This window comes from Miniopterus natalensis, chromosome 10, assembly GCF_054644295.1.
Source record: "Miniopterus natalensis isolate mMinNat1 chromosome 10, mMinNat1.hap1, whole genome shotgun sequence".
Taxonomy (NCBI): domain Eukaryota; kingdom Metazoa; phylum Chordata; class Mammalia; order Chiroptera; family Miniopteridae; genus Miniopterus; species Miniopterus natalensis.
In genome coordinates, this window is record NC_142090.1 from 17,074,155 (window position 1) to 17,210,839 (window position 136,685).

At 52.2% G+C, this 136,685-nt stretch overlaps 8 protein-coding genes, 1 non-coding gene and 1 pseudogene across 13 annotated transcripts in view; 3 read left to right on the plus strand and 7 right to left on the minus strand.

The window, feature by feature from the left end:
* Positions 1-1,454: 1,454 nt before the first annotated feature.
* Positions 1,455-27,445, plus strand: KCP (kielin cysteine rich BMP regulator). Its single transcript, XM_087821027.1, has 42 exons — positions 1,455-1,797; positions 3,905-4,071; positions 4,649-4,835; positions 4,924-5,000; positions 5,684-5,768; positions 7,848-7,915; positions 8,088-8,184; positions 8,330-8,412; positions 8,627-8,720; positions 9,547-9,629; positions 11,623-11,716; positions 11,828-11,907; positions 11,995-12,088; positions 12,440-12,525; positions 12,596-12,677; positions 12,919-13,071; positions 13,157-13,263; positions 13,340-13,433; positions 14,018-14,191; positions 14,325-14,407; positions 14,556-14,649; positions 14,738-14,926; positions 15,184-15,354; positions 17,054-17,230; positions 18,377-18,462; positions 18,730-18,820; positions 18,950-19,032; positions 19,136-19,229; positions 20,235-20,408; positions 20,627-20,709; positions 21,340-21,460; positions 22,359-22,438; positions 22,636-22,735; positions 23,254-23,342; positions 23,639-23,741; positions 23,828-23,979; positions 24,252-24,424; positions 24,503-24,614; positions 24,710-24,811; positions 25,552-25,716; positions 26,183-26,489; positions 26,619-27,445. The coding sequence occupies exons 1-42, from the start codon at positions 1,719-1,721 to the stop codon at positions 26,885-26,887; spliced, it is 5,082 nt and encodes a 1,693-aa protein (XP_087677153.1). The 5' UTR covers positions 1,455-1,718; the 3' UTR covers positions 26,888-27,445.
* A 323-nt stretch (positions 27,446-27,768) lies between these two features.
* On the minus strand, positions 27,769-28,114 carry LOC107537380 (small nuclear ribonucleoprotein E pseudogene; annotated as a pseudogene).
* A 1,755-nt stretch (positions 28,115-29,869) lies between these two features.
* Positions 29,870-35,988, plus strand: LOC148092199 (uncharacterized). 2 transcript variants are annotated; one of them, XM_087821026.1, is made up of 10 exons: positions 29,870-30,154; positions 30,230-30,391; positions 31,229-31,296; positions 31,646-31,749; positions 33,688-33,755; positions 34,066-34,297; positions 34,361-35,265; positions 35,351-35,440; positions 35,624-35,715; positions 35,798-35,988. In XM_087821026.1, the coding sequence occupies exons 1-10, from the start codon at positions 29,870-29,872 to the stop codon at positions 35,862-35,864; spliced, it is 2,073 nt and encodes a 690-aa protein (XP_087677152.1). In that variant the 3' UTR covers positions 35,865-35,988. The 2 variants fall into 2 exon arrangements, 1 of the variants encoding a protein (XP_087677152.1); XR_015715172.1 differs by lacking the exons at positions 29,870-30,154; positions 30,230-30,391; positions 31,229-31,296; ... (2 more) ...; positions 35,624-35,715; positions 35,798-35,988 and having other exon boundaries at positions 31,729-31,749; positions 34,043-34,111.
* SPMIP1 (sperm microtubule inner protein 1) lies at positions 35,643-38,605 on the minus strand. Its single transcript, XM_016213384.2, has 2 exons — positions 37,708-38,605; positions 35,643-36,171 (listed from the first exon to the last, which is right to left on the minus strand). Exons 1-2 carry the CDS (start codon positions 38,270-38,272, stop codon positions 36,062-36,064), a joined length of 675 nt encoding a protein of 224 aa, XP_016068870.2. The 5' UTR covers positions 38,273-38,605; the 3' UTR covers positions 35,643-36,061.
* Positions 38,606-38,683: 78 nt separating this feature from the next.
* Positions 38,684-41,515, minus strand: ATP6V1F (ATPase H+ transporting V1 subunit F). Its single transcript, XM_016213385.2, has 2 exons — positions 41,343-41,515; positions 38,684-39,157 (listed from the first exon to the last, which is right to left on the minus strand). Exons 1-2 carry the CDS (start codon positions 41,498-41,500, stop codon positions 38,956-38,958), a joined length of 360 nt encoding a protein of 119 aa, XP_016068871.1. The 5' UTR covers positions 41,501-41,515; the 3' UTR covers positions 38,684-38,955.
* Positions 41,516-45,349: 3,834 nt separating this feature from the next.
* Positions 45,350-74,039, minus strand: FLNC (filamin C). 2 transcript variants are annotated; one of them, XM_016213389.2, is made up of 48 exons: positions 73,648-74,039; positions 69,146-69,394; positions 67,306-67,403; positions 67,004-67,154; positions 66,790-66,908; positions 66,502-66,579; positions 66,138-66,300; positions 65,775-65,975; positions 64,292-64,429; positions 63,755-63,881; positions 63,474-63,610; positions 63,066-63,259; positions 62,859-62,972; positions 61,555-61,698; positions 61,212-61,335; positions 60,901-61,061; positions 60,594-60,684; positions 60,331-60,500; positions 59,994-60,111; positions 59,641-59,903; positions 58,655-59,252; positions 57,803-57,976; positions 57,531-57,693; positions 57,113-57,273; positions 56,267-56,434; positions 56,063-56,186; positions 55,397-55,553; positions 55,132-55,321; positions 54,930-54,953; positions 54,568-54,815; positions 54,042-54,116; positions 53,650-53,749; positions 53,205-53,345; positions 52,790-52,918; positions 52,522-52,695; positions 51,500-51,661; positions 51,184-51,387; positions 50,605-50,757; positions 50,386-50,508; positions 50,016-50,258; positions 49,562-49,831; positions 49,329-49,466; positions 48,937-49,052; positions 48,106-48,238; positions 47,832-48,008; positions 47,428-47,646; positions 46,383-46,592; positions 45,350-46,261 (listed from the first exon to the last, which is right to left on the minus strand). In XM_016213389.2, the coding sequence occupies exons 1-48, from the start codon at positions 74,000-74,002 to the stop codon at positions 46,074-46,076; spliced, it is 8,157 nt and encodes a 2,718-aa protein (XP_016068875.2). In that variant the 5' UTR covers positions 74,003-74,039; the 3' UTR covers positions 45,350-46,073. The 2 variants fall into 2 exon arrangements, with proteins under 2 accessions (XP_016068875.2, XP_016068876.1); XM_016213390.2 differs by lacking the exon at positions 54,042-54,116.
* A 5,508-nt stretch (positions 74,040-79,547) lies between these two features.
* On the minus strand, positions 79,548-106,568 carry CCDC136 (coiled-coil domain containing 136). Of its 2 annotated transcripts, XM_087821030.1 has the most exons (17): positions 106,471-106,568; positions 104,641-104,895; positions 104,473-104,547; positions 98,362-98,685; positions 96,079-96,190; positions 95,334-95,502; positions 94,969-95,109; positions 94,479-94,637; positions 94,053-94,223; positions 93,545-93,730; positions 91,793-91,987; positions 90,872-91,087; positions 89,017-89,469; positions 88,662-88,883; positions 86,949-87,218; positions 85,961-86,254; positions 79,548-80,322 (listed from the first exon to the last, which is right to left on the minus strand). In XM_087821030.1, exons 1-17 carry the CDS (start codon positions 106,484-106,486, stop codon positions 80,212-80,214), a joined length of 3,369 nt encoding a protein of 1,122 aa, XP_087677156.1. In that variant the 5' UTR covers positions 106,487-106,568; the 3' UTR covers positions 79,548-80,211. The 2 variants fall into 2 exon arrangements, with proteins under 2 accessions (XP_087677156.1, XP_087677155.1); XM_087821029.1 differs by lacking the exons at positions 79,548-80,322; positions 91,793-91,987; positions 94,479-94,637; positions 106,471-106,568 and having other exon boundaries at positions 84,121-86,254; positions 104,641-104,950.
* A 6,483-nt stretch (positions 106,569-113,051) lies between these two features.
* Positions 113,052-113,123, minus strand: TRNAP-AGG (transfer RNA proline (anticodon AGG)). The gene has a single exon. It is a non-coding gene; the product is annotated as a tRNA-Pro (tRNA).
* A 7,938-nt stretch (positions 113,124-121,061) lies between these two features.
* Positions 121,062-124,093, plus strand: OPN1SW (opsin 1, short wave sensitive). Its single transcript, XM_016213323.2, has 5 exons — positions 121,062-121,416; positions 121,694-121,862; positions 122,154-122,319; positions 122,752-122,991; positions 123,974-124,093. The coding sequence occupies exons 1-5, from the start codon at positions 121,062-121,064 to the stop codon at positions 124,091-124,093; spliced, it is 1,050 nt and encodes a 349-aa protein (XP_016068809.2).
* Positions 124,094-125,753: 1,660 nt separating this feature from the next.
* CALU (calumenin) overlaps positions 125,754-136,685 on the minus strand; it is a 28,556-nt gene continuing 17,624 nt past the window's right edge. Inside the window, exons 3-7 of one of the 2 annotated variants that reach the window (XM_016213372.2) lie at positions 136,436-136,629; positions 133,305-133,471; positions 132,531-132,591; positions 129,864-130,063; positions 125,754-128,131 (exon numbers count right to left, since the gene is read on the minus strand). In XM_016213372.2, the coding sequence (XP_016068858.1) occupies positions 128,027-128,131; positions 129,864-130,063; positions 132,531-132,591; positions 133,305-133,471; positions 136,436-136,629 (727 nt within the window). In that variant the 3' untranslated portion in view covers positions 125,754-128,026. The remainder of the gene's footprint in view (positions 128,132-129,863; positions 130,064-132,530; positions 132,592-133,304; positions 133,472-136,435; positions 136,630-136,685) is intronic. The other variant, XM_016213371.2, reaches the window with a different exon arrangement.

Here is a 136,685-nt window from a genome sequence, read left to right on the forward strand (position 1 = left end):
TTTTTTGTTTTTTAAAAATAACGATCCCAAAAGACATATGTTGGAGTGGCAAACTCTGCTTCCCCTTAAGCCCCCACCTGCATGGTTGGGGTAACAATTAGAGATCACATAGGAGAAGTAATAAGAGCTAATGTCAATGGGCCAGACACCATGCTGAGAGCTCTTCGCAGCCATTAATTTATTTAACCTTCACAAACACTCTGTGAGGTAGGTGCTATTAGAGCGACATGTCACAGCTAAGAAAATTTAACTGCTGAAAGTTAAATGGCTTGCTGAGGTCACCAGCAGAAAGCATCTGCTCCAGGATTCGACCTGGGAGCTCTCAGTGGAGTCTGCTATTTGCCTCTCCTACGACCAGCCTCCTAAGGGCATCCTTGTAACAGGCATCATTTTCCTCAGCACAGCAGGGACAGAGCTGCCACTTCCTTGTTCCTTTTCCTCCAGCGGTTCCTGGCTTTCCTCTGCTCCTAAGGGCCTAGCTCCAGACGGGCTGAGGCCAGGTCTCAGCCCTGCCTCACAGCCTCCCCTCCCCCTCCTCCAACTGCTGGGGCCCTATAAGGGGCCCACACTCCAGGGGAGAGAAGCTATCCTCTCTTAAGGTGCATGGAGAGTGGGCTGGGGGACCTTTGTCCCTGCCTGGGCTTGAGGGAGGGGTGGCCTCTTATTTGCTGGCCTTTATGACAGAAGGGAGACTGCTTTGGCAGGATTCGCGGCTCCACCCTCAATGTCCCTTTGCCTGTGAGCGTGGGGCCCATTCCCACTTCCCTCTGCTTCCCAGCTGCACCGAGGAGTTTCCCAGTCTTGTGGGCCCACGTGGCCAGCTTCCCTCACTTCCTCCTTTGAGCCCCATCTGCCTGCTGAGCCCAGAGCCCAGCCCTGCCCCCTGCCTTGCCCTCCGCTCACCCCCAGGCCAGGCCTGAGCTCAGGAGCTGGAAAATGGGCTGGGACCAGATAGCAAACAGAGGCCTTGGCATTTGGGGCCAAGCCTGGGACCGCTGGGGTGGACAGGGGTGGTGAGTAGAGACCAGGAAAGAACATATAGGTGGAGAAAGGAAGAGGTGACTGGGAGCCCCTGATTTCAGAGAGGGGGTAGCCCTCATGGTTATTTATTTACAGAGCACTTGGCATGTGCCAACTACTACCCTAAATTCTTTACCTGCATAATCTCACTGAATCCTCACTGCAAGCTTATAAAGTAGATATTATGACCCTCAGTTTACAACCAGGGAGACTGAGGGAAGGAGTAGTTAGGGGGCCTGTCTAAAGGCATATGGAATTGGCGGAACCTGGGTTTGAACCCAGCTCAGTCCACTTTTCCTGTACACAGGGGAGAAAGGGTAAAAGCTGAACTGGGAATCCCAGGGGTCTGGAGTAACCCAAGGGGGTAGGGAGACCAGCTCAGAGCCCTAGAGGGACAAATTTGTGTTTATTTTCAGGGTCTCCTCTGGAATCATATGCAGAAGAAGTCTTCCCCCAGCCCCTCCCAACTCCCTGCCCGTCTGGGGCTGCTGCAGCTCTGAGCCAGGGCTGGGTCAGGATGGGGCTGGGACCCTGGGGTCGAGCTGCTCAGCAGGGGGGTAGGCACAGCCCCCGGGATGGCGGACTCCAGAAGTCCTTCCTGAACAAAGACTGGGTGGGAGGCGGCCTGGTGTGTCCCCACCCCGCCTCCCCCAGCGCCCGCTGAGCCGAGACCACAGACAGCAGCAGGCGGAGCGAGCATGGCTGAGTTGGGGGCCGCTCTTCTGCTCCACGTCCTGCAGCTCCTGAGCCTGGCGCTGGCCCAGGCGATGGACAGGGGTAAGTCGGGGAGCCAGGAGGTTAGGGTCGGCCGGGCAGGACCCCGTCCTTGCTCCCACCAGTCTAAGGGAAGGAGCTGGGCTGCGGCTGCCTCCCCTGGCCCTGCCTGGGGGTGGCCAGCCTCTGTCCTCGGTGGGTGGAGGAGCCAGCTTGGTGGGGGGGCTGGGACCCTGAGACTCGGGATCCAGGAGAGGGAGGGGGCTTCCTGCTGCGGCCTAGGGAGGAATTTCTGTAGGCAGCAGTGGGGGAGAGGCTGCCCTGGAATCTGGGAGTCTGAAGTTAATTATTTGCCTTGAGAAAGGGGAGAAAAGCGGAGGCCGGCTCTGGGAGCTGACTTTGAGTCTCAGTCTGACTCTCACCCAGTGGGACAGGCGGGAAAAGAGGAATCAGAGGGGAACTGAGGACAGTTCCATGGGGAGCAGTTAGGCTTCGTGCAGCCCCCGGGAGCCCTTTCTGCCGGTCTCTCCAGCCAAGAGACTGCCCTAGCTCCTCCCTGACCCCTAATTGCTCCCTCTTAAGCAAGATCATGGGAGAGGGGATCCAAGCTGGGGTGGAGGGTTTAAGATGCTGAGACCCCCTCCTTGGACGCCCTTCACGGGGCTGGCTAGGAAGGAAGCTGGGTACAGGAGCCATACCAGGACAGAGCACCCAGCATTCCAGGTGCCCTTGCACAAGGAAGGGGGGCAACATGCACAGGAGGTTTGGGTGCCCACATTTGTTGGGGTGTTAGAACCCTGGATATGGGGGGTAGTGGGGCGGCTGAAAAGATGGGTGGCACTTGTGAAAGGTCACATTTGGACTTGCTGCTGGGGACCCCCAGATGAGTGATTAGAAAGGCTGTGCCAGGTGGAGTCGAGGAGGATGGCTCTGTCTTCAGTCTTCTGAGGAGAAAGAGAGGGAGAGGAGAGGAGAGGGGAACGGGCTGGGGGATGACTGGGTGAGACCATAGACTGATGTGTGGGAAGCTGAGCCCCAGATTTCTGAGTAGGTGGGAATGACATTAACCATGCCAAGGAACTCAGGCCAAGCAGGTTTGGAAGAAAGAGGACAACTTAGGTTTTGGACTAGAATCTCCAGCCCAACCCTTGGTGATGGCAGTGGGGTGGTGGGGAGAGTGGGTGACATTGGTCCCCTGCCTCACTAGTGTCCATGAGAGAAACCCTTTTAGCCACTAATGAGCTGCCTCTGTGGGAAAGCCCCTTCCCTCTTCCTCCTCCCCTAGTCCCTCCGTTGCCCTGTGCACCCCCACCTGGAGGTCTGTGGGATGTCTGTGGAGTTAGCTGGCTGTCCCCTACCCCCGCTTTTACTTTTCTGACTGCAGGAGAGGGATCAAAGTGAGGTGAAAGTGGTTGTCCCCACCCCCAGGCCTGAACTCCAAGTCCCCCCTTTCCCTCAACATAGTGTCACCTAGAACCAGGGACAGGCTGTCTTCATTCAACCAGGAGCCTTTCAAGCTAGTGGGGGCTCTGCCAGTACCTTCCTCAAACCCTTCAGGGCGTGCAGCCCAGTCTCACTCTCTGGAGCCCACCCTGCCCAATGTGGGGTCCCCAGGCCTGGACACAGTGGCCACGCTTCAGAGTGGGAGCAGAGATAGCAGTTCACCCCCCACCCCATGCTCACCAGAGGAGTTGCCTTCCTGAGAGGTGAAGACAGCAGGTGGCTGGTGGGCTCGCTCATACCAGAGCCCAGGCTCTGGCTGACTCCCTCTCGTGCACTTTAGCCTGTGCGGGCTTCTGGGCCCTCCCAGTGTGGCACGTCAGCTCCTGGGCTGACCCAAGTGAGGATGAATGGCCCTGACATGCAGGGAGGCTCTCTGGTCTAGACTCCCTGTGCCCCCAGAAGTCCAGGATCCCTGGGGCTGGTACCTGACTAAAGGGTTTTTGCTACTTGGGAAAGCTGGTCTGGGTCACTTTCGACCACTCAGGACTCCCTCCTCCTCTACCCCCCTTCCATATTTTCAGTCTAGCAGCCTCACAGACCCTATCACCTTCCATGGAGGTGGGCAGGTGGACAGGGGAGGGGCACAGGGTGACATCATTGGGAAGACAACCCAGGAGACCTTGCTAGCCCTTCACCCATGGCCCACCATGGATTCTTGTGCTTTCAGGTGGTGCCGTCTCCAGGGAGTCCCTGAGGCTTGCTGACATCCATGACTACCAGCAGCAGGCCCCAGCCCACTCCTCAGACCCTGCTGGGGCCTCCCAGGAGCAGTGGCACCTTCTGAAAGAGTCGCTGAAAAGGCTGGAGGCTGAGGTGGCACAGCTTGGAGAGCAGGTACCATTGGAAGCACCATTGGAGGCTGGGCCTGTGTGCTGTGTGCATGGGGTAGGGCAGGCCTCATGTAGTGGGAGGAGAGGAGAGGAGAGAAGAGTTGGGCTTGGGGGTGCTTAAGGGACCCTAAAATAGAGCTTTGTTTTAAATGTACATGGAGAGGTTCTTATCTGAACAGTTCTTAATATAGTTTCTTCCATAAAAATGAAGGACCTCCAGGGTATCTGTTTTGTCAACCCGGACTTTCCTATTCTTTCATGTATTTGCAAACATTATAGAGCACCTACTGTATATAAGGCATCATCAGGAACGATTTTGAATGAATAAAGCTCTTTAATTGTTGGCGCGGGAGGACTGGCTCTCCTCTGTCCAAAGGAGATGCTTGGGGCCCCATGGTCCCTGGGGATCCTGTCCAGACCCACGTCATGAGAACTGGATGCTGACTGGAGGGGGACCCACGTCTGCTCTGGAACTGTCAAATTTCCTTCTCATCCTGCCTCAGTTTTCACAACCCACAAATCTGTGGGGGCTGGTGGGGGAGCTGAGCCAGCACCTCCAGCCCCCCAACTCTTTGCTGCAGAACAAGGTCCTGCAGGAGAGGGTGAGGCAGCTGGAGTCCTGTGAATGCCGCCGAGCCTCTCCCCAGTGCTGGGAGCTGGGGCGGGCCTGGCCTGAGGGCGCTCGCTGGGAGCCTGACCCCTGCACGGCCTGCAGCTGCCAGGATGGGGCTGTGCTCTGTGACCCCAAGCCTGGCCTGCCCCACTGCGGTGAGTGCCATCCAGCTGCCGGCTGGGACCACCTTGGGGCCTAGAGGTAGGTGTGGGGGCCTGAGCGGCAGCTCTGTCTCCTTCTCAGGCTGCAGACACAATGGCCGGGCCTATGGCCATGGGGAGACCTTCTCCCCTGACGCCTGCACCACCTGCCGCTGCCTGGTGAGTCCCATGACCCACCTGAATGTCCCATACCTGTCTCCCTTACCTGTCTGCCTCCCTTCAGCTACCAGTCACTGCAACCTGGTGTGCCGAATGTTAAGTAATGGGATCTGCCTGTCTCTACCCCCAAGCCTTGCCACTGGTGGCCTTCATCTGATTCTGAGTAGTTTTACTTCCTGGAGCTCACCCTTCATGCACATGGTGGGGGCCCCCAGGACTCTCTGATTTGGGCCTGGCACACAGTGGCATGGAGGGCAGAGAGGATGGTGTTGCTTGGCTTCCTACATCACTCCTCACCTGTGGACTCAGGCTGTCCTGGCTCATCCATCTGCCCCTGTCATCTACCTACCTGCTCCCCCTCACCTGGCTCCATATCTATCTTTTAGCCTTTTGTTCCCCACTCTTTCATTGAGGAAGACCTTGGTCCCCTTCCTAGGATCTCTCTACTCTGGGAATTTGTCAGCACCTGGAAGGGGTGATTTCTGGGATCAAGAGTGACAGGAGATGATGGGCTTGGGGGTAGGATGTCTCTTTTCTGCCCTTGGATCAGGAGTCGCCCGTGACCCCTGAACCAACTCAGCTTCTTGCTCCTCTGGCATGTCCCAGCCTGAGGGTTTCGGTTCTGGAGGCCCTGCCCTCCAGGGTACTGATTCGTGTGAGGCTACCACTTTGCCTCCCCACAGGAAGGAGCCATAACCTGTACCCAGAAGCCATGCCCAAAGGGACCCTGTCCAGAGCCAGGAGCATGCTGCCCACACTGTGAGCCAGGTCAGCCTCCTGCAGCCCCAGCCCCACCTCTTGTACTTATTCAGGGGCCCCTGAGCCACAGTCTGCCACCTGCCACCTACATGCTCAGAGGGTGCTTGCCACTCATTCTGGCAGTGGCCAGAGGAGTTCAGAACTAAAACAGAGGCTCTGTATGATCTTATACCTGCCTTCGGGGAGCTTCTGATCTCGTCGAGAAGATACAAGATCCGGGTAGCTCAGTTGGTTAGAATGCCGTCCCCATACGCCAAGATCGTGGGTTTGGTCCCCAGTCACGGCACATATAAGAATCAACCAATGAAAGCATAAATAAGGGGAACAACAAATAGATGTCTTTCTCTCTCTCTTTCTTCTTGTCTCTCTAAAATCAATAAACGAAAGAAAGGAAGGAAGGAGGGAAGGAAGAAGGAAAGGAAGACCCAATGCACAGATTAAGAGGAGGCGTAGTACTTTGGCAGGGGAAGCCCACCCAGACTAAGGCAGGCTTTACAGCCATTGGGTTGCCTGAGCTGGATCTTCAAGGGAAAGTGGATTTCACCAGAAAGAGAGTGCTTCAGGACCTTCTGGGCACAAGAACAGGGTGGGGAGAGGCGTGCTGCAGAAAATCAGTTTGGAAAGACCAGTGGGAACAGACTGCTGTAAGCCTTGCAGTTTGAATTTTCTTCTGTGGGCAGTAGGGAGCCATTGAGAGTTGAAGAGCCAGAGTGTGGCATGTTCAAAGAGGTATTTTAGGAATATTCAACTGGTATGATGCTAGATGCAGAGTGGCCAGTAGGGGACTAGTAAAGCAGTTGTCTAGTTGTGGAGTCAGGGATGGCAGTGGGCTGCAGAAGGAGGGGTGTTTCTCAAGGACAGACAGGAGCGGGTGACTGGTTGAATGCCATGGAATAGTGGAAGAGTAGGAGGGCAGTGGTGCCTGTGACATGAAGGGAGCTGGGAGGAAGCGAAAGCAATGCTGTTGGGGCTTGTTACCAGCTCATGGTCAGGGAGACAGGGTTGTCAGAATTAGCAAATAAAAATACAGGATGCCCTGTTCAACTTGAATTTTGGATCAACAAGCCAGACTTTTTTTAGTGTAAGTATGCAATTTGGGACATACTTCACTAAAAAAGTATGAGTTGTTTATCTTCTCAATGTAAGAAACATCCAAACATGTAAATAATTTTTATAAGAGTTTATTTGAGCCAAACTGACATAAGCTGAGGAGAGTAACAGTTTTGCAGCTTCTTTAATGTATTTGCAGTTAAGGAGGGAACATGAAGATTGGAGAAAGCAAGGCAGGAATTGGGTTACAGGACAGTTAACAAGAGGGTGCTCACCTGAGGGTGGTTTTGGCTTATTTTAAAGGTGTGTTAACCTACATGCGCAACGGACAGGCCTTGCTTAAGGCAAAGATACCCCCTCCCCGCAAAAAGAGAAAAAATAGAAAAAGAAGAAAAAAAAAAAACAGACAAAGATAAACCTTTTACTAAAAAGTTATATGCCTGGGTGTGACTACCCACCATGACCTGCCCAGTTTGGAATTCATGCTCAGATCACCCTGTGAGGTTACTTTCCATACAAGCCTTCTTTTTCGTCCACAATCTGCAATTCAAATTTAACTGGGCATCCTGTATTTTATCTACTCTATCCCAGGAAGAATCTCAGCTGGTAGTGGGAAAGGTGAGACAGGGGCTCAGGAAACAGCGAAGTCTGGAAATATAGTCTGGGAGTCTTGGCAGGAGATGAGGAGTGAAGTTGGAGTTGATGGATCTCAAAAAAAACCAAAAACGGACACACTCACACATCCTACACGAGAAGTGGTGCCTCAGGGCCACTGCTAGCCCATATCATGTCTTTGGCAAAAACATTTTTTAAAAGATACCCTTTCCTCAACACTTTCATCTGCTATAAAATAATGGAAATCTACTGATTGTTTTAGAGTCAGACACTTTACTGCCACCTCCTGGAAAGTTGTAGTAAATTCCAAAATCTCTGCAGTCTATCACCTGAATGGTGCCCCCTTGTTGTGGCCCCCTCCAGGGTATTTTTGCCCCAGTCCTCTGAGTCTCTTACCTGGGGACAATGGCCTTGGTTTTTCAGGCTGCCCTGAAGGTCTCAGTGCTGGGGAAACGTGGCAACCTGAGCCCTGTGTCACCTGCACCTGCCAGGTAAGGGAATCAGAACCGGGCCCCAGCCACCACCCACGTCTGGGGGCCAGATAGGGCTGGCGCTGCTGTGCAGGCATTGAGGCCTGGAGCGCACAAGGCCTGCTAGGCCAGCAGAGTAACTCGCAGTAATCTGCAGTGGAGAGAGAGGGAGGGCTCAGTGTCTGCCCTGCAGGCAGGAACCGTGCGGTGCCAGGGGCCCTCATGCCCAGAGCTCAACTGCCTGGAGAGCTACACCCCACCTGGGGAGTGCTGCCCTGTCTGCCGGCCAGGTGACCTCCCCACCCTGCCTTGCCCCTCCATCCCCTCCGCCCCAGAGGGTCCCCAGTACCTATTTGGGGTCATGCCTTCCCTCCGGTGATGTCCGCCCACCCTGATCTCACCTGACCGGCCTGTCATCCCGGCAACCCTCCCCAGGCTGTGAGTACGAGGGGCAGCTTTATGAGGAGGGGGCCAGCTTCCTGTCTAGCTCCAACTCTTGTCTCCAGTGCTCCTGCCTGGTGAGTCCCTCCACACCATTGCCCAGGCCCTGCTCCTCCTTGGATGTCCCCTGCCCCATCTTGGGGCTACACTTTCAGCCCCTCACATGTCTTCCAAGGCCTGGTGCCAGTGAATTTCACTCTCTGTCCTGACCCTGTGGCCCCCCTCTCCAAGGGTGCCATGCTCTCTCTGGGAGCCAGACCCAGAGGCTTTACAGATGTTTGTACATTACAGAGGAGCTTGGTTCGCTGTGTGCCCATGAAGTGCCCACCCAGCCCCTGCCCTGAGCCAGTCCTGAGGCCTGGCCACTGCTGCCCGACCTGCCAAGGTGAGCACTGACCCTTCCTTAGTGGAGCTCCAGGCAGGGCTGTCACGTCATTTCTTCAACTCCAGGGCCCACTCTGTTGGCTCGGTCAGTGGGAGTGATGCCTGGCACACCTTCTCTGCAGCTGGTGCCTGAGCTCAAATTCTCTCCTTGTCATTTTGTGGTTGTGGGCCTCTGAGTGAGTTATTCTGTGCCTCAGCTCCCCACTGGTAAGGTGCAGATAATGATATTCTACCTTAATAATGTTGACTATTATCTGCTTTGTGCACCTAAGACCAGGAGGCAGACCACTAGCCGGTGACACTGAGTCACACCAATACTGTCCCAAAGGCAGAAGTGGGAGCAGGCACCTGGTACAATGGAAACTCACAGGGAGGAGCCCTAATTCAGCCTGGGCACCAGAGGGAAAGCATCCCGAGTGAACCTTAAGGATAAAGAGCAGTTAGCTAAGTGAAGGTGGAATAAGGCAGAGGGCACCCCAGGAAGAGAGGGCAGCTAGTGCAGAGGCTTGGGACTGGCGCTCAGGAGTGAGCTTGGTGGATGTTAGGTGGGAAGGTACAAGCAGACAAATCTTACAATGAGAGGTGGGGGAGGTGGGCATGGCCATGCTGGGTCCTGGAAAGCTTGGAAGGGCAGTCTAGGAGCTTGGCCTTACCCAGCTTGGGACCCTGGCAGCCACCAAGGGGTCTAAGTAGAGGCATGACCTGGTCTTGTCTGAACTCAGAGGAGAGCCCTCAGACGGCATGTGGAGGAGGGGGGTGGAAGGCTGAAACGGGTCCAGACTGGCTCCCATCAGACCTCCTCTCTGCCCATTTTCCCCCAACCCCAGGCTGCACAGAAGGTGGCTCTCGCCAGGAGCATGGCCAAGAGTGGACTGCACCTGGGGACCCCTGCCAGATTTGCCAGTGCCTGGTGAGCCCCAATGCCGTTCCTGGCCTCCCCCAGGCCCACCATATTCATTCCTTCATTCCAAAGGCACTGAGGGGACAGAGGTGGAGAGGGCCTGATCTTGGTGGCCGTGAGGACAGGGGTGGGGTCACGCCTAGTTTTATGCCCAGCTCTGAGCACAGTAGGTCTAAAGCACAGATTTGTGAACTGAACTCAAGAAGCTTGCCAGCTACAGGAGTGAGGCAGGACAGAATGTGACAGGTGGTACAAGCCAGGGGGAGAATTCAGATCAACTTGTGTCTAGGACTCTGCAGCCTGATCAGTTGCCACAACTGCATGTGGCCACTGAGCCCTTGAAATGTGGCCATCCTATCAGAGATGGGCTTTAAGTATAAAATATACACCAGATTTTAAAGACTTAGTGCAAAAGAAAGGAATGTAAGATGTCTCATTCATACTTTGTGTTGATTACATGTTGAAATAACATTTTGGATATAGTAAGTTGAGTGGGACATATTAAAATTTAGTTTCATCTGTTTCCATTTTTTGAAATTTAACTACTAGAGGATTTAAAGTGACATATGTGGCTTGTGTTATATTTCTATTGGGCAGCACAGCTCTAGAAAATCTTCATGGAGGGTGGTGTTTACCTGGGTCTTAAAGGGTAAGTAGGATTTAAGCAGGGAGAAGTAGGGAAAGACACTACAGGTGTTAGAGGCTGACTGTTTGTGACACCCCCCCCAAATTTATACATTGAAATCCTAACCCCCAAGATGATGGCATTAGGAGGTGGGGCCTTTGGGAGGTGCTTAGGTCATAAAAGAATGGGATCAGTGCCCTTAGAGCTTCGTCACCCCCTTCTGCGATGTGAGACACAACAAGAAAACAGCCATCTATGAACCAGAAGGCAGGTTCTCACCAACTGTTGGAACCTTGATCTGGGATTTCCAGCAGCCCGAATGGATTAAGACACCTGGTGGAGGGAACAGTCAGGGCAGGGCCTGGGGGAGGAATGCGGGGACATGGACACCTACTGCTCAGGCAGGGTACACGCTGAGGAAGGCTGTCTCCTGGGGCCTGAAGCCAGCCACACAGCAGCAGCCTGTCAAGGATTCAGGAGTCCTTTGTGAAGACCACGGACCCCTGTTCACACTGGCCCCCTCACACACCTGTGAGAAGAGTCACTTGCTGCCCAGACACTAATGGGGCTAGAGGCAGTGAGCCCAGGTGTAGACGTGAACTCTGGGGATGGAGTCTATGTGAGAAAGGCCATGGGGAGTGGCAGCAGCTACTGTTTGTTAACTGCCAGCTTCTAGACGTTGATGCCACACCAGACACCTTACCTCATGCCCATAACAAGTCTATGAGGACAGGAATATTATTGTTTCTTTTTTTTTTTTTCAGATGGATAAACTGAGTCACAGGGGACTTAAGTAGCAAGCTAGGTCATACATCTGTGTTAGTTTCTCAGGGCTGTCAAAACAAAGTACCACAATCAGAGTGGCTTAACCAACAAAAATGTGTTGTCTCCTGATTCTGGAGGCCAGAAGTCTGAGATCAAGGTGTGGGCAGGGTTGGTTCCTTCTGAGGGTTGTGAAGAATCTGTTCTGGGCCTCTCCGAGCTTCTGGTGGTTGGCTGGCAAGCTTTGGTAGTCCTTGGCTTCTGCCTTCATCTTCATATATTGCTCTCCGTGTGTGTGTGTGTGTGTGTGTGTGTGTGTGTGTGTCCAAGTTTCCCCTTTTTATAAGGACACCAGTCACTGGATTAGGGGCCACTCCAGTCTAATATGACCTTATCTTAACTCTTTACAAATATAACAACCCTATTTCCAAATAAGGCCACATTCTGAGGTGGGGGGGGCTAGGACTTCAATATATGAATTTGTGGGTGTTTGAGGGGACACAATTCAACTCATAACAACGTCTTCATAAGTGGATAGCTGGGACGCAAATGCTGTTCCTACCACTTGGCTGAGCTCTGATGGCCCCTTTCCCTGCCCGCTCTGCCCCCTACCAGGAGGGCCAAATCCAGTGCCGCCAGCGAGAATGCTCCAGCCTCTGCCCCTACCCTGCCCGGCCCCTCCCCGGCACCTGCTGCCCCGTGTGCGATGGTGAGTCAGGGGTGGGTCCTGGGGGGGCCCGGGCTGGGTCTCCCACGAAGGCTAGGACATGGGGCAGTGGAGGGTCCCTGAGGAGGGTCTAAGGCACGCTCTTCCCAACAGGCTGTTTCCTCCACGGGCGGGAGTACCGCAGCGGGGAGCCCGTGGGCTCTGGGGACCCCTGCTCGCACTGCCGCTGCGCTGTGAGTGTGGCTGCCCGGCGGGGGGGCCTGGCTTCGGGGGGGGGGGGGGGGGCTGCCTCTCCGCCGCTGACCAGGCTCTGTTGTCAGAACGGGAGCGTCCAGTGTGAGCCTCTGCCCTGCCCGGCTGTGCCCTGCAGACATCCAGGCAGGATCCCTGGGCAGTGCTGCCCAGTCTGTGCTGGTGAGCGGGAGGCTTGAGACACTGGGTGAGGGGCAGGCACTGGCCAGAGTCTCGGGTGTGTGGGTGGGGGTTGCTGCCTTGGACCTACAGGAAGCCCCCTTGAGTTAAAGTACAGAGGAAATCCTTTCCAAAACTAAGCTCCTGTCACCACCCGTGAGGAATGAGTCTTACCTCACCTCCTCATGGCAAACTGGGCGCTGTGGTGGGGCCCTGGCTCCTGGGGGTGGGAGGCTGGCAGGGACCCCTGAAGGTGGCTGTGTTCATCAAGGTGGGAGGTGGATGTCAGGGTGGAGGGGGGCCTGCCCACCAGCCTCCAGCCCTGTCCCCCCTACCCCGCATCCCCCTGTCCAGGCTGTGAGTACCAGGGACACCACTATCAGAGCCAGGAGACCTTCAGACTCCAAGAGGGTGGCCGCTGCATGCGCTGCTCCTGCCAGGTAGGCAGTCTCGTCTCGCACCCCAGATCTGTCTCATCCTCGAGGGCCTCTCACCCAGTGTCCCTCCTAGGCCGGCGAGGTCTCTTGTGAGGAGCAGGAGTGCCCGGTCGCCCCCTGCACCCTGTCAGACTCCGTTCCCCAGCTGTGCTCAGGTGTGTGTGGGGGGAGGGGAGAAACAGCCGCAAGGGGACACTGCTCCCAGTAGCTGGAGATGGAGGGGTGTTCCTTCACAGTAAGGGGGGCATTGCTAAGTCCACCAACCCTTCCAGAGTATATTCAGAGGCTGCTGTGGGGATGGTAAAACTAGGGTCCTGGGAAGGGTCCTGTGGTCTGGGAAGGGGAGGGGTGCGTAGAGGTGTCTGGGCTGCTATGGTGACAGCCCCCTTTCTGTAGCCTGTGTGCTTGGTGGAGAGGAGTTTGCTGAGGGGGTCCAGTGGGAGCCTGATGGTCAGCCCTGCACAGCCTGCTCCTGTCAAGATGGGGTACCCGTGTGCGGGGCTGTGCTCTGCTCCCCAGCCCCCTGCCAGCACCCCACCCAGACGCCTGGTGAGTGCCCCGCCCTGATCTAGCCGCCCTCAGCTGCTTGCCCAGCCCACCCTGATCACTACGCTCTCATCAACCTGCCACCCAGGTGCCTGCTGCCCCAGCTGTGAGAGCTGCACCTACCACGGCCAAGTGTATGCCAACGGGCAGAACTTCACGGACACCGACAGCCCTTGCCACACCTGCCGATGCGAGGTACCCCCCAGGCTTGCTGCTGCCCTGCTGAGCCTATCCCAGGGCTCACCCCCATTGCCCTCTCCCCTACTCCCAGGATGGGACCGTGAGGTGCTCCTTGGTTGACTGTCCACCCACAACATGTGCCAGGCCCCACAGTGGACCAGGCCAGTGCTGCCCCAGGTGCCCAGGTACGTGCTTCTGCACCTGTCTGGCTTGGGGGACCCTAGGCCCTACCCTCCCACCACCCCATGGGCACAAGTTTCCTTAGAAAGTAGCGGCCTTCTGAACTGCCCTCAGCCTGAAGCTTGGAACTCACAGGCACGGGTGGGAGGGAGAGACTTGTCTCTCCTCCGTGTCACCGTCACCCTTCTTTCCCATCCCACGTCTCCTCTTCCAATACCCCACCACTCGGGTGTATTTGTACATCTACCTGTGTAACACACCACATTCACGCAACAAAGGTTTGGATGTGCCATGAGGGAGGCTGGGTACTGGAATGCAGTGTGCCCTGTCCCCATGGAGGGTGTGCCAGGGCATGTGTCACAAACACAGGCTCGCGCACGCCGGAGTCCTTCAGCTTTTCACCCTCAGAAGCACACACATCTGCCTGCAGGTGAAGGGTGCACCCAGAGAGATGCCCATGCCTACACCACAGGCCCCTCCTCTCCCTCTTTGGGGACAGCTTCCAAGTGGCACTTCCACAGTGGCTCTGGGCTCCAAGGGTAGAGGAGCCGTCTGCCTTGGCTCCCATTCCTCCCCACCCCCTACCCAGACTGTATCCTGGAAAAACAAGTGTTCGTGCATGGCGAGAGCTTCTCCCATCCCCGAGACCCCTGCCAGGAGTGCTGGTGCCAGGAAGGCCATGCCCACTGCCAGCCTCGGGCCTGCCCCAGGGCGCCCTGTGCTCACCCGCTGCCTGGTCCCTGCTGCCCAAATAACTGCAATGGTGAGGGGACAGGATGGGGTGGGAGGGGGTCTCTTGGGATGGTTTTGCCCCTGCTATGGGCATTTAGGGCTGGGAGGGCATGACTTGGGGCAAGTAGGGCCTCTCCCAGGCCTAGCACTGCCCCCTCCCCCAGGCTGTGCCTTCAGTGGGAAAGAGTACCCCAATGGAGCAGACTTCCCCCACCCCACTGACCCTTGCCGCCTGTGTCACTGTCTGGTGAGTCTGCCACCTGGATGGGAAGAGGAGTCCAGGGGAGTGGAGGTGGGGCTTGGGGAGGCCAGGAGAGGTACACCCCCCATGGGGGTGGGAAGAGGTGGAGGTCACCTGTGCCTCGCAGCACTAACCCTGCCTTCTATCCGCGCAGAGCGGCAACGTGCAGTGCCTGGCCCGGCGCTGCGCTCCCCTGTCCTGTGCAGAGCCTGTCCTGCCCCCCGGAGAGTGCTGCGGGCAGTGCCCCTGTAAGAGCTGCACCCCTGGCGGCTCCCCCTGGGGGCGGGGCTCCGCAGCCTCTCCCTGGGTGCCCCATGACGCACTGTCTGGCCTCAGCCTCCCCCTCCAGCTGCCCGAGGCCTGGGGGCTTGGTCCCCGTGGGCCACCAGGAGCACTTCTTCCTGCCGGGGGACCCCTGCCACCGTTGCCTCTGCCTGGACGGCTCCGTGTCCTGCCAGCGGTTGCCTTGCCCGCCTGCACCTTGCGCCCACCCACGCCAGGGGCCCTGCTGCCCATCCTGTGATGGTAACACCCTGGCGGCGCCCCCTCCCTGCCCTATCAGCCGCCTCGCCCTCGCGGCCCCCCTCTTACTCCTGGTCCCCCTTTCTCTGGCTCCAGACTTGGTGCCACCTCGGTTTTCCCCTTCCTCCTGGCCTGGCCTTTCCGTGTCAGAGTTCTCACAAAGACTTTGGGGGGCAGTGCGCGCTTCCCGGGCTGGGAGGTTGGGGCCTGGTGGTCAGGCATCAGGATCCCCAGCCCTGTGCTTGTCCCCTGCCCCCTAGGATGCCTGTACCAGGGGAAGGAGTTTGCCAGCGGGAAGCGCTTCCCGTCGCCCACAGTCCCCTGCCACATCTGCCTCTGCTGGGAGGGCAGCGTCAGCTGCGAGCCCAGGGCCTGCGCCCCTGCACAGTGCCCCTTCCCTGCCAGGCGGGACTGCTGCCCTGCCTGCGATGGTGAGGGGCAGGGGACAGTGGGGGAGGGGGGCGGGAGGCCTGGATCAGAGTCATCCTTACTGCCCTAGAGAGAGCCCAACTTCTTATTACACTAAAAAAAGAAGCACTAGACTAAAGCCTGTGTGACCTTGTGCAAGTTACATAACCTCTCTGGGCTTAATTTTTTTCAATGCTTAAAAAAACACATTTTATAAATGTGAATTTTTGTAAAATGCACATAACATAACATTTACCATCTTAGCCTTTTTTAAGTGTAACTCTGGGCCTGATTTTAACTCCTATAAAAAAGAGAGGTTGAACGAGAACAGTTCCCAGTCTTCCATCACTCTTGTATATTATCTTAGCAATTGTTTCTACATATCCTCTACCACCTGTAACTTTATTTATTTAGTATTTTTCTTCAAATTAACTCACTTTTATTTATTTATTTTTAATTTTTAAAATATATCTTTATTGATTTCAGAGAGAGGAAAGGAGAGGGAGAGAGAGAAACATCAATGATGAGAGAGTCATTGATCGGCTGCCTCCTGCACGCCCCCGACTGGGGATCGAGCCTGCAACCCGGGCATGTGCCCTGACCGGGAATCGAACCCTGATCGCCTGGATCCTAGGTCGATGCTCAATCGCTGAGCCACGCCTGGCAGGGCCGAATTAACTCACTTTTAAATAGAAATTTATTTAGAAAGGAACCTTCATATCATACTGTAAATAGAAAACTAGATTTGCAAGAAATAGAGTATTACCATAAAAATGACTACAATTAAAAATCAAATATTAAATTTGAGTCGGATACTTTTGCCTGCTAAGGCTTTCAGCCTTTTCTCTTCTTTATTGATTTTTTAAAAGAATATGTTTTTTATTGATTTTAGAAAGAGAGGAAGGGAGAGGGAGAGAGAGAGCCATCGATTGGGATCAGGGATCGAGCCAGAAACCTGGGCATGTGTCCTGACTTGAAATCAAACCCGCAACCTCTTGGTGCATGGGTTGACTTTCAACCACTGAGCAACACCAGCCGGGCTATTGACTTTTTTTCTTAAAGAAAAATTTTAGGTTCACAGCAAAATTAAGAAGGTACAGATTTTCCCCATATACCCCCTGCCCTAACACAGACACAGTCTACTTCAGTATCGATGTCCCCCACTGGTGTGGCAAATTGGTTACAATTGATGAGCCTATTACACTGACATCATTATCACCCAAAGTGCCCTTTTTTAAAAAAAGGTCAGAAAGTGTCAACTGCTAAGGGCAGGCCGCCACCACCCTGGGACCCCATCCCCTTCCTTGATTGATCAGAGGGCTTGAAAGAGCATTGGAAAGGGGATACCCTGGGTCCAGGCCACCTAAGTCATCTCAACCAATTCCCAGCTCTCCTCAGGATGGGAAAATTGGTGTGTTCTGGCCGGGCAGTGGCCTGCTGGGTATTTAACCCTAGGGGCAGATTCAGTGTGGGTTTTTCCTATAGATGGGACAGGGAGATTTTTCTGCAGGCTGAAGGGAAGAAAGTTTGCCCTTTGGCCAGTCTGACTCTCCCCCCAATCTCCACTCTTTGTCCACCAGCCTGGACTGAGCCCTCCCTCCCCACCATGGCCAAGTCTCTGAGGCCTTGGACTCAAGTCAAGTGTAAGCTCAGAGCTGGTGAACGCTGCCCTCTCACCCCTTTCTGTCCCTTACCCTTGCCTCTCCCTGTCCTCTCTCCAAGGCTGTGAATATCTAGGGGAGTCTTACCTGAGCAGCCAGGAGTTCCCAGATCCCCGAGAGCCCTGCAACCTGTGTACCTGCCTCGAAGGCTTTGTGACCTGTAGCCGCAGACCCTGTGAGCCTCTGGGCTGCAGCCACCCACTCATCCCGTCTGGGCACTGCTGCCCCACCTGCCAGGGTAGGGCAGCACCTGTCCTCCCCCCCCCCCCCCCGTCTGGACTCGCAGAGTCATCTGGTCTGGCCCCTGTCACCCCTCCCCTGAGCCGCACGGCAAACCCACGCCTGCGTGTTCATCGCTGCCTCACGCTGTCTGTAGCCATGCCCTCCTCTGTCCCTGCTGTCATGCCTCACTGACTGTTGGACTCACCGAATAACTGGCCCCTGTGCTTCCAGACCTTCCTGTTCTTAAATTGTCTTGCTGCCTTCCTAAAATACCACACTACGACACTCAAAGCTATTCAGTGGCTCCCACTGCCCTTGGCTGCATCAGGGGGGGTGGTTTCTTAGCCCACCATCTGCCCCAAGCCCAGCCCATCTCTCGCCTTCCTTCCCAGGTGTGCCCAGCCCCTCACATCCTTTTCCCACGCTGCCCACATTCTCGGCAGAACATTCTCAGCAGTCTGTGATTCCCACCCCCACCCCTTCACTGCCTTCCTGCATGCAAACCTCACCACGTAACAGCCTGGCTGACGTCTTTCCTCCCACCCCTCACCTTCCCAGCCACTTTTCTCTCCCTCTCAGCCTCCCTAAGCTTTGGAGAGGTCCCCAGGCCTGGCTGTGTGTGCGTGTGTGTGCACGCGCACATGACTGTGTGCGAGTGTGTGTGTGTGAGTGTGTATGTGTATGAGACTATGCATGTGTGAATGTATGTGTGTGAGTGTGTGAGAGCATGTGTGTATGTGTGTGTGTGAGAGTATGTATGTGAGGTGTGTGTGTGTGTGTATGGCTGTGTGTGTATGTGTGTATGTGTGTGTGAGTGTGACTTGTGTGAGCGTGTGTGAGAGTATGAGTGTGTATGTGTGTGTATGAGTGTGTGTGAGTGTGTGACTGTGTGTGAGTGTATGTGTGTGAGAGTGTGTGTATGTGTGTGTATGAGTGTGTGTGTGAGTGTGTGCGTGACTGTGTGTGTGAGTGTGTGACTTGTGTGAGTGTATGTGTGTGAGTGTGTGAGTGTGTGTATGTGTGTGAGTATGAGTGTGTGTATGTGTATGGGTGAATGTGGGTGTGAGCTGAGTGTGAGCTGAGTGTGAGTGTGAGTGTGAGTGTGTGGCGGTAGGTGGTTTTGTTGACAGGAGCTCTTCCATTACATTCCCCGCCCTGCCAGGATGCCTCTATCATGGGGTCACTGCTGCCCTTGGAGAGACACTTCCTGACCCACTTGACCCCACCTGCTCCCTCTGCACCTGCCAGGTGAGGTGGCCCTTTGGGGACTTGGTCACCTTGCATCCCTGATCCTCCTTTTGGGCCAGGTGGTGTTTCTTCCACCCAAGCCTACAGGTACATTCTGCCTGTGACAACTCGTGGGACAGGATTGGATTCAGGTCTCCTGGGCCAAGCGAGAGGGTTTGGGCCTGGCAGGCTCAGTAGGGGTGCCCCCTCCTGGGGCACTGTGCAGCCTGGTTTGAGGGTGTGGTGACAGGGGAATCAGGGAGTGGCAGTGTGATCTCTCTCCCCCAGGAAGGCTCCATGCGCTGCCAGAAGAAGCCATGTCCACCAGCTCTCTGCCCCCACCCCTCTCCAGGCCCCTGCTTCTGCCCTGTGTGCCACAGTGAGCTGCCTTCCACACACCCAGGCCTCAGGCCCTTCCCTGCCCCTCGTCCCTCCCTTTCTGCCAGGCCTGAGGTTGGACAGGGAAAGGTGGCACAGCGTCCCCACCCAGGAGGCATGTCGCCCACAGGATGCTTCTCTCAGGGCCGCGAGCACCAGGATGGGGAGGAGTTTGAGGGGCCCACAGGCAGCTGTGAGCGGTGTCGCTGTCAGGTATGGTAGGGAGGTGGCAGAGGGGGCCAGGACATGGGCTGGGCAGGCTGCCTGTAAGGCACCCGGTCCAGGGAGCAAGTCACTGACCCAGCATCTCCTGCAGGCCGGCCAAGTCAGCTGTGTGCAGCTGCGGTGCCCACCCCTGCCCTGCCCACTCCAGGTCACAGAGCCGGGGAGCTGCTGCCCTCGCTGCAGAGGTATGCCTGGCCGGTGGGGCTGCCCCCTTGCTTCTGCCCCTGGGCCCAATGCACCTCCATCTGCTCCACCTACTCCCCCTCAACTCCCCTCCAGTCTTCCCACCTCCCTGTCCACGCATCTGGCCCTCCCGCACCTCAGTCCTTGAGCCTTCACCCCTGCCCTCTGTCAGCTCTCCCTACCTGTCCCTGCCCCTGGCCTGCCCAGACCATCTACCCCTCCAGATGCTTGTTAGAGCCCCCTCAAAGCTGCCTCCTTCCTAAGCACACCCCATTCATAATAATAATGATAACATTTATTGAGCATATACCATGAGCTGGCCCCTAAGCTAAGCACTTTACACATATCTCATTTAATCCACACAATGATCTTATCAGGTAGGTACTATTATTATTCCTGTTTCACAGAAGAGAGAGCTGAGGTACAGAGAAGTAACATAACTTACCCGTGGACACTGAGCTGGTAGGTGGCAGAGACAGCACCTGCATCTAGGCTGTCTGAATAGGAGCCTTTTTAGCCGGCCCTCTGCCCAGCATGGTGTACATTCCAGAACCATCAGCATCTCACTTGCCCTGTGTGGTGGGCAGGACATACGAAATTCCTATTTAACAGCTGTGGAGACTAAGGCTTGGAGAGATTGAGTTACCTTGGGCACATGGTTAGTGATGGAGACTTCCATTCATTCTACATGCATTTATTAGATGCCTGCTGCATGCCAGGTCCTGGTGCTGATGCTGGGCTACAACAGACAGTGCCTGCTGCCTGGCTTTGGTTTAGCAAGCAAGCAGATGTGGGAGGGATTAGAGCCCAGGAGTTCTGACTCCACCTAATGTCTTTCCCCTCCAACGCAGACAGGAGTGCTGCCCCAGGCCACCTTCCCCCCTCATCCCTGCAGATCCCCCTCCCATGCCAGGCCCACATGCCCTGCTGACTGCCCAAGGTGGGCAGTGTGGGGCAGACTTACAGAACCCAGACTCAGAGCTCATCCTTGCCCACGTGGGACACAGGCTGCCTGGCCCATGGGGAGGAGCACCCTGAAGGCAGTAGCTGGGAGCCTCCGGACAGCCCCTGCTCCTCCTGCATGTGTCATGAGGGCGTTGTCACCTGTGCCCGAGTCCAGTGTGTCAGCTCCTGTGCCCATCCCCACCAGGGGCCCAGTGACTGCTGCCCTCGATGTTCTGGTACTGGGAGCCTGGGGTGGGGTGGGGGCAGGGAGGCAGTGCCCTGCCCTGGCATTGGGTGGGGCGGCAGAGACAGGCTTTTCCAGAAGTGGCCTCTATTCTTGTACACACCCAAATCCTGGGGGCTGGGGGTCCCAGGGGACAGAGAACCCCACCCCTGGCATTGATGCCATCCTGAAGGCTCCCTGGTCCTGTTCTGCTCTTACTCCACCCCCAAGACTGTGAGCATGGTGGCCGGAAGTATGAGCCAGGGGACAGCTTCCAGCCTGGGGCGGACCCCTGTGAAGTGTGCGTCTGCGAGGTGGGTGAGGGCCATGTTGAGGGGTGGGGCACCTTGGGGGGCAGCTTGGACACTGGGGAGCAGGCACTGTGGGGGTCAGAAACAGGAGAGTGCCCCTGTGGCCAGGAGGTTAGGCAGGGCTTGGGGCAAAGAGCCAGCAGGGCCAGGAAATGGGGTTAGCCATGGCACCAGTGCTGCGTGGGGGGAGTGTGCCCATGTGGGACAGGCCCTCCTGGCAGGGGTGTAGGGTGAGTGTGACTAGCAGGGGGAGGAAATACCTGGGCAGTGGTTGGGGCCATTGGGGAATCTCCATCTGAAAGGTAATGGGGAGCCATTGGAAGGGTTTTAGCATCATAGGTCTAGAGATTAGGCAGTGGGGTTGAGGAGAAGGGTGGCACGAGAGTGCAGGAGGGTCAGAGGTCACAAGAAGGTGCAGGCCCAGTGACTGGAAAGAGAAAGGGAAAGCATCTCTGGGGATTGGGGCATGGGGTAGGAGCAAGTCTGGGGAAATGTTGAGTCTTTCTGAAGACTGGAGTCTGGCCTACTGGAGGAGGTGCAGCGGGCAGATGGAAAGGTCTGGACTCCAGGGGAAGAGGGTGGCTTTGCTCCCACAGTCTGGACCCATCCCTTGCTTACTCATCTCTGTTGTAGCTGCAGCCTGAGGGGCCTCCCAGCCTTCGCTGTCACCGTCGGCAGTGTCCCAGCCTGGTGGGCTGCCCCGCCAGCCAGCTCCTGCCCCCTGGGCCCCAGCACTGCTGTCCCACCTGTGCCCGTGAGTCCCTGATACGGGGTAGATAAAACAGGAAGTGCCAGCCAGCTCTCCTCCGCGTCCCAGCCCCAAGCCTTTCCTGAGTCCAGTGGACTGTTCTAGAAGCCCATGCCCTGGCGGGTGAGGCTTACACCACCCCAGGAGGAACTGGGGAAGCTGGCAGGGGCCCTTGACTCATCTTGCCCAGTAGGTGGCGCTTTGGGGTGGCGGTTGTGCCAGCTGCTGGCTTTTTGAGGGCAATGATGTCAGGACCAAAGGGGCAGTGGGTGGCCCAGCTACAGAGGTGGGGAGAGCTATTCTTATCAACACTTGTGCTTCAGGGAAAGAAAAAAAAGACTAACAACATCTATTAAGCACCTACTGCATGCCTGACACTACTTGGTGATTTTAATATGCAGTATCGCATTGAATGCTCAGTTACCCAGTGGGGTAGGTATTATTATTATTCCCTTTTTACAGATGAAGAAACTGAGGTTCCAGGAGGTTGATTGATCTGCCTAAAATGGCACAGGCACTGAGGATTGGAACCTGGGGTACCTGGCTCTTTGTGCTTTCTTATGCTGTTTTAGCCAGGCAATATGAAGGAAGTGGGAGGGGGAGCAGGCAGGACAGTGCGTGGTCCTTAGGGACCTCAGGCGAAGGAAGCCACAGTTTCCAGCCCCCCAGCAACACCCTCCCCCCCTCGGCCCCTAGTAGCCTAGCAAAGTTCCTTTTGAAAAGTCCAAACTTTTCTTTGCTGAACCAAAGGGAAAGAGGATTTCTTCTTCCTGCAGTCCAGGTGCTGGGGATATGGGTATGCCCTGGGCCACGAAGTCTGAGGATAGAGTGGGTAAGTGAGATCAACTGGGCCTACATCCTTGCTCCCCCTTTTACCCGCCACATTGCATTCTTATCTACACAGAGGCCTTGAGTAACTGCACAGAGGGCCTGCTGGGGTCTGAGGTGGCCCCGCTGGACCCCTGCTACACCTGCCAGTGCCAGGTGAGCCCTCCAGCCCTGGAGATTCCTGAAGCCCTGACTTCCTCCCCTGTGGGCTGTGGCTGAGTCTTCTTCTGCAGCACCTCTGGGCTTCCCACTCACCCCGACACTCGCCTGCTTGTCCTGAATGTCACATTCTGTTAAGGCCCTGCTCTCTCCCTGACATTCTCTACCCATGGTGTTCTCATGCCCTTCCGTAGGACCTGACCTGGCTCTGCGTTCACCGGGCCTGTCCTGAGCTCAGCTGTCCCCCATCAGAGCACCATACCCGCCCTGGGAGTTGCTGCCCTGTGTGCCGGGGTAAGTGTCCAGTCTTGGTCTGCACCCTCAGAAAATGGGTGTAAGAAGAAGACAGGAGGGGTGGCATCCATGGGCCAAGTGGGCAGCCTGGGTCTGCACTCCGAATGCTGGCTTCGTTCTTTTGTAGACATGGAGGGCTTATCATTGGGGTGGAGGAGAGACCCATGAGGCAGAGGGAGGCAGAGAATGAAGCCCGGATTCTCAAGGCCTGGCCCGAGGCTTGTCAGTGGGCTCAGGTACCACAGGCCCACTGGTAGGGTATTGCACTGCTGAGCTGGCAGCCAGCCCAGCGGAGGGTTCCGGCCTCTGGCTCTTTGGGCTTCCAGGACCCTTTAGATGTCTCAAGCCCTGGTGCAAGGCCTGCCATCCAGCAGGCCCTCTGCATGCTGACTGAAGAAACCAACACCATCAGGGTGCTAAGTGGATGGGGTGGACACCCCCCTCCTTAGGGTGAGCTCCAGGGAGGAGGGATGCAGCTGGAAGGACAGTGCTCCCCCAGCCTCATTTCTTCTCATCAGAATGTGTGGTGGAGGCTGAGGGCCGGAGAGTGGCAGATGGAGAGAGCTGGCAGGACCCCAGCAACGCCTGCATTACTTGCACCTGCCATGTGAGCTGGGGGTGGGAGGATGGGGGGTGGAGACCTCAGAAGGAAGGAGCCTCGGGGCACTGGACCAATGAATATGGGGTCTTTGAGGTCATTAGGAAAGGGTGCTCCCTCTGGATGAGCGTGGGCAGAGGCATCCCTGTGCTGGGGTAGGATTCCCCACTTGAACTTGAAGTGTGTGTTCTGGTGGATCAGGGCCAGAGAGAGAAGGGGCTGCTGCCTCCGACCCAGAGCCAGATGGCCCCAGAAGTGTGAGACCAGGGACCTCAGGTCCTTAGAGCAATGACCTCTGTCCTCAGCGGGGCCACGTGAAGTGCCACCTTGAGGAGTGCCAGGCCCTCTCCTGCCCCCATGGCTGGGCGAAGGTTCGGGACACTGCCAGGTGCTGTGAAAGATGCCAAGGTGCGGGCCAGGATGATGGGGGGGGGGAGGACACCCAGCCCCAGTGTGAGGGAGAAACAGCTGACCATTGCGCCTCACCCCCCAAGTCCCCTCAGCCCCCGCCCAGTCATGCGAGCACCAGGGCCGACAGGTGGCCTCCGGGGAACGCTGGGCCGTGGACCCCTGCACCGTTTGCTCCTGCGAGGCCGGCAGCGTGCGCTGCCAGAGCCAGCGCTGCCCGCCGCTCTCCTGCGGCCCCGTGAGTGCCGCAGTCCAGGGCGGTGGGGTGAGTGGGCACGTGGCGCCGCCACCCGGGGGCAACCCGGAGGGAAGGAGGAACCTGGTTGAGGCCGCGGCCGCCGAGCGGTGGGGGCACCGGGGCCCTGCAGTTCCCGCAGCGGCCACGAGGCGGTGCCCTGAGCCCGCTCGCAGCGAGTCTGGGGGGCCCAGCGCACCTCGGGCCTCGGTGAGCCCTGCGCGGGGCTCCGCGGGGCCCGCGGCGTGTCTGACCGAGTCTGGGGCGGAGGCCAGGACGAGGCTCCCGCCCTGAATCCCGGCAGCTGCTGCCCCCGCTGCCTGCCGCGGCCGGCCTCCTGTATGGCCTTCGGAGACCCCCATTACCGCACCTTCGACGGCCGCCTGCTGCACTTTCAGGGCAGCTGCAGCTACGTGCTGGCCAAGGACTGCCGCCGAGGGGACTTCAGGTGCGCAGCCCCCCCGCCTTCTCCCTAACCCCTACACCCTCTCCTGCTGACAACCGCACCGGGCCTCTCACACCGCAGCGTGCACGTGACCAACCATGACCGCGGGCGGCGCGGTGTGGCCTGGACCCAGGAGGTGGCGGTGCTGCTGGGCGAGGTGGCCGTGCGGCTGCTGCAGGGCGGGGCGGTCACGGTGAGGCGCGCGGAGGACCCGGGGGAAGGTCAGTCCCGCTCTGCGCACCCGTCAGGCCCAAGGTCGCCCCTCCTCCCGCCTCCCTTCTCCTCCAGGTGGACGGGCGCCGGGTGGCCTTGCCCTTCCTGCGGGAGCCGCTGCTGTACCTGGAGCTGCGGGGAGGCACCGTGATCCTGCACAGCCGGCCGGGGCTCCAGGTGCGGCCAGGGCGAGTAAGGGCGGGGGAGCCTGCTCAGGCTTCTGTACCCCTGAAGGGAGTGGGGTTTACCAGCTACTTCCCCGGCCACTCGAGGCCATGGAGGTGAGAGAGTCCTGCTGGATCCTGAGGGGAGAGGAGGAGTCAGGGCCAGAGACCTCCAGGTGCAATGGAAGGAGCTCTGAGCCTGGCTTCTAATCTTGGCTCAGCCACCAGCACACTGGGCTCTTAGGCCTGCACAGTCCTCTCTGGGCCCGTTTCCTCATTGGTAAAATGGGAGAAAGATTAGTGGGAGGGCCAACTAAAATCTCCCAGGTGGTTTCAGGATTCCTCCCATCTCCCCTGTCAAAGAGTAATTCACTCCCCCACCTCTAGCAAGCAGCACAATTTGTAAATTCATAAAATAAGACTTGTCTACAGTTGTGATACAGACTCTAATTGCGTTTTGTGCTCTGTAAGGCCTGAGTATCCAGGAGATATTGTATCTCGGGAAGTGGGCTGCATTTCATCTGGGGGTCCAGTTCAGGGATGCTGACAGAAGGTGCCTTCCTGGGAGCTGTGGGCAGCTCTTCACAGATCCCACAGCTTGTGCCCTTGGCCAGGGCAGCCTCCCTTCCATGGAGAGAATCCACCCTACAGCAGGGGGCGTGCTAACACACTGACACTGTACGTGGCCAGATGCAGCTGGCTTCTTGGGGTCCCTGTTTTTCCCCACTCCCCAGTCCCAGCCTCTCTGCACAGGTGCTGTGGGATGGGCAGTCCCAGGTGGAGGTGAACGTGCCTGGCTCTTACCGGGGCCATATTTGTGGGCTCTGTGGGAACTTCAATGGCTTTGCCCAGGATGATCTGCAGGGCCCTGAGGGGCTGCTCCTACCCACTGAGGCTGCGTTTGGGAATAGCTGGCAGGTGAGTGAGTGGTACAGGAGCCTGGGGGCTGGGGGGCTACAGGCAGGTTGGAGATGGCACAGTTGAGCATGAGTCTCAGAGCAGCCCTCTGGTATGGATATGGGGGACAGGGTGGACACAGGATGGGCTTTTGGGCTTTCAGGGTGGTCTGGGGGCTTCTTGTCTGTTATGGAGCTGGAGGAGGCAGGAAGGCCTGTTGAAAGAGGCCTCATCATCTGACTCTCCAAGCCTGCTTTGCTACTCACAGGCTGTGTGACTCGAACAACGTATTTATTTGCCTGCCCTGGGCCTTGGTTTGTCCCCAAAATGGGGACAAAGGAAAAGTAGCTGATGCTTTCTTTGCTATTCTTATAAGGAAGTTTTGGAAACTAAAACAAAATATTGGGTGGAAAATGCTTTGAAGAACAGCGGAAAAAGGTCAGCTGCCCAAGGGTGCTGTCACACCAGGGCCACTTTCTCCACCTAGGTCCCAGAGGGGCCAGGACCTGGTCGGCCCTGTTCCAAGGGCCGCGAGGTGGATCCTTGCCGAGCAGCAGGTTTTCGTGCCAGGCGTGAGGCCAACGCCCGGTGTGGGGTGCTGAAGTCCTCCGCGTTCAGTTGCTGCCATGCTGTAGTGCCACCGGAGCCCTTCTTTGCTGCCTGTGTTTATGACCTGTGTGCCTGTGGCCCTGGCTCCTTGGCTGACTCCTGCCTCTGTGATGCCCTGGAAGCCTATGCCAGCCACTGTCGCCAGGCAGGGGCAAAACCTTCCTGGCGGGGCCCCACGCTCTGTGGTGAGCCAACAATGCCCAGTGTGGGACGGGGAAGGGAGTGGTACAGAGGAATCAGGTCTGGACTGGGTAGGTGCAAGGGTGAGCAGGGCAACTGGAGCACAGTGACCCTGCCTTCCACTCTGCCTGCAGTGGTGGGCTGTCCCCTGGACCGTGGCTTCGTGTTCGATGAGTGTGGCCCGCCCTGTCCCCGAACCTGCTTCAACCAGCACGTCCCCCTGGGGGAGCTGTCGGCCCACTGTGTGAGGCCCTGTGTTCCTGGCTGCCAGTGCCCCGCGGGCCTGTTGGAGCATGAGGCCCACTGTATCCCACCAGAGGCCTGCCCGCCAGTCCTACTCACTGGGGACCAGCCGCCCAGTGATCTACTCAGCCCTAGCCAGGAGCCCCCAGGGGCACCCTGATCCAGGATGACAACCACCGGGACTCATCAGACCAGAAGTCTCTCCTTGAAGAGCAGCTCCCTCCAGGGCCTGGCACAGGGAGCTTAGGCCCCTGTTTCACGTGTTGAGTCAGAAGCAGTAAACTCGGGGCCTGCCTAAGGCTGCCTTGTGTGCGTGTGTGCTTCCTCCTGGCGCTGGGGTGGAGACATGGGCTGCTTGGGATATGGGGGCAGAAGTCAGTGTCCCCAGAGTCAGAGGGGTGGCAGCTGTGGGGATTCAGCTCTGGACCTTGCTCACTCCTGGCCTGCATCCCTGAGCTGACCCCACCTGCCATACCTGGTGCTGCCTGCAGTGGTCAGAAGGAGGACCCAGGTGTCCTGGTCCAGCCCTGTGTTTACATGTAGCAGGCATGGCCTGTGGCCCCGATGGGGGGCCCTCTGTTTATCCATGTGAAATCCTGCAGGGGCTGAAGTACATGGAGGAGAGGCTCAGTCCCCACGTGGCATCCTGTTTTCTCTTGGTTTGGGAATACCAAGTGTTCAGGTGCCCCGTGGGCCACTCTGAGAGCTGGTGATGGAGGGACCCAAGTGTTCAGGTGCCCCCTGGGCCACTCTGAGAGCTGGTGATGTGACTGGGGAGGGGGCCAGGACTGTGATAAAATACAGATACATATGCATGTGCACACATACCCTACATGTGTGTACACCTGTGTGCATTCACAGCCACACCTACCATTGTTGGGCTTGTGGGTAGGGGACACATGCAACTTTCAAGACATTCTTGTAGGAGAACATGGTTTTTGTTGTTTTTTTAACAAAAACAATTCCACATCATTTATTGTCATCTGGTAGTAACATAAGGGTAATGAAAGCAATATGAATATGTTTATAAACTATATTCCCAACAAAGGACACCTAAAAAACACAAACTGTATTGCTTCTCAACAATTTCTCACTTCATTAGTCATTTCTATTTGGAGACACTTTGGAGCAGAGTAATATTATCTCCTTTTAGCATGATCCGACCTAGTTGTTTTCTTGACTTTGTCTTAGAATAAATCTCTTCTGCATCATCTAATATGAGGTTCATATACTCATCAAAACCAATGATACAGCCCTCTTTCCACACATTCACTTGCTCATAAAGCCACACCTGAATCCGAGCTCTATTCTGCAAGTATCTGAAGATGAGGTTGATGGGCTGCACCATCACCTCCTGCACCTTTTGGCCCTGGCCGCAGCACGCCATGGTGAGCGCTAACCAGAACATGGGTGTTTTTTTTTGTTTGTTTGTTTTTTTTAATATATCTTTATTGATTTCAGAGAGAGGAAAGGAGAGGGAGAGAGAGAGATAGAAACATCAATGATGAGAGAGTCATTGATCGAGCCCACAACCGGGGCATGTGCCCTGACTGGGAATCGAACCCTGATCACCTGGATGCTAGGTCGACGCTTAACTGCTGAGCCACGCCTGGCCGGGGAGAACATGGGTTTTGAAATAGAAAAATTCTTTCTTGGAAAAGAAGTGTATCTTTTTTAAAAAATATGGTTTTTTTAATTGATTTGAGAGAGAGAAGAAGGGGGAAGGATAGAGAAATAGAAACATCGATGAGAGACAGTGATCGGCTGCCTCCTGCATGCCCCCTACTGGGGATTGAGCCCGCAACCCGGGCATGTGCCCTGACCGGGAATCTAGCTGGGGACCTCTTGGTTCATGGATCAACATTCACACTGGCAAGGCAAGAAAAATATCTTTTAAAAATGAATTCTAGTCCTGCTGGGCATGGCTCAGTGGTTGAGCATCGACCTAAGATCCCGGTGATCGGGGTTTGATTCCCGGTCAGGGCACATGCCCAGGTTACCAGCTCGATCCCCAGTCGGGGGCGTGCAGAAGGCAGCCAATCAATGAATCTCTCATCATTGATCTTTCTCTCCCTCTCCCTCTCCTTTCCTCTCTCTGAAATCAGTAAAGATATATTTAAATAAAAATAAAGTGAACTCTATTTTTAGTTCTCTTTGCCATCTATTACCTATATGACTGGCTAGAAGATCAAGGGGGTCCCTATTCTCATTGCTGGGTCCCTAATATTTCAACGGGAGTGAAGGGGGAGTGTTGGGTTGAATTGGGATCCCCTGTCTGCTCGCTCAGCCCTGTGCTGAGGCTGCTCTCTGGGGCTCCCTGCTCTCACGGAGCAGTTAAGAAGCAACAGGCAGGCAAGTCTGCGCGCGACCGCAGATGGCGACGACTACAGGCCGTCTTGCATGTTCATTCCCGCCCCTAGCTACAACTTACATGAAAGGTGTCCTTATCTGATGTACTGCAAGGAGTAAGCAGAATGACCCATGAACAGCGCTCTGCATGGGGACAGCTTGAAGCCAGCACAGGGGAAGTGCTCACCATTGTCCTGCCTGTGGTGGCTTGCACTCGGGGGTGGCTTTCCCAGGCCTGTCTATCCTGGCTGTCATCAGATGAGGGCTACAGTGCCATGTGTTAGTAGGGCGCCTTACTTCTGGGGCCCCGGATTTCTTATCTGTAAAATGGGGGTGGGAATGATAGCACCTACTTCATCGAGTTGCTGCGAGGAAGTGTCACCTGTATGGAGCATTTGTGTCCTGGCGGACAGTCAGCTGTTGGCAGCTGCTGCTATGCTGAGCATATCAGATGCCTATATAATCCAGCTTCATATGTATATGTATGTATGTGGATGTAAAACAGGGACTCATTTGGGGTTGCAAACAAGCACATGCACACACCTGTCTCTGGCAGGATCCACTCCTTACCCTACACGGCCACCTCCAGGACCAGGAACCCTTTCACAGGCAGGCCAGAGTCTCTATGAGACTTGGCTGGGGTCCAGGCCATGGTTCAGATGTCAGGGTCCTGCATTATTGAGCTCAGGGCTTCGTCTCCTGGCTCCTGTGGGCAGCCCCTGGTCCTCCTCTTTCCAGGCTCCAGTGGCACAGGAAAAAGGGGAAGGGGACATCTGTTCTGACCCCCTACTCCATGGCACAGGCAGCCACACCTGGGGGCCTAGGGCTCCCCTGTAGCCCCAAGCAGGCCTTGGCTCTGTACCAGCACCTATTCCAGTGCTCTGCGGGCCTAGGACAGCTCCAGGCTGCGCTTCGGCAGGTGAGGGGAGCAGGGCACTGTCTCAGAGGGGACAGGCTCTCCATGGGGCCTGACCCAGCCTTGCCTCCCCAGGTACAAGAGGGCCGGGCCTGTCCTTCAGGCCTGGAGCTGCCCGCCGTGCTGCTGCAGATGGAACGGAGCCGGCGGGCCCAGGAGCAGGTAGGGGCTGGTTGGGGGTGTGGCAGAGGGCAGGGTGGGTACCCCCTCACGTCCTGGCACCCCATCTTTCTGCAGCTCCTGTGGGACTTGGAGCTGCTGACTGGGGCAGGGCTGGGCCTCTTCTGGCCTCCCCGGGCCCAGTTCTGCGGTCTGAGGAACCAGGCCCCGTGTGCATGGAGCCGGCGCAGCGAGCCCTGTGGTAGGAGGGGCGGGGACTCCAAGCAGCTGATGAGTGGGGTGAGCAGGGGCTCAGCTGAGGCAGGGGAGTCAGTGTGACGTCGGGGCAATTGTAGTGGTGAGCGGAGTGGAAGGAGTGTGGGCTTTGGAGACAGATGGATCTGGTTCAGATCTCTGTTCTGACATTGTGTGGACTGTAAGCCTCTCTTTCCTCAGCTATGAGGAGGATAACGCCTTTCTCAGGGGGCTGCTGGGAGGACCATGAACTCATCTGTGCACAGAGTTCAGCGCCGTGCCCGGTGCCCAGGGCCCGCTCGTTCTGTGCAGGCTGTTACCATTTCACAGTTAACAACCATCTTGGTCAAATCAACTATGTGGTGATGCCTAGAAGCCTTTAGTCATGGCTGCAGCGTGGGAGGAAAGCAGGCTGGCAGGGCCTGGGGCAGAGGCACTGATGCCCAGGGTGCCTCTGAGATATGACACTGGGCAGCCCCACCACAGACCCCTCCTCCAGGGCTGGCGGCTGGGCCGACTCCTCTAGGAAGAAGGGTGCTGTGGTGACTGGGAACTATGACTGTGTTTCCAGCCCAGCTCAGCCACCAACTGTCAAGGCACTTTGGGCAGATTGGCAGCTGTCTGGGGCCAAGGCCTTCTCACCTGTAGCAGGAAGGTGTGTCGAGTGAAGTGTCCAGCCCACACTGTCGGCCAGGACTCTAGGCTCATCTGAAGGCTCGCCTGGGCAGGAGGGACCCCTTTCCAAGCTCCTTCATCTGAAGGGGGAGGGGAGAGGGTCATCCAAGGGCATGGATGCCAGGAGGAGGTGTCTTTGGGGGTGGTTTTAAAGGCTACCTACCACACTGGTGCCCTGAGGACTAGGCCACCCCCTAATCCTTCCAGAGTTCCAGGCTGTGCTCATCACCCCAGGCTGGGAACACCCTGAGCCAGAACCATCAGTTCCTGGAGGGGTGAGTCTTTCTCCTAGGAAATCTGTACACTCCATGTTGCCACACAAAGTCACCAAACGCTGACCCCTTTCCTGGTCTCCTTCCACAGTCCTTCCCAGCACCCCCTTCTCACACAGTACGCTCCTCCTGGAGCTCTCACTGAGTTGTACCCGTATGGTAGCCCCACGGCCCCTGGAAAGGGTAACCCCCAGGTCTAGCTCCCAGGATCCAGCGATGGATACCGGGGCTGGGGCAGGCTGCCCTGGATTGAGTTTGGTGCTGGGGGTGGGGAGACTGGCAGACAGTCTGCCCCCGCCTTCCAGAGCCCAGATACAAGAGGTGCATGGGAGCAGCTTTTGCACTCTTACAGGGGGCAGGCTGCAGACCCATCATCAGCCCCGGATCTGGGGGAAGCTGGGAGTGACACAGACCCAAGGTGGGAGAGCCCTGGCATCTCTGCAGAGTCCACACCTGGTATGTTGACGGGAGGGTTTGGCCTCCAGGACAGCGGGCGCTCCTGGGCTGGGGTGGCCAGACTAGATGGGAGGAGGCAGGGAAGTCCTCACCCTGAGTCCATGATTCCAGCGCACTCCTCACTCATTCTTTGTCTCATACCTTTTTGTTGGGCGTCAGGGCACTGAAGGACTACTAGGTTTTATTTTATGTGCCAAATCCCCGTGATTTGTAGCAGCTGTCTCAGGCACTGTGTCCAGGGGGATTCTGAAACTAAATTGGAGCTCAGGGGAGAGAGGCGGGGAATGTCTGTCCATGACTGCTCGGGGAGGAGGGAATGGAATAGCCTGTTGGCCACCCTTGTGCCAGACACTGGGGATACACCAAGCACAAGAATCTTGGCCCCATCACTTGGTCTTTTCTCTGAGAGCACAGCCTAGTGAGAGAGCGTGACCATGAACAGGGCATTAGAATCCAGTGACATAGATGCTGTGAGCCCTGGACCTGTTAATTTAAGCAAAACAGGCTCTCAAAGGATTTGTTAAATACTAAAGCCAGCAAAGCCATAAGTTTGGGTTTTTTTTAAAGTATGTTTTTATTTATTTTAGAGGGAGAGAAAGGGAGAGGGAGAGAGAAACATCAATTATCTGCCTCGTGCACACCCCATACTGGGGATTGAACCCTGCAACCTGGGCATGTGCCCTGACTGGGAATTAAATCGGTGACCTCTCTATACATGGGACAATGCCACACCTGCCAGGGCAGCCATAAGCTTTTTTTTTTTTTTTTAAATATATCTTTATTGATTTCAGAGAAGGGAAGGAGAGGGAGAGAGAGAACTAGAAACATCAATGATGAGAGAGTCATTGATTGAGCCCGCAACCCAGGCATGTGCCCTGACCGGGAATCGAACCCTGATCGCCTGGATCCTAGGTCGATGCTCAACCGCTGAGCCACGCCCGGCCAGGCAGCCATAAGCTTTTAATTGTTCCATCATATGTTTGAGAGAGAAAGAAAGTGCCAATGATTATTTTCTGATTGACAGAGAAATTTTCACAAGTATATTATCTCTTGGGAATATGAAAATATTAGTTACGTTATTACCAGAGAAACAGATGGTTTGGTGAGACAAAAGCCAGACTCACAGAGGAAGGGGATTGGGGGTTATTTTCACAGTTCATGGCAATAATTTCTGAAGGCTCGGGAATCTTATTGGACCCCTTTGTTCAGAAACTCTTCAAAAGACAGATTTATTTTCACAGAGAACATTCTCTGTGACCGTTATGAATATTCCCACATCCATATGGCATAAAGATGGAATGTTCTTGAGAAGGTTCTCAATTTAATACCGTATGAAATCAAATTCTTTTAACTAGTTTTATGGATGCTGAGCCACTTTCCTCCCTCCACAGCTGCAAGGAAGCAGTGACATTTCATCTCCTTTTTTAGATTCCTTTTGTTAATTATGAAGACACAGTTTTGAGGCTCAGCTCTAGCCTAAAATTTCACTTCTTGAATTTCGTTTGACTGCTGTCAGAAACCAAGAAAGAGCTAAAAAAGGATTTTCCTTAATAATAGTAAAGGTGCATGCAGTGGTTTTCTTTATGGACCCAGATGGGCTCATCAGGACAAAGTGGGGCATCCTAATGAAGCCCTGCCTGCTCCAAGGCATCCCATGGTGGAGGAGGGCGTGCGGGTTCCAGCGAGATGGCCTGTCTTGGCTGGGAAGATAAAATGGGGTCAGCTGTGGGCAAACCTGACAAGCAGGCACATAGTAGGCTGTATAAATAAAGGTGGAACAATGAACTATGACAGCCCTGAAGTTCAAACACCAGCTATCTGGGCACCCCCTCCCCTTATTGCTGGGGATTCCTAGGCTTCTTGGTTCCAGTTCAGGTGGAATGTGTGTGAGGGGCTGGGACATGAGCAGAGGACTCCTTATATCAATTTCTCTCTCAGGTTGCTTACAAGAGCTGGACCCCACCACCAGCAGTAGCTTTGGGGAACCAGGAAATTCAGAATTCAAGGTGAAGGGGTCAAAGGGTCCTGGGCAAGGGCCCTCTCAGGTTGGGGACAGCAGGGCTGGGGTCTGCCTTGGAGGAGGCTGCTGGGGTGAGGCGGGACTACCTCTTATAGTCAGGTAGAAGAAGGGACCACTACTGAAGCACCTTTTACACTACGTAATATGGGTTTAACAAATTCAGGAATCAGGCAAGGGCCATAATGGAAGTGAGGCCCACTGGGACAGCTGCTGGGGTCTCCAGGCTCCCCCAGGGGAAGTGGCCCTGGCACAGGGATTCTCTCACAATTCTAGGACAAAGTGCTCTTCCTTCCCAGAACCCAGTCCAGAAGGAAGAGAGGGGCCAAGCAGAGCCCACAACCCAAGGACCACTTCCATCATCATCTGGAAGCCTATGGGGGGAAAAGATCACTCAGGAAGCCTCCGGGCCCTCAGGCCTACCCTCCCAGGGCCTGCCAGAATCCCAAGATCCCCTTGAGTGGCTGGGCTGGAGATTGGACCTGGACAGAGCAGAACTTCAGAAACTGCTGGGGATTGAGATTCCTCAGAGTCAGAGAAAGGAGGACCCTCAGGGTCAGGGCAGGGAAGCCCCCCAGGGTGAGAACAAAGAAGTTCCTCAGAGTCAGAGGAAGAAGACAAACCAGGGTCAGAGTGGGGAGGCTACTCAGGCTCTGAGACAAGAGGTCTCTGGGGGTCTGGGGTGGGAGACACCTCAGGGTGAAAACAAAGATGCTCTTCAAGATCAAAAAGGAAATCACCCTGAATGTCTGAGAAAGGAGACCCCTCAGGGCTGGGAAGTGAAGATCATTCAGTCTTCTGGAGGCAGAGGCAGGATCTCAGAAGCTTGGGAGGTGGCTCAGGGAGAGGCACAGACACAGCCCAGGGAGGAAGAATTCCAGGGAATTCCAAGGGACCTCTGCAGGTCTCTGGGAGAACAAATGACGCAGCATGCGGGGAGGGAGAGCCCAGGCCCCCAGGGAAGGAGCACCCAGCTGACACAGGACAAGACCAATGGCCAGAGACAAGAGTGGGCCCTGGCCATGGGGGAGCAGGGGCCCGGCCGGGAGGGGCCGCTGGCTCCCCTGCAGCCCCGAAGGGCCCCGTCTGGGCAGCGGCTCGCAGGCCCAGGAGCCGTGATACTAGCGACCCTGAGTAAGGGGGGCTCTGCGCAGCAGGAGCACCCAACAGGTCTCCCGGGGCACCCAGGGCTGGTGCCCAACCCGATCGGGCTCCAAGTCCCGGGAGGGAACCCCGGCCCCGTGGAGGAGCCCGTGGGCTACGCAAGGGGGCCGCAGGTGGGCGGCTCTTTGAGCTTCCCCGGCACCCTCGAGGGGCGGAGGAGCGCTGCTGAGGCCCCCAAGGCCTCAAACGCCGCAGGGCCCGGGCCCAGGGGCAGGGAAGAGGCATCGGCGGGCGCGAGCCCCGCGCAGCAGGAGACGGCCCTGCGGCGGCTGCTGGAGCTGCACAGCGCGGCCAGGCACCGGCGGCAGCAGGACCGCCAGCAGCAGCTGCTCCGGGTGCGTCCCGCGCCGGGGAGGGGGGGTCCCTCTGGCTGGCTGGGCACGGGAAGCGGCCACCGGCACTGACAGCTCTCCCCCACAGGTCCTGGACCGCCTCCGCATCGCCAGGAACCGCCACTGCCGGGTGCACCCCCTGGGGCCCCCACCCAGCCCAGCCCGGCTACGGCCACAGGCAAGACCCTCCCACACCCCGGGGGTCCCTTTGAAGTGCATGAGCAATGCGCTGGCACTGACACCCACAGGGGTGGGGGGGTGGGGGGGCGGGGTTGGGGGAGTCTGCCCGGGTCCTGCCCCTGCTGGCTCCCTATAGCCATGAGCTGGGATGCAAGGACACTCAGCACTTGGCACCGCACAGGAGGATGCGGCGGGGCAGCGGGATGCCCTGCGGGAGCAGCTGGAACAGGTGCACCGCAAGAGGACTATGAGGCTGCGGGCCCTCGGAGCCAGGTGAGGAGGGCGGGGGAGGCTTGTGGGGTGGTGGCGGTCCCCTTTCCCTGGCATCCGGGATAACAGGCCACTCTCTCCCCAGGAACACCCAGAACTTCCAGCAACTACTGTGTCCCCCAGGCGCTGAGGAGCCTGCGCCTGGAGAGTAGCACTTGTCCCCCTCTAACCACTGCTGTGGAGGTTAAGGAGAAAGGAGAGGGCAACCTGAAGATCAGAGGTAGTTTCAGAAAGGCCCAGAGCAGCCTCAGAATCTGGGAGAGCCAGAGACGGGGACACAGCAGCTTCGTTCCACCAGGTGGAGTGTGATTTCTTCTTCCCACCCCTAAGCACACTGCCTGGCCCAAGGTCAGAGGGCCAGATCCCGGGGGTCAAGCGGTGCAAAGGCCCCGTTCTTGCGGAAGAAGGATTCAATGCGGCACATCTTGCAGGAGACCAGTTCTTGCTTCACTGTGGGGCCTGGGAAAAGATGTCAGAGGCCAGGAATGGGTTCCTGGGTAGGGAACTGGCAGAACACAGCAGCCCTGCCTGCCCAGCCCTAGGAATCTGACCCTATTGTATCCGTGACTTTGTAAGCGTGAATAAAAAGTGCTTCTGATGAGTGGGGGCTATGGGAAAACGGAGTGGGCTGGGTGCCTGGGTCAGCAGTGATGGCAGAATGCCACTCAGCTGTGTGCCATCATTGCCCCCCCAGCCTCAGGATCCTCCATGGAGGGGGGTGGCAGGACACCCAGACCTGCTTCACAGGGACAAAGCTAGACTTCTCTAGGACACTTGGGGCTTTTTTCTACCTCCTGCTTTGGTTGGAAATTGCTCCTTTTACTTCCCTTTTAGGGCCCTGAGGAAAGAGGAGCTGCTTTTTAGGCCAACTTTCAACTGTGTGTATCCCCAAACATCCACCTGTTCTGTGCAGGCACTACAGCAGCTGGAGAGACACATTACTGAGTAGTTCACTTGAAAGTCATGACCACAGAGAGCAAAGGGACACTCGGCATCACCCAGCAACCCTGCACCGCCCCTGGCATGTTCCTTTTCCCACGCCGTAACTCTTCATCTCAAACCACACTACTGCCTCTGCTCCTCCCCCTCCCAACTGATGACCTTGACTCAGCCTCACAGAAAAATCGGACTCAGTCCAGATAAACACCAACACCATCTCTCAATGCTCCGTGCCTCTCCGGTCAGACTCCAGAATCTGGAGTTCCCTGGGTGAGCTCACCCAATCTCAGGGTTTTAAAGAGCACCTATTTTCTGATGAAACCAAATTTGCAGCTTCAGCTCTGACCTTGCTCCAGAGGACAGCTCCCATACACAGCCTCACTGACACCTCCAGCACATCGCCGGTGCTGACCTGTCTTCATACACCCTCCAGCCCTGCTCCTCTCCTAGTCTTCCCTGTCACAGCTGCTACAGCCAGACACCTGGGTGTCATCAGTGCATTCTTTCCCTTTTTCTCATTCAATCCATCAGAATTCCATGGATTCTTCCTCCAAAACATCCTGAATCTATTTCAGCTCTGCTAATTACCCTGGCCCAAGCTATCATCTCTTGCCAGGAAAACTCAAAGGAACTGCCTAACTCATCTGCCAGTCTATGCTTTCCCCTGGAAAAGCCATTACATACAGAACAGTCAGGGTGATTATTTTTTTTACTTTTAATAAATCAGTGTACTCACCTGCTTAAAACCCTCCACTAACTTCCCCTTACAGTTGGAATAAATCCCAAGCTCCTCCTCCTTGTCATTTAGTTCTCAGCTTTTAGGTCCCCAGTCAGGCATTTCCTGACAATTCCACCTAAAGCAGCACACACCCCTTGCCCCCACCCATCACTCCCTAATCTCATCATGGACCTTCTCCCTCTCAGACATTTCCTTGCTCTTATGGATGCCCCAGGAAGGAGTGTCCATGTGTCTTGTGTGCCTAGTGCCCAGCACACTGCCTAGCTCATGGCAGGTGCCTGTGTTTATGAGGTAATTTCCAGAAAGTTGGGGCTCACCCAGCTGCCAGCCATATGTGAAGTTGGTGGTAATGGGGAAGAGGTAGCGCATCTCTGGGATGTCCAGTTTTCGGGTGCTGAGGTAGTGGTAGCGCCCCTGGAAGTCGTGGGAGATGCCTTCATACAGCAGGGCCCGAGTGGCAGGTGGCACTGGGTACATTTCTGACAGCATAGAAGCCTCCAGGGGAGGGCTGGGGACCCTGACAGGGACTGCTTTGGGGGCAGGTGGGGGTGAGAGTGGGGCTTTGGGGTACAAGGCGGGCAGTTTGAGGGGTAGATGGGCTGCAGCCTTAGCCTTCTGCTTGGCCTTTACCATCGACCCATACTTGCGGTGCCATTCACAGCGCAACATCTTCTCCTTCAGAAGGTCCTCCTTCAAGAAGTTCTGCCGCACCGTATCCATGTTGAGTTGCCGCGACATGGTGGCAAAAGGAGAGGTAGCAGGTGACTGCAACTGAGGGGTGAGCACAGCAAGCAGAATCCTTCTGACAGCAGGTGACTGCCCAGGGACAGTCACCAGGCAACCAAGCCTCACCTCACACAGGGCCAGGGTTCTACTTGCCATGCCCTCAGCAGCCCTCACATGCCTTGCTTCCTGAGGCTGTATCAGGCCAGGCCCACTGGCTAAGAGCCTTGATGCTCAAACCTTTTGCAGGACCCAGGCCCACTCTAGTATCACAGGCTTCCAGGTTTCCTGTGCTTTCTGCTTCCATCCCTTAGGCCAGGTCCCCCCAGCCAATACAGACTAAAGTGGGGGAGCCAGGGGTCTGGGCTCAAGTCTTCTCCTCCTGTTCCTCCCTGCCAGAGCTGGTCGTCTGATTCAGAGGACCAGTCCTTGAGTTATGGCCTCCTAACGCAATCTTCCTTGTCCAACTCCTCTATGCCTGGATCTCTGGCAGAACCTTTTTCAGCCCTGCCCACGTAATCCCTCCAACAGCCTTATCCCACATGTGTCTTTTCTAGCATCCAGGCTTGGTTTGGAGAGAAGCAAGAACATTATTTTAATTTAATACCAACAATGACACTGTGTAACAGCACAGGGAAGAGGTAGTGGAGAGAGAAGACAATCAGGTTTCCTGTTCCCTAACCAGCTTTGATTTTAATGACAGAGCCCCAGCAACATGGAAGCACCTCATCTAGCCTCTCAGTGGAGTGGGAAGGGGCAGGGAATTGGAAATCAGAGGCTCAAAACTTAAAGAGGGGCTGATGGCAAGCCTGGGAGAGGTGGCAGGGCTGTGGGGGAGTCCCTTAGCGCAAGTCTTCGGCCGTGAACATGCCCCTGGCCCTGCGCAGGATGGAGTCCTTGGCGGCATCATAGGGGTGCTCCTTGGATGGGATCTCAAGAACTGCCGGAATGGAGCGCTGGTGGGCATCAAGCGCGTGCCGCACCATCTCTGCGATGTACTGGTTGATGAGGATGATGCCGATATCGTCCCGGTTTAGAAACTGCCTGTGGGAGATGAGAAGGGAGTTCAGGGCAGCCCACTCCGAGTTGGTGGGCTAGGCCGCAGGAGGGAATGGGCTTCATCCAGAGAGCTCAGATGACAAGGGTAGAGCTTGCTACACTAAACTCTCCATCCTCTCTGGAATCAATTTCATTCAGAAGCTAAGGGCCATGGTGGTCAGAGTTGGCTTCTTCCTCCCCTTCTTAGAAGACTCCCAAGTGCATTGGCAATACAGATTAGAGTGCAGTGTATTCCATATGCTGCCTTTGTGTAAGAAAGGGAGAGGACAGCCCTAGCGGGTTGGGCTCAGTGGTTAGAGTGTTGGCCTGCGGACTGAAGGGTCCCAAGTTCGATTCTGGCCAAGGGCATGTACCTCGGTTGCAGGCTCGATCCCAGCCCTGGTCGGGGTGTGCTCAGGAGGCAACCAATTGATGTGTCTCTCTCGCATCAATGTCTCTCTCTCTCTCCCTTCCACTCTCTCTCAAAACCAATGGGGGAAAAAATCCTTGGGTTAGAAATTAAAAAAAGAAAGGGAAAGTGTAATATGTCTATCCTTTTGCATTTGCATAAAGAAAAAGGGGAAAGAAGCTAGGTGAGTATCCATAGGGGTGGAGGAGGGATGTAATGAGGTAGAAGAGGACAGGGATGGGAGTGAGACTTCTTAATGTGTGTACCTTTTAAGTATTAATTTGCAAACCACATGAACACATTAACTCTTCAAAGGAAAACAAATTAAACATTTTAAAAGGAAGTTGATAAGACCACCAAAGGTCTCAAGGTCTATGCTGATGAGGGCTGGGATGGGTCACTGGGGAAGTTTGGCATGAGCCAAGAACAGGACATAGTAAGAGGAAAATCAGTAATGAAGGAATCACACTTTCCACACAGAGGTTGGAACCAGCGTTGGAATCTTCCTTTCTTGTGATCACCCACCCACTCATTCATTTATTCATTAAAACAATTTACTTTGTATTATAAAGTAATAATAATACTTTATAATTTTATATGATGTTATTTACCAGTGTTATCCCAATACATTTAATATTAATAATTTTTTAAACAACTATTTACTGAGCACCTACCCTGTGCCAGACACTAGAGTAAGTTAGACTTGATCTCTGAGGTCCCTTTCTTGAGGTAAAATCTGTCCTCCCATGACAACTTGGGTCACTTTACCAGACTGCTTAGGGATTAGCAGAGATCAGCTTAGAGATCAGCCTCCCAGGTCAGGGCCTATCATACCCCAGGCAACAGGAACCAGTCTCAACTGGCAGCTCAGGGCTGGGGCTGTTTAAGGCAAAACAAGCGAGAGTGCTTTGTTCCTGAGAGTTGGCAACAAGGGCCTAGAGAAGGGGTGAAGGAAATAACAGGGGGTTGGCACCCTCAATTCTAGTCACCAGGACACTGCCTGAATTCAGGGACATGCCTGCAGAAGGTGGGACACAGTACTGATATTCTGCCTGCTGTTCTCAAGACAATGGAAAATTCCAAGACTGACAGGGGAGGGCAGCCCAAGCAGATTGTGGACCTGACTTAAGAAAGGCAGAAAGGTTTGGGGCTGGGTTCAAATCCTTACGCTGTCGCTTCCAAATCATGTGACTTTGGTTATGTGCCTTAATATCTCTGAGCTTTAGTTTTCTCACCCGTAAGTGGGAATAACAACCCCGGCCTTACAGGAAGATTGCGAACCTCTAAGGGAGACAAAAATACAAGAAAGCCGGAGCCCAGGGCTGCCCAGGTGTTCTGTTGGGGTGTGATTCTTTTAGGGGTCAACTCGCAAAAGAGCCGAGCGCTTGCAACACCCGGAGCCTGCTCAGCGGGGGAACCGGGAAATCCCTGCAGAGGGGCTGAGGGTGGCCGCGCCGGGCCTGGGCGCTCTGGAAGCCCCACCTTGGCCGGGCCGGCTGGACCGAGGGGCGCCGCCCGTCACAAGCTCTGTTCCCCTTTCTTCCTGACACACGGTCATGTGAGATGGGAACGAGCCCCCAAAGGGAATCTGCGGAGCGGAGGCCTCCACTCCCGAAGGGCAGGCGGACCGAATTCCCTGACCCTCGAGGCCGGAACGTGGCACTTGGGCCGGGGCCTGGAAGCCCCGCGCCGCCGGGTCCCCGCGCCGCCCCGCCCCGCCCTCCCCCTGCGCTTCCACCGGGCGGCGGAGGCTCCCCCTCAGGCCCCGCTTGGCTACCGTACCGGAAAGTGTCTTCGATCTCATTGATGGTTGTGTCCTTCTCCACCACCAGGAAATTAGGGTGGCGGTTCTTGTTAAGCTCCCCGATGCCGCCCAGCAGGAAGCCAGTCACCGTGTCCTCGTCTCCGATCACCGCAATTAGCTTCCCCCTCCCCGCCATCGTTACAGACGGGGCTCAGCCGCGAACGCCTGAGGCCCGCGAATCCCCGCCTCCGCCACGGAGCGCCGCCTTTCCGATCGCACCCTCACCCTGCAGGCATGCGCGGTTCCACCACTCCGCCTCCAGGGACATGCGCATTAACAGCAAAACGGCCTAGGCTCTAGGATTACACCGCCAGCGCCGGGAAGAGTGGCCCGAATCCGGAAACTACGATTCCCAGAAGTCCGCGCGGCATCACGGGTGGGCAAAGGGCGTTCGATCGTTCTGCAACCGGAGTGCTGAGCGCGCTGCGGTGGGACGCCGGGGTTGGCAAAGAAGACAGTTCCAGTTCTCAGAAGGCAAGGTCTGGGTCTCTATCGTGTATATTCGGCACATAGTTAACAATTAGTACATATTGTTTAATTAATAAAAGGGTGAACAAGTTAATGATGTTGCTGTCTAGTGGGGTAGAGTCTAGTGAACTGGCAAATGACAAAGCAGCGTGGAAATTGCTAAAATGTGAGAAGTACGAGGAAACACATATCAGAAGTAACTAACCCATGGGAGGTGGGGCGCTCAAAGAGGTTGTCAGCAGGCGGGGCTGGGCGGGGCTCAGCCGGTGAGCATCGATCCAGTAGATCGCGGTTCGATTCCCGGTCAGGGCACATGCCCGGGTTGCGGGTTCCATGCCCAGCAGGGGGCGTGCAGGAGGCAGCCGATCAATGACTCTCTCATCGTTGATATTTCTCTTTCTCTCTCCCTTCCTCTCTTTGAAATCAATAAAGATATATTTTTTAAAAATTTGAAGTTGTCTCTATAAAGGAAAATTGATCTAGATATTTGTGCTCCAGATAAGTCCATCCTTTAAAAACAAACCAAATGGTTGCCAGCAGGATGAAGGGGATAGAAATGAGGACAAAGGGGTGTTCTAGGGAAGAGGAGCAGCCTGTGCAACCAGCTTAGTTAGGATAGAGAGCATAAGTGCCTTCAATAAAATATAAAGAACCTGGAAGTTATCCTGAGGATAAAGTTATCCTGAAGGCACCGGAGGATTTTAAGTGAGAAAATGATATCACCACATTTATGTTTTAGAGATAGCGTTGTGACCGTGCTGTGTAGAGACATGACTGAAGGAGGAGAAACCGTTGTAAGAGCTGATGGTGGCCAGAACTCAGATAGTAATCATGGGGAACGTGGAGAAGCAGATGGAGTCGAGATATTTCGAGATAGAATGGACAGATCTGGTTTTTTGATTGGATGTGTTTTGGGAGTGAGAGAGACCAGGGAGACTTCCAGGCTTCTGGCCTGTGCAGCTAGGTGGATAGGAATAATATTCCTGAGTGAACTTTGTGAGATGAACATACTGAAGAGGAAAGGTCCACTCTTTCCTCCTCCCTTTTATTTTAAGCCTCATCTAGGGATATGTTTTTATTGATTTTTAGAGAGGGAGTGAGAGAGAGAGAGAAGCATTATTTGAGAGAGAAACTTTGATTGGTTGCCTCCCGTAAGCACCCCAGCTGGGGATCGAACCCGCAACCTAGGTATGTGGTCTGACAAGAAATTGAACCCAAAACTTTTTGGTGTACTGGACGACACTCCAACCAGCTGAGCCACCCAGCCAGGGCTTTCCTCCTTTCTAACAAACAGGCACCCTGGCGTCTGGCATGGTGCCTGGCATCGTGTTCTAGAGTTTAGAGCACTTAACATTCAGATGGGCTGGCCTACTGGTTATTTGTATAATAGGCTCAGGATTTGGGCACACCTGATTTGAATCTTGGCCCTGCTACCTAGAGGTATGATTTTGGACTCATCACCACCATTCTCAGGGCCTTAATTTCTTCAGATAACAGTATGCCTGCCATAGGCTGTTAGGATTAAGTGAGATGGAGCCCATAAGTGCTCAGCACCCAGGGCCATACTGTGGTTGGGAGAGAGCAGCTGGGCCAGAAATCTATAAACACATCAATACATAAGAGCAGGGCAGCAAATCATGCAGGAAAACTCTCACATCTGGGGGTGAGACAGAGGGAGGGCAAAGAGTGAGAAGCAGTCAGTGTGGCAGCACCTGACTCAGTGCCTGGCACAGAACTGGCCTTTAATGACTGTGAGTGGTTGGATACTTAAGAGAATAGATCCACCTGGCCGGGCGTGGCTCAGTGGTTGAGCATTGATCCAGGATCCAAGGAGATCAAAGTTCGATTCCTGGTCGAGGCACATGCCTGGGTTGTGGGCTTGATCCCCAGTGGGGGGCATGCAGGAGGCAGCCGATCAATGACTCTCTCATCATTGATGTTTCTATCTCTCTCTCTCCCTCTCCCTTCCTCTCTCTGAGATCAATAAAGACATATTTTAAAAAAAGGGAGAGAGAGCAGATCCCACCTCAGTGGGTCTGTCAGATGAAGTATGGAGCTAAGTTTGTCACATTCATCACACACTCCTGCATTCACCCAGCGTTTATCAAATGTGGACATGAAGAGGCTGAGGACACAAGATTGATAAAATACAATTTCTGTCTTCAAGGAGTCCCTTGGGACTGAGGGGAGACTGAAAAATATCCCAGGGTCGGGGCAGACATACAGAAAGAGAGGTCTTGAAGGGGCAGGATTCAGAACAAATGAGGGGAAGGGAAGGAAAAGAAACTTAAAAAGGAGCAGGGAGGCAGATAGGCTACTGAGTGAAGAGGCGAGGAGGGGCTTTGGAATTGACCCACCACCATATCCTGAAATGTCCAGGGATGAGTCTAAGAATTGGGGAATCTATTGAGTGAAATGTCCCTTTGCTCTGCTCTAGATACTCAGTTGCTCGTTCATTTATTCATTCATCACACCTGTCTGTGTCAGAACTGTCAGAATCAGGGAGCTGTCTGGTGGGGAAAGCAGATACATGATCACAGATCAGGGTAGTAAATGTAGCTAGACATGTCCCAGGGAGCATGGGAGCTGGGGGCTGGTCCAGAAAAGCTTCCTGTTGGAGAGGAAGATGGGGAGGGTGGAGAGGCAAAGGTGTTCCCTGGCAGAAGCCCAAAAGGCAGCATACGGCCTGGGAAACTAGACTGTAAAGAGAGGGTGAAACTGGAGGGTGCAGTAGGGAATGAGCATACTGCCTGACTCAGAGGGCTTCTGGAATGAACGCATGGGGAAGCAGAACCTGAACCTCGAGGCCTTGGAGGTCTCGTTAGGAAGAATAGACATTAGCCTGGAGCAGGGGGGCAGTTACAGAAGGGCCCTGAATTGGAGAGGGGCATAATCCCTTTAATGTGACCCACCTCTGGCTGCAATGTGGAGAGCGGGTTGGAGTTGGTAGGGGCCAGGGAGGCTGATGTGTCAGGGAGACGATCAGAGGCTGGTGGGCTAGTGAGACTAATGAAGAGGCTGGTTCAGGAGGGAGGCCCTGATTTGACCTGGCTGGAGTAAAGGTTCTTGAGTTTGTATATGATTCTGCCTGCCTGTTGGATGAGGACCATTCCTGTTTGAGTCAGTGCTCATGTATTAAGGTCCTGATTTGGAGAACATCCTTGAGATCAGGCTGAATAGAAACTGGCCTCCCAGTGTTCCTAGGGCATTCTTCTAGAACACAGTGTACACCTCCCTCTCCCACCTACCCACTCTCTAGGAATCTGAGGACTGATTCCACATCCTTAACTATCCCCTCCCCATCCCTGGTTCTATCTGGGAACATTCTGCCAATATCCCAGACTTTACCAAATAGATGGCCCAGGCCAGTGTCCCCTTGCCCCCAGCCCTTCCCCTTGGCCTGGGTCAGTCCTCCAGGGGACAGCCAGCTGGTCTCCACCTCCCCGGGGCCTTAGTGTCAGTGGGCCAGAAGGTGGCCAGCCATGGAGAGCACGCACACAAGAAACAGCCAAGCATCTGCGACAGGCCGCACTTTATTTGGAGAGTTTTTTCCACCTAAGCGGCTCCCAGCTGAGCCACATGACATGTGCAAAAGTCCCCCAGAAAGCTGGGCCTCGCAGTGTGTAAAAAAGGCCCCCCAAATGGGGCAGAGCTGTGCAACCATAAAAAAAAAAAAGAGAGAGAGAGAAAGAGAGAAATCTGTCCATCCCCCAGGAAGCCTGGCTGGGACGTAAATTGCCCCGAGGCAGGCCATGTGCCAACGCTGCTGCTGGTTCTGGGTCCTTTTTCTCCAGCGATTGTGCTTCTTTTCCAAGTCCTCAACGCTTTGGGGTTGTAACCACCAGAGAGGCCAGATGCACTCCTCAGCGCTAGGAGGCCCGGCCAGCAGTGAGGTTTGAGGGTGTCCTCTCTCACACATGCAGACACCCCCAAACATGTGCTCCCTCGCTGGCCTCAGCCCCACCAGAAAACTCAGGGCTTCCCTGATCCCCCTGAACCCTCAGTCTGCCCTCATGTCACATTCAAGGGGAGGGACACTGTCCTGAGACAGACAAGGCCTCCAACCCCTGGGGGCTCGGTGGGCTGGAGAGGCAGTGCCATTCATTTCACACCTCAAGACAGGTGTTTGTGGTGTCTGATTGTGCACCTGTGCATCTGGGTATGACCCATTTATGTGTGTGTATGTGAGTGTGTGTTTGGCCAGAGGTGAGGGCTGAGGCTGGGGGAGGCACTTCTGGGATTCAGGGCACATTGACTTTGAAGGGGCTTCCGGGGACACTTTCATCGCCCCACTTGACAATGAGGATATAGTCCCCTTTCTCCTTGACGGTGTAGGTGACGTTGTATACCCGGTTGCCCATGTGCTTCACGTATACCTCCTCACAGGGGGTCTTGGGCCCATGCACGCCCACCATCATCATGTTGGTGCCTAGAGAGGGAGGCAAGGAGGGTGGGCTCACACCAGGGACCCTTGCCCACAGCAGCCCCCACTCCCTCATCCCTGCCCCCTTGCCCACCCTAGGAGACGACCCATTTCCCCCTCAGCATGCCTGCTTTGCTGCAGTCCACGGTGAAGGAGTTCTTCTGGCCCACAAAGGCCTGGGACAGCCCGGGGCCCCGTGTCACCACCTTGCTGGCATCCGAGGAGAACTTGGGGATGGAGCTGTAGCTGGAGCCCCGGCTGGAGGATGACTTGGTCACCGTTTCCACCAGAACCGTGGATGTTTCATGAAGGCTGTGGCCCCCAGACAGCCGGGGACCTAAAGGCAGAGTGGGATAGCCATGGGCAGGTCAGAGGCCTGCAGGCCCTTGGCCAGCACTGATGGCCCCATGGGACTCAGGGTCATGGGCCACACTCCCTTCCTTAGCTGTAGCACCCTAGGAGCAACAACCCAATGCAAATGAGCCTGGATTACGGCTGCCATAGCAGGTGTACCCCAAGGTCTGGGCCTCTGGTGGCTCCATGCCTTGTCCTTTTGGGCTTTGTCTGGGACCTCAAGTCATAGGGTAAGAGTCTTGCTTTAAAAAGGAACATGTGGCCCGGCCGGACGTGGCTCAGCAGTTGAGCATCGGCCTAGGATCCAGGAGATCGAGGTTCGATTCCAGGTCAGGGCACATGCCCGGGTTGTGGGCTCCATCCGGGGGCGTGCAGGAGGCAACCGATCAATGACTCTCATCATTGATGTCTCTATCTCTCTCTCTCCTCTCCCTTCCTCTATCTGAAATCAATAAAGATATAATTTAAAAAAAAAAAAAGGAACACGTGGCTTCCAAAAGGAAAGCTTGCTAAATATTTACTGAGCTCTGTGTTTTTTGAAGCCAGGAGGGCAGAAAGTTAAGCTAAAGTGTGGGGAGCCACCCCAGGGAAAAGATTAACAAGTGATGGACAATAATAAAGAGGAAGGATTTGATTTTTTAAATTCTACAGGACTCTACATGTAGAATATGGAAAATGGAGTGTTGTGGAAAGCCAGGCCCATCTTATTCCTGGTGAGTTGACCGTGATGTTTGGGGCTGACTATGACCCTGATGTGAATGGCTACTGGAGCCATCCAGGGTGGGCAGGAGGAACCTCCCCTTCCCCAGGGCACTCACCTGTGACTTTGGCCTTGAAGGGGCTGCCCACGATGTGCTGGGGACCACCATATTTGATGGCAATGAGGTAGTTGCCAGGGGCCATGGGAGTGTAAGTGACCACATGGCCCTCAGGACACTCCCGACAGTCCAGCTGCACCTTGGAGGGGCCGTCAATGGTGACAGACAAAGCACCCGAGCCGGCATTCAGGGTGTTGACGATGAATTCTGATGAAACGCCTGGGGGCCAGAGGTAGCAAGGCTGTAGGTAGGAGGGCTTAGGGCCCAGAGCTGGGATGGGCCCCACCCCAGGTTCCCCAGAGCAGGCCTCCTTAGCACTGCACCTGCTTCTGAGGCAGAACGGTATGGGACTAGAGGCTGTGTACCCCAATATTCACCCCTCCTCCCCAGCCCCAGGCACTCACCTGTAGTGCCTCCCTCGAGCCCGGGACCATAGGCTGACACCAAGCCTGGGTCCCCTGCCTGGCTCTGCTCCCCAACGCGGATCTTGAAGGGACTGCCAGGGATGTGTGCACCGTTGAACTTGACATCAATAGAGTGGACACCATTCTCGTGGGGGATGAAGCGGATGGTGTGCTTGTCTGTGGGGCAGAGGATTAGTGGGTGAGTTTTGTCCTTCCCTTCTCCTTCCCAGAAGGTCCTAGCCTGGCAGGAGTGGCAAAGGCAGGGCCAGCTCACCACTGTCCAGCTCGGAGACGTAGCACTCCTCCACTGCCCCCGAGGGCGTGTGTACCCTGGCATCGATCACGCCCCGCGCACCATTCAGCTGCACCGCAAAGGACGCTGGCTGGTTCACCTTGAGCCCCGTCTCCTGCGGAGACCACAGAGGATGCTCAGACTGCTGGGAGGGCCTGGGGTGCTTCTCTCTGCAGCCTGACACTGCTCTCACTGTACCCTAGCCCAGAGGCTCCCACCTCCATCCCAGCCTGGCCCCTGCTGCTGGCCAGCTCAGGGAGGCTCTCAACAAGGCTGAGATGGGAGGCAGGGGCTGGGTCTATGTCCTCAGCATCCACTTGCTAGGAGCCAGGGCCACCTGGCTGTGCTGGGCACAGAGGAGGATGAGAGATGATGTACCCTGTCCTGGCTGAGAGGGTAAGACCTAGACGCTGTAAAGTGGGCCTGATGGCAGGGAAGCCAGTGCTGTGGGGACTGCAAGCACTAGGTAGCTCAGATGAGGAAACAGAGTGGTCTGGACTAGCCTGAGGACCCTGCCCGGATGAGGGGGGCCAATCTGGAAGTGAAGATGAGCCTGGGGTTGGGGCATGGAGTTCAGTTCTAGAGGGGGCCAAGAGGAGAGGCACAAGGGCTCCTGAGGCCAATAAGAGTACCCGTAGGGGCCGCTAGAAAGGGCACGGAACCCCCCTACTGTACAGACACTGGAAGAGAGGGAATGTCTGTCTGACTGGCCCATCCAAGGTCAGTGCTAAGCCCCTGGCCGCATGGGCCTTCCATCTTTGACTCCTGCCCATCTCTCAGGGTGGCAGAGGGACCCCACCTCCAGACACATACCTGGAGGCTGGTGACAGTGAGGCGTCGAGCGTCATCCGAGAGAGAGGCCACAGGCACCACAAAGGGGCTATCTGGGATGTGCTCATCATTGAACTTGATGGAGACCTCATAGTCACCTGGGGAGGGGAAGCCGGTCAGCACAGGTCCCAGCATTGGCAACAGGAGGAACCACCCCAATCCCAACCTCGTCCCAGGACAGGCTTTTGGGTCAGGGCTCAGCTCTGGAGACAGACACGCATTCCCAGGGTGTGGGGTGGAGGGAGACGGGGCAGAGAGCAGAGGTGCAGGGGAAGAGTCAGTTCTGTAGCCCCAACCATCTGCCCGATCAGTGAGCAGAAACCCAGTCTGAGCGGTGAGGCAGGCCCAGCCCCCATCACCATCTGGACACCTACCTGGTTCCTGGACAACATAGGAGACTCCGCAGGAGCCATCTTTGCGGTCCTCAAATGCAATCTCTGCCTTGCTAGGACCTTCCACGGCAATAGACAGGCCCCCAGCGCCCGCTTCTCGGGTCCAGATGCTGAACTCCGCTGGAGATGGAAGCAGGGCAGGAGTGCATCTTCAGCACCATCACCCATTCTGCTGGCTGCCCTACCCCCACCTCCCCTGGCCACCTGCCCCTCACCTGGCACGCTGGCCACACCTCGCTCCAGCCCGGTGCCTCCGGCACGCACCTTATGGGCACCACCTTCACCCAGTGGCCCCACAGTGAACTGAAAGGGGCTGCCGGGCACGTGCTGGCCACGGTACTTGACAGTGACTGTATGGGGCCCCATCTCCTGGGGCACAAAGCGCACGCTGTATGCGCTGTCCTCCCCCTCGACGATCTCTGCGGCTTCCGTCTTCCCAGATGGGCTGGTCACCTGTGCAGTCATGTCCTGAGAGCTGGCCTCACCTGCAGAGGGCAGGGATTGTTGGGGTGATATTAGGGCTGCTCCTGGCCCTGGATCTGCCCTTCCTCCTCAGTAAAACCCCCTCCTCCCCTCAGACCAGCCCTAGGTGGCTGGCCACACCCCATCTTGTCCCAAGGGACAAAAGGCCCAGCCTCCCCGTGAGGACCCTGGCCCAAGCCTGCTCACCCTCCTGCTGCCTGGAGATGCTGCCAAAGGAGCCCAGGCGCTCCCGGCCCAAGAAGTCCCCGAAGACGGCAGGGAAGGGGTCTCCACCGACCTGGGTGGACTCCTCCACCCGCACCTCACGCTTAGTCTCCCCGCCCCGTGTCTTGCTGATTTCCGTGCGCTCTGTGCGGGTGTACGTGTGGCTGCTGCGTGTGAAGGTGCGTGTCAGACGCTCCTGGGCAGACACCATCTGGAACCAGTTCCCTGTGGGACATATGGGGGGGGGTGTGAACATGAGCAAGCGGGACAGGGAGCCCTCGGGCAGGCTCTGGGCCCAAAGGCCCTCCCCTCCACCAGGCCCTACCCTGGCTCCTCCTGGCTCACAGCTCACCTGGGATCTTGAGGTTGAGGTCACAGGTGCTGCCGATGCTGGCGATGGAAGGCGCCTGCCTGCGCCGGGTGATGCTTTCCTTCATGCGACCCTCACCAGTGACCTTCACCGTGAAGGGGCTTCCTGTAGCGGGGGACAAGGGGGCCAGGCAGTTCAGACCACCTGCCTTTGGCCTCCTGGCCTGGCCTCTCGCCACCCAGCTTCAACCCAGAGCCTCACCGGGCACATGCTTGTCTGCAAACTTGATGTTGATGATGTAGGTGCCGGGTTCAGTGGGGCAGTAGGTGACTTTGCATGTGCCATCCTCCATGTCTTCACAGTTGATGTCCACCTTGCTAGGGCCTTCAATACTCAGCCCCAGGCCCCCATAACCTGGCAAGAAACAAGGCATGTCTCCTTCAGTCCCTACCACTCACTGCCGCTCTGCTCCCCCCTCCCCAAACTGCAGGCTCCATCTGGAATGGGCACCCAAGGTATGTAGTAACCACTAAGGAAAGATGACTCAGTGGGAGGAGAGGTGAGCCAGACACTGACCCAGAGGGTTAGGGATAGGCAGTCTGGAAAATTCCCTAAGGTAGGTCGCTTGGGTTCCAGTAAGCAAGGGGGAGAGAAATTCACGACTGCTGAGCTTTCTCTTAAATGTGAGAAAACTGACATGAGGACATTCACTTTCCCCTAAGTAGATCCCAGAACATGAATTCCAACAGAGTCCGGGCCAGGAAGTTCAGGGAGGAGGGGGTGGCCAAGTCCTCATTGGAGGCACCAGATGAAATAAGAGGTCTCTAGGGCAAGAAGCACCTGCATTCCGAGTGTCCACGATGAACTCTGCCACCTGGAAAGTGTGTCCCTCGGAGAGGCCCTTGCCCCAGACCCGCACCTTGCTAGCGTCCCCGATCTCAGACGGCCCCACCAGGATCTTGAAGGGGCTGTTGGTGACGTGCTTGCCACTCTTGCGCACGCTCACCACATGTTCCCCAACCTCCTTGGGAGTGAAGGAAATGCCTGTGGAGAGGTGGGGGTCAGACATGGAGCCCTGGGCCTGGCAGAGAGACCCTTCCTGACCCCTCCCTGGCCCTCCTCCTCCAGAGGCCCCTTCCCATGGCCAAATGCTCACCAATGTGCCGGTTGGGCAGGCGCTTCAGCAGGCAGGGCTCCTCGTTGCCAGAGGGGGCACGGATGCTGGCAGTCAGCAGGCTCAGGTCACTCTCGGTGATCTTCAGTGACACATCCGTGGAGGTGCCCACGTTTAGCTGTGATGTCCTCATGGAGTCATCGCCTGGTGGTGGAGTTGGGGTGTCAGGTGGTTGTGACTCCAGGCCGGCCCTGCCCTCATGGGGCTCAGGGGACCTCCTGGCAGATCCCACTGACTGAGCAGACTGGGGATTCCTCACATGCACAGAGACGCCCAAGGCCTGGAAGAGCTCAGTCTTCATTCACACATTAGGTGCCAAAGATTATGGATGGGGCCTGTACCCCAACAGTTCTGGGATGCCTCAGTCCTGAATGGGTTAAATCCCTAATCTGTGTATTTTTATCCTGAGTCATATGGTTGTGGAAACTAAACACTACACTGGACTAGACAGCACAGACCCTTTACTCTCTGTGTGGCTCTGATCAAGTTGCTTAGCCCCTCTGGGCCTACTGGTTTCATCTATCGAAAGGGATTATCACCTAGCCAGTGTCACTCAGTGGTTGAGCATCAACCTATGACCCAAGAGATCAAGGTTCGATTCCTGGTCACAGCACATACCCCAGTTGCAGGCTCGGTCCCCAGCAAAGAGCTTGCAGGAGGCAGCCGATCAATGACTCTCTCTCATTGACGTTTCTCTCTCTCTCCCTCTCCCTTCCTCTCTCTGAAATCAATAGAAATATTTTTTTTTAAAGGGGGATTATCAATACCTTAACCTTAAAAGAATTATTTCAAAGACTAAATGCGATGATGTGCTTTAAAGCACGGGGGTAGGTGGCTCTTTCTTACCTGCTATATAGAATAGAGATCCTTATATTTGTCCAAAAATGACCCCTTCCACCTCAAAGGGCCCTACCCTAAGGCCCCAGTGACTTGAACATACTGGGCTTGCATGCCTGTTGTGTGCCAGGTGTGTCATAGGCTGTGTGTGCCTGTACGTCCCCCACCTGTGATCTTGGCTGTGAAGGGGCTCCCTGGGATGTGCTTGTCATCAAAGCGCACAATGATGCTGTAGTCTCCTGGTGCTGTGGGGAGGTAGGACACAGTGCAGGTGCCATCCTTGTTGTCTTTGCAGGTGATCTCTGCCTTGGATGGGCCTTCCACGGCCAGGGACAGACCCCCTGTAGGTGGAGGCAAGGTTGAGATCAGAGGTCCAGCCCTCACCCCTGCACCTGGCTGGCCCCCACCCAGCCCCCTGCCTGCAGCTCCCCTCACCTTCCCCAGCATCCTTGGTGACAATAGTGAAGGTGGCCGGCTTGTTGACCATGCCATGGCTCAGGCCAGGCCCATAGGCACTGACATGGCGGCTGTTGATGGCATCCACGTAGAACTGCAGGGGGCTCCCTGGGATGGACAGAGAAGGAGGCTGGGTTAGTAGTGAGGACAGGGGCTGCCTGAACCCACCTCAGGCCCCAGCACCAGCCAGCGGCCTCCCTGCTGAGCCCTACACCTCTGCCATAGGGGCCTAACTGGTGCAAGTCTGCTTCCCATCAGGTATCAGCCTCCCCAGGGCCTCCCAGAGTATATGCACACAGTAGACACTCAGCAAATGCTTGCTGAAAGAAGGCAAGCAAGAATGAAGTTGCTGAGTGCTTTTAGCCCAGCCCAGCCCGCCCAGCCCCCGACTCACCGGGGATGTGGTTGCCGTCATACTTGATCCCCATCTGGTGCAGGCCTTTCTCTGTGGGCGCGTATCTCACCGTGATGGTACCGTCCTTGTTGTCGGTGATGTTGGGCCGAGCAGTCTTCCCAGAGGGCATCCGCACCTCCCCTGCCAAGCAGACCCAATTATGTAGGGGACCTCAGCTTCTCCTACCACAACCCCCTGCTGTCCCTGCTCCCTGTGGTTGTGCTTTCACCCTAGAGGTTAGGCACCAGCCTGGAGCAGCAGAATCAACCCTGAACTGGGAGACAGAGCTTTCAATTTGAGTTTCAGCTCTGTCCAACTTATTACATGACCATGGGAGCTCATTTCCCTCTCTGGGTCTCAGTTTTCATCTCTGATACAAGGGGATGAGTCTGGACCAAGGTGTCCACCTCCTGAGCTTTCATGCCTCAGGACCCCAGGGCAGTACCTGTGAGCTCCCCTTTCTGCACGGTGAAGGGGATGACCAGGTTGAAGGGCCTCAGCATGGACTCCATTGGCTCCACGGGCACCACTGGCTCCTCTGTGGCCTATGGCAGGTGAGAGGGAACAGTCATGGGCTGAGGGAGGCTTGGGGAGCTTGGCCTGAGCCATGACTGACGTCAGAGGAAGTGAGGCAAGAACGAGATGGTTAATGGTGAAACCAGAGTGGCAGGAGAAGTGTGTCAGCTGCAAGAGAAGAGGTGCCGTGCCCAGCTAGGGGAACCCTCTGCCCAGCATGACCCCCACCTGCTCCTCAAGATGGCCCCAAACCATGCCCAGCCCTGGCTGCTGAGGAATAGAAAAAAGAAATGAAGGCAGAGGAGTGGGAGGCAGCAGTACCCAGCGTGTGGGGTAGGTGCTGGGCCGGTGCAGCACGTCGGAGGGCTCCTCCACATGGGGCATAGGGTCACACGCCTGGGAGGCAAGGTACAGGGAGCTCAGGATGTGGCAGGCCAGCCCACCAGCTCGAGTGACCAGGGGCTGGCTCAGAGAATGACCCTGGGACCTGCAATCCTGGGCTGCCCATGGGTCAGGATGGATATCTAGGGTGCTTTACGCTCTGGAGGGCTTCATCATCCTGTGGGGCCACCTTGGGGAGATATATGGGGACAGTGGGCCCAAGGATCAGAGAGGAACATGGCGAGTTCCTCCAGAGAGAGCTGACCAATGCCAGAGGGGCCCAAGGCAGGGCTGTGTTCACCTCCCAGGCTGGGAGACTGCAGGGAAACCAAAGGCTTGACTCTGGAGCACTCTGGGCCCAGAATCCTTCAGACACGGGACAGGTTCTGAGATTCCTTGCTGTTGCTAGAGGGCCCAGCCCACCACCCCAGCCACTGCCTGGCCCTGCTATAGCCGTGGCTCTTACCAGCACATGGAAGGGACTGTTGGGGATGTGCTCGCCTCCAAAGCGAATGGTGATGACGTATTTGCCCGGCTCAGGTGCCGTGTAGTAGATATCGAAAGTACCATCATGGTTCTCAACCACGTCCACATCCAGCTCTGCCCCATCCGGCGTGGACACCGTGCACGTCACCTTCCCCTTGCCTGCTGCCTTGGCATCTACTGTGATCACCGTCTCCTCTCCGATCTGAATGCGGGGGCCCAAGCAGGCACCTGTCACGCAGAAGAGCCCTGTCAGGGGTCTGTGGGGGAATGTGTCTGGCTCCCCTCCATTCTCAGATGCCCCACCACCTCAGCCCACAGCAGAAAGAGAGACAGGGCACTCACCCAGGCCATGGCCTCCAATGGACACTAGAAAGAGAGAAGAGTGTGAGGCCGTGTAGCACTCAGGAGGGGTGGGGTGGGGGCAAGGGTGTGGAAGGGTGGGCTCTTGGACGAACAATTCTCAGGGGACTGGGTCAGGGACTTGGAAGAGCTGTGAGGGGTGCTGTATGGTGAGTAGGGGCAGAGGAAGCAGGTGCATGCCCACCTGTGACAAGGCACTTGCTGGCATCTCCAGTGGGCAGGGCGTGGATGCGGAAGGGTGAGTAGGGGATCTCGTCGCCACCGTACTTGATGGTGATGGTGTACCGGCCACTCATGTCTGGCAGGTAGGACACAGTGTATGTGCCATCTCCGTTGTCTCGGATGTTGGCCTTCTTGGGCTTACCCTCAGGGTCCTGGGGGAGAAGCAGAGGTCAAGGCCCGCCTCTGCCCAGAGCCTGACCTGGGAGGTGGGCTAGGTGTGGACTCACCAGAATCTGGACAGTGAGCAAGCCCTCTCCAGCGTCCCTGGCATCGATGGTGAACTCCACAGGCAAGCTGGCAGGGATGCCGGAGGCGTTGAGGCCGGGGCCACTGGCCCGCACCTTGCTGGCGTCATGGGCTGGAAGCACCTTGATCTTAAAGGGGCTTGAGGGGCAGAAGAGATGGAGAGTTAGCTGGGGGTTGGGGGGCATCTCATTTTGGGCAGGAGTCCTCCCCACAGACATGAGCAGGAGGGATGACTTCCTGGGGCAGGGAGGAGGGACCAGTTCCCAAGAGCCAGATCACATCCTGAGTCTTGTGGGAGGGTCACTTGGGGATGCCCTTGGCAGAGCCTGAGCACTTCTCCATCCAGGGAAGATGCTGTGATTTGTTTAAAGATGAGTGTGCAGAGGCCGCTCTCTCCTGCCTCCTTTCTTTTTCCAAGGAGCTAATTTTGTGGCTACATGGTGGGAAAGCAGAGCCCAAGGAGAGGCCCCTGGGGCTGTGCTGCCTCCAGGGTGGAGAAGGCAGGGAGAGAACCCTGAGGAAGAGCAGGATGGGGCTGGGACAAGTGGAAGGGGCACTCCCAGGGCCCAGCAGTGGCCTGTAGGTGTGGCCCCGGCAGGAGCTTCCCAGAGCTTAGTGCAGCATGGGAGCCAGAAACTGGTCCTCACCTGCGTGGCACCTCCTGGTCAGCATACTTGACAGCTACCGTGTACGGCCCATCAGTGGCGGGGGTGTAGTGGACAGTGTGGGTACCATCTCCATTGTCACGTACCTCCACAGGCTCAGCCACACCTGGACAAGGGAAGCAGGGTCAGCAGAACCTCTAGCACCCTGTCCCCACCTCCCCCCATCCTGCCCTAGACATTCCATACCTGTGGGGCCCAGCACAGCCACCTGCAGGGGTGCTCGGCCAGCTTGGCTGCAGTCCACCGTGAAGGTCTGGGGTACCCGGGCTCTGACACCGGCTCCCAGCCCTGGTCCTGAGCATTTCACCTTCCCAGGGTCCACCACATCCTTCACCGGCACCCGGAATGGGCTTCCTGTAAGGAGAAGGCCGTCAGCTGGGAGGGTCTCTTACACTGAGGAACCAGGAGGCAGCCAGAGGAACATGTGCAAACATTTTGGAACTTGCTGAGAAAATGTAAAGGATAAACTGGGCTTCAGACAGGCTGGGCAAACTTCACTCACTTGGGCCTCAGGCCTGAAAGACCACCTTCCTAAATTAACAAAATGTTAAAAGTGGAATGTTTTGAAAAGATAATAGATTTTTGACAGTGTGAAATTAGATAAGGGGAGAAATATGTCCAATTTCAGCAGGCCCAAGTTCTGTAATAATTGAAGACATGACCCGCTTGAGCAGCTTGGCCCACAGGAGAGCAGGGGTTCTTGGCTTTACAGACGGAGAGCGGGAGAGCACACAAGGCTGTCCTCACTGAGCCAGTGAGAGTGGCCTAACTATGTCTGAGTGACCGAACCCATGAGGTCTGGTGGTCCAGGCAAAGGGCCAGGGTGCCAGTGTCGGGCCTCTGGGAATGAACTGGAGGGGTGGTTTCATCAACAGCACCCGTCACCCTGCGCCTTGGTAGTGGCCTCAGCGCCCATGCCTGCCCAGTCATCCTGCTCTAGGGATGAATCTGCACGTCTGACTTTCTTCTAATTTCCCGCCCAGCGAGCAGGCATCCTTCTGCCCTCCAGGAGCTCCAGCCCGCTCTGCACACCTGGGATGGGCCGTCCCCCGAAGGTGATGTTGACATCGTAGTCTCCAGGGGTGAACGGGATGTACTCCACTGTGCAGCTACCGTCCTTGTTGTCCTTGCAGGACATTTTGGCTTCTGAGGGGCCCTCAATGGCTAGGCCTAGGCCACCGGTGCCGGCTCCCCTGCAAGATGACACCCCCATCAGCTCAGCTGGGACTAGTAAGTGGGGATGGAGGAATAGGATGGGTGGGGTGGGGGGCAGGAGAGGAGGCCACTGGGGATCCTGCTGATCTGGACACTGGGGGAGGTTTGTTCCTTGGTCACTCTTGATGGAGGATGGGGATGCTGAGGTGCCCACAGAGGACAAAGGGGGCAGACAAGTGGCCAGGATCAGGGTGGCCACAGCAGCAGGGTGAAAGTTAGGAAATGGGGAGGATACCTGGTTTCCACAGTGAAGCGATTGGCTTTGTTGACCAAGCCACCCTCCAAGCCTGGTCCAAACGCCCGGACACGGGTTGGGTCACAGCCCTCGGTCACGCCCACTCGGAAGGGACTCTTGGGCACAGCTACCTCATCGTAGAGCACCTCCACCAAGTGCACACCTGGAAGCAGCCACAGGGAGTGGGTCAGGGTGTGCAGGCCCCACCATTCCATCGCCCACAGAATGCTGGGATCAGGTCCCTGCCATCCCCGCTCAGCCTGGCCCCTCACCCTCTTCATAGGCCGTGTACTGCACTCGGTAGGTGCCATCCCCATTGTCCGTCACATAGGTGTCCGTCTTAGCACCCGAGGGGTTGATCACTCGAGCCGTCACATGGTTTCCACCCGTGGCTGTTAGGGATCTTGCGTCCACAGTGAACTCAGTGGTCACCTCACGCAGGACACCTGGGTCCCAGGAGAGGAGAGCTCAGTGTGAGTTGGGGGCAGCCTTTACATAGTAGCTAAGCCCCACCTCTTCTCAATTTCGAGGCTGCTCCTTCCCAGCAGGAGCTATTACCCTCTGCCCCTGTGAGCTCCAGGCCCTGTCTCCCATAGCCCCTGCCTTCACTCCTTTCACCATACAGTGACATTCTGTTCATGTCAGACATCTCCCAGGCTGTGGGTCTCCTGAGAACAGGTCTCGATCTTACATCCCTCTGCACCCCCACCCTCACACCTAGCCCAAGGTTTAGGCCCCAGCAGGTGGCAACACATTCACTGAACTAGCTCCTGACTCTTGCCATCTCTACCTCAGAGCATCCTTTTGTACCATCTAGAGCAGGGTTCTTAGCTTTTTAGATCAGGGTCCCTGTAAACTGATGAAAGTTGAGGATCTCCCTAGAAAAATGCCCATGGGCAGAAGCAATTTGCCACAAGAGCAAAGGCAAAGCTCCATGTCCTGCCCTTGCCCTTGGATCTTTCTCTGGGGTGTCTGAGCCCTAAGAACTCCAGGGCTGCCCAAACCCTCCCTTCACCCCACGTCTGCCCCTAAAGCCCTCAGCCCTGCTTCCCTCCCTCCCACTGACTCTCCTGGCTCCCCGACTGGCGACTCAACCAGCTCCTGGCTCCTTCTGTTTCACTCACCATGGGGCTCCACTCCAGGCCCTGAGACCTTGATTCCACTGGTGTCAACAGCAGGCTGCACGTGGACGCGGGTGGGGAATTTGGGTACAGGGTGCCCGCCATACTTGATGGTAATAGTGTAGGTGCCGGGGAAGGCAGGGCTGTAGGTGATGTGGTAGGTGCCATCGGCATTGTTGTGGATCAGCACCTCGGCCTTGACGCCAGCATCCGACAGGATCTCGATGGTCAGCTCAGCCTCGCCCGCCTCTGAGCAGTCCACAGTGAAGGTGGCTGCCTCGCCAGCCTTGCCGCGCTCCAGGCCTGGCCCACTGGCCCGCACCTTGCTTGGATCAAACACAGGCTGGATGGTGGCCTTGAAGGGTGAACCAGGGATGTGGGCTTCGGCAAACAGGATGTTGATGGTGTACTCGCCCGGCTCCGTGGGCAGGTAGCTGACAGCACATGAGCCATCACCATTGTCCTGGCACTCGATCTTGGCCTCACAGGGGCCCTCCACAGTCAGCCCCAGGCCACCTGTACCAGCCCCCTTGGTGTCGATGGAGAATGGTGCTGGGGTGCCCACTAGTCCGCCCTTGAGACCAGGGCCATAAGCACAAACCTAGGGAGAGAAGCAAGTATGTGGGTTCCCTACACCTGGCTTCTCCCGTGCTTAGCCTTCACAGCTTCCCACCCAACTAAGTGCCTTTAACTGTAGCGGCTCCTACACACTGAGTCCTTAAAACAGTTCCAGGCGAGGAAGCAGGCAGAGATTAAATCATTTGTCCCAGTTAGTGGACCTGGGACTCAAGCTCAGGTCTGATCCAAGGCCAGACTCTTAATAACTAAGTTCTCTCAAAGGCAGGTCCTGGTTAGGAGATCACCTTGACCTTGGGTCCTTGGCTGTGCCCACACCAGGGCATAAGACCCTCCAGCTTCTGCCCCGGTGACTCATCTGTCTTTGCTATAAGCCCCCAAGTCCCAGTTCCAATCAGTCTTTATCTCCTCACCTTGGAGGGATCAGGGGGCAGGACACCCTCCACAGCAAAGGGGCTGCCAGGCACTGGGTGACCATCATAGGTGATGTCCACCTTGTAGGGCCCCTCCTCAGGGGGCATGTAGCGCACAGCCTGGGCTTCAGCTCCACCCCCGGGCTCCAGCTTGCAGGGAATGGGTCTTCGGGAGGGTGAGGTCATCCGTACATCCAGCTGGCCTTGACCACCAGCCCCTCGTGTGTTCACGGAGAATGCCTGTTCTTGCCCAACAGCCACCTCTGCATAGAACGCAAGGGACACCGTGAGCAGAGACTCCAGCCCATCCTCCCGACACCACTCACTCCCAGGGCATTTCTTGCTCCACTTACTGTTGTTAAGGCCTTGAACTTTGACTTTGCTTAGGTCCAATGGGGGCGCCACATTCACCACAAAGGGGCTCTTGGGAACGGGGTCCCCGCCATAGGTCACTGTCACTGCCATGTTGCCCTATTGGATACAACAGGGGGTCAGAACTGGGTGGCTTAGAAACAGCCTGGCAACATGCCTTTGGCTGATGTGGACTTGAGGCTCAGAGATCCATAGCTAGAGAGGATGGGAGGCAGGGAAGGGGCCAAGATTCAGAACTGGCCCTATGAGACTGGAGGAAGGGAACCCAAGTCCCCATCAGTCAGGAGGGGCAGGAGCATGGGAGAGGGTGGGACATACCTGCTGGATGGCTGTGTACTTGACGGTGTAGGAGTAGTCATGGTTGTCAATGATTTCAAAGTCCCGCACAGCCTCACCCTTGGCAGCCCCAGCAAAGTGCACATCCAGCTTGGCCTTGCCAGCTCCCTTGGTCAGCACCGTGAAGTGAGTAGGCTTCCCAACTTCCACACCTGAGGAGCCCACCCCAAGATGGTGGTGAGGGCCTGGAGGACACCTAACTCCAACCTCAGCCAGCCTTACCTAGTCCCTGCCCAGACACCCACCTGTGCGGTTCAGCCCAGGACCCTCAGCCTTGACCTTGCTGGCATCATGGGATGGGTCCACCTTGATGTGGAAGGGGCTGGCAGGGATCTCCTGGATGAAGAAAAGGCTTGGTCAGGGTGACAAAAGCAGCCTCTGAAAGTGCCCCCTTTGTTTCCTCTGAGGCACACTGCCCATACTCAGGAAGTGCTCAATCAATGGCTATAGAATTGAACCCCCTCCCCCCCACCAATGACAGCATCTGAAGCTGCCAGCTTAGATTTGGGGGTGCAGGCTGCTGCTGACTCCCAAAAACTGAGGGTGGTGTACCTGGTTGGCAAATAGCACCATGATGGTGTATCGGCCAGCCCCTGGGGGCGTGTACTTGACTGTGAAGGTGTCGTTGTCATTCTTGATGATGTCAAAGTCGATGTCGGCCTCTGCAGGGCCCACCACACCAGGGGCGCACTTGATGCCAATGCTCACGTCGCCTGAGGGAAGGCGGGCACAAGACCATGAGGGGGGTGCTCAACAATCTTCCCCACATTATGGGTCTCATAGAGCTCTGGCCGAGTACTAGCCTCATCAGCTCAGACCCTGCCCTGGACCCATCTGCACCCCTACTCCCAGTCTGGACAAACCTTGTCCTGCCTCGCTGCAGTCCACAGTGAAGTAGGTGGGCTCGTTGGCCTTGAGCCCCGTCTTCTCCACACCAGGGCCGTACACCTTCACCCGCTCAGGGTGACTGCCCTCTCCCACATTTACCTGTGGGGAAGGGTCAGTGCTCAGCAGCGTGCCCTTCCTCAAGGCCCATTCTCTTCCCCAGCACTACCCTCCCCAGCCTTAGTAGGACCATCTTAGCCCCTTTGAGGGGGACTGGAGGTGGGGGACAGTGACAAGGGCTCAGGGACAGACATCTTCATAGGGCTCTGCCCTCCCTCTGGGGCCCCTGGCAGTGGGCAGGGCAAGAAGAAGACCACATACCCGGAAGGGGCTCTTGGGCACGTTGACACCTCCCCAGGAAATGATGATAGTGTGTTTAATGGGCTTGGTGGGCACATAGGAACAGCGGAAGGTGCCATCGCCATTGGGGATGACCTTGATGTCAATGGGGCAGCCGTCAGCGTCCTGTGGGAATCACCAAGCAAGGTTCTATGAGGGCTCAGGCCGTCAGAGCACCAGCGCCCTCTGCTGGCTGTAGGAAGTCTTTACCCACAGCAAGCACTCATAGCCTCCTTCCCCAGCCCTCCTCAGGCCACAAGAGCCTAGTGCCACATGCTCTGGAAGCCATAGTGCACCCTGAGAGCCAGGAGACCCGGCTCTTGGCCATCTGTGTGGCCTGGTCGCCCAGCCTAGGTCTCTGAAATGTGTTAACAGGGGAGAGGCTGGGCTAAATCAATGTTCCTAAAATTGAATAATGAACGTTTTAAAGAAGAATCATCCTCCTGGACCCAAGTATATGTTCCTTAACCTCTAGGGGCCAACACACTTGGGAAACTAATGTCTTTCTCTATCAAATCATCTTTTTTTTTTTTAATCCTGACCAGAGGGTATTTTTTCCCATTGATTTTAGAGAATGTAGAAAGGAGGGAGGGAGGGGGACAGAGAGAGAAAAACATCAATGTGAGAGAGACACATGGATTGGCTGCTTCCCACACTCACCCCAACCTGTGTGGGGATCAAACCTACAACCCAGGTAACATGCCCTTGACTGGGAATCGAACCCTCGACCCTTTGGCGCATGAGCCGAGGCTCTAGCCACTGAGAACACTGGCCAGGGCTATCATATCAGCTTTTAATTGCAAATTATTAGTATAAAAATATGTTTTTTATAAAGTATGTTTTTAAGATTATCAGTAAGAGCCTTAGCCATTTTTGCTCAGTGGTTAGAGTGTCGGCCCACAGACTGAAGGGTTCCAGGCTCGATTCCAGCCAAGGGCACGTACCTCGGTAGCAGGCTCAATATCTGGCCCCGATCAGGGCACGTTGGGGAGGCAACCAATTGATGTGCCTCTCTCACACTGATGTTTCTCTCTCTCTCTCCCTTCCACTCCCTCTGAAAAGCAATGGAAAAGATATCCTCAGGTGAGAATTAAAATCAATCAATAAAAAAAAAATAAGGTTATCAATAAGAAATTTAAACACAAATTTAAAATTTTTTCATAGTTCTTATGGATAAGTAAGGATTAGTCTTGTGTTTCCTGGAGACCCCTGCCTCTCACCTGCCCCTACCCTCTCAGGGACCTTGCCCAGAGCAGCGGGGGCAGTGAGATTGAGCAATGTCGCACCTGGGCATAGAGCTTCAGGTCGCCCTTGCCAGCTGCGCGGGCATCGATGGTGAACTCCGCGGGCTTGTCCACGATGCAGCCAGTAGGCTCTAGGCCAGGACCAAAGGCCTTCACCTGAGCAGGGGCAAGAGAGGAGGGTTGGGTTGGGGACTGGAGGAGGGCCCATTCACCCCATCCCGGGCCAGTGTACAGGAGATGGGACCAAACCTTGTCCGGGAAGCAGTCAGGTGGGGCTGGCTGGATGTGGGCAATGAAGGGTGAGTCTCGGATGTCCTCGTCATCACAGATGACATGCACAGCGTACTCCCCAGGCTCCGTGGGCCAGTATCGCACGTCACAGGAGCCATCTCCCTTGTCATCACACTCGATCTTGGCCTGCGAGGGTCCCTCAATGGAGAAGCCTGAGTGCAAGGAGGGGAGGGTCAGAGGGCACTAGAGGCAACTTGGACACCCTGTTATTCCCCCAGCAACCCCTCACCAGTTGCCCCCATGTCCATCTTCTTGTCTCATCCCAACACTCCCCAGCATTCCTGCCTCTGGTCCCCAGTCATTCCTAAGTATCCCTCTACCACACCACTCCCCAGCATTCCCACCTGCTGCCACCCAGTCACTTACCCAATGTCCCCACCTCCGTGCCAATGGCCTCCACCACAAAATCAGCTGACTTGCCCACTTGGCCAGTCTCCAAACCGGGGCCCCAGGCCCGTACCTTCTGCGTTCCTGCCTCTGGGCTCACCTGTACCTCAAAAGGGCTGGGCGAAGAGGGAGCCGGTGTCAATACTGGGAAGTATCCCCCCAGAGCTACCCTTCCTCCGTTCCCTCAGAGTCCCAGGCAGCCGGCTCCCTCCTCCACTCTGAGGACCCTCTCAGGAAGGCAGGGGATACATGGTGCTTACCTGCGGGGGATGGCATAGCCGCCCCATGTAATGGTCACCACGTACTTTCCAGGCACCACAGGGTAGTACTCGCACTCGAACACACCGTCCCCAGCCTCCCGCACCTTCACGGGCTCCTCTGTGCCCTCTGAGGACGGGAGGGAAGCAGGAATCAATGGTGTGTGACCTCCAGTTCCTCAACCCCCTTGAGGAGTTCTTGGGACCCAGGCCCAGCCTGAGGGCACTGCTATGGGGCAGAGCCGCAGGTAGGGCAGGGACCACATGTCATCCCTGTGCATCACCATCCACTGTAGCATTTACAGCTGAGAGGACCATTCCCAGCTGGCAGACTGGGAAGCTGAGGCAGAGAGGAGACTGTGTGCTTAATGTCTCCCAGGCCTCTGGTCAGGGTCTCTTTAGTCTCTCCAGGGGGGCATGGTGCTCACTGTCAAGGCTCTCAGGGAGTAAGAGCCACTGGCCATATTCCTCCCTGCTCCCCCCCCATCCCCATCCCTGTCACCCCTACCTTCATCTCCAACCCTGGGCCCTGGTACTCACTTGGCCCCTTGACTGTGACTTTAAGCTCTCCGCTGCCAGCACCCTTGGTGAACACCTTGAAGTCAGCTACCTCTTTCACACGCACGCCCTTGGGCTGCAGACCTCGCCCAGAGGCGCGGCAGGCATTGGGGTTACAGGCTGGGGAGAAGAGGAGTGGGGAGGTTGGAGTGCTGAAGGGTTCTGGACAGAGACTCAGCCCCTCACCACTCATCCCCCACCTCACAGTCCTCCTGACTACCTCACAAGTCCATTGCCTCATGCGAGCCTTCCCCAGTGCTCCCTGGTGCCCCCAACACTACTGGGGCAGCTGGGAGCCATGCTGGGCTAGGAGCGGCCATAGGCCCATTATAAGAAACCCCTCCTGCTGGCTTCTCAGAGTCAGTGCTGCTTAGGACAAAGGCATGACAGAGCCTGGGCAGAGAGTGGGGTGAAGAGAGAGAGAGAAAGGCCCTTCACCTATCCCAAGGCCATCGACCTAGAGCCATCTGAGTCTTCTCAGAACCACCAGAACAGCTTTAGAAACTAAGTCATGCCACAAAACACTCGGCAACACCATGGAACAAGAGACATTCCATATAACATGAAGCCTGCCACAGATCACAGCAATGCATAGAAATCAGCCTGCCACAGAACACTGCCAGTGGCAATGAACCAGACCTTGTTACTGAACACAGTGGCTAAAGAGCAGTGATCTCAGCCTGCCACGGAACACATAAAATGGCATGGAACCCACAGAGTGCCACAAAATGGTCAGTGACGTGATCCAGGCCCTCTACGGAAGACAGGCAATGGCACAGAACCCAGGGCCCTCCATGGAACACAGGCAATTACACAGAACCTGGGATAAGACAAATCTAATCACAGAAATCATCAGGCAAGTGGCAAAGACATTAGATCTGCCACAGAACACAGGCAACAGCGTAGAACCTGGGGCCTATCACAGAACGCCACGGAACAGGGGCCTGGGCTATGCCACGTAGCATAGGCAAGGCCGGTCAGCTATGGCCATGCCTGGCCCCGCCTCTGCTAGAGTATAATGCAGCGCCACTCTCTCGGCCTGGTGGTGGATGGGCACAGAGGGGGTGAGCAGTGGCAAGGGCTCTGAGTGGCAGGGAGAGAACCAAGTGGGGGAGTCACCATCTGAGGGCCTGGTGTACGATGCTCACCATATATGTCCCTACCATGTGGCCCTGTTGCTCCCTCCTCAATCTTTCCAAGGTGGCACCTATCTGATATCTTTCACTGTGGTCTCCTGATCCTTCTCAGGGGACAAGCATTGGAGAGATGATCACGATGAGATCTCTCCAGGGCCCCTCCCCTTGCTGTTCCTTCTGCCCTTCTGAAGCCTTCAGCTGGCTCTCCCCCTCCTCCCTGGATTTAATGTTTCGTTTCCCGTAAATCCTCAGACGGAGAATTTGATGACAATTCTCTCTGAGTCCTGCCTCAGTGAGGGTGATTGTGGGGGCAGGTGAACGGCCTTTACCTTCTGCCACATGGACGGGGAAAGGACTGTTGGTGATGGGGGCACCAGCGAAGGCCACATGCACCATGTGAGGCCCCTCCATCACAGGCCTGTACGTGCAGCGGAATGTGCTGTCCCCCTTGTCCTCCAGGGCCACCTCTACTGTGTCTCGCCGGCCCTGTGGGTCCACGATCACCACAGCAACATCACCAGTGCCAGCCCCTGCCATGGACAAAGGCTGTCAGCCCCAAACACTGGATACATGCTACTTGAGGCTCCCTCACCCTGAGACCATCCGCCTCCTGGCTTGGACCCTGCCCCAGTCCCCCATCCACACCCACAGTCAGGGCCCGCCCTCCTGATATCCCTGAGGCCAGTCCTTACCCGCAGTGTAGATGTCAAAGTAGGTGGGTTTGTTGGCTACATTGCCCACAGGCTCCAGGCCAGGGCCACGGGCTGACACCTTATTGGCATCCCCCAGAGCCATGCCCACATTCACCTCAAAGGGGCTGCGTTCGATATTCTGGCCAGCAAAGAGCACGGTCACCTGGGGGTCAGAGGTGAAAGGTTAGCTTCTAGGGGAGAGCAGTTCTGAGGAGGTAAAGGGGAAGAGCAGGGCCAAGGAGGGTGGGAGGTGGGCAGCTGGTGCTCTGGGGTGGGCTGTGAGCTAAGAGGGGGTCCGCTCAGCCAGAGCCCAGGGTGTGAATGGAATGTGGCGCGCAGGGGAGGGCCTGTCGGAGGGAGATACCTTGTGCAACCCAGCGACCTTGGGCACGTAAGAGACAGCGTAGGTGCGGTCCTTGTCATTGTTGGGAACCACCTTGGCCTATTGGGAAGGGAAACGATTGGAAGTCACAGTGGCTGTAGCCCCTCCTGACCCTGTAGTGCCTGGTGGCCTCCCATGGCGAAGCTTCCCCGACTCTCCAGCATAGTGCATGGCTCTGTGGGCCATCTCCAGGCCATTTCTGTTGTTGGCCTGTGGACTCTGGTTCCAATGTCACACTAATCCCTCTTCTCTCCAGTGACTTCCCCATACCTCCTCAGTGTGGCCCTCGGGATCCTCGATGTAGACCAGCACCTCGCCCACGCCAGCATCCACGGTCTGCACGGTGAAGTGGGCAGGCTGCAGCACAGTGTTGCCCTGGGGCTCAATGCCTGAGGGGCAAAAGGCAGAGGCAGATTACTTAGGGAGAGCCATCCTAGCAGGCGCCCAGCTGACCAAGGAGGGCTGCTGGGGGCTCAACACGTACCAGGCCCATAGGCGATGGCCTTCTTGGGGTTCAGCTGCTTGGAGCGAACAGGGGCGCCAGGTTTGAGCTTGGCCTTGGGGAACTGGGACAGGTAGGTCATGACAGAATGCTCATCCACGTTGGGGTCCACAATCTCCTCTGGGGCAATCACCTGCCACAGGAAGGAATGGAATTACAGGATGCCCTCCTTACCTGGCAACCCGGTTCTCACCCACATCCTGACCAGGTATCCTTATACACCCAACCTCCACCCTTGGTCCTCCTGTCCTTCTCCTCTTCCCTGACCCAAACTGTGAGTGTACCTGGGGCACCCCGAGCCAGTCGTCCGCCTGCTGCATGGCCTCCCGGGCGTTCTCCACAGGCTGGTTGGGGTCCCAGGCCGCCCAGTCAGGACAGAGGCCTGCAGAGATGGAGGAGAGAGACAATGATTAGGGGGAAGCAGTCAGCCAGAGGCACAACATGTGCTCATCCAACACCCTTGGGCTGTAGGTTCACACCCCCTCCCACCAGCCAGGTTCCTATCGACCCTACACGTTATGGCCATCGGCTGAGATGCCTATCGCTGTTTGGAGGCAGGCAGTCTTCCCTAGCACCAACAATGAGGCCTTTCTGTCCTGTCTGACGCAGCCTGGCACCAGCCCTGCCAGCCAGCCTGCCTGCACAAGCTCCAGTGCAGACCCTGCACACCAAACCCCTAAAGGGTACTTCTCCCGGGCCCCTCCACCTCATTCTGCTTTAGGGGGGGACAGTGGAAGTCAAAGTCTCTGCCCCATGTATGCTTCTGACCCATCCCCTAGAACGTCCCCTCACAGCTGCCCTGAAGTCCTAGGTCTCCAAGCACTTCCCATATTAGCCTTAGGGCTTAAGACTCCCTTTCCTTCCTAACTGCCCACTTGGGGAAACTGAGGCATGGAAGAGCCTGTTGGGAGAGGATGAGTTCTCTATGGTCACCCAGAACTCAGTTCTTCTAACAAAAGGAATGTTAAGGCAGCCTTAGATCACTCCTATGAAGGGGTGCAGCGCTTAGGGGGTGCTTGGTCTAGGCCAGACCTAGAGAAGGGAAGGTGATGCTCACTGGAGGGGAGGGGCCAGCTCAAAGGCTGGAATCCATGACTGGCCGGAACAGTTGAGCTCACTGCTGGCAGCTGCACCAGCTGTGGGCAATGGCTAAGCAGCTGGGAATGCCTCCCGGGGCTGCCGGTGCTCCCCAGCTGACCCCAAGCTGAGGGAGGATTCTCTCAAGGGACCATGGCTTCCCCAGGGAGAAGGCCTATCTCCTCAGGAGATGAAGGTCAGAAAGGGAGCACCCGGCCCGGTGTGGCTCAGCGGTTGAGCATCGACCTAAGATCCAGGAGATTGGTGTTCGATTCCCGGTCAGGGCCCATGCCCAGGTTGTGGGCTGCAGCCGATCAATGACTCTCTCATCATTGATGTTTCTACCTCTCTCTCTCCCTCTCCTTTCCTTTCTCTGAAATCAATAAAGGTATGTTTAAAAAAAAAAAAAGAAAGAAAGAAAGGGAGCTGCACACAGGGCAGCTCCAGCTGTGGTGCCTCAGGCTTCTCATGGGCCCTGAGCTGCCCCCACCTGGCCAGGCCAGGGCTAGGTCATCTGCCACTGGGCAGTGCATGCCAGCCTCAGGCCCTTCTCAAAGCTGTCCCAGGGTCTCACAAAGAAAAGGCTTCTCTGGGTCTAACTCCTGGGCTTCTTGCTTCAAGTCCCAACACATTTCCTTTCTCTTGGCTCAGCAAAAATGGTGCCATGTGGCAAAGTAGGAAGTTCATGGAGCAGGGAGTTTAGGCTCTCAGTTCTAGATCAGCTCTGCCATAGACAAGCTGTGTGAGCCTGGACAGATCACTTGCCTTCTTTGGACCTCAATGTCCTTGTCTATAAAATGAGGGATTTTAAACCTTTTCCTGTCACTGCAGAATCTAGCATACCTGTCAGGAAAGGCCTGACTCCAGCACATCTGGAAAGGCTGACTCCAGCAGATTCTCAGCTGGAGAAGGGGGCAAGCCTGATAGTGGTCCTAACTCCCCAGCCCTGAGATATGCATTGTGACCACCACAGGCCTCAGTACCACCAGCTCGTCCCAGCTCCCCTTCCAAGCTAAGGGATCCATGTGTGCCATCTGGCCCACTCACCAGGAGCACAGTTGTCCACCAGGGCGCCCAGAGCTTTGCCATCCTGCCAGTCGCGGTTGAAGTTGGTGATGGGCAGCTGGGGCACCTTGTTCTGGATCCAGCCGAGCAGACGCTGTTTGGGCGTCTGCTTTCGAGCATCCTCATCATCCTCATCTTCCCACATGGGCATGGAGATGGAGTAGTGCAGGATCAGCGTCCAGATCAGGCCCAGGATTAGCTTCAGGTTCCCATCCACGATGGCCTTGCTGTCTGCAGAGTGGAGCGGACAAGTTGGGCTCAGGAGGACCTCACCCTCCGCTGCCCAGATCCCTCTGCCCTCACAGCGCCCTCCCTCCCCGGCCTCCTACCAAATTCTTCCCCTCCTGCAAGGCCTGGCCCAGAAGCCAACTGATTTATCCTTTATTGTCCCTTCCTTTCCCTTCAGAATGAGGCTGCTTCCCAATGTGTCCCCATGGCAGGTAATCTCGTTTCTTTCACAGCACTGGAGTGGGCCTCCTATCAAGCTTCAGACATCCATGCAATTATCTGGCATGTAGGTCTTTTGGGAGCAGACACTGTTTTGTTTTCATTTTTTTTAACAGTTTTTTAGGGGTATTTCTGACATACAACAAATTGCACATACTAGAGAGTACAACTGGAAAAGCTTTAACAATGTGTATACACCCATAAAGCCATCGCTATAATAAACATACCTCCCTGCAAAGTTTCCTTTGTGATCCCTTTGCACATACCCCTTTGTGATCCCTCCCCCTGCCCCCTTCCTTGTCCCCCCTGTCCAGGCAACAACCAATCTGCCCTTGGTCGCTATAGATTAGTTTGCATTTTTCTAGAGTTTTATACAAATGGAATTATACAGTATGCATTCTTTTTTTGGCCTGGCTTCTTTCACTCTGGACACTGTATTTTGTCTCTCTATACTCAGAGCCTTGAATATAGTAGGGTCTCAATAAATGCTGGATGAATGAATATTTTAAAAAACTGAAGTTGGAAAGTAGGACCAACCTGGTTCCAACCGAATTGTACTCTGAAGACCATAAAAGACTTTTGGAACAAAGTTCTGGGAGGAGGGAAGGAGTACAGGGCATACTCTGTTAAGGCTTGATATCATGTTATCAGGTGCTGGGGACCTGTGGGATTTTACAAGAGGCAGGGAAAATGTCCCCCATGTGGAAGCAAGTCTCAGAAGCTGAGACTCTCCACCCATCCTCTCCTCTTAGGAATAAGACAGACCGGAACTTGTTCCCTAAGATTTGGGAAGCCTAGTTCCCTTTTAACAGCCAGAAAGAAATATCTAGGAGCAGGGGTGGCCTGGAGTATAGATCTTTGGAAACCAGCGTTATTTGTAAAAGATGATGTTGGCCTGAAATCCATCAGCTTCCCTGAGCACTGCTTTTAGGAGGTTGGGAGGGTGTGGAAGACAGCCTTGTTTACTGGTGTTGCCCTGAAAGACGGAAAAGGGTGGGGCTGGAGGTGCCCTTTTATACATATTTTCCTGACCCTCTCTACATCTTGGGGGACAGCTTCAAGAGACCAAGGTTCCTGGGGAATCCCAGCATACCCCCCCCCACCTGTCCCCCAGTGGAAGAATCTTAGCCTCTCTGTCCTTCTGGCCAAGGGCTCTGGCCCCCTTGGCTCCCCCACCCTTTCACTGATTCATCCTTCCTTCCCCAGCAACAACCCAGCCCGCCCCCTCTCCCTCTGGCTCCACTGCAGCACAATGGTTTGGCAGCTTTCAGATTCCATGACACACTCACTCCCGGCCTCCTGGTGCTTCAGTGCACTCCCTTCTCAAACACAGGCCCATGGCACTTTCACAGTCTTGACACCCAGTGCCCTACAGCCTCTCACTGCCCTGACAGCCTCCACAGTTGGTGCTTACAGAAGTGCTCCTGGCAAACTGAAGCCAGATCCCTGGGAGGGAGGCCTGGAGGCTGCTGGGGTTGGGGGTGGGGTGTGTTGGGAAGAGGTCATTCATATTTGCTGCAGGAAGAGGTTTCTCCCCAGCAACTGGCGGTGGGCCAGACAGCAAGTGGTCCACTGAGCCTTGGGGCAGGAGAGGGGTGGGTCTAGAGTCCTACTCTGGGAGCAATGACCTTCCTTTCCCTCCCCTCTTCAGAGGCCAGGCAGAGGAGAGGAGCTCAGCTCAAGCCAGGCTGCCTCCCTTGCACCCCACAGAGCCAACACTTCTCCACCAGCTGAAGGATACCCCCAAAGGAGTAGGAGGAGCCCAACAGCCAGTCCCTGAAACTGCCCCAGGCCCCAAATGGAGGGGGAGGAAAGAGGGCTGGGCAAGGGAGGTGCCAGGACAGCTGCTGTCCCCTCCGGCCCCTCCCTTGGCTGTTGGCTAAGGGAGAAGGAATAGCAACTGGGGAACAGCTGCAGGACAGAGCTGCTTCATAGGTCTCTTTGTTCTGAGGGGCTGAGGGGGTGGTGGGGGCTGAGATAGGAGGAGGGAGGAGGGGGAAGAGGGGTAAGAAGGGCACACAGCTCCTTCAACCTAGGCTGAATAATCCCTCCTTCAGGTGGACTTTTGAGCTCCCGCTCCACTCCTAGAAAGGGAAGTGGGGAGTCTTTTTGACTCTCTCCCAGGTGCCCAGATGCTGCTCAATTTCAGTCTTGAGACAATGCCCAGAGGAGGCCCCCAGGACAGCTCCTTAGCACCACTAATGGGAACAGAGGGAACTAGAGGAAGCAGGATGCCTCCCCTGGTAGGGAACCCCTTTACATCCCAGGTTTGGGAAGCCCCTGACGCCTGTGCCCCCTCCCCTCCACCCTCAGCCTCAGGCCCAGCAACTGAATTGCTGACAGCTTATCTCATCAGCGGGAATGAGCCACTTGGCCCAAATGGGAAACTGTTCCCTTCCTCTCAGCGGGAACCAAGGCGCTTCCCTCCCACCCCCAAGCCAGTTTTTGCTTCTTCCCCCTCTACTCTGAGCCGGCCCCTCCACGGCTGAGCCAAGGGGCCGGAGCCAGGCACCGCCATGGGGGAGGGGAGAGGTGCGCGCAGGAAGGATGAGGCCTGGAGTAGGGCTGGCTGCCCCGCGCGGGGAGGGGGGGAAGGCTGTACAATTTCCTATGAAGCCCTGGTGAGGCTCCAGGCTCTTCCCTGGAGACCCCACCTGGGACGGCTCGTGGGTCAAATCCCAGCGCAACTGAGGATGACAGCCCAGCCCCAGGGCTGACTCCTCTCTGACCCCCCCCCCCAAACTCTCACACACACACACCGGGGCCCCTCCCCCACCCTGTCCTCAGGCTTGTCCTTCTGGAAAGCTCAGAGACATCTGCTGTGTCACGGAGGCAGGGCTATTTCCAGGCCAGAGCGGGTGGGGTGGGGGGGCAGTGTTGGGGCAGGAGGAGGTAAGGCCTAGAGAGGGGACTGGACAGGGCAAAGGGCCCCAGATTGACCTCAGCTGCTAATTCAGGAGGCCTATGGATGCCCTGAGGGAGACAGGGGTTCAATTATCTGGAGTAGTCCCTGGGTCAGCCTGGCAGGGGAGGCACCTGACCCCAAGTGAAACTCCTCTTCTGGGGCCCTGGGGTGGAAGTCCTAAGGGACGCTTTCCAGTAAATCACAGCAGGACTCTCACGAGCTCACCACAGGGGTAGGGGGTCTTCCCCAGCCCCCCGCGGCAGGGAAGAGTGCAGGGCTATGACCGGAGGGGCAACTTTTGGTCACTCAGGGTCCAACCTTGGTCTCTGGGATCCCAAGCTTAGAGTGCCTCCCCACCCCCACCCAGAACAGACACACCTTCCAAATCTGGTTACACTCAATGACTTCCTCCCTTCTACAGGCCTTCCCCTCCCTCCCCTCAGCGCAGGCCGTTGGCTGCAGCCAATCCCGGCTTAGGGGGTGGGCTGGGGCCGGGGCAGGGGCCGGGCGAGGACCTGCGGAGCCCCCTCGCCGGCTGGCTGAGCCCGAGGACAGGCGGGGGTTAAGGCTCCCGCGCTCGCTCAGAGCCTTTTTAGGTTTCTGAGGCTGGGCCCTGCCTACCCCGGCTCCTGGGCCTGGACCCAGCTGCTGAGCACATGCGGGCCACCGGTTCTCCCTCTGCCCCAGAGCCCCCCAGGATTCGCAGTGGTTAGAGCCTGCCTTCAGCCCGCTCCTCCCTGTGGAGCTGCTAGAAACTGGGGAGCCGTGGCTTTGTTTGGAAGGAGACGCCCCCAGTAATCAGCACTGGGTACTGGGCCTGTCCTCTGAAGCACGGCTGGGGTTGCCCGAAAGGGGGACGAAGAGTAGAGGCGGGTCGCGAGAGCGCGTAGTGGGACTCTGCACCCCCATCGCCCCGAGCATCGTCCCCCGTCCCCATGCCGCTGTGCAGAGAGGGGCGTGAAGGCAGGGCCCGAGTGGCCGGCGGTGGTAGGAGAGCTGGGGTCCCCTCCTTGTGCCAGGAGGCCGCCCCCCGCCCTCTCTCAGCTCCCCGCGCCCGTCGCGGCACCTGTGTCCCCTGTCCCCAAGGGCTAGCCCGTCCTCGGGGCACTCCCCGCTCCCCGCCCACACTGACCGATGGACACGAGCTTGATGTGCTCGCGCTCGAGGAACTCGAGGGCCACGGACACGTTCTCCAGCTTCATCTGGCGGAAGTTGGGGCGCGGGTGGAACTTGCGGTACATGCGCTTCTGGCTGAGCACCTCGAGCAGCGCGATCAGGCGCAGCCCGTCGCTGAGGTCGCGCTGCAGGTCAGTGAGGCGCTTGCCCACGCACTTGAGGTGTTCGTTGCACCAGCGAGTGAACGTGTTCTGCTGGATCTTCTTCCACGGCGCGTCCTCCGCCAGGTCCTTCTCCGTGGACGGCATGTCGTCCGCCTCGTCGCCCAGGCCGAGGCCCGCGGCCTCGGAGTAGCCGCTGTTGTTCATCATACCGGCGGGGGCTGGGCCGGGGGCTGCGCTGCCTGCTGGGCACGGGCCGGGCTGGGGCTGGGGGCGCTGTCGGGGTGCTGTCGGGGCGGCCGCGGGGCTCGCGGGTCGGGCTGCGCGGCTGTGAACTTCTCTCGCGCCCCTGGCTGGCGGGGCTCGGCGGGACTCTGCTGCTGGCCGCGCTCGCTCTCGGGCTCTCTCCCTCCAGGGGCGGAGCGGTGCTGCTCGGGAAGTGCCGGCCGGGCCGGGGCGGGGGGTTTAAGAAGCCCCCGGGCCGCGCTCCCCCCGCCGCGCTCGCGGCCCCCGGGTCCACGTCAGAGCGCCGGCCTCCCAGGAATGCCGCCCGGCCCGCGGGTGGGGGCTGCACGGAGCCCGACGGCCCCGCCTCTCCCCTCCCCTCCCCCACGCGCCCTGAGCAGCGCGAGGGGGCCTCCCGCCCCCTGCCCGGGCGGGATGGGGGTTCGGGGGGGCTGGTCCCAGGGGCGCTGCGCTGGAGAGGTAGAGAGTGGTAGGGGGGAGGGCACCCAACACCCCAAAACTAAGCATTGCCAATCAGGGATGAGATATGCCCCCTCCACGCCCCGCGGGACTGACAGGATAAATGGGGAAACTGAGGCCAGCGGTTAGGGCAAAACACACTAATCTGGTGTTGACAGAATTTTCTGGATGAGTTAGTGGCAGGGCCGTTGACAGGGCCTGGGAGCCCTGGCTCCTAGCCCAGGGTATTGTCCACCTGCGGGCAGGGACAGGGAAGGGAAATGTGTGTGCTGTGTAGAGATGGACTGCGAGGAAGTAGGGACACTGCCCCGGGCAATCAGGGAGAAGGCTTGGAGGGGGGTGTGCTCCACTTTACAGGTAAAAAAGCCTAGTTTGAAGCCCAAATCCTAGGTCCCAGGAGAAAGCCTGAGGCTGCCCCTGACTCAGTGTCTCTGTCACCGGTCCCATTGGCCTCATCCTCTCAGAAAGAAGTTGAGCTCAGGAGAAGAAAACCCAGTGAGTCACACTGTGCTTCTCCACCGCCCCCCCCCCAAGTGTGACTCAACCAAGGTGATGAGAGGGAAGGGAGAGACTCTGCCCTGTAGTACCAGGGAGCCCCCTGGGCAGTGTGCCCATTTGGGCCACAGGGCAGATCCTTCCAGTGAAAGGGCAGGTTAGCCAGACAGAAACAGGGAAAGCCTGCCCAGAGCAGCCAAGGAGAAACGTGACAGAGGCTGGTGGGCAGGGAGAGCCCCAGGGAGCCAGCCAGGAAGCCTAGACAGGACTGTGCTCAGAATAAGTGAAGGGCAGCTCGAGGCTAGGCGATGGTGACAGCAAGGAAATTGAGGCACTGAGACAGAGAAGCTGGCCTGGGGTGACAGAGCTATAGTGTATACTTATATAAAGAGAATATATGGCCCTGGCAGGTAGCTCAGTTGGTTAGGGAGCATTCCCATACACCAAGGTTGCAGTTCAGCTCCCAAGGTTGTGGTTCAATCCTGGTCAGGGCACATACAAGGATCAACCAGTGGGTGCATGAATAAGTGGAACAACAAAGATCACTTTTCTCTCTCTCTCTCCCTCTCTCTCAAAGTCAATCAACAAATAAAAACTTTAAAAAGAATAGCTATTCCATAATTCTGTAACATACATGTATTCCACAACCCCTGGGACCCACTATAGGCCAGACTTCCTCAGCTTTCTCATTCCAAGACCAGGTAAGTTTGGGCCAGACAGCCTCCAACTCAAGCTGTGCGATGACTGAAATTTGGGAAGGTTCTGGGATCTTATAGGTGAATCAGTCTCCTTTATTCGTCTTCTCCCAGAATTGGCAGAAAGGAAGGGGATATGGGCATCATTGAAGGCTGTCTTCCCTTTGAAGGACAGAATGAGGGCAATCCCCATTATGGAGCTCAGAAAGAAGTACAGGGGTTTTGGGGGGCAGTGGTGAAAGGGGTCCACAAATGATTTCTTTCCCTTCTTATTAGGTAGGGAGGGGGAGGAGTAGAGAAGGGGCCAGAAACAGAAAAGGGGCCTGCTGTGTGTGGCTTGGGAAGGGGGGAGCTCTGGGGGCCCTGATAGTGACAGGCGAGGTATAAATAGCTTGGGCTCTGCGGCTCATGTTCTGTCGGCTGCCTGTGACGAGGTGCTCAGGAATTCTGCTCTGCTATTGCCCCCCCCATCTCCAGAACTGTCATTCCCCCATACCACCTTTGTCCCATGGCCAAAACCAACTACCAAGCATCAGTGCTGTCTACTTCAGAGGCTAAGCTCTCCTGTGGAGAGATGCCCAGCCCCTGGGGACACATGACACATAGCTGGGTTTTACAAGGGACTCGTGTGTGTGTGTGTGTGTGTGTGTGTGTGTGTGTGTAAAAAGGCAAACTTCTGACATCCCACCTGAGGTGCCAGCCAAGGGTTCAGAGATGTTGTCTCTGAAGTCTAGAAGTAACTGAGGAACAGATCTGAGGAAGGATGGATTCCTCTCTCTAAGCTGCTGGGGAGGAGAGAAGGGGTAAAGTGGGTTTTCTTGGAGACAACAGCCCCTTTACAAGTCCTAGTGGCTCATAGTCCTGTTTTGTGGGTGTTACCTGAGGTCCCTCAGTCAGTTGAGGGCCTCTGTTAGGGTTGGTGTGTTCAGAGGAAAGCCGACAAGTGGAGAAAGAAGTCTCTCTCCCACTTCTCATTCCCTCTCCTTGGGAGACCCCAGAGGAGTGAGTGAATGGTCTCAGCAGAGCAAGGTGCCTATTGCCAAGGATGGTTCCCGGAACCCTTCTTACCCCCCTGAAACCGGAGCCTGTTGCTCTCCAGGATAAATCGGGGCCTGAGTCAGGCCCCAGCCAGCCAGTCACAGCAGCCTGACCCAGGGGCAGGCTGGTGACTCAGCCCTCAATATAGCCCATGAGCCCAGGCCCCAGGCCCGGCCATGAGGCCGGAACAGACCGTGCACAATGCTGGTCCTGGGGCCTGCCAACTGGAGTGGCCTCCCTGAGGGCCAATGTGTTCCTCCCTGAGCCAGGCAGGGGCTCACAGAGGGGCTTACAGGGGGTTTCATCAGCTGAGTACTTGGGGCAGTGCTAGCTGGGGCCACAGGCCCTTTATAGCCCCCTGACTCACCACCTGCTGACCTGTCTCTTGGGAGCGGGTTGCCTGGCCTCCGACCTGGCCCTACTTCTCCCATCCAGGAGTACTGCTTATCCGCCACTGACAGTGGCCATATTTAACTTGGTCTGTGCGGAGTCTGAATGAACAGGCCCAATGGACCATGTTTGAGAATCCTGTTTTTCTGGAGTCAGGGACATTTCCACAGTCCTGTGATGATAGCAGGCTAGCCAGAACCACAGTAGGCCGTTTGATCAGTCAGTGATACTGACTGTGGCCCTGACCTAGGTGCCAGGGACAGTGTGGTAGGATGGAAAATCCATAGGCGCTGTAATCTTGGGCAGGTAATGTAACTCTTTTGGGTCTCAGTTTTCTCATCTCTAAAATGGAGTTAATAGTGGTCTCATAGGGATTTTTTATGTGTGAAGATGAAAGGAGGTAATGTAAAATGGGGAGCATGGTGCCTGGCAGCTAATAGGTGATCAGAAAATTAGTTTGCTTCCTCTTCTGGTATCTTGGGAACCATGTGGGTTTTGGTGAGCTAGGTCTTCCTCCCAGCTCTGTATCTCCTATAGAGTCCATTGCCAGGATCTCCACCGTGCTCCCCTCTTCCCTTCCTTGCATCCTAACACTCTACCTGCCAGAATCAGAACCAGAGTGCTTCTGATCTTTAGAACCACCCACCCTGCCCCCAGTAGCAGCTGGTTCTTGACAGGAGTGGCAAGTGGTACACTGTACCACATGACCTGGGAAGGGAAAGCAGAGGGGGCTGTTGTCCAGGGAGAGGGCAAAAAGGAAGCAGTTATCAGAGGGCAGTAGAGTGGGGGGGAGTTGGAGGCCCCTGAAGGTGTTATGAGTCCTTGGTTCTATCTGTACCCGAGCCTGGGTGGACGTCCCCCTGGCTTCTAAGAAACACCCCTGTAGACATAAAGCTGGCTCAAGTGACTATCACATTCAACACAGAGACCTCTTTAGTCTATTCTGGTGAAGTGTATCAAAAAGGCCAGAAGTCAGAGCCCCAAAAGATGAAGAGAATGGCATTCTAAAGTGAGCCATCGGGGTCATGTGTCCTAAAGGAAGAGCTCTGTATTCTAAGCAAAAAGGCTGGGGAAAGCGGGACACCTCTCCTGTCATGGCCCAGGCTCTAGATTCGGGCCTGGGAAGGCTCAGATAAAGTCCTGACCGGGGGCCGATTGCTTACCAGACCATGACCTCCATCTTGACTTCTGATTAATTACAAGTTAAATCAGTGATCCTCGGTGGTAGGTAACGTTCTAGTCTTTTCCACTACGTATGTTCTCCAGCCAACTGGTGGCCAGAGTAAAGTGGATAAAAGGCAGGGTTTCACTACACTTAACAGCCAGGAGCCAGGGGCCAGTGGCACCAGAGGGTTGTGAAGGAATTTCTTCAATTAGGTTACAACTGAGGACACAGTCAAATATAACTGAGGGCAGTGCTTCTCAAATTTTATTGTGCATACTAATCAATTGGGGATCTTGTTTAAATGCAGATTCTGTGTTGCATGTCCGAGGGGGTCTGAGATCCTACCTTTCTAACAAGCTTGCACGGCTGATGCTGCTGATCTGTGGGCCACACTTTGAGTAGCTAGAAGCTAGGCCACCTTAAATCAGCTCTATCTTCAAAGAGTCATTTAGAGAGAGGCAAAAGGGACATGTGGCACTGCCCTCAATCTGCCTAGGTGCAGCCTTGTTTATAGGGCCGGGTCATGTTTTCTGCACTGGCCCCAGGGCTGCTCGGATGGACTCCCAGTTCAGCACTGTCACTCCTCTGGGCTGCACACAATTTTATACTCTAATTCTAAATGGCCTTACTGCTGAATTAATTTAGTGCTTAGTAGTGTCCACCACCATACATGCTCCATAGGTTGCTTTGGATATTTGGGTGAATGAAACAGACTCCTCTGGCATCAGGTGGACAGAGAGACGGCTCCCAGGAAACCAGCAGTCATGGGGGCCATTCTGTCCACTGTGGCTTATGAATATACTTGAGGGCTTTCTTATGGAAACATTCATGATGAGAACAGCCAAGCACAAAGGGTTCCACAGAGATGAAGGTAAACAAGGACACTCATAAATTATCATTATTCTGCTTGTCCCCACTTAGACCCATTCTCAATCTTTTGCCCTGCTCTGAACTCCAGGACCTTGAGAGATGACATCACATGGGCACCTCTGCTCTCTGGCTCCCAGTTGGGATCAGACAATGAGAGGTACCAACAGGAACCTGGCAGGTGGGAAGAGGGTGGGGGATACATAAACTCCTCACTTCATTTGTGGCTCTGACAAGGGCCACATCTCCTGTGACCTCCATGTGTGTCTGGGACCCCTTTTCAGGCCTGGGATGGTAGCAACTTTCCACTGTTGCTGGCACCTGGGGGACTTCACTACTCCTTGTTGGTTCTTTAACTCTGCCTTCTGTACATTGTCCCTTCATTAAACTCTTCAGTAAAGCTTTTGAGTGTGTGACCTGTTTACTGCCAGGCCCCTGAGTGATTAATAAAGTTCTCTAAGAGTGAACTCCTTGAGAAGTCATAGGACTAAGCCAGGAAGACTCACACACAGATCTCAGGGCAATCTTCTCGAGTAAGGAGGTATGGGCATAGAACCTAAGGGCAGGGCAGGTCATTGGGCCCCTTCACACAAAGTACCCAGTTCATTCTGTTTCTGTGCTCAGATGAGCTCCTTGAGATAGTGTTAATATGTACAGACCAATCCATCTTGATTTGTCTGGTGGCACAGGAGCCAGCTTCATTTCTGAGGTCATTTGTGGGTGATAAATCATATTTAGAAGTCAGTCCCTTATATGAGGTGCCCAGTTTAAGGGAAACCGCTGTGTTCTGGTGTGTTGTGAAGTATTTAACAAATAAAAAGCCACAAAGTCTCATGTAGTTAGGTTGATATTTAATTACAAGGAGCCCAGATTCTTATACAAGGCAGGAAGGAGATGGGAGCGAGCAGCTCCCCATAAGCCTTTTCAGCCTGGGTGACTGAGGCTAAGAAGACGGGGGCACATGGGACATATGGGTGGATGGGGGCTCTGGCACAGTGTGTCCTGCCCAAAGCTGAGGGTAGTAGCCACTGGGAATCTGCCCCTCGGCTGGCCCAGGTCTGCCATCACTCCATGAGGCAGAACTCTGTCTCTGGCTGTCGCATGTTGGGTAACACATAAAGAGCCACAGCTGCAAGAGCCAAGAACACCATAGGCTTCCACATCCCAAACATGTTCTGTGGGGACCAAAGACAAATGGTGAGTGCCCAGCCTTCTGAACCCTTCCCTAAGCCAGAGCTCCCCTGCCTACCGGTGCTGGAAACACCTGAGGACCATCATGGTCCACTCCCTCTTACGTCCTGGATAACTGCTGGAGACAATGTGGTCTGAGTCCTGGCACCACTAGATACCTGGGACGATCTTCTGTGTATCGCCTGAGGTGACGGCCTGTGTGCATGCCCCATGGAATTAGAATACCAGTTCCTGTGTGCAGAAGGAAGCTCAGCAGCCAGACTGCAGAGTATGCAAATGGTTGCAATGAGGAAGGCTGGATACCATGGCAAAAATATGAGGGTAAACGTGGGCCTTTGGGAAAAGCAGCAGCACCTCATTAGTTTCATGGAGAATGAGCTCAGAGTGAAGAGGATATTAAGACTGAGGAGAAGTGAAGGAAGTGTGCCATCGAGTGCAGGCAAATACGAGGTTCTAAGGCAGCCTGAACACTTGTGGAGAGTGATGTTGGTTCAAGGAAATTCAAGGAAGCCGGTCACTGGCCCTGGGAGGCAAATGCCAGTGTCATTAAACACCCCCAGTTACTGGGTGTGTTGACTGACTTCCTGAGCATGTGCGGAGGCTGCCAGGCCCTGCTGACCCCAGCAATTCCTGCCGATTTGTGAGACAACAATAAGCATCATTTAGGGAACATGAAATCCTGGGCAAGAAAATACATGCTTGGGGAAATAGTTCCTACTTTTGTTTTTTTTTTTTTTTACTGTATTACTTGAAAGGTGGAATTTGGGTTTTAAGTCATAAGCTATGGAGAAACAGATAGATAGTTTTAGGGAAGGGCAAATATAGCCCATTAATGCTAAGAACGCATTTTCTCAGAGAATAATGGATCTAAAAACAGGATTTTAAGCCAACTATAAAGAGCAAAGAAAATCTCCTACGCTTGTAAAAACAGTTACTAAAAAGAACGTAAGATATGAAACGGGAAGCAAAACAATGTTGGAGTTGGGTATACAGAGTAATTCAGGTAAGAAAATAACTGAAAAGGGAGCTAGGACCAATACTGACATGCTTGGACGCTTATATCGTAATGTGCGTTGCGAAAAATGCCAGTCTGGCACTCTCAAAGGAGGACAGCGCTGAAACCCACGAATGTGAACTGGCGCCCTTTATACCAGGCAGAGGCAAGATTCCAGACTGGCTGAGTAAAGGGCTGGTTTGGGTATCACAAAGGGGTACAACATGTCAGGCTTTCCTTTCAGACTGGGTCACTAAATTCCCGGGTCAACAGATGACATATTATAGAATTGTACCCCTGAAACCTGTACAATTTTATTAACCAATGTCATCCCAATAAATTCAATGAATAAATAAATTAAATAAATTCACAGATCAAGAAAATCATGTGTTGGACTTAATCAAGGTGTTTGACAAGGTTTTCCATAACTATGGAAAGAACATGAGGAAGTGAGTAGGATGACAGTTTGTTGTATGGCTGTTTGTTAAGTGACCAAATGAGCTGGATAAAAGCCTGGAGAGACCACGCTGGAGGAGCTTGGCGCTCACCTGTAACATGGAGGGGGACATGAGGGTGGGCTTGTCACCCCTGAGGATGACGTAAAGCTGGTAGGGAAAGGGAATATTTTGAAACCAGAGTTGAGATTTTAAAACTTTGTAGGTTACATAAATGGTTCATCTCTAATAGGGATAAATAAAAAATTGTCTTGAATCCACAAAATGAACTGCAGGTAGGGAATGGGGAGGGGTAACTTAACATATGTGACATGCAAAGGGGTTTTATAAACAATACATGAAATAAGTTAACAATGTGCTATTAGTTACCAAGAGAGTTAATGTGATCCGAGGCTGCATAAAGAGATGGTTGGTGTCTTCCTAACTATCTGGAAGCAACCAAGGAAAATTGCTCAAAATGAAGAGAGATGATAAGGGAAATCAGGATGCAATTTCATCTGTGGCTAATGTTAAATCCTTAGAAGCCGACTCCCAGCCTCCTGGCTGTATTACTTAATCTCTCCGTGCCTTAGGTTTACTACATATCAAATGATAACAGTAATAGCCACCTCACAGGGTTGTCGTAAGATTTAAGTGAGTTACTGTCGGCAAGGTGACTGGAATAGCCAGGGCACGTAGTATGCGCTATGTAAGTGTATGCTCTTATTATTTCTGTGGTGTTTTATCATTTGTAAAGTACTTTTACATATGTGAACTCATCTGCTCTTCAATGGGGAAGGCAGAGGTCTTATCACCCTTTGCTCACATTTGAAGAAATGAACATTCAGATTATGTATTTTGGGACTAAGCTGTAAGCAGCAGAGACAGGCTCAGCTAAATTCTCTGACCCATTTATTAGCCGGTTTCTACCTATGTTGCCTTGATTCCTGGTTGGGGAGTGCATTTTGGGGTGCAGCCAGGCTCTGCTTAACAAGCTCCCCTGGGAGGACCCTCACCCAGGAGTTCCTTTCTCTCACTGTGCTTGGGCCTGGCCGAGTTTGAGCTGGAGAAAGGTTATAGCTGAATGCTCTGGGTCTTATCCCACAGGGGCTTAGAAATCGGGGTATATGGGGAAGGAACAGGTACAGGGAGAGACCCCTGTCACTAAAGGAGTTGAATACTGTCCATGGAGCATAAGTGGAATGCTAAAAGAAAGGAGAAGGGTTGAAGAGGAAAAAAAGTGAGGGGGAGGGAGGAAAGAGAAAAAGGGAGATAGTGATAAAAGCTACCAGCAAATGCTTCAGTAGCCACTCTGAACCCACGCATTAAGCCAGCTACACTCCATTTACCAGGACGCGAGGAGGGTGGGAGAGGGGCAGGGTGAGCGTGAGAAAGGAGCTAAAATAGGCCGCGAGAAAGAGTTTATGGTGCCGGAAGGCAGGTGGAACCCTAGGGTTTTACCTTGGGCCATAAGACCACATTCTGCCTCCTGAATTTGGTACCCTGTTGGTACCAGATTACATGGACTGGCCAACTGGAAGGTGCCCAGAACATACCAGCCTTGGTTCTTTGAGAACACTTGCATCTCTGGTTGGTGGAAACTTTTCACCAATACAGTACCACATTCTCTCCAGAAAGCCCAGCTTGGGAAGCCAATTACAATCTAATCTGGCCCCCAAAAGGGATAAACAGAGAACTAAAAAATATTTCCTGGCATTCTTGTTCTGATTTTTCTGGAGACCAAAAGCTCCAAATCAGAGAACTTCTCAGTAGAAAGTATATAACATGGTAGAGGTTTCAGTTCTGTTTTTACCAATGCTGAAGGATGAATTGAGGCCACCCTCACACACATGACCCTGGGGGAGTCACAGCTCTCTAGACTTCCTCTCTCACCCAACAGGGGGGGCAGTGATTCCTTATTTGGCCAGACTGGGTAATTATAACAGTAAGAGCTTGGCTCTGGGGCTAATCAAAGAGCACCCAGGCCAGCCTTTCAGACAGACATCAGCTCATCAGAAGTAGTCGGGTATCTTTGAAAGTAGCAACAGCGCTGGGATCATCCAAATTTTTCCCAGCCAGAAGACAGAAACGCGAACCACGTCAACAGTAAGCATTCCAACTCCCTATGTGTTATGAAGACACACTCTGAGAAGTCACGGGCTTTGCCGTAGCCCAAGGAAAAGCCAGAGAAAACTCAAATCCTAGTACTGCCTGTTACAAAACGGCAAAAGCAAGAAGCAAGCAGCTGAGAGAAAAGGGAAAGAGGGGAGGCCAGGGCAACTCGCACCCTCCCTCAATCCCTCAGAAGACGACACAATACCAGTACCTGAGTTAGGACGCCGTCTCAGCCCACCAGCACCAGAGCAAAGCCGATATGACCACCAGGCCTACGAGAGGCAGGGAGAAGATGGGAGGGTTGGGGGCAGGGGATGGCTGCAACATATCAAATGAGAAAGCAGCGCGAGGAGAGATCATGAGATGAAAGATGGCGTAAAAAGACATAAACACAGGAATCCAACAGATAACGAAGATGAGAAAACAAAGGGAAAAGAGAGAGAGAGAGATCAAGAGATTAAACAACTGGTCGGCAAGAGCAGCAGTTTCTTCTCTGCTACCCGGGCCTGGTTCTTCCCACTGGTAGCCTCCAGAAGACTCAAAACAGAATAGGTTTCAACCAGGTGGTGGGTCCAACTTTCCGGCTTGTCATATCCCTCTCATATCTTGTCAGGCAAGGGTGATCTGCACCCAGACCCTTCCTGTAGGTCAGTAACTCTGGAAAAGTGAAGCTCTGGTGAGTAAAGCTGGGTTCTCCAGGTGAGAAGACCGTCTGCTTTGTCACCCTAGGAAGAGATCATCTCTTGCCAGGCCACCTGTCCCTTTGTCAGCCCCTCGTTCTGGCTGCTTTCCTCCAAGTCTCTAAATGTTCTGGGCTCTGGTCCCTACAATTCCCTAGGAGTGTAATGCTGTGGTTGTGAGACAAAATGCACTAAAATATGCCAACAATGGAGAAGGGCCAGCTCTTTGCCTGCAACAATCTTCCAGAGAGAAAGTGAATTTGGAGGGAGTAACACATATGCCAGTAGAGCTGCCTGCAAAAGATACAGGACCCACTGAGACAAAGGGTCACCTCCGTATGTAGACATCGGAAAGTGCTTGACTTTGGAAAAATCAGGTCTGGCATTTAGAAATATGGCACCCAAAGCCAGGAAATCTCTGAGGCTCTGAACCAGCACATGGTGGAATGCCATGAATTCAAAGAAATACTAAGGTCCTTCCACTTCATATCCTAAGTAATGGTCTGCCACAGGTTAACAAGAACTGCAGTCTGGATCCTCAGTCAGTGCTGCAGACTGACATGCCTGAGAATTCCTTAAAGTTGACTGGGAAATCCCACCATAAGACTTATTTTCTTACCCTATGTTTAGAGGGACAGAAAGAACTTGAACTGTAAACTAAGGCCTTATTCAGAAAGTACTCAAACTCTTCAGGGAGCCAGAGCCCCCAGTTAACCTCAACCAGGGCAGGAATTAAGCTGGTACGTACCTGTACAGATGTACTAGTAGTTAAAATACGGAAATACTTTTGTACTTTTGTTGGTAAATTACCTAGGATACTCCCACCCCAACCTCTTAAGATCCAGCAAATAAAGGGTAAGGGAACTGGCTGGTCTCCAGACTGAAATATTCTATCACTTTTGATCACTTCAGGCCCCCACCCTCATGCCTTGTAATATAGAGAGTCCAGGGGGTGACATCAGCCCTCCACCCACTCCTACGGGCAGCAACAAAGGTCAAACTTAAAGGTCACTGCGGGAATGGGGAACTGACTGACAGGCCCAGGATGACAGAAGGTCTCACAATGTCAGTGTCCCTATTGCACTAATGCAGGGGGAGCACCTCCCTGACATAAGTAACAAGTCCCACCATGTAAATGAAAAGAGGTAGGAATCCAGTGACCCCACCTTGGTTCCCAGCAAAGGTACAGTTCCACAGCAAATCGGCTTGAGCTTGCCATTTCCCACGCAGAGACCACTCTCTCCAGTCCCACCCCCATCCCCGCTTTGCCCGAGTGGTACCCTCAGAGCTCACTGGCCTCTCCTGCAGAAGTCCATCCCGGGGCTGGGCCACCCTGCACGCTGGGGCCGCTGAGCCCAAGGGCCCACTTCCCACTCGGCCCAGCCTTGGCTGTGGTTACCTTTCTGCTCTCGGAAATTTTGAGGGGGTTTTCCTTTGAAGCCTCAGGGCGAGAGTCATTCTCCTCTTTTCGGCTGTCCTCTTCCTTACCCTCCTGGTCTTGGGGCTCTTTGAATCCCTCATCCTCATTTTTTGCGGACTTCATTTCTATGTGATGCGGGTGCTCAGAAACTAGCTTATCCCAGAACTCCTGCTTTGGCTCCTCTTCAGTTTCCTCCCTCTCGCCTGCCTCCTCTTTCGGTGGGTCATCTGAGTTTGTGTGGCTGGCCTGGTAGTACAGCACTACCTCCAGACTCTGTGGGTGGAGGCGGGGCAGGGTGGGGAGGCTGTTACCCGCCAGGATCTCTACGCTCAGCACAGTGCTGAACTACCTCGGGAACGCTCGCTTCCCATTTCATCAGGGCGTGGGCAGCACTGTGATCTGGGACTGAGTCAATCTCCCTGCACATCACATCGTGCGGAGGGCAGTCCCCGCCAGCCTCTCTGCACCAATCCATCTACCTGGCCATTAGCCGCTCCAGACGGCTGCCAGAGCTAAAGATTCTGGAGCTCTGCACTCAACAGCTCCTCCTGCCCCTGCCTGGAGAGTCCTGTTCCACCCAGTCCTCTGTTACTTATACGCGCACGACTACTTTGAATAAATTCCTTCCTCTTCATCCATTTGGCCCTCCTCTTGAGCATGTGGCCCAGGAAGAACAGGGGCCTCAGAAAATTGGGCTGGGTTAACTGCAGCAGGCATCCGGCCTAGCAGCTGTGGTCCTTTGGGGCTGTAACTCCATACATGAGCAGTCTGTACTCTACTCTCCCCTTAACTTCACAGGAAAAGTGAGTACATCAAATTGCTACCAAGATGGAACTACCCTAGACACCTTAGAGGCCCCAGAGCTTCTCTACAAATACCTCACCTGGTCAGAATGGTGGGAGAGATGATTTTTCTTCCCAGGATCTCATCTACTTTTCTGCTTCTGGCTACATAGGTTACTACTCACCTGCCTGGTCTCACAGGCGCTCTCAGAAATCTCCAGGCTTGGCTTGGTCACCTTTTTATTTTTAACCCCACTGGCATTCTTGTTCATGTTCTTATTGGCATTGTTGCCCTTGGTATCAGAGGACTTCTCTTTGAGCTGGCGAAGCTCTTCCTGGCAGCACTGCAGCTGCCCCTCCAACTGCTCCTGCTCTGCCAAAAGCCGCCCCTGCTCATCCATACTGGCCTGGTACTGCAGCTGCAGCTCCCGCAGCTTGGTCTGCAGCTCTTTGATCTGTGGGTAGTGGAGGGCCAGTTACCCACAGCCTGGCCTACGCAGTCCGCCTGGGCCCTGCCTGGGGTCACTGCCTCAGAAATTTCCCTGCTAGAGTCAGTGAGGAAGCAGACAATAAAGAAAACACGAGGGAGCTGGAGTTAGCAGCAGAACATAATGATTGAGAGTGTGGACGCTGGAACCAGGTTGCCTGGAATCAAATCTCAGCTCCACCACTTACTAAACTGACACTGGACAAGTTACTAAAAAAAGAAAGAAAACATGAAACTGTGGAAAATGAGCCTTTAAAGCAGCTTTACAAAGAGCTCCTCCCTCACTTGAGGCACCTGATTTACATCTAACATAATTTTAAAAAGGATGATTTAGCTTATATTTTTACTGTGACCTGTCTGGTGAATAACTACAGTGCTACCACTTCTTAACCTCGGACTTTATTCTATCATGATTTTGATGGGAGCTCCTACTTCACCCAGACTATTTCTCTACTAGGTACAATCACCTAAGGAACTGTGATGGACACTCCTAAGAGTGCACCTGGGCACCTGTGGCTTGCCCTGGAAACAGAGGCAAGTCCCAACCCTGCTCCCTAACCTCTAGTTCTTCCCTGACTTCTGGCAGCACATCAGGGTCTCCTTGGTAGGTACCAACACTGAGCAACCTAGGCCCGCATGTCTGTTCCTCTCTGGATCTCTCCCCTGTGTACACAGTGACCCCAGCTGGACTGTGGACTATTGGTCAGAATCCCATTGCTAGTGGATGCAGAGCACTTTTGGCATTATGACAGATCCAAGAGGAGGTGGGGCCCTGTCCTTGAGGTGTTTACAATCTAGTTGAAGAGACAAGACACAAAATAACCAAAGAAAATTGGCAGGTGAAAAAATACAACTCTACAGCCCGGCCAGGCATGGCTCAGGGGTTGTGTGTTGGCCTAGGATCCAGAAGATCGCAGTTTAATTCCTGGTCAGGGCACATGCCCGGGTTGAGGGCTTGATTCCCAGTGGGGGGCATGCAGGAGGCAGCCGATCAATAATTCTCTCTCGTCATTGATGTTTCTATCTCCCTCCCCCTCTTCCTGCCTCTCTCTGAAATCAATAAAGACATATTAAAAAAAAAATAAAATAAAAAATACAACTCTACAGAAGTGCTCTGGGGCACAGAGCAAAAGAGAGAATACAGTGGCAAAGGAGGGAAAAATTATTCAAAGTGTCTTGAAGATCAGTAAATCCAGCACAGTTGGCACCTGACAAACGTGCATCAGTGATGCAGCAGACTGTCGGCCTCCTGGGATTCAGAGCCCTCTGTGTGCGTCTGACCAGGAAGGGGGCAACTATGCGGAGCCGGCAGTGAGTTCCTGTGTCTCTCCTCAGCCTCTATGAAACAGCTACAACCTCCTCCGACCTTAGGGACGCCTACGAGAAACCCTGCCTCCCTGATAGCAGTTACCTCATTCTTGTCATTTTGGGAGGCAACAGGCTTCTCAAGGCCCTCCATGCACTCCTTGAATTCCTTTCCACAGGCATCCAGCTCTTCCTTCAGCTCCTTCTGCTGGTCCAGGAGCGTCCCCATTCGCTCCTGCAGCAGGCTGTGCTCCTCCTGGCTGAGCTTGTACATGGCCTGCACTCCCTGCAGCTTGACCAGCACTTCAGCGACCATGTCAGCAAAGTACTGTGAAGGGTGAGGGAGGGATGATGGCACCCTGGGAAGCACCTGCCCTCCACCCCACTCTTTTTGCTAGGCCCTTCCTTAATAAGACAAAAACCTTCTTTCCCTGTCTGACATGTCATCTGGCTACTTTTACCTCTATGTCTTCCGGCTCAGCAGGTTCATCAGTGCTGCTGACAAAACTCTTATAACAAGTGTCAGAGCTACTGCTGCTGCTATAACTCTTCTTATAGGCGATGTTGCTGCTGCTGCTGCGGTAACTCTTCATATAGGTCTCACTGGCGCTGGTGCTGTCATAGCTCTTGAGGAAGCTCTCATCACTGGCCTGGGTGCTCCCATAACTCTTGTGATAGCTCTCGCTGCCGTCAATACTGCTATCATAACTCTTCTTGTAGGACTCAAGGCTCATTTTCATAGAAGGGGACTGAGCTTGGAGCAACTGCATTTCTTCCAGGCAGAGCTGCAAGTCAGCCTGCAGCCTCTTTCGCTCCTCTAGGAGCCTCCCCTGCTCCTGCTGCAGTAGCTCCTGCTCGGTGTGGCTGGCGTCATACAGGTCCTGCAGAGCCTGCACCTGGGCGATCACCTTGAACTGCCAGGAGTGGGTGGAAGACAGTATCAATACTCTAACACTGCCGTCCTAGCTGCACCCCTCCTGGTGCAGATGTCTAAGAGCATACTTTAGAGAACTACACACCTTCACTCCAGTCTCACGACAGCCTAGGCCATCAATTTAGCCTACAGGTAACCAGCATGGGTAAGTCTCTTGCTCATTGAGGAAAATCTCCCCAGGGCAGATACTCCAGTGTTTCTGGGCTCCCATTTCTGCTGTTTCTGCACTCATCCCTCACTCCCTGGAGCAGTGCTGAATGGGTCTCAAGAACACTCTGGCTCCCTACCCTGCCCTCTTCTCAGTCAGGTGTACCTATTTTCCTGGCCTTTAGACTCGGTCCCCTACCTTTAGCTCTAAAATCAGCCTTGACCTTGAATATGAGCATACGAAAAATTCCTTCCTCAGAAGATAGGGACTTGGAATCAAGGTCTCACTATGAGTCCCTGTACCTCCTGTCCCAATTCTGAATCTGAACTGAGGGCATGTTTCCCAGGCAACTCTGGGCCTGGCTTCTTGGCTGCTGACGCCCAGGATGAGATCTGATCTGTTAAGGAAATATTTCATACCTGGTTCCTGGTTTCTGTGTTACCCAGGCTGAAATCTGATGCCCCTGGAATCTGACCAAATCTCACAGTTTGGACTCCTGCTATTCCCTGGATCTCCCTGTCTAGGCTAATATCTGAATGAACTGATTTGCCTAAATTGAAACAGTCTACCTGTTCTTCCTCACTCCTACTAAGGCCTCAAACCAAATTCACCCCCCAGACCTGAAAGATTTAAATGGAAATCTCCACCAGTGAAGCCTCAGAGGCATGGCCCCTTGCTGGTGTCTAATCCCCCCGACCTGGCTATTATTCTTTCCAATGCTGCAATGAAAACAGTGTGGTCAGTACCAAGAACCCTACATGCTGGGACCTCTTCCCTTGGAAATGAATGGCCCCATATTGGCCTCATGTAGAATATCAAAAGGTTATAGATTTTATCATTGAAAAGTGTACTCCTCTATTATCAACCAGCTCATGAGAAAAGGACACCTTTAGTCAGCCCCAAGCAATCCAAATAAACACTAAAATGATATTATACATCTGGAAAACGGGATGCTGAAGGGATTGAGACAAATTATCAGGTGATTACAGACTTCCGGGTCATCCCGGTTCTAAGTATTCACAGGGCTTCAGCTCGGCATGCAGGTGAGTGAGGTCCTCAGGCCGTATCTAACGCCACATCTTCATGAGCCCATGAGCTGTCATGGCTGGGACAGATCAGGGCTTCATTCTCATCCTTATTCCTGGCCAAACAGGTCTTACAAACACTGACCCTTCTACGTAGCCCCTTTCCCTGCTAGCCCCAGAAACGTCTCCCTGCCTCTTGCTGTGGTTACCTTGTTTGAGGACTTAAGTGATTTGGGACCTCCTGGATTTTCCAACACTTCCTGGCAATGAGACTCTTTGAAAAGATGCAGCTCTTTGTGCAGCAATAATTGTTCGTTTAATACACTTTCTTGATTCTGTATCAGTTGTTTCTGCTCCTCCTGCATGCCTTGGTAGAGCAGCTGTACTTCATACAGGTTTTGTAACTTTGTAAGTAGCTCCTGACTCTGCAAGGTAGAGTGGAAGGAAGAGGGCAGGAACTGTGGTGGTCACATGGAAAGACCTCTGCCTCCTTCCTGCTGGAGACCCTCCCTCCCCTTAGGAATCTCTGGATTGGCTCTGCACAGTCCCTCTGGGATGGGGGCAGTCCTTCTGTGGAGATCTGCCACTTGAATAGAACTGATCTAATATGTTTAGATGTATTTTGTAGTTTACAAAGTGCTTTCAAGTATATTTTCTCTAGATAGACTAAATATCTAAATATTGAATGCAGGACAGATTCCAGAGCATAAAATGTATTTTAAGATGTAAAACCCTAGCCCTGGTCGGTGTGGCTCAGTTGGTTGGAGCATCATCCCTTATACTGGAAGGTGGTGGGTCTGATTCCTAACCAGGCTGTGGGTTCAGTCCCCGGTTGGGGTGTGTGTAGCAGGCAGCCGATCAATATTTCTCTTTCTCTCTTTTCCTCTCTCTCTAAAATCAATAAAAACATATCCTTGGGTAAGGATTAAAAAAAGAAAAGAAAAAGATGTAAAAACCTAATCACTTATATTGAATTTTTTGGTTTGAAATTGGTGACAAAGTAAGGAGTGGTTGGTTAAGGAAAGAAAAATCTCAATCCCCACCCTTTTCTTTGTCCCAAGTGTAGGCACACCTGGGAAGCTACTCAGCCACTTCTCTATAGTTAGCAGCCATTCGCTGGCTGCCTTTACCTTCTGGAGGATACCACATTTAGGTATCGGGATCGTGAGCCTGTGCAGCTCTTCTTGAAGCTCGCCCTGCTCCTCCTGCAACCTCCTCTGATCCTCCAGGAGTTCGCACTGCTCCATTTGCAGCTGCCCCATCTCCTTCTGGTTGGCCTTGTACTTTTCCTGCAAATCTGTCAGTCTGGACAGCAGTGAATCACACTGTAGGTGGGGCGGGGCGTGGAGGGGTGGTTACTCCGTAAGGTAGTTCTCTGGCTCTGTGGCTAGCAGAGCACCTCTGTGCCCTCCTGACTCTTGCGATTCACCAGGGTCGCCCTCCCTGTACTGAGAATCCCAAGCCACACTGCGCCCACACAGTTCTAGAGGATGAGCAGGCTGCTTGGGATGGCTGACTGTGCTCTAAATTTCTCTATTAGTCCCTTCTGAGAGCATTTTGAGTGGGAGTGTCATCAATGCCCCTCCATTTTCATTTCCCCCGCCTCCCTTTCCTCTGGCCTTTTCTTTTGGTATATGCCATTTTCTTGCCCTGCTGGGAATTCTACTTCCTGTCACTCATTATCCTCAATTTGTTTTTATTCCTAAGTATGCTACTTACCAATAAGGACTTAATTTCATCCTAATTTTTTCCATTTTTGTTTTTGTAGTCATTTAAAATCTTTAGAAAAAGTATGCGCTATTGCTAAATTTGGGTTAAGAAGACTAAGTCATCCTATGATTTCAAAAATCTAAATCTTCTAATACCAGACTAATCTCAGTGCTGTTTTATGACCAGAAGGAAAGCTGGCTTTGTATGACAGCATTCACTTCCTCTTTCACTAGGAGAGGCGGCAAGGAGCAAGGCACAGACCCCCTTACTCCTAAATTTAGTGGGAATGAGGAAAGGGAAATGTGAGCCTGGGAGTAGAAAGACAGGGGGACTGTTGGGGTGGCGCAAATAACCTCCCTGATTCTGTGTCTCCTGAAGGCCTTTCCCTGGGGACACAGTCTGCTGTTGGCTGTGGCAGGAACTAATGACTATTTTGGCGGAATGTGACTTGTTCCACTATTTTTTGAGAATCTTGGGCCTATCATGCTTCAACACCTTTCCATTTCCTATCATCGATCCTGAAAGTGCTCAACACAGGATAACTGACAATGACTAGCATCTTACACCCTACGAAAAAGAGAGGAGGAGCGAGGAAGGCTTTATTTATCACTACAGGATTTATTGCTAAATGGAAGTGGGTAAGAGTAGTATTCTGTTCAACTTAAAGAGAATAAAAACCAAGTTTAGAGGACCTAACTACTCTGAGGTCATAGGGTAAATCCTGGAAGAGCCTAAGTCCTTCTAATACCCAATCAGTGTTCTGGGCACAAGACCATGCCATCTGACAAGAGCATTTGCAATCTGCCTCAGAAAATTAGACCTCCTCTTTCTAGTTCTAACAAAAGTTATATATATGGGCCTATTGTGTGTGTCCTCCACAAATGACAAGATATCACTACACATGGAATTATACGCAAGCATTTCAGTGTTCACACTGGATCCAGATATACTGATTCTACTATGCTGTGGCTCAGGTTAAGGTCAAGGTCAAGGCAAACTGTCTTAAAGTTAACAGCATGGAGCTCTGCCTGTTTCCGGCCTTGCCGCACTCAGCTGTGACTGGACAAGAGCCCATCAAGCCCCTAGGGTGTATGGATGACTTCCTCTTTTGCCCTTACCTCCTTTCTCCAGAGGAAGTGCCAAGGAGATCTCACCTCTTTTTTCACAATTACCTTATCAGCACATTTTCCCTTGTCCTCTGGGATGAGCTGGGTGGTCTTGAGCTGATCCAGCTCCTGCTGGAGAAGCAGGAAGTCCTGCTCCAGTTGATCATACATGTGCTTCTGCTTCTCCAGTTCCTCCTGGCTGCTATGGTACAGCTGCTTCATCTCCTCAAGCTTTAACTGCATCTCTGCGCTCTGGGGCAGGGGAGGCAGGCCCGCCATCATCCCAGGAGCAGGTGGCTGCACTCTCTCCTCTCAGGCAGCAATGAAGGGGGCTCCTACCCTGTCCTTTCCAGTCCCAATTTCATCCCACTGAGGGTTCCCTGAGATGGGTGAATCCCTAGAAGGCTCTACATTTTGGGGAGTGGTGAAGATAAAGGGATTCTACTAAGCAACTCTATCGCCCTCACCAACAGCTCCTCCACAGACCTCCTACCATTCCAGCTCCTCCTTTGCACCAGTCCTCTCACAGCAGCTCTGCCTGGCCACCTTCTTCCTCACCTGAAGCTTCTTTTACCTTGTCATTGCTCTCTTGGAAGCAGCCTGCGATGTCTTTGAGGCGTTGCACCTCTGCTGCGTGGTACCGCAGGTCCTCCCGCAGTTGTTGCTGCACGTCCAGCAGGCTATCCTTCTCACACATGAGGTTCTGGTGCTGGAGCTGCAGCTTATGTAGCCGGCACAGTAACTCCTACGGCGGAGGGGCTTTGGGCAGTACCTCTGGAATCCGCAACCCACTCACTCTTCTGCCTGAGTCACTCTCAGACACAGACGGTCTAAGAATTGACTTCTCCCTGCCCTTCACTCACTGGCTGTCCTCTCATCTAACACAATACTGAAGGGTAGCTGGATAGTGGCGGCTGGAGTTATTTAAACTCTCTACTCTTATCCACCTTCCCAAAACCTCTTAGCACCTAAGTAGCCCCTCGCCTCTGGTTACTGTTACCTTCTCACTTTGGCTTTCTATGACTGTGGATTTCATGATTTTGAGCTGCCGGAGCTCAGCCTGAAGCTGGAGTTGCACCTTCAAGAGCTCAGTCTGCTCGTCCTGGCTAGCATCATACTTCTGCTGCAGGGAGCAGAGCCTGGTCTTCAGCTCCTCGTTCTGTGGTGGGGAGGAGGTAGGTAGAACTGTTACTCTCAGGAAGCAGCAGACCCATCTCCAGACCAGTTTGGTTCTTTTCCAGAAGCAGACATCTTGAGGAGCTCCCGTAGGTCTCTGGTCTGGTTTCTTCTCTGGGAGAGACACTCAATAACGACTACCATTTCTAGAATGCAATGCTATGTCACTTCTCCAGTTGGTCTCCGGTAGACTGTACCCCTGGTTGCAGCCGAGTCAGCAGAGCACAGCCTTACTCTGTGTTCATCCTCCCTGGAAGAGGTGGTGCCATGGAGGCCCTTCTGCCCTCCCCAAACTCCCTTCATGTCATGTTTACCTGGGTGGCATGGTGGGAAGTCTGAAACCGAAGCACCTCATTCTGTGCGCACTTGAGCTCCCTATGTAGCCGCTTCTGCTCCTCCTCACTGGACTGGCGATGATGATGTAGCTCTTGCAACTCACAACACAATGCCTTACACTGTGTGGGGGAAATGAAACAGAAAGGCGACTTACTACAAGTGCATGTCAAGTGCAGGCTAGGAAGAATATTTACATCAGGCAAACAAGTAAGACCCGAGTACTATCTCCTGCCATAGTGCATGCCTCCTTCGTCAGCCCTGGTCCTGTGTCTAAGGAGATGTTTCTCGCACAGGGCAGGGGAAGGTAAAAGAGAGACAACGAAAAGGGTCTGCAGTCCCCTACCTTGTTCTGCATGTCATGTATCTGCTCCTCAGCTCCCAGCAGCTGCTGTCGCAATGACTGGGTTTCCGAATCAGACTCTAGGAAATCCATGTCTGTAGTCTGAGACTCTACTGACATCATAGTCCTTAGTGTTTGGGACTCCAGCCACTTTTCTGTTGCTCTTCGTGTCCTGTAATCCAGAACCCCAGAGCCATGTTTGGGAGAGAACTCTGCCTTGCATCACCTGGCAAGTGTGCTTGGTCCTGATGTCTTCATTTTAGGCAAAAAATGGTAAGGAGCCTTTTATTGTGATTTCTCTTTCAAATAAACACACTTAGAAGAATACAAAGCCCCCAGCACCTCAATCTGCTAAGCCCTGTTTGGCTCTGGGAGACCCTAAGAGTGCCAGTCCAGTTGGGCTTGAGGCTGGGGCTGGTGTCAAGCCAGCTCCAATCTGGAGGACATTAGACAAAATCAAGTCTGTGTGGACAACAAAGGAATCACTTCTGAGCTACTCTAGGGCACAGCACACCAGACCCTAATGCTTAGAATAGAAGAAAACTAAATTTTTGAAATCACTCAGCTCTAGTCCTAGGCAACTGAGTTGGATCCCCATGACTGCTTCTAGGTGGTATCCAAATCCTTGGGATACCATAGGAAAGACCAGGTCTCCAGGAGGACGTCCATTAGCCTGGCATCTGCCTTCACCAGCTCTACTCAGGGAAAAGCCCAGTCCTACAGAGCCCCACTAGCCTCCCGCCTGTACCTCTCACTCTCCAGATCCGCAAGCTGCCCTGTGAGGCTGCTGTTGCTCTCCTGCAGGGCCTTGTACTCCTCGTTCAGAAAGTGGTAGCGTTCCCGCAGTTGCTGCAACTCCTCTGCAGAGGACAAGAGGAGAGAGAGGTGAGGTCCCAGGGAGGGAGCCCCCCACTTTCCTGCCTGGGAACCTGATAGCAGAGGCTGAACAACTCCTCTTTTTCTAGAGACGCAAGAGATCAACAGAAGAGGTGCCCCATGCAAAGGCTTAGAAGACGGCCCAGAAAATCCCACGCTGCAAAGGGCCTTTGTCCTCTCTCAGGAACTGCCCTTCTTTTCATCGTCCCAGATCTGCCCTGTGTGCCCATCTTCAAAACCCCAACCGAGGCAGAGTTTCGGCATTTTAGGAGTGTGTGACGCCTTAATTGTTTGGTTTACTGTATTTAAAGTTCCCATTGAACTGTTTGATTACCTTCCTAGTATACTTTTAGTACAAAATGCTGAGAAATGTGAACTGCCAGGTGTCACACTGCCAGTCCTGGTCTTTTGGAGACAACCCGGGCATCCTGAAGGTCAACTTCCTTTATCATCACACCAAATACATTGGCCTGCATGTGGTCAAGAATTCTTTCTAATGATCTTTTATCTGCTAACAGAAGGGCCCATCCTAACCAGGCCCAAATATCACATCCGGCATCCACAGAGATCTAGCTGAAATGCCCCAGCACATGTCCTTAATAAGTACCAGGTACCAGTACTTTTTAATGCTGCTATAATACAAACACCCATATCTGTTTTTGTTTCTTCATGATTAAGAATTATTTCTCTCAGAATACTAATTCTATTGATACTTGATACTTAAAGAACACACAAGGTGTATCTTATCTACTGTCAGCTTCAACACCCTGAAATTCACTTCTAATGTTTATTCCAATCAGAAGTTCTTGGAATACTGAAGATTACCATAGAAGGAAAGAAGGAAGCTGATCTTTCATGAAAACCAACCATGTGTTAAACATTAGACTTGATGGTTGCAGCCTTAGTTTCAGTTAAGTGTGTGAGTGCTTTCAACATGTTAGGCATTTCATTTAATCCCCAAAACAGCCCTTTAAGGTTTTGTTTTTTTACATAAACTATTAATTTTAGAATAGTTTTAGATTTACAGAAAAGTTGCGGAGTACAGAATTCTTACCTGGGAGAGTTCTTACCTAGTTTCCCCTATTGTTAATATCTGACAATGGGTACACTCGTCATGACTAAGGAATCAAGGTTGGTACATTACTATTAACTAAACTCTACACGTTAACTCATATTTCTCTACATTTTCCCTACGGTCCTTCTCCTGTTTCAGGATCTCATCTAGCAGATGAATAAATAGCTCCTCCTTTTATTAACCAATTTTTACATAAATGGAAACAGAGGTTGAGAGAGATAATAATGAAACTAAGTTCATTCTGCTAATTCAATGGAGCTGAGATGCTGAACTGAGGTCTGTGTAAGTCCAGCACAAGCCTTTCCACTGGGCTGGCTGCTTTCTCCTAGCATCATCAATCCAAATGCTCTTCTGAGAGGCTTGTTACAGCTGGGAAACCTTGCACTTCTTTGATTCCTTGTTGATTTGCCTCTGCTTGACCTGGCCTAATATAAGGCCTCCCATTATACCCAGATCATCAATCTAGCCTCAGAAGAAAGGCAAACTCTCTGAAGTCATGAATCCTAGCAACTAGCTGGGAGACTCACTGTCTGAAAGCTTTTGAGTTCTGAGCTTTTGAGTACCTCATGTATTATTAGAAATAACCTCCCTTCCTCTCCAGCTGTCTCGTGCTCTGATTTGTTGCCCCCTAAAGCTCCTACTTTGGAGAGGGCTAAAGGAACCTAAGAATTAGCATCCTAGGGCCTGGGAACAGGACTGAAGGACCCCCAGAAAGCAGTCCAGGCAAAATGCCATGATGCCAGAGCAGTAGGAAGAGTTTCCCAAGGTGATGCCCCTGTACTCCCATCCAGAACTGTCTTTCCCAGGAAGGGCTTCAGCAGAGTCAAATCAACAAACGCCTGATGATGCTCCGAGAAAGAGTTCTCAGGGTACATCTCCATGGTGCTATTTCTTACACTATGATGGACTGATTGTGTGACTCTGGTTAAGTTTTTCTCCCTCATCGTCTTGAGTTCAACCTGGAGGTTTTATCTAGAGGTTCCCAATTCATGACCTAAGACCACCTACCATCTTCTTGCATCCTATCTCCCTCTGCTTGACTTTACTGACAGACCAGGAGAAGGGCTTACATGTTCATACCTTGTAATTCAGAGAAATCTGAGAGACTATAACTATTGGATGGGTCAGAGGTCTTCATTTCCATTTCTGCACGGAGGGAGGTGATCTCCATCTCATACTCTCCCCGAACACGCTCCATGTCATCAAGTTCATTTTGCATCCGACAGATGTCCTCCTGCAGGGATGCTATGTCACTGTCATGTTCAGTTGCAGAATCCTCCGCGGCTTGTCGCAGATTCTGGATCTCTGCCTGGGCCAAATGCAACTCCCGTTCTATTTCCTTAAGTTCACATTCTTTCTCACGCTCTAACAGGGAAATCTCCTCCCTTAGAGATCTCAGCTCACCTGCAAAGCCCAAAGGTTAGGATGGTCAAGAGGATAAATGAAGTAATCTGCAATGTTCTACAGGCACAAAGGTAAAGGGAGGTTTAATTTCTTATCTGAAAACTCCTAACAACCTAGTCTCTATCCCATCAGAGAAGTATAGCTTCATCTGGAGAATACCTAAGAAGGGAAGAGAGAGTGAATCTATGTAATAAGATAGTAGAAAAGTACATTTTGAGGTCTGGAACAAAAAGCAACAACTTAGGCTACTGAAAACAAAAAGTATTATTAGTGCTTCCAAGGAATCGCCTAACAGTTAAAGATCAAACCTAATTTACAGTATTTTACTTATGTCCTGTGTCTTTTCAAAAATTCCCTGGCTAAAAAAATTTACACAGACTATTCTCATCTATTCAGTCTGGGACCTTAGAAATGAGAGCCTTATAGCTTCCATGAACTGCCTGTGGTAAGTACTGGCCTTAAAATAATGTATATTTAGAGTTCACAGCTGAAATTCCAATGTAGGGTCATTGCATAACCAAATATGGGAAAATAACCTAAATGTTGATTGGTAAGAGATTGTTTAAATTGATGATGATTAAATAGAATATCAGCAGCCATTTAAAAGAAAATGGCAGATTTACAGAAAAGACATGAAAAGATCTCCATAATATACTAACTAGAAAGAAAAATCAGGCCCGGCCGGCGTTGCTCAGTGGTTGCCCACAGACCTATGGACCAGGAGGTCACGGTTTGATTCCTGCAAGGGCACATGCCTGGGCTCGGTCCCCAGTAGGGGGCATGCAGGAGCAACTGATCAATGACTCTCATCATCGATGTTTCCTCTCTCTCCCTCTCCCTTTCCCTTCCTCTCTCTGAAATCAATAAAAAAGAAAAAGAAAAAGGAAAATCAGCTATAAAATATATTATCTTATTTTTTCAAAAAAAATTATATGTACAATATATAACACAAATATACAAAGACATAGAAAGAGGTCTGGAAAGATCTGTGTGCCAAACCATAAAGAGCAGTTCTTTCTACAGAGCAAGATAGCATGTGATGGGGACTTTTACTTTCCATATTGTATAAATTGGTGCTATTTGAATTTTCACAACAAGCCTCTGTTATAGTAGATTTTAATTTACAAAAGAAATGTGTCAGAGCTCTCAGTATGTGCGGAACATCTCAGGGTTTTTGGACATGGGTAACCTGGAATTAGGAGAATCTAAAAGTGGAGAGACAGTAAAAGGCACTGGCACCAATAAAAAATTCAAAATTTGGAAGCCAGGATTAAGGAATTAATGAGGACTGGGTGGGAGGGTCAGGACCTTCCCACAAACACTCTGCAGTCTCTCACCCTCACCCTGAACTCCTGCTCATTCTGCTCACCATTCAGAATTCAACTTTCCCTAGTCTCTCTCCTCCAGCTCCTCCAAAAACCAAGCAAGTCCTCCATGAAATGCTCTCAAAGCACCTTGCAGTTTTGCAGTGTGTGTGTGTGTGTGTGTGTGTGTGTAACCTTGGCCTCCTTACTTGGCTAAAAGCTTCATGCAGGCAGGGAATATGTCTGTTTTGCTCATCACTATAACTCCAGGATTTGTCATAGTACCTGGTGTCAAGCAGCTTGATAAATACTTGCTGTATTCATGCATAAATGAGGCAGAGGGCCATCTATTGAACAACCTTTTACTGAGTACTCTAAGAAAAATATGAGACATACTGCAGATATAAATGCTGAATGGGCAGGATGTCTCAGGGGCGGGGGGCAAAGGTCTCCTGTGCAGCTCATATGTGCGGCTCTGGGCACCTCTTTGCCAGTCTTTCATTCTCTAGAGTGACCCCAGCTCTCCCCTCTTCTTGGCCCATTCAAATATTAATTGATCATCGCCTCTGTGCCAAGCCCAAGCATCTCTCCACTGAGCTTCTCTGACTTCCAATTTGACAGGAGCAAAGTCCTTGCTCTCTCCACGACTGAACAGCACAGAGGTGGTCTGCCTCGTGGGACTTAGCGTCTGGAGGGAGACACACCGGTCACCTGGCCATTAGGATAAAGGCCCTAGGACCTGGGGTGGGCTTCTGCCGGGGCTGACCATTTATTTCCCAACTGTGCCCTTGATGTTTGGGTCCCAATCTCCCTTAGGTTCTCCTCCGGGGTCTAGTCGTTAAAAAAAAAATGACACGCTCAAGACCAGGAGGAACGGAGGAAGGTCTCTCTCCAACTAAAAAAGCTCTTCATTAGGGACAGGGGTCAGGACCCGCACTGGTGGGGGCGGGGCTTGCAGGCCCGGGGGAGGAGCTTGCCCGGGAGCTGGGCGGGGCGGGCTCCGGCCGGGAGTTGGAGAGGCCGGGCGGGTTCGAAGAGCCGGCACCAGTTGCCCGCGGGGCTGGGACGGTCGGGGCGACGCCGAGGGTCGGGGGGGTCTGGCTGCGGGACAGAGATGTCAGCGGTCACTTACTGGTTATGGCTTCCATCTCGTCGGCCCCCCTTAAGCGGTCTCCCTGGGCGGGGGGCCTCCCGACACCGGCCGGTCCCGGCCCCCGAGGGGCTGTGGAGGCCGAACGGCCTCGCAACACCCGCTACCTCTGAGCCCGCGCGCGCCCCCTCTTGGCGGAAACGGGCAACGCGCGTGCGCAAGGACGGCCTGTTTATCTCCGCGGGGCGGGCGTGGGGGCGCCCCCGCCAGACCTCCAGCCGCACCCCCACCCCCTTCCTCGCCCGGACGAGATCTGATACCAGAAATGACTCCACTGAGCGGAATTGCTCTAGAGCTTTATTTTCCCACATTGCTGCCTCCCTACTTAGCTTCCGGCTCCCTTCTTATCTGAAAGGAAGAATGTTCCTTAGTCAAGCAAAGGCCTTTTTATGCACTGGATCATTTCCTTCACCATAAAAACATGATCTAGTGTGTCCTACCTCAAAAAATAAAAAAAAATCCCCAAACACTCTCCCTTTGATTTTATTTCTCATTCCATTCGTTTATTTCTCTGCCTTTCGTCAAAACATGCCTGCTGGGATTACCTGCGCTCACCTTGTCCGTTTCACCTCCCCTGCCCTCTTCAGTCCCAATCCAGTCAGGCCTCCAGCTTCACTGAAACCCCTCAGAGCCCTCCGCCTTGCCAAATCAAATGGCCATCTTATGGACTACGCAACTTTGCACACAGCTGATTGTTACCTCCTTAAGCACTTTCTGCTCTTGGGTTCCAGGGCATGAAATGCTTCCGCAGTTCCTCCTACCTCAGTCTCCTTTGCTCCTTCCTCCTTCTATACGGGACCTTTAAATACGGGACTAACCCTGGGACTGGACCCTTTTTTCTTCTCTTCCTGTATCTCCACGTGATTTCATGGCGCTCTCCCACAGATTTGAATGCTATCTATATGCTGGGGACTCCCAAATTTATATCTCCGATTTCTCCCCTGGTTCTAGATCCATTTATCCAATTTAACATATTTACTTGGATGTCGTTAGCCATTTCAAACTCAACATGTAGAAAACATGTCTGAAATGGTCCCCCTAGCTCTCAAGTCTTCCCATCCCAACAAATGACACCACCAACCAACCAGTTTTAAGACAGTTATCTTTCACATCTCTCTTATCCCCCATCCAATTCGTCAGAAGTCCTGAGGGCTTGACCTTCAAATTTTATTGTGAATCACCTTCATTTCTACCGCTCTCATCCAACCAACCACTACCTCTTGACCGGACTACTGCAATAGCTTACTGACCAGACTCACTGTTTTGACTCTGTTCCCTCCATTCAATTTCTACACAGTGGCCAAAGTGCTCTTTTTTTTTTCCTTTAAGGTAATGTGGGGTTTTTTAAAAATCTTTTATTGATTTTTTAGAGAGAGAGGAAGAGAGAAGGAGAGAGAGAGAAACATCAATGTGAGAGAGAAACATTGATTGGTTGCCTTCTGCACACACCTGTCGAACCTGACCAGAAATCGAACCTTTTGGTGTATGGGACAGTGCTCAACCAACTGAGCCACACTGCTCAGGGCTAAAGTGCTCTTTTTCAAAATGTAAAGCAGATCATATCACCCCAGATCTGGCTAAGGCCCTCCCACGTCTTTCTGCTATACTTAGGATAAAAGCCAAACCTCTCAGCTCGCCTACAAGGCCCTTTGTAATCTGGCCTCTGCCTGCCTCTTAGAACTCTACCATGGTCCTCCACATGCACTTTGTTTCAGCCACAATGGCCTTTGAACTGTCCTTCAAACACATGAAGCTCTTTTTTTTTTTTTTTTAATTGTCACCCGAGGATATTTTTTTCCATTGCTTTTCAGAGACAGTGGAAGGAGAGAGAGAGAAACATCGATGTGAGAGAGACACATCAATTGGTTGCCTCCCCCATGCATCCCAACCACCGGGGCCAGGGATCGAGTCTGCAACCGAGATATGTGCCCTTGGCCGGAATCGAACCAGGGACCCTTCAGTCCTCGGGCCGACGCTCTAACCACTAAACAAACTCGCTGGGGTATGAAGCTCATTCTTGCCTCTGAGTTTTAGTAGTTGCTATTCCTTTTGCCTAATGTGCTTTTCCTCAGATCTTTCTCATTATTCAGGTCTTAGTTCAAATGCTACCTTCTCAAAGGGGACTTTTCCAGTTACCTTATCAAAAATAAACTCCTACTTCACCCCATCTCTGTCATATTATTATATCGTATTCACAGCATTTATTGCCTCCTGAACTTGTTTATTTTCTGCCTCTTCTTATTAGAATGTACTCTTCATTAGGGCAGGGATCTGGTCTGTCTTGTTCATAGCTGGTCCTCCAAGTATACAGGCACTCCATAAATGGTTGATAAACAAATAAATTAGCCCCATTTTACAGATAAGGAACTAAGTTTCAGAAAGATAAAAGTGACTTGCCCAAGAGCACCAAGCTTGTTACATGGCTGAGTTGGGCCCTAGGATCTAGGTGATCTGAGACCAATGCTCACACGCTTTGCCCCGTGCAACACATTGCCTCCATCTCTCCCCTCCGCCCTCCCCTATGAATTGTCATCTATCTTCAAAGGCAGATGCAAGCCTCTGCCTTTGCTTACATCTTCCTTCCCTCCCCCTCGCCCACTTTTGCTTTGTCCTTTCCTGGCCTTCCTTTTTTCTCCATTTATACTTTTCGTTTGGCTTGATCTCCCTTCTCCTGGGAGAATCCCTGCTGTTTTCTAGGGCAGCTCCCCCAAACCTTCCGGAAGCCCACGGGAATAACAAAAGCTGCCTCTTTATTTGGTGGTACAGTGGAATGTGGGACACCTGCCTTGATGCTTCCCAGAGACAAAGGGAATGTGGGCGTTAGAAGAGAGGGAGTTTGGAGCCACAGCTTGGTCCAGGGGAGCAAAAGAAGCGGTCTCATCTGCTTCACTTGAAAGATGTACAGAGTCCCCTCCAGTCACATCTCATTGGCTCACTGCTCTTCCCATGGTGCCTTTGGAGGGCCAGGAAAAAGCAATCTGGTTTGGAATTTAGTACCAATCAACTACCCCTGGCACTGACCAGGAGAACCAAGGAAAAGAGATGCAAGTGTGAAGGGAGGGGGCTGCAGGAGACAGTTAGCCACAGGGAAAGGGGGTGAAGTGGGAGGGCAAGAAAGGGAAAGGGAAGACAGAAGAGCCAGGCAGAGATGCCAAGAAGAAAGAAAATTAGGTAAAGAGGGGAGTGGAGAGATGAGAAAAGGTGAGATTAGCAGAGAAAAAAGAAGAGAAAGTACTGAATTAGGTTATGTTTCTCCGCTGTGCTTCAGCCAAACCCTCAGGACAGAGGTACCTGGAAGACCACCACCTCTCCAGCCTTAGTTGCGGGAATTACCTTGGAGCTGCTGGATCTGCTTGGTGAAGACCTCTGCCTGCTGGGCACTGGCCAGCCGCTCGTCCTCCAGGAGCCCTGCAGCGAGACGGGGAGCTAGCATCAGGCCTGGGGTCCAGCGAGCACAGGGCCTTTGCGCCCAGGCCCCCTGGCCCTGTCACAGATACTCACCCTGGAGCTCCAGGGAGTCATCCTCATGCTGCCCTGCTAGTTCCCGGGTCTCTTCCAGCTCCGCCACCAGCTGTAGCACCTGAGCCCTCAGCTCCTCCAGCTCTGTCTCCGTGAGGCTCAGGCCCCGGTGCTTGCCCAATGACAGGGAGCCCACACTGCCACCTTTCTGCACTTGCTCTTCCTCTTCTTCCACCTCTTCTTCCTCCTCTTCCTCCTCTTCTTCCTCCTCATAGAGAGCTGGGAGCAACACTTCTCCTAGGAAAGACACCCGTCCCATCAGGGAGTCAGAGACAACTTCCTTTCTAGGGTCCTTCTAGGGGAGGCCCTCAAACTCACTGTCTCTGGACAGAGATGGTATAATAGTGCCACCTGGTGTCCCCCAAGGACCCCCTAGGCAGGACCTGCACTCATGAGTCCTCAGGTGTGCGGGTCAAGTTTGGAGGTAGCCCACCCACTCCCAGGCCCTTTCTGGACAGGTACTGCATCTGGTGACCTCCCATTACTGCCTTTGGGCCAACTGAGCAGTTGGGTGCTGGCTCAGTCATGTGAAGCTTGCATAAGGATTCCTGCTTCTTCCAGCCCTGGTCTCTGGATAGTGGGACATAACTAAGAGATAGTTATGTCGCACTGTCTGGGCATAACTTAAGCCAAATAGGGTAAAAGTTACAGTTTGGGGGTTTGTAGAATGTTAAAAATTATCCTGGGGCCTTGTGAGAAATTAGCCTTTCCATAATAAAAAGGCATTGCCTGTCAACAGGCAGAGAAAGAAAAAACACTTAAATGATTTTGAATGTTTACCAGGACAAACATGGGGGCCCTTTCAAATGTGCTTTTTGAAATTTTCTACAAGGTCCATCTTCCTTTACCCTGCTGAGTGTTTGCGGGGGAAGAGGGGTCTCCTCTCCCTTTCCTGAGTGTTATGAGGCCCCTCCTCCCCAGGTGACCACAATGCAGTTTTTCAGGGGAAGTCTGAGATTGTGCTTGCGTGTAAAAGAAAGCCTTTAATGCACTGAAAACTGGGGTGTGCTGGTCTCCAGCCTCTGGTTGGTGAGCACCCCCTCCTTTGCTGCAATGCAGTTCCTCTAAATAGCAAAAATCTTATCTGGATGGTGATTGCTTGCTTCGTTTTAAAGTCTGAATCCCTAGTCTTATTTTCTCCAATAACAGCAGGCTACGGTTCATCTGGGATCCCTTGAATCACCTGTCCCCCTTGAGGAAGCAGGGTGGCCCTCACTGAGTGTGCACAGGGGTCTGGGGACACTTTACAAGAAGTCCTGGAAAACAAACCAGCATCCTTCCAGGGGCCTGGGTGTTGGCAGCAACCACAAAGTCCCATGGGTGTGGTGGGGACACATGAGTGTTAGGAGGTTGGCCTTCGCACCTGTCCCCCTCCCAGGCAGTCTCTTTCAGGCAGTAAGCTATCCTAGAGAACCAAAGCCACAAGGCTTGCATATGAAGTTAGCGGTGGTAGCACCAGAAAGACGATTCACATGCTCACTTCCCTGCTTTTCAAAATAAGAGACAGCTCGGTATCTGGGTCGGGAGGCATAAGAACAAACCCCCTGCTGAAAAGCTGCTTCAAAGCTCTGTCCCAGTGAGGCCTGTTCCTCTGTCTGGCAGCTCCCCCAGGACACACAACCTGGTTAGGTGGTGATGAGAGCCCCAAAGGGCCTCAAAGCCTCAGCCCTGAGGAGGGGGTGGAGGGGGCTAAGGTGAACTGAGGAAAGAGCTGTGTCCTGGCTCAGAGTTCTGGGGGGTCAGAGGGTGGAAGGAGAAGGGAAGAGAAATTGGGCAAGGGGAAGAGAAAGAAAGCTTTCTGGGAAAACTCACCCTCCATAGCTTGCATCCCCCGCCGCTCCAGGGACCCCCAGCGTTGGCCTTTCTTCCTCTCACATCCCTCGGACACCTCGTAGGAGCCTAAAGTGGTCACTGTGGGACCTGCCAGCAGGGACAGAGGAGAGATTGTCTGATGCTAGGGGCAGCTGGGGTGCAGAGGAGATTAGGGGACGTGCCTCCGAGCCCTCTGGAGCCCTGGGGTCTTTAATCTTGGAGGAGGAGCTCGGCTTACTCTGCCTCAGCGGCCCCTCGAGCTGCGCTGCGGGGACCCCGCCCTGCACCCTCCTCAGCACCCCCAGTTCCAGGCTCCTCTCCCTTGCACAGACGTAAAGGGTGTGTGTCTCTTTAGCCCAAAGGGGACGGGAGGAGAGAGGCAAGGATGGGAAAGGGGACAGGACCCTGTTAAACAGAGGCTGAAAGGGTGCGGCGGTGGGTGCGGGGAGGCAGGCGTGGGGGCGGGGCTGCGGGAGGGGGTCGAGGCCGGAGCTGCGCCCCTCCCCTCCGATCTGCCCCAGGACCTCGTCGGTCCCACGGTCGCCCAGCGCTCCTGAGCCTTCGGGGCCGGAAGGGTGCAGAGGCCGGCGCTGGAAGCACCGCGGGGCTGCACGGGCGGGATGGGGAGGCTCGGGGGATGCGCTGCGGGGCAGATGCGGCCGGTGGCGGAAGACCCAGCCCGAAAGATGGAGACCGGACCCGAGGGCGGGGTGGGATGGAGGGAGGGAGAGTCGGGGGGGGGGAATTGGGGTCCGCCGGGAGCAGAGGTGGAGAAAAGGAAGGAGCGTTGGGGAGAAGCGAGGAGGGGGCAGCTCTGACCTGGGCCGGGGCAGCTCCAGCTCGCGGCGCCCGCGCCCGCCCCGGCAGCCGCCTCCATGGCCGCTCGCGCCGCCGCCGTCCCCGGGAGCAGACGCCGCAGCGGCGAGGCCGGGACCTGGAGCCGCGCGCGGGGGAGGGGCGGAGGGGCGGGGCCTGGCCGGGCACCTGACGCCGCCCCCGCCCGCCGTCGGCCGCCGCCGGGAAGCCCTCCTTGCCTCCCCGCCAGGAACCCGGGGTCGGCGCGGGGCGCGGGGAGGGGAGGGGAGGGTGCGCGTCCCTGAACGCACCCACCGCCGCGCGCGGGGAGAGGGGCGAGCGGGCCGAAGCGAATCGGGGCTTGAGGCCGCCCCAAGAGCGAGCGGCACGGGGCCCTGGTCTGGCGGTGGGAGCCCCCCGGAGCGGGCTGCGCGCGGGGACGCCCCTGCGCCCGGTGTCCAGGCCGCGCCCCTCTGCGCGCTCAGTGATGGGGGAGGAAGGACGGGGACGGGCAAATCCTCCCTCCTGCTCGCTCCGAACGCGCAGACACCCGGGCTGCCCCCCCACCCCACCCCGGCTGTCGGTGCGGAGCCCCGGCTGCGCGCCCGAGCCCCTTGCGGGGCTTCTCGCGCCTCAGAGTTGCGTGAGGGCTGGGGGAAAGGAGCCAAGGCCGGCTGCGCGGAATGCCGGGCCCGGCTCTCTGCTTCCCCGGAGCCCCCCCAAATCGAACCAGGGGCCCTCTCAGGAGGCCCGCTCCGCGGCCCCGCGCAGCCTTCGCTGCCCAAGACCTCTCTCCCCCGCCCGCCTTCCCACCAGGCCCCGAACCCCGTGGGCTGCGGGCCACGATCCCCACGCACCCGCCCGTGTAGCTGAGCCACGATCCCCACGCACCCGCCCGTGTAGCCGACTCAGAGTGGGAACTGCTGATTTTCACTCTTGTGGAAGCCCAGAGGGCTTATTTCACTTACTCAATGTTTCATTCAAGGGCTGTCTGTCTACCAGGTGCCCAAGGCAGTTGTTCTCACCGCGTCTCTGTAGGTCTCAGCAGGGAAAGACTGGTTCACATTTGGGAACCGGGCGACCCAGCACACCCAGAAAAGTATCAGGAGGTTCCTAAGTCAGGGATGCACATCAGCCCCTTCTCTCGCTCACCCTCTCACAGGTCAAGCGCACATATTGTCCGTGTTCACTCCCACCAGCTCCCAAGTTCACAAGCCCTCCGTCATCCTCGGGAAGGAAGTCCTTTGCCTGGACACCGCCTGCTTATCCTTCAACCCTAAGTGGGGAGTCACCGCGGGGCAGACTTCCCTGAGGCCTTGCCCGTGCCTATTAGAGGCCCCTGTTGTGCTCCACTCTGCCCCCCTTCCCTTTAGGGTAGCACCTGTCACTCTGGGTTGTCAAGGTCAGGTGTTTACTCTGGTGTGTTTTTTTTTAAATCCTCACCCCAGGATATGTTTTTATTGATTTTAGAGAGAGAGGAAGAGAGAGAGAGAGAGAAACATCGATGTGAGAGAGAAACATCCATCTGTTGCCCAGGGTTGGACCCCCAACCTTGGTGTATCTGGAGGGTGCTCTAACCAACTGAGCCACCCAGCCAGGGCCAGGTGGTTGCTCTTCTGTCTGCCCAATTTATGGAAGGTTGGGAAGTATCTTAGCCTTTTTTATTTTTATTTTATTTATTTATTTTTTAATCTCCAGCATCTGACAAAGTACCTGACACATAGAATAAAAGAGTAAAAGTGAATCTTCCAACAGTGCTGTTAATGCTCTGTCTTATTGTTTAACATGATTTCACACTTAGAGAGTTAAATGTTGCCCACTAATGATAACGTCCTGTAAGAGTCTCTCTGTCTCTGTCTCTCTTCTTTCCTCTTTTTCTCCCTCTCATCCCTCTTGCTGGGCACTCTGGGGGATGATGGAGGTTTCATTTGCTCCCCAGAGGTCAGGATTCCACTCCAGACCCTGTGGTCAAAGTGATCCTGTTGTGGGGAAAGGCTGTTGAACAAGCCCATCCAGACCCCTTCCAGAGGGTCTGCTGCAGATACCAGGCCTGTCCAAACTTGGGGAGCAGGACAGTTGTCAGGGATGGTGGAAAGAGGCTGGCATTGGGAGGGTGGGGGCCATAGAGCTCTGGTGACCGGTAGAACCTAAAGCTGGAAGCCCAGTGGCTATTTGTTCTGCCACAGTGCAGCTCCTTCTGGTTCTGGCTCAGCCAGTAGGCTCAGTGAGCACTTGATCTTCACTGCTGACCTTTTGGCTGATAGAGGGAAGGGCAAAGGAGGATGTTGTCAACTGTGACATCCAAGGGTCCAAGCTCTCCTCAGGGAGCTCTGATCCTGGGTATTAGGGCTAATTTCTCCCTGGCTCTTGGGCTGCAGGCCACCATTCACCCTTGATTGGGAGAGCATTCAGGGGAGATCTGAGCCAGTCTATTCTCAGGACCCAAATCTGGGCAAACCCTGGCCAGACCAGCACTGAGTTGAGGATGAGGTGGCATTAGGAGGCAGGAGGAAAAGGCTCAGCAGGTATGGGGGGAAGTGGACTGGGGCCCAGGGATGCAGCTCCAAAGTGCCAGCAGAGGTGGGGGGGTGCCAGTCAGGTGATCAGCTTAGGAGGATGATCTAAATTAATTCTTATAATCCCTGGACTCAGGACTCAGCCTCCCTCCTAATCCTATCCCTGCAGCTCATCCTCTCAGGATTGATGCAGCCATTTATCCCCCTTTACCTTATTTCTAATGCCTAGATCCCTTCATTAAAAAGAAAAAAGAGAGAATCTTTTAAACACACAGGGACCTACAGAGAATAACAATAAATATCCATGTACACACCAATGAAATCTAACTACTGTTCATTTCTTATTTGATTCAGAGATAGCCCTTCTTGTTATAGTTTTACAGTTTTACTCTCTATGCATATATTCACAAACACTACAGAATATTGATTTGTATGTTTAAAAAGCTATCTAAATGGTATTATGTTGCATACATTCTTCTGCAAACTTTTTTTTCTCTCAACTTTTTTTTTAACATTTATTCATGAATTTTAACTTCTGAATACTATTGTGTTGTTTGACTATACCACAACTTATTTATTCATTCTACTAATGGGCATTTAGGATGTTTCCAGTTTATTTGGTGGCATATTTATATGGTGGCATATTATAAACAATGTTGCCACCAACAGTACTGTGCATGCTTCCTTGGCATATATGTAAGTGCTTCTCTAAGGTAGATACCTCAAAGTAGAATTTCTAGGTCACAGAATATGTGCTTAACTTCACTGGTTAAACTTTACTAGTTATTGCCAAATTGCTCTATAAAGCAGTTGGACCAGTTTACACTCTAACCAGTGGCTTTCAATGCTTGTTTAGATTCACTAACATACATTTCTCTACTCACCATTCCTTCTTGCATTTCACTCCTTTCTTCTTATGAAGTATACTCTTTGGTGGCATTTTAGTGAAAGGTTTTGAGTGGTAAACATTCTCAGTCATTGTCTTAAAATGTCCTTACTTCACACCATTTAAATGCAAATTTAGTGGGCATAGAATTTTAGATTGATGATTTTCTCTGGATCTTTTGAAGATATTCTATTTTTTCTTATAATATTTTGTTGCTAATAAGAAATCAGCTGTTCATATAATTATTATCTTTCTTGGCAAACAGGCATTTTTTCTGGTTACTTTTAAGATTTTTCTTTCTCTTCAGTAGTCTGCAGTTTTTCCACAACGTGTTTATAAGCTCAGGCCTGCGTTTTTCTTCCATTTTGGAAAATTCTTAACTATTATCTATTAGAATATTACATTCCCCCTATCCTTTCTGTCCCTTTCAGGAGCCCCTATTTTATATATGGGTGTGATATGCCCTGTATATAAATATATATCTCATTCTTTTCTTCATGTCTTTTAACTATTTTCCACATTTCCTATCTCATCACCTTCCCCCCAAATTTTGAATGATTTCATCAGCTCTATCTTCCAATTCACTAATTCTCCTTCCAGCTGGGTCAAGTCTACTTTTAATACATCACTGAGTTTTTAATTTCAATGGTTTGTCCATCTCTTCATTTTTGTTGTTGTTGTTGTTGATCCTCACCTGAGGATAATTTTTCCAATGATTTTTAGGGAGAGTGGAAGGGAGAGAGGAAGGGGAGGAGAGAGAGAGAAACATCAATGTGAGAGAGACACATCAATTGGTTGCCTCCCACACACGACCGGGCTGGGGTGGTTATTGAATCTGCAACCCAGGTATGTGCCCTTGACTGGGAATCAAACCCAAGATCCTTTGGTGCACCAGCTGGCACTCTAACCACTGAGCCATGCCAGCCAGGGCTCATTTCTTTCTTTCTTCTTTTTTAAAAAGTATGTTTTTATTGATTTCAGAGAGAGGGAGAGAGAGAAAAACATCAATGTTGAGAGAGAGTCATCAATTGGCTGCTTCCTGCACGTCCCCAACTGGGGATCAAACCTGAAACCCAGGCATGTGACCTGACTGGGAATTGAACTGTGATCTCCTGGTTCATGGGTTGATGCTCAACCACTGAGTCACACTGGCTGGGCCAGGGCTCATTTCTTACTGTTTTATCTTTCCCTCTCAATAAGCCGCTTTTTCATAGTACAATATTTTTATTATGGTTTATTTTCTTGTGTTTAATTCTTAATGCTTTTAAATATGCTTATTATACAGTGTTTTTCATGTTCTATTATGCACAGTTCTAGGAGTGTTAATTCTGTTTGTCATGTCTGCTGACTCTTTCTTATGTGGATTACTTCCTTGTCTAGTTTGTAATATTTTATTGTGAGCTCTTCTACAGCAGGTGTGTGCGTGAGTCCATATCTCCTGGGCCATGAAAACCTTCTTACAGAGCTATTTCTTGCTTCTGTGGGACTGCGTGGAATTCCTAGGGATTTCAAGGGTCCAAAACCAGATTTCTGTTTAACTTTTCTGCTTGAGGATCAGCATCATGCAGATAACGTAAATCCAGATGCAATAGAAGCATTTGCTCAGACTTGGGACTTCAGTCTCTCAGGGTTGACTTGTATTTTTCTTTTCTCTGCTTCCTTGGACTGGTGTTTAGTTTTTAGTCTTCTTTCCATGGACAAGGTAGATCTTTGATGTTCTGAGCTTTATGCAGGGGGTCCAGCTCCAGCTCCTTGTCTCTGGTGGCCTGAAGCCACATATCTTATAACCAGAAGCATTAAAATGCAGCTCCAGGTCCCTGGGCATATATCTGTCTGAAACCCTCCATGGGCCACTGTGACAACCTCCACTTCTCTTTTATTTGGCTTTATATTCCTTCCTTAATTCTAATATCTGGGTTTCCTTTTTAAAAATAAATTTTGCAATTGTCCATATTTTAATTTTTAAATTCTATTTTATGCAGATTTCTGTGTGTGTTCAAGGGGATGCTGGGTGAGTAGAGAGCTGCATTAATTCAGTCTGCCCTGTTGCCAGAAGTTCCCCTCTAGATTCTCTTTGTCATTTTTGTTCCTAACCATCTCTATGTCTGTAAAGTGCATTATGGTTTGCAAAAGGATTTCACATGGTTTCTGACTTAATCCCTCAACAACTCTTTGAGATAAATATTACTGTTCCCATTTTACTGAGAGGAAAACCGAGACTCAGAACCATAACTTTAATTCTAGCTTTTGAACTTTGAATCCTATGCGTTTCATAGTTTGCGTTTACACGGAGAGCGAGGCCATCTCTTTGCTTCTACTCTAGAAAAGACAAGCAGTAGATATGTATGTGGTGCGGGCAGAAGGAAAAAAATCCAGGAAAAGCAGGGCTCGTCCGGGATTTGAACCCGGGACCTCTCGCACCCTAAGCGAGAATCATACCCCTAGACCAACGAGCCTGTTATAAATGCCCCTTGCTAGATGTGCCTTCCCTGCCACATCAGCTTCAGTCATAGTTTGTGGTTTCCAGAAGTGGCTTCTCCTCTTCCACACTGGCTCCCAGCCCAGGCCTCTGCACTCCCCGGGCCTCGCCCCTGCTCTCTCCTGCTCCTGCTCCTGCTCCTGCTCCTTCCCATCCCACCCAGAAACCCGGTCCTCCAGGGCACCCCCTGTCTTCCCTGTGATCAGCCAGTCTCCCCCTGGGCTGCCACATGAAGGTCCTGGGGCCGCTGCCTGGGAAGGGCAGAGAAGACGCCAGGCTCCAGCAGCCTCCACTTTCCGGGAAACACAGGGCTGAGGGAGCCTGTCTGGCAACTCCTGCACCCAATGAAGAACCACGCTTCTTTCTTACCTCGTGATCAGGCCACCAAAAAAATCCTCCAAACCTAAGAGCCTCCTAGGTGTGGATGCGGAAGGCTGTCCCAGGTCACCTTCACTAGGTGGAATTTGCTAAGTTCTTCTATTTCTTTATCTGCCAGTTGGGAAAGTAACACCTGCCCTGTCTGCCTTACAGAGTAATTTGAGGATCCAGTGAGATGGTATCTGAGAAAATACTCTGCAAACTATAAAGTGCTGTCCAAAGGAGAGCAGTTATGATGGCATCATGAGGGCAAGGGGAAAAGACTCAATAGGAGAGCCGCCACTTACTGCTTACTCTGGGCTGGGCAGTGTGTTCCGTGCTTTACAGATCTTATTTCTCCTTCTAACAGCCTTGTGAGATTGGTGTCATCCCCATTGTAAGAAAAAGAAACTTGCTTAAATTCAGCTTAGAAGAGGCACATTTATTTGAATCCGAAGCCTGTTTTAAATTCAGTTTACACTGCTACTCAGACATTTTAGAAAACCAAAGATGGGAATACGTCCAACCTGTAAATACACTCCCTCCCTCTGCTGCTGCTGCTCACGGAGGCTGCAGGGAAACCCTGCTAACAGGCCAAGGGTGGCCTGGACGGGGGTCCTCAGAGCCGAGAGTTTCCCAAAGGGGAGTGACTGGGAGGTCAGCCTCAGAAAGGGGGGCCTTGTAGGAGCCCCCGTGGGCTGGCCAGGCTCTCTCTTTTGTGTTTTCACTGCACCGCGTCCATCACACCCGGGGACCCTTGCTTACTTCCAGGGGGAAATGTCCTCTGAGAGGCTGGGAGCTGCAGGGGGCAGAGACTTGTCTTATTGGCCTTTGGCTTCTGCCCTGTGTTTAGCACTTGGCAATCCTGCTGAGAGTACAAACGATTTCCAAGGATTTCTGTGTGCTTGGCCTTGTGTAAGCACTTTACAGGTCAATCTCATTTAATCCTGCCACACAACTGTTGTTGTAGACACCACTTAGCAAATGCCCGTGGAATGAATGAATGAATGAGTAAAAGTCAGGAGTTTGCACCAAAAATCACTAGTACAACAGATATTCAGGTGAATTCTCATCACTTGGCTTGAAGTAGAAACCATGAGCCTAAAGAAACCAGTCCCTCTCTGGATACGTAGGAAGAAGGGATCCACTTTAGAGAATGGATTTGCCAGCATTCCTTTGTATCCAGGAGATAAAATTTCATTATCTCCACCCAGGAGTATCTGGACCAGACAGTTTTCTCTGCTTACTAATCATGGCCAGAGAAAAAGGCAACAGCTCATCTAGTGTAAAGCCAAACAGTCTTTGCTGGGTAGCTGTTCCCCAGCTTTAAAGTGCCTTATAAATGAAAGCACACTAAGGCATTGTTCCATTACCTCAGCAGACATTCCCTAAATTGTTCATCTTGGTGGGTGTGCCAGGGAGTGAGGTTGCTCCTAGCAAGGGCTCCTAGGGGGATTTTACTGAGAATGTTTCAGGGCTGAGGCCAGGGTTGGGCCCCAGCCAATGCTTCACTCTAGGGGTGCTATTGGAATTTGAGGCAGGATCATTCTTTGTGTGGCCTGTCTGGAAGAAGGTTCTGCCCACTAAATACCAGTAATCTCTCCTCTGCTATTGTGTCAGCCTTGACACCCCAACACACACACACACACACACAAACACACACAAACACACACATACACACACTTCCAAATGGATGTGGGCTTCTGGGAAGAGGAGTACTGCCCTGGTGGAAATCCATTGGCACCTACCATGTGTTCCTCCACCCCAGGTTAAAATTACTGTGGCCTTGCTCTAGGCAGTGAAATGACTTTTCTCTGCATTTAAAAAAGCCACAAATGGAATTCTCTGAGGGAGAATCTACATCTGAGACTTTGCTCCTGGTCCTCCCAGGCATGAGGGGGCTCTTAGGCAACTCCTTGGATGATTCCTCATTCTCACAAGAGCACGTCAACCTCTTTTTTAATCTCATCACTTATATGGAGAGCCTTATGGGTCAGTAGTTAACAGATGACACTGTCACAACACATCATCTCAAGCTCACTGTGAGCACTTTATTTTTTTATTTAATTTTTTTTATATATCTTTATTGATTTCAGAGAGAGGAAAGGAGAGGGGGAGAGAGAGATAGAAACATCAATGATGAGAGAGTCATTGATCGGCTGCCTCCTGCACGCCCCCAACTGGGGATCAGGCCCGCAACCCGGGCATGTGCCCTGACCAGGAATCAAACCCCGATCGCCTGGATCCTAGGTTCACGCGCAGCCGGGCCACTGTGAGCACTTCAACATAGACAATAAAGAGACTGAAATTGTTAAAGATTTTGCTTACCTTCATTCAGTCATCAATTCAAATGGAGATTGCAGCCAAGAAACCAAGAGTAGGCCAAGACTCCAAAGGGCAGCAGTGGACGCATAAGGAAAGATCAAGAGCAAAGATGTGTCATTAGAGACCAAGGCTAAGATCATCCACACCCTCATGCTCCTAATTACTATGTACAGATGCCAGAGTTGGACAGGGGAAAAGGCTGATAGGAAACAAAAATAGATTCATTTGAAATATGGGGTTGGAGGAGAGCTCTGTGGATGCCCTGGACCAATAGAAAGTGGTGTTCTAGAGCAAATTAAGCTTGAAGCGTTGCTGGAGGCATAAATGACAGAACTGAAGCTGTCCTACTTTGGGTACATGATGAGCAGGCAGGGGTCTTTGGAAAAGACAATAATGCTGGGGAAAAATAGGAAAAGAGGAAGACCAAGCACAAGATGGACTGACTCCATAAGAGAAGTTATAGGCATGAGTCTGCAGGAGCTCAGCAGGGCTGTTGGGGACAGGACATTGTGGACATCACTCAATCATAGGGTCACCAGAAATCGGAGCCACTCAATGGCACATAACACACACACACACATCAAAAACCACAGCAAAAAGTACCCTGGCCAGGTAGCTCAGTTGGTTAGATAGAGCATCGTCCCAATAAATCAAGGTTGTGGGTTTGATTCCCCGGTCAGGGCACACACAAGAAGCCACCAATGAATGCGTGAATAAGTGGAACAGCAAAGTGATGTTTCTCTCTCTCTCTCAATCTCTCCCTTCCTCTCTTTCTCTAAAGTCAACTTTTTTAAAAAAACATAACAAAAAGTGAATGCTGATTGCCTCTGGAGAGGGGAGCTGGGTGGCTAGGAAAGAAACTTACTTTTCACTCTATGTATTGAATTTTGAGCTGTGGAGATATATATAAAATTCACTCAAAACAGAAATTAAATTATTAAAAAACTAAGCAGAGCTCAGCAGGGCGTGGCTCAGCGGTTGAGCCTCGACCTAGGATCCAGGAGATTGCGGTTCGATTCCCGGTCAGAGCACATGCCCGGGTTGCGGGCTGGATCCCTGGTGGGGGGCATGCAGGAGGCCGCTGATCAATGACTCTCTCATCATTGATGTTTCTATCACTCTCCTCCTCTCCCTTCCTCTATGAAATCAATAAAGATATATTAAAAACACACACAAAAAACAACCAACTAAGCAGAGAGAAGCAATCATCAGAGAGAATAGGGAGAAATGCATTTCAACCCTCCAGAGAGCTGAAACGTCCCCTGGCTCAGAGCAGCCCAGCAGAGCTGGCACTGGCCCCCATCCTGAGGGTTCTGGCTTATGCCCACTTCCAACTTTGTGCTGAGTCCATATTGAGGGGTAATAGTCAGCAGCTGACCCAATCCTGTGAAACTGGTGTCTACTCAAAAAAGTTGTTGAGGACATTGTTTATTATATCATGCCAGTGTCTCCTTTGTGAAGTCTACTCCCAAGAACAGTTGGCTTGCATTTACTTTTTGGACACTGCATTGTATAAATGAGCAGCTGCTAGAAAGCACGAATGTGGTCCATCCATAGGGACCTCACAGGGTGGTCACTTTCAGTTTCATTCGTGTCTCTTGGACTCTCCACTGTCGTTCCTCTTCTTCTGCTCCTGCATTTGATGCATGATTTCCTGTTGTGTTCCCCATATTCCTGCAAGCCTGCCTCCCTTATACTATTCATGGAAATAAACTGTTCCTGGAGTAAACTCCTGGAGAACAGTGGGGGAGAGGGGACCCTGAAACTCTTTAGAAAACAGGCTCTTTTGCTAGGACTTTCCTTTTTCCTGGACAGTTAGAATGACTGGAAAAACAACTTTTCTCTTGACTGTTTTCCATTCAGTTCTGGGCATTTATAAGTCTAAATCTAAACCACTGGTTCTCAACCAGAGGGGAGGGGAGCAGGGAGTGATTTTGACTCTCAGAGGACTTCTATGTCTGGAGACATTTTTGGTTATGACTCGGGTGGTGCTGCTGCTATTAGCATCTAGTGGGTAGAGACCAGGGAGGCTGTGAAACATCTCGCAGTGCTCAAGACAGCCCCATGATGAAGAATTGTCTGACCCAATATGTCAGTAGGGCTGAGGTTGGGAACCCTGGTCTAAATATACCCAACATGATCTCCTGTGAAGCCTTAGCGTATTATCACGTTCCTAAATTAACAAAGTGACTTTAAATCTGAAAAGGGCACTATATATGTTAAATATACTTAAAATGTCTCCTGTTTTTATATCGTTACCTTGCTTCTTTACCCCATGCTCCCTGCCCCCCTTGCTCCATGGCTTCACTGACTCTGTAGTTTTTTTGTCCCTTGCTTATGTGTCAGTGAGACTCTAGGCCTTGGGTAAGGCTCTTTTTGGCCTAGCTTCTGCCCCCTCTTAACTGGGGCTAGGTTGCCCCTAACTTGGGCCCATTGCCTTTATTTATTTATTTACTTACTTACTTACTTATTTATGTATATATGTACTTATTTATATTGACAAGAGAGAGAGAGAGAGAAACATCGATTTGTTGTTTCACTTATTTATACATTCATTGGTTGCTTCTTGTATGTGCCCTGACCAAGGATCAAACCCACAACCTTGGTATCTTGGGATGACACTTTAACCATCTGAGCTCCCTGGCCAGGGCCTGCCCTTACTTCTGAAGTGGAGTGGAATAGGGTGAGAAGGGACTGTCTGGAAGGTGTCAGAACAGGGAGAGGTGAAAGGTGCAGCCACCTGTCCTGGACAGTAGAGTAAGAAGGCCTGGAGTGTCTTTCAACCACATCATTTTGGATGGGAGCCTAAGCCCAGGGGCTGCCCTTGCGGGCTCCTGTCAGAACTGTTTGCAGAGGTGGGCACCTCAGCAGAGCCCAGCAGACAGCTGAGGCTGACTCATTCCACTCAGCCCAGGGGCCATGTGCCCTGCTCAGGGACTGGCATTTCAAACACTGCCTTCAGGGGTGGCCTCTGGTCCTGGTCCTAAGGGTCTGCCCAGGGCAAGGGTTGTGCTGACTCAGGCAATCTAGTGGAGGCCAGGTGGTCTTGCAATTCCTGGATCCTTAGCTGGATCTCTGCTGAGAATGTTACCTGTAGGTGAGTGTCTGTGTGGAGTGTGTGTGTTAAAATGTCAGTCTTTCAGCTTGGCCAGTGTTGCTCAGCAGTTGAGCATCAACCTATGATCCAGGAGATAGTGGTTTGATTCCCCTTCAGGGCATAAGCCCTGGTTTCGGGCTTGATCCCCAGTGGGGGACATGCAGGAGGCAGCCAGTCAATGACTCTCTCATCATTGATGTTTCTCTCTCTCTCTCTCTCTCTCTCCCCCTCTCCCTTCCTTTCTGTGAAATCAATAAAGACATATTTAAAAAAAGAAAAAAAAGAAATATCAGTCTTTTAGAAGTGACTGACAAGTCTCCATCTAGCCTTTTTAGCTCAGGATTCGAAGGCATAGATTTTAGTCGTAAGGTGTGGCCTGGTGGGAGTTTCAAATGGAGAGGCTGAAGTGTTTGTCCAGCTCCTTTAGCTTGTGGGAACTGAACTCAAACTCTTTCTCTGCCGCAGTGGGTCGCAGCCCAAATCTCTGCTCAGTTTTCACACCAGCTCTCGCCTTTTGCTGGGGTCCTTGGAGATGCTCCATGAAGAACTCAGCAGTCAGCCTAGGATTTGAGGGGAGTTTATATTCAGATTTGAAGGCTTCCCTTTCTGTGGCCTCCGTCATCGCAGGAAGCTACCTTCTATTTTCAGCTGCTCTGGAGTCCCAGACTCTATCCTTCGGCTCTTCAAGCCAGCAAAGGCTGAGGCTTTCTGCTTTCGTTCCAGCTGTTCCTTGTCATTTAGACTGAGGAGTGCCCTGGGGAAAAAACCATTTAAATGTAGATAGTTCCTCTCATTCAAGTGTTGGGTCCTTTCAGTTTCTGCCTGTTTTGGGGTACTTTATAGTGCTTTCAAGTTATTGTTTTCCATATTTTATACAGAGTTTATAACTTTTGTCTGGGGGGATTCATCTAATACATACTACTCTGCCATTACTGGACCATTCTTTCACTTTTAATTTATCTATATGTAATGTGTGTCACTTTTAGCTATACATTAAAAAAATTTTTTTTATAGCTTACGGAGGTGGGGAAGAGATAGTCACAAGGGCTGAAGCGTAGTGTTGAGTGTAAGTGTAGGTGGAGCTTACAGCAGAGCTGGAGTCCCTGGGGTGTGCTTCACAGAAGGGGTCTGAGCGAGTTAGGCTGGGAAGGACCTGGATGGGCAGACAGGAGAAAAGACTGTGGCAGCTTGGGCACTGCTGAGCTAAGGGCAGAGTCAGGCATGAACATGGGACACTGAGCAAACCGACCTCAACTTGGCTGGGGTAGCCTGAGCAGGAAAGGTATACTCTTGGGGCAGACTCAACATGAACAAACAGGCAGCCTGGGGCGCTTTCGACCTCTAGGCATTGTCAAGTTGCCCTGTACCTTCCCTGAAGCCTGTTTACCAAGGCGCTCCCAGGACATCCCACATTCCCTGCCCCTTCCTGCAGCCCGAGGCTGGTTCCCAGGCTGGCTGAGAGCCAAGATCTCTGGAGAGGGAGACTTAGGGGCAACTTCCACAAAGGGGCAGATGGGGTGCAGACACCTACAGGGATAGCGTGGTGCCAGAAGCTAAAGGAGACAGGTGCCCTCGAGAGCTCCATTCAAAGGGGAAATAAAAAAGTGGTAGAAGCCCTGGCTGGTGTGGCTCAGTTGGTTGGGCATTGTCCTGTGCACCGAAAGGTTGCCTGGGTTGTGGGTTTGATCCCCAGTAGGGGGTGTGTTGGAGGCAGAAGATGGGTGTTTTGCTCTCATAGAGATGATTCTCTCTCCCTACTTCTCTCTCTTTCAAAATCAATAAAAAATCTTTAAAAAGTGATGTAAGCATCTTTATTAAATATGGGGCAGCATCTGCTAGGCCCTGGTGGGCTGATTCTTGTCTATTCCAGCTCCAGTACTGCACTCCCATGTCTTTGAGCCCAATCTTTTATCCTCTGAAGAACATACGATCGGCTTTGGGGCTGCAAAAGGAGGTTTAAGTGGGGGCTTGGGGGGCGTCTCTAATCCCAAATGTTGTCCTTAGGAGGCTTAGGATCAGCACTGATTATTCAGGGAACCCAGAACTGGGTTTGGAGGATGGGTTCTTTGGAGAGGTGGGGAGAAGTGGTGGGGGGAGGGTAACCTATAAGAGGAATCAGAGGGGGTGGGGACACCCATGAGCAAAATGTCAGGGGAGGAGGAATTTTATCTGTTCAAGAACATCTCCCCAGTGGGACCGTGGGATGGGCCTCAATACCACATTGCCCCTGTCTGGGCCTTCCACCTCCAGGCAGCCTTCATGGGTTTTGTCTTTTTTGTAGGGACACCACTCAATGCCACGGTGCTGGTGGCCACGCTGCGCTACAAAAAGCTGAGACAGCCCCTCAACTATATTTTGGTTAATGTGTCCCTGGGGGGCTTCCTCTTCTGCATCTTCTCTGTCTTCACCGTCTTCGTTGCCAGCTGTCAGGGATACTTCATCTTTGGCCGCCGCGTTTGCGCGTTGGAGGCCTTCCTGGGCTCTACAGCAGGTACTGCAGGGGAAGCGGGCTGCGGGGAGGCAAGGGACACTCTGCCAGGGTTGGAACCAGGGAGCAGGCTGTCGGCCTGCAGTGCACCCCGAAAGAGGAGCCTGGTGCTCTTTTGCATATTGGGGTACAAAGCCCAGACTAGAAATTTGACCCACTGCGCCCCAAACTCTAACCATCAGTCCAACCCTGTCTCCCCGTGCTTGCCCCACCCCGTAGTTCACTCCCCCTGCCAGGCTGGCTGGCCTGCCTGTCCCATTACCTTCATGTTTCACCACAGGTCTGGTGACAGGCTGGTCGCTGGCCTTCCTAGCCTTTGAGCGCTACATTGTCATCTGTAAGCCCTTCGGCAGCTTCCACTTCAGCTCCAAGCACGCGCTGCTGGTGGTCCTGGCCACCTGGGCCATTGGCATTGGGGTCTCCATCCCGCCCTTCTTTGGCTGGAGCCGGTGAGAGCGCAGGCCGGTGATGCTGGCTTAGCTGGGAGCCCAGGCTGGGGCGGGTGGGAAGAGTTGGGTGGAACGTTTTTGTCTTTGACCTCTGCTTTTTAAACAACTGGTGGAGTGGGTGAGAGAAGGGGCTGGGGGAGACAAGTCCTAAAGTTTACTCTGCAGTTCGAATTGCTTCACTGGTGAAGACAGAAAACCCTCCTCGCCCAGTCCCTGGGCATCCTCCGCGTTCTTGTGGGGGGCCCCCCCACAGTGAGCAAGGGCGCCCAGAGGGTGTCTGGTCCCTTGCAGGTTCATCCCCGAGGGCCTGCAGTGTTCCTGCGGCCCCGACTGGTACACCGTGGGCACCAAGTATCGCAGCGAGTACTACACGTGGTTCCTCTTCATCTTCTGCTTCATCGTGCCTCTCTCGCTCGTCTGCTTCTCCTACTCGCAGCTGCTGGGGGCCCTCAGAGCCGTGAGTGGCTTTTGTGGGGGTCGGGGAGGGGGCGGGGGCTCCAGGTGAGAGGGAAGAGCGGGCGAGTGTTTAGAAGACATCTGGAAAGGCCATAGCCAGGTAGAGGGGATATCCAAAAGCAAGGAAGGGAGTGGGGATAGTCAGAATGATGAACGGGGGTGCAGAATGAAGCGGGGTCATCCCTGCTCAAATAGGGGTGTCAAGGCACGCATGTGATCCCTTCCAGTGTCACAGACCAGAGAGCCGCCTCCGTCCTGCCTTCCTCCAGGGAGAGCCGCAGGGACTAGGTCAGAAACTGGGGTAGAGCAGAGGCAACTGGAGCAGATGCGCCCCTGGTAAAAAAAAAAACACACACACAAAAAAACGTCCAGAGATCTGGGAGTTGAGGGCTGGGGAGAAGAGGGTGTGATGTTTTCTCTGGGCTCTGCCCAGGTTGCAGCCCAGCAGCAGGAGTCAGCTTCGACCCAGAAGGCTGAGCGGGAGGTGAGCCGCATGGTGGTGGTGATGGTGGGATCCTTCTGTCTCTGTTACGTGCCCTACGCTGCCCTGGCCATGTACATGGTCAACAACCGTAACCACGGGCTAGACCTACGGCTGGTCACCATTCCCGCCTTCTTCTCCAAGAGCGCGTGCGTCTACAACCCCATCATCTACTGCTTCATGAATAAGCAGGTAAAGCATCCCCATTCACACTCCTGTGGGACCCCGCCCGTAGGCCTGGTTCTTCTCGGCAAGGACTTGTACCCCCAAGTACCTCAGATGGCACTAAAGGGTTAGGCCTGAACAAGGGAAGCCGCAGGAACCCTTAGTAGCCTGGGGAGCCCTTAGTAGGCACAGAGGAAGGTGTGGCCATCGAGACAAGATCATAGCACCCAGGGAGGACAGAACTTGAACCATAAAAACTGAGTTGCTCTAAAGGACAGGATAAGTGAAAAGGTTTCTGTTTTGTTGAAAAACGAACAGGTCAATAGTTCCCTTACATTCTAGTCCTCCCAGGCCACGAGTTTTTAATCCTTTCCTGTTCAGCTTCTAGGCTGCAGGAGCATATGTGAAGCACAGAAATCACAGCACATGCATAAAAATCTAAAGCAGTTTATCATCTGGAGGTACCAGGTGGCCTATCCCTGAGTTAAATCCTAAATCTGAACGAAAAAAACAAACTCACATGAATCTAGGAGAGTTCCTGTCTTGCAGGGCACTCAGCTTTGAGAATTATTAAGTTATTTTGTTTCTTCAGTCCCAGAGATGGATTAAAAATGAACTGAAATCTGGATGGAAACAGAATTGGCAGTCCTTTCCCCATTGGAAGGACCTTTTAGGAATGAGGGAGGGTGGGTGGGTGGGGGGACCTACTCTAGGGCTGCTTCTCACAATGCTCCTAGGAAGCAAGCTAGTTAATGAGGTTTCCCAATAATGAGCCAGAATGTGTAGGATTATTGTAGACAAGGAGCGGGAAGTCCTGGGCCGGAATCTAACTAGTCTCGGGGCTGGGAAGATATATTTAAAACCACCCTAGGAGATCCTGGGTATAAGGCATTGCTCGAGGCTTTGGGGAGGCAAAGAATGAGCTCTTTCCCCCCATACTCCCTGATGTCATCTCCTTTGCACTGGGTCTGCCAAGGGGGCCATCTCCAATCCTGCTCTTTCCCTCCAGTTCCGGGCTTGCATGACGGAGATGGTGTGTGGGAAATCCGTGACAGATGAGTCTGACATGTCCAGCTCCCAGAAAACAGAAGTTTCTGCTGTCTCTTCTAGCCAAGTTGGCCCCAACTAAGGTGCCATTTGCAGCAACTAGGATTTTACATTTAAGGAAATTTCTACTTTCTCTGCTAAGAACCAAACTGCTAACAACACAAAAAACAGACGGGAGTGATGACAATTTGGGGAATCAATTTCCCATTTTCCTATTATTCCCTTCCTGCCTCCAAAGCTACTGTGCCAGCTGGGTCCATCTCAGAACACATCAAAGGCCACTTCAGCAATCATCAGTTTCTGCTCCTAAGGCAAGATTGGCAAGATTCGTAGCCCTTGCAGAATACATCTCCACATACAAGGCAACTATAAAGGAGTATGGTTGAGTCTTCAGTGTATGGATAACAATTATCTTCCTTTTTTTTAAATCCTCACCCAAGGATATTTTTTCCATTTATTTTCTTTTTCTAGAGAGTGGAAGGGAAGGAGGGAGGGGGAGAGAGAGAGAAACATCGATGTGAGAGAGAGACACATCGAAAGGGGCCAAGGATTGAACCTGCAAACCAAGGTATGTGCCCTTGATTGGGGATTGAACCTGCGACCCTTTGGTCCCCCAGCCAACACTCCAACCAATGAGCAAAACTAGCCAGGGCCAATTATCTTCCTTTTTAGTAACTTTTTTTTCCTACTGGGGATCTGTTCTGAGATGATACATTCTGAGGAAACAACTTAGAAATTGGAGAGACATAAAGAAAAAACAAGTAAAACCTTTAGTAGCCCCAAATATGAGTTTGAAATAATTTCTTTATGCTATAGAGTATATGCCAATCATCACTATAGCTCTGGCAGGAACAGCCATGTTTATAAGCCCGAGCCAGTATGAATTATTCCAGGTGTTTCCTTTCCCTCTCCCCTCCCATTTGGCTGAACCTATATATTTGTCTTAAGAGGTATATTTACTAAAGTCAAGTTTAATTCAGTTTATGTTCTAAAAATACAATTGCACATTTTTAAAAAACGTTTTTACTGATTTCAGAAAGGGAGAAACATCAATGATGAGAGTCACTGATCGGCTGCCTCCTGCCCGCCCCCTACTGGGGATCAAGCCTGTAACATGGGCACGTGCCCTGATCAGAATTGAACCATGATCTCCTGGTTACTGGGCTGACACTCAACCACTGAACCACACCAACCAGGCTAAAATTGCACCAAAATGTTCAAAAAACTTTTATATTTTATACTACTCTTCACATGAAAAAGAGCCTTTTTGAAATAAAAATCAAGATAAATGTGTGTAGATTCAGGAATGGCTTGAGTTTGATCAGATAACTATGTAATGGGAAGAGAGCAGGATTACAGCTATAGTGAGGATGCTGGATTTTAGGAAGAGTAACCAATTTGGAAGAAGGCAGTAACTTCTTTAGTTGAGGGGTACGTCAACTTTCCAGGAGAGCTTTTTTCTGTGACATTTTATAGCACTCATAATTCTGTGCAAAGCATTCTATTTCTTAAGAGAATAAGGGCGGGTGGGTGGAGGGGGAGAGTAACCAAAGAATTATATACATATACGCACAACCCAAGGACAGAGACAATGGTAGGGAGAGGGACTGGGGAGGGGGATGGGACGGGGTGGAACGGGTCATTGGGGAGAAAAAGGGACATCTGTAATATTTTAAACAAAAATAAAATTAAAAAAAAAAGAGAGAATAAAGGCCACACATACCCCACAATGAATGTAAACAGTTTTATTTAGAAACAGATAGGTACCTGTTTGCATTATAGAATATAAAACTTGGTTTACACTCTATAAAAAATAATCAATATCCAAATTCAAGAGAGCTAGCATTCACAGGACACACAATATGGGTGTGCAGCTACTGTCCATCAGTGCCAGGCTTTAAACCAAAAAAATAATCCAGGGGGATTAGAGATTAGAGTACAATGTTTGCTGCTTAGCACCCAGCATCCAGGTGCTGTCTCGGCAGATGAAGGTTTGCTTTCTAAGTGTGACTTTAACGTAAGGCCTGGGTTCTCTTCCCTTAGAGAGCCAGGAGGCTCTCCTGCCAGTCATGATGTGCTCTAACTAAGCCAGAGTTGGTGGCATTGATTAGTTATCTCTGGTCTTCTTAACAATAAAAAGTGGGGAATCTGGAGGGCAGAGAATTTCCATGCCCCCTATGCTGGGATTAAACTTAAAAGAGTGTACCCACTCTCAAGAGCTCAATAAAAGGCTGGGGTGAAGTTACATGATATCTGGCTTTTCACCAGCCCAAGTAGCCCACCTCAACATGATCGTGGAAGACCAAAGAACACACCTAAGTTCAGGTTATAATAATCACCCAGCACCACCCGAATATTATCCAGAAAGATATATGAAATAATAAAGGTTAGATATATATATATATTTATCTTAGTAACCTGAGGGCTAAAAACTTGGAATATAATAAACTCTCTCAAAAGAGGTCCATCTGTAAGAAAGGGACCAAAAAGACAGTTTGTGTTATGTAAAATAGGAGTAAAGTGAGTTGGGAACAGAGGACAGTTTCTTCAGCTCTTTCTACAATGTCCCTCTCTTTGATAAGGATTGGCAATCTGTTGATCCAAGATAAACTTTTAGTTTGGCAGTGGGAAAAGGGGCCTGTGGGTGGGGTACTAGTGAGTGACAGGTCAAAGGCAGGAAGGGTAAGCAATGGTCCTCAAACCAAAGAGCCCTCTCTGTAGGCCCTCTCATCTTTGAGTCTGAGCTCAAGCTCTCCAGCTGACACAGAAACAGGCCTGGTAGTAAGTGGTTAGCATTCTGAGGTATGAGGATCCCTGGTAAATTCAGCAGCATGTGGTTTTTGGAAACCAGCCCACAAAATAAAAACACTGCAACTGAGCTCCTAACTAATACTGCTATTTAACCACTGTCTAAAAGAGAAGAAAAAAAAGTTCCCCACTACATTGGGAGGTCCTAAGCTTTCATATAAGGTGGTCCAAATAATCTCTTTATCTTAGTGTTTCTTAAGAGAATCCTTATTCAGTGATCATTTCTCTTGTTAAAAGGCACTTTCAGTGACATGATTGGAAAGCACCACATTTTAACCGCAGTGAAAGCAAAATTAATTCCTGGGAACATCTGGGAAAATAGGAGCCAAATGGGGCACTTACATTGATTCAATAGGCAAGACAGTCTAGAGAACTTCAACAGATGCACACCCAGAAAAAAAGTGTGTGCCCTGAAAACACTTGTAGTTTTCCAGCTGTTTCTATGTATAGCTCTGTAAAAAGATCACACTCACTACTTGATTTTCAGGGCACTGGCCCTAACTCTTCCTACCACAGCTGTGCTTGACAAAATTAGCAAACAGCTAGTCCTACAGAGGGAAGGAAAAAAAAAAAAAAAAGGATGAATGAAATCAAGTTGAGCCAAGCTTTCTTACAGCACAGGAATCTGTCCTTGCCCCAATAATGCCAGGATCAGTTGCTGGAACTGTAGCAACTGAATAAAATATATGGCCCCTACTACTGATGAAATAACCTTTTCAATAGGCAAGATAATTATTTTTCTAAATATAAACTGTGGGGTATATTTTTTCTTTTTTCTCTCTTCCAAACATTTCTTATTGATCTCAGGCTTAAAAAATTAGGTAAGTCAGAATTATAAAAATTACATGGTAAGGGTTGAGAAAGAGTGAAGGGCTAATTTTTGCCTATAAGTATGAGTTGAGGATCTTGATCCTTCATATCATACTCCCAACCAAAGAACAAATACAAAAATAAACACCATGTTATACATAATACAAAGTGTAAATCTACAAACACAAGTGTACTAATTAGTTGTTCCTCAGAAGCATGGTTTTCCTCCAGTCCCTCAGAGAGGAGAAGGAATGGGGATGGGATGGTTTTCGTTATGTTTTTTCACGTCTTAAAAAGTTTGTAATAACAGTCTCAGTAGCGCAAACAATTTCATGTGAATCCAGAAGCTGTAAAAATAAATTATTTTTGAAGAAACGTGGGTTCCTCTGTCTGCAGCTCAGAACTCATCATGTCGTACTAAGGCCTCACCAAAATCTGTGGCCTGGCTGCCCACAAATAAATCATACTTGTCAACAATCTCCTCCTTTGTAAGCTTGCCATCCTGAAATTAGAGAATAGTGAATTGAGGTAAATATATTTCCCATTCCAAATTTAGAAACACTGCTATAGAACAATCAATAGTGGTTTGGCAAGATTTAAAACTCTAGCTGCCAATAAATGAAATGTGAACTCTACCCCGCCACCCTTGGCCTGTACACACACACACACACACACACACACACAGACACACACACAGACACACACACACACACACACACACACAAATAATAGCAATTGATACCTTTTTCTTATCAAGAAAGTTAAAAGTGGAAGGCTAGTAATAATATAGCTCAATAACTAAATGCTAGAGATATAGGTTTTTAAAAAATATATATATCTTTATTGATTTCAGAGAGAGGAAAGGAGAGGGGGAGAGAGAGATAGAAACATCAATGATGAGAGAGTCATTGATCGGTTGCCTCCTGCAGGCCCCCGACTGGGGATCAAGCCTGCAACCCGGGCATGTGCCCTGACCAGGAATCGAACCCCAATCGCTTGGATCCTAGGTTGATGCTCAACTGCTGAGCCACACCCGGCTGGGCGAGATATAGGTTTTTTAAGGAGAGCCCCCTCCCGCCCTTGAGCAAAATGATGACATCTCCTAGATAAGAGTAGACAGTCAAGAAGAACTGGGTAAAATACTTCAGAGTGAATCAAGTCATTACCTAACAGGAACAAAATCTGTTAATATCAAGTGGAGTCCTGACCTCCATTATGCCCTAGCTTCAGATTCCAGACACAACCCCAAATGAAAGCTCAGATATTCATCTCAAAAATCATCTAGGCCAGATTCCTAAGTGATGATTGCATGAGTTTCTTTTCCATACAAATCTCAGGACGCAGCACCTGGCTACTGAAGTGACTAAGACCTCAAAACAGACTGACCCTTAAAAAGGCTTGATGATAAGAAACTGCTTTTGAAACTGAAGATTAGCCTAGATAAAAGAATGTTTCAGAATACTAAAAATCTCCAAATTTAGATGGGTTAACACCACTCTTTTAATGAACCAAATGCCTCAGATAATTGATCAAGGATAATTTTTTTTAAACTTTTATTTTTTTAAAAACATTTTTATTGATTTTAGAGAGTAAGGGAGAGGGATAGAGAGAAACATCGTTGAGAAAGAAAACATTGATTGGCTGCCTCCTGCACACCCCCTACTGGGGATCAAGCCCAAAACCTGGGCATGTGGCCTGACTGGGAATCTAACTGGTGACCTCTTGGTTCATGGGTTGACAACCACTGAGCCACACAAGCTGGGCTGGATCAAGGACAATTTTAACAGGCTCTAGAAAAAGCTTATTTATAACCTACTACAAAGGACTTAGTTTTAAAAAGCATATTTGATTTAAGGAAATAACCATCTTTGAGTAGGCAAAATGAGCCTGTAATTGGTAAAAGAACAAAGAAAATAACAAAGGGGAAAAAGCAAAGAAAATTTCCTCGGGATCCAGAGAACAGATGAGGAACACTGGGCACAAGTTACATATAGAGGTTCTTTCCTGAAGCCTAGGTTCCTCCAATGCTATGTACACTGGGCAAAGGGATTTCTAAAATGACATCAGATAGCTAGTGCTGCCCTGTAAGTTTTCAATTGCCAACTTTAGACTGGTAGCAGACTTAGATTAATTAAGACCGTAAATGCTTTATGTACCTTAATAGGAATTTTTTAGGCAATCCCTAGAAATAGACTTCCATCACTGCTTGATTGTTTGGGCCTGGCCAGACTTACCTTGTTCTGGTCTGACTCATAGACTAGGTGCCTGGCTTCTGCTTCGGCATGATCATAGTCTGAGGGAAGAATCCAGTCCTTGGTCTCTTCCTTGTCCATCTTCCCATCACGGTTCTTATCTCGAAACTCAACAAATTGTTCTCTTTCTGTCTTTACCCATTCTGGTTCATCAGCATTTCCATCATGGCTGTACATGTCACCTGTATGCACAGACATACATAGAAAAGATGGGTTTTACTTTTACCAAAGACTGCTCCACACTAATCTGGTCTAACCCTCCTTACTCATCTAACTGTTTGGAATCTAATAGCAGTTACGAGGGTATTTTAGGTCAGAGAGAACTTGAAAACAAGGTATTTTCCTAAAACTTAATTGATCTTGCAACAAGAATATTTCCAACTATTGGTTTTTTGTGATATGAGAGCCAACAGGGTCCCTATATCTTAAAAAAGCCTTTAAAGGGAGATGATTAGCATCGAGAGAGATAAAAACTAATTTTTACAAGACAGTTATTTCCGACATTCCATTTTACTCCAAGGTAACTAATTAAACTCAACCACTGGTTTTAGAAAAGTGCTGTTTCAAATTTTCAGGGAAACTTGTGGCGTGTATGTTACAAGCCAAAACTGTCTCCAACCAATTACTAAGTATATTTTAGAATGTATCTCTAAAATAATAGGCTTTTTAAAAAAAATCCTCACCTGACGAAATTTTTTTCCATTTTCAGAGAGTGGAAGGAAAAGAGAGAGAGAGAGAGGGAGGGAGGGAGGGAGGGAGGGAGGGAGGGAGGGAGACGCATCAATTGGTTGCCTCCCAAACATGCCCTGACCAGGGCCAAGGATTGAACCTGCAACCAAGGTGATGTGCCCTTGACGGGTATTGAGCCGGAGACCCTTCAGTCCTTGGGCCACTGCTCTAACCACTGAGCAAAACCCGCTAGGGCTACAGAGAGATTTTTCTATACAACTGTTTTAAGTTTCTGTTTAACTATTTTATTTTATTTATTTTTAAAAATATATCTTTATTGATTTCAGAGAGAGGAAAGGAGAGGGAGAAAGAGAGATAGAAACATCAATGATGAGAGAGTCACTGATTGAGCCCACAACCGGGCATGTGCCCTGACCGGGAATCAAACCCCGATCGCCTGGATCCTAGGTCGACGCTCAACCGGCCGGGCACCTGTTTAAATATTTTAGATGCCAATTTTTAAATGTGTAAGGGAACACTGTTTGTCAAAATTCTTTTAGGAATTATGTGAGTGCAAAAGTCTGAAGACTCCTCAGTTATTCGACATCTAAATAAGTGTAGGTACACTTCATGTAGGCATGGGAACACACTGAGTAGAAGTTTAAATAGTTTCTAGTAGTTCTAAGCAAAGGTAGTTATTCAGTTTCGGGCTCGATCCCCAGCAGGGGGTGTGCAGGGGGCAGCCAATCAGGGACTCTCTTATCATTGATGTTTCTATCTCTCTCTCCCCCTCTCCTTTCCTCTCTCTGAAATCAATAAAAATATTTTTTTTTTTTTAAAAAAAGGAATGACATTTGTAACAAAGATATTCCTAATTATCTTTCATCTCTTCTCCTTAACTTATTTTAATTTCCATCATAGTAATTGGGAAACAATTTGCTCAACTACTTTGTGAGAGAGGCAGCTCCCTTTTTTAAGGCAATGAGAAAATTGTGAAATTATTCTGAGACTAAAAACAGCCTTACTTGTGAGAAATTAGCCTTGAAAGTGTAGCATCAAGACAAAAAAACAAACAAATAAACAAAAACTCTTTAAAACAGACAGCTACAAGAAAAAATGGCAGAAAGGAGCAACTTAAAAAAACAAACAAAAGAGAACCTAAATGGAAAACATAAATAGAACACAGTGAAAACAGGCTCTGAGAGGGAGCAGCAATCCTGGTCACTTATTCATCCACCTCTTTTATTCTATTCTCTATCTTCTCCTCCTGGGTTTCCTTAGGCCAGTCTAGGCTCCCTGAAACTCTTTACTGTCACTTTCACAGGGCATCTGGGATGTACTATATCAGCGTTGGCCTGTGTGGCAGCCACTGGCCATATGTGGCTATCGAGGACTTGAAATGAGGCTGGACCCAACTGAGATGTGCTATAAGTGTAAAATACACTTTTGAAGACTTAGTATGAAAAACAAAACCCCTCAATTTATGATAATGTCTAATTACAATATTTGGTTTCATGAAATATTATTGAAATTAATTTCATCTGTTTATTTTTTAAAAATGTTTTTATTGATTTTAGAGAGAAAGGGAGAGGGAGAGGAAAGAGAAATAGATAAGAGACACATCTATCTAAAAGCCGCTGCACACCCCCACTAGGGATCGAGCTGAGCCCACAACCCAGGCACGTGCACTGACCGGCAATTAACCAGTGACCTCTGAGTGCACGGGACAACGCTCAACCAACAGAGCCACAGAGGCCATGGCTTTTTCATTTATTTTGGATATGGCCACGAAAAAGTTAAAATTACATATGTGGCTCACATTTACATTTTGATTGGCCAGTGCTGTTACAGATACTTTACCACAACCCACTATTCCTCACACTGCTTTGGCTTAATGTGCTAAGAGTTGAACAATGGGGCAAATTGTTTCTATGGGCGAACATATCTTCCTCTTAAGAGAGATGCCAGAAACAAACTTACCAATATACTCTTCTAGATCAATGAAACCATCAGCATTCTTATCTATATCTTCCATTGTTTCCTAGACAGAAAAGATTAAGAAGAGACTATCAAAGTTAGTATCTGGATGAATTAGTTTCAGCAGTTATTTATCATTCATTAAAATACACAAATATATACATGTGTAATTATATGTGTATGTGTGGGTATGGTAAAACTATAGGAAATTGCTGTTTTTCTAGCTGGAAAATGATAAAATATTATCAATCCTTTATGCTTCAACCTAAAAGAACTATGAGTCTTCTTGAAGGAACCATGGCACTGCTTAATAATGAACTATCCGCCAAGCCCATGATGATCTGGTAGTCCTAATCATGTGGAAGTCATACTAACAGGAGATGTGATCAGTGAGTATGTCTACAGCTATAATCTATGTTTTACTGGTAACTGCCTCTGTGAGAATTATTCAGTATCACTATTATTATTCAGTACCTGATTATTGGTCATGGGATATTTTAAAAAATAGGATTTTTCTCTCATGCTTACAATATGAAGCCACCAGTGAAATGGCAAAATATATCATCTGATAAGTATTGTCACACTAAAGAGAAAATATAAGGCAACTAAAATAAATGACTTTATCACAGAACAACAGAGGGATAGAGCCTGGACTCAACCTGGTCAGCACCTGTATAGCAAGTCACTCTTCCAAATACAGAGGAAAGGGGAAAGACAGCGTAAGCAAAAAAAAAAAGAGAAACTACATTTCTGTTGAGAATCCTTGCTCTCACCCACCTGTACCACTATGTCTTTCATGTAATCATACTCCTCAGGGTGCAGGAAAGCTGTGAATTCCTCCTTTGTGGCAATGAGGTCCCCATCCTTGTCTGCCATCTTAAACCTCCGCTCATCTCTAACCATCATCTGTTTATAGTTAAATCCATCATCAGGGTCAGGATCATCTAGAAAACAAAAACTTAGGTTAAATCTTAAAAGACTTCAAGAATACATGAAAATGTGTGGGCTGGGGAATCAATTTCCAAGAAAGATAAACTAAGCAATGGAAAAATAACTCTTGATTACACAGGCACAATTGCAGCAGTTGTAGGCATTCAGTTTTGGTAATCAAAGACCTTGAAGTCAGGTCCGAATCGAATGTAAATGTTTGCCATTCAACATGCAACCCTGGCTCCTGGACTATGTAACCCGTTATGTGATTCTTCACAGTTACTGGGTGTTGAGGCTGTTTGAAGGCTTGAGTTTCTGGTTATATCTGAGGTACAGTGGTGGTTCTAGTCACAAGGCCTGGGTTTGAATCCAATCTTGAATCCACACTTCCTAGCTGTGTGACCTCAGGCAAGTTAACTGTGCTTCAATCTACTCATCTGTAAAGTGAAGATGATAATGGTTCCTGCCCCATAGACTGTTGAGGTTTAAATGAGCAAATAAATCTAAGTTAAGTACTTAGAACAGTGCCTGGCATATAGTTGGCTTTCAATACATGTTAGTTATTGCTATTTTTATTAAACAGGCTCCCACTAAGAAGCTAGATATTTAAGGCCTTCTATCCGATTATAAGCCACTTGGATTCAAACAACAGAGCATCACCACTTTGAAAGTAAGACACACATTAAAGGTAAGGAATAACGGTTCCTGCAACATACTGACCAAAAAAAGATACAGTACCAGTTTTGTAAAGACACACAGGGCCCCCTTAACAATATCATCACACTGCTAACTTTTGATACTATAGTTCAATCTTTCCATACTTTAAACACAGTCTAAAAAAAAGACTATTGCTCTATTTTGAGAGTTGAGCAGCTTGAAGCTTCATTATTTGTTGAGTGTCAAAACTCAGTAAGACAGCTTATTGAATCATGAGGTTCTGGGGACCTTATATGTGTATATTCAAAGCCATAATAAGCTGAAGATGGAGAATTTCAGAAAAATATTATTTTTCCCAGATATTAAGTTATCTCTTTTAAACAAATGTTTCAGTACCAACTAGGTAACACAAGCAAGAAAGATGACAGAAGACAACCTCTACATTAAGACTAGATTCTGAGCCAAGAGCCCTTCTCTTCCTTAGTGTCAAGCATGGTAACTGGAATCTAGGAGGCTGCTAACATGCACATACATAAGGATTAAGAAAAAGGAAGATATAACTTTCTTTTCTAACATAAATTTTATTTTCAATGACTAAATACATGTGCCTATTTTCACAGCTCAGAGCGCTTTATCTGTCCTAAGCACCAGCCTGCACACAGCTTTGGGTAGGCTCCCGATCTAGTTTTGGTATAGGGCTGGTGGATCTTTGTTTTTCATATTTTACTTGTGGCAGTGACAGTGTTACCGGTCCTTTGGTGGAAAGCAGATTCATTATGATAGATTTTAATTAAAAGCAAAGATGATTTATACCTGAACTCTAAAATGAATCAAGAATACACTCACAAAACACTCCTCAGCACTTCTGTAAGACAACTCATCATCCCTTGGGTACTGTCCATCCACATGCCTCGAGGGAAAGATGCCTTATAAAGACATTGCTTCTCCAGCCAGTGCTTCAGCTTATGCAGTCTCAGTCAGTAGAAATACCCATTACATCGAATCATTTGCCCAGTGAACTAACAGAGCTCTTAACAGATTTTTATGCACATAATCATACAGAGTTTAAGAATCACTCTGAGCAGCTAGTGAGTACCTAGGTCTGAGCTGAGATTTATTAACACACCATTCTGTTTAGATCACCAATAGCCTACCCTTTGTTTTGTATTTATACTTAATTCCAAACAAATCAGGAGGGTGTTGGGTCCCTGCCAGAGATTAAGAAGCACGAATGTCTCTCCATCTGCCCTGACTTTTTAATACACGTGTTCTTAATTGGGTGAAGTCTATGTTTGGTTCTTGGCTAAGTGTCAAGTTTGGAGAGAGACTGCCACTTCAGTCTTAGGAATGAGAACAAGCCCATACAGAAATAAAAGTCTCTTCACTAGAAATGCATGCGGTCCTGTAATTAACATGGACAGCTGGCAATCTAGTGGGGGAAACCGACCCTTATACACTCACTGTCAGGGTGGAAAATGCCTGCTTTAACCCAGAAATGTGCCTAATTTCTGGGATAAAAATGCAAGACGGAACATTTATACATTCTTGTCTCAAACTGTAACCACGTTCAATAGAGAAACACTAACAGAAACACCCTAAATCATCAACTCAGTAACATCGCCACCTAGCATTCAATAGCAGGCAAGTGTAATAAGTAAATGAAAATTACTAACAGGTGGCCAAGCACACAAGCTACCAAATCAACAGAAAGCAATCAAAGTCATATTTATTTGCCTTGAAGCATTTGCAAAGCAGGCTGATAAACTGATGTGCCAGAGAAAACAAATGGGAAATTTTCATTTCTAAACTTCAGTAAGCAAGCATACTAAAAGAGTTAAATTTTATCAAGGAAAGCTGTAGTTGATCTTTATTTTATTAAGAAAAGACTAATTTTCCTCCTATTTTCACCAGTTATAAAGGAACCTAATTTGGTTTGAGTTTCAGTTCCAAGACCTTAATGTGACCATGTGAAGAGAAATATCAAAGCCTTCTGCTTTGCATTGTAGGAACAATGCAGCCTTTTAAACAAAGATCTAGTCAAAAATGGTCTCTCTGAGGGATGACAAAAAGAAAGCATGGTAAAAATATATCTGAAATACTAACATGTAGAAGATTCCAGACCTTCAAAAACCAAAATTAAACAAATTTTTAAAAATACATAATATACAAATTTAAACTTAATAAAATAAAGGAAAATCAGCTCAGCACGGAGCTATTTTAAGAGTTTCGTAAAGTAGTTTCTTCCTTTCCTTCACTGCGTGACCCATTTGTTTCTTTGACTCAAGACCATGGTCTCTGCCAACTGACATCTTGCCCCTTACCCAGGTAAGTGCCATAAGTCACGTTCCTGTACTCATCCCAGGAGATTAAGCCGTCTTGATTCATATCAAACTCCTGCCATTGGTTTTCAACATTGTCATATATGTATTTCTTCTGGGCGTGCTTAATCCAGGATTTCAGCTCCCCCTCCGTCACAAACCCATCTTTATCGGCGTCTATTTTATCTACAATCATTCTACAAGACAAAACAGTTACGTTTCAAGGTGCCAGCTCCACAAGGCTTTTCCCCCA

Excerpts from the sequence above, each read along its gene's own strand:
- OPN1SW (XM_016213323.2), top strand. The coding sequence starts at position 121,062 with ATGAGCAAAATGTCAGGGGAGGAGGAATTTTATCTGTTCAAGAACATC. Across the intron at positions 121,863-122,153 it reads CCCTTCTTTGGCTGGAGCCG|GTTCATCCCCGAGGGCCTGC; the intron begins GTGAGAGCGCAG and ends GGTCCCTTGCAG. Across the intron at positions 122,320-122,751 it reads TGCTGGGGGCCCTCAGAGCC|GTTGCAGCCCAGCAGCAGGA; the intron begins GTGAGTGGCTTT and ends GGCTCTGCCCAG.
- LOC148092199 (XM_087821026.1), top strand. The coding sequence starts at position 29,870 with ATGGCACAGGCAGCCACACCTGGGGGCCTAGGGCTCCCCTGTAGCCCC. Across the intron at positions 35,266-35,350 it reads GCCAGCAGCAGCTGCTCCGG|GTCCTGGACCGCCTCCGCAT; the intron begins GTGCGTCCCGCG and ends TCTCCCCCACAG. Across the intron at positions 35,441-35,623 it reads CAGCCCGGCTACGGCCACAG|GAGGATGCGGCGGGGCAGCG; the intron begins GCAAGACCCTCC and ends GGCACCGCACAG.
- ATP6V1F (XM_016213385.2), bottom strand. The coding sequence starts at position 41,500 with ATGGCGGGGAGGGGGAAGCTAATTGCGGTGATCGGAGACGAGGACACG. Across the intron at positions 39,158-41,342 it reads GAGATCGAAGACACTTTCCG|GCAGTTTCTAAACCGGGACG; the intron begins GTACGGTAGCCA and ends CATCTCCCACAG.
- CCDC136 (XM_087821030.1), bottom strand. Across the intron at positions 96,191-98,361 it reads AGATTTCTCTGAATTACAAG|AGGAGTTGCAGCAACTGCGG; the intron begins GTATGAACATGT and ends TGTCCTCTGCAG. Across the intron at positions 88,884-89,016 it reads CTGAGCCGGAAGACATAGAG|TACTTTGCTGACATGGTCGC; the intron begins GTAAAAGTAGCC and ends CACCCTTCACAG.
- FLNC (XM_016213389.2), bottom strand. The coding sequence starts at position 74,002 with ATGATGAACAACAGCGGCTACTCCGAGGCCGCGGGCCTCGGCCTGGGC. Across the intron at positions 57,694-57,802 it reads GTACACGGCCTATGAAGAGG|GTGTGCACTTGGTGGAGGTG; the intron begins GTGAGGGGCCAG and ends GGCTGCTTCCAG. Across the intron at positions 53,346-53,649 it reads GCAGAAAGGGGAGCTCACAG|GGGAGGTGCGGATGCCCTCT; the intron begins GTACTGCCCTGG and ends TCTGCTTGGCAG.
- SPMIP1 (XM_016213384.2), bottom strand. The coding sequence starts at position 38,272 with ATGGCAAGTAGAACCCTGGCCCTGTGTGAGGTGAGGCTTGGTTGCCTG. Across the intron at positions 36,172-37,707 it reads CACATATGGCTGGCAGCTGG|GCCCCACAGTGAAGCAAGAA; the intron begins GTGAGCCCCAAC and ends ATCTTTTCCCAG.
- KCP (XM_087821027.1), top strand. The coding sequence starts at position 1,719 with ATGGCTGAGTTGGGGGCCGCTCTTCTGCTCCACGTCCTGCAGCTCCTG. Across the intron at positions 8,721-9,546 it reads CTGCTGCCCGACCTGCCAAG|GCTGCACAGAAGGTGGCTCT; the intron begins GTGAGCACTGAC and ends CCCCAACCCCAG. Across the intron at positions 12,089-12,439 it reads GTGCTGCCCAGTCTGTGCTG|GCTGTGAGTACCAGGGACAC; the intron begins GTGAGCGGGAGG and ends CCCCCTGTCCAG.